Below are 141440 nucleotides of genomic sequence, written 5' to 3'. Positions count from 1 at the left end.
GGTGCAAGCACCTTCACAGTATCAATGCTTCAGAGAATGTCTTGTACTCTACGGACCAAAAGTATTATACATAACCAAGTTCAATTTTTCTTATGTTTTTCACGATGTCCTCAACTCTTATATTCATGAATTCAGCATGTTCTTCAAGGTCCTTTATGATTGTACATAATTGTTGTCTGAAAGTTTCAGATCGTTCTCGTTCCTGTTGTAATTCTTCATGCAGTTCCTGGATTTTCTTGTCCTTCTCTTCCTGCAAGTTGAAGAATCAATCAAAGAAAGAAGTAGAGAAAAAACCAAAAGAGTTACTTCACTGGACCATGCCCCTCAATCAAGAGTTTAAAGAAGCGGTTTTTGAAGACTGCCCTAATCAATGTGGAGGACAAAGTTGTTCAATACGTCACATACTGTGACTTTGATATTATTCAATGTTTACATAATCCTAAGGTGTGATCATAGTGTTGAACTCAAAAGCCATACAGAGTCATTTATTCCTATGAAGAAGGCTGGTTTCAATTTTGTTTCTTTTAGACAGGCAAGTTACCTTTTTGCTGGCTCATTCCATCATTCCCAATCTCATTCTTCCTTATTTATAACATGGGAAAAAAAAACAGCATTTAACTCTGTAGAGTATGAATTTGTTTAACATATACTTAAGAGATAAACAGAGGGTTCACCTGAGAAGAACCAGTTCCAAGTGCGAGCTGACTTATCAAATGAAGGATTTAAAATTATGACAAGATAGTTTACAATCCATGAACATTAACCAATGTTATAGTGCTTCCAGGAATATATATCACTTCCTACATGAAAATGCTACTCTATGAAGGCAGAAAGAGGGAAAAGTTTTATGATATTTTCTTCACAAATTTTATTAGGCTAGGCTAATTCTGCAGCAAAGAGGTTGATAATTTCTGAGTTGCTAAAGTTAGTGCCTTTGTGATATGTATGCATCACAGTGAATATGTTTAACTGAAATAAGGTCAAATATATGAAATCCATTGGAAGACACAAGGAGCTAGTGAAGAGTTCAACTCAGCATAGACCAAAAAGTGACAAGTTGATACGGAGTTGAGTATCTACAACTACAATCATGCTTTTCCAATTCACTGAATCTCTTCATGTTACTCTCTTTCATTCCTCTCCCCTTATTTGGGGTGGGGGGATCGTCTAGAGAGCCGATACATTGGGCCTTCTCTATAGTCTGTTGATATTTCACATGGCATGGTCTTAGCAACGTGTGTTTCCTCGCAGTTCTCATTGTTTTTCCTATTCTAAAAACCAAACAAGGGACTGGCGAAACGTTGTGCATTTCCCTTCCTTTGCCTTGTTTCCTAGAGAAGACTGAAGGATTTTGGGGGTTTCCGGTGTATCTACGGGGTCAGCTCAGGAAAAAGGAAAGTATATATAGTGCAAAGTGAAAACTGTTGGTATAAAAGAACCAATATAACAAAAGGACAAGCATAATGAAGTCGACCAGAAAGCAGGAAAAGAAACTTAGGAGACTCAAAGGTGCTATAGACTACTACAAAAAGCAGCAATCATAATTTGACAGTCATAGATCTGTAGGGTTGACAATTTTTATTTATTTATTTATTTATTTATAAGAATATATATATTCTGTACTGTGTTATAGTTGTGTTACGTCCTTCTTAACTGGATTGTACACAGGTAATAAAATCCCTTTGCTACTTCTCTTTAAATTGTGTCTACCCTCATAAAAGAGAAAAGAAGCATATGCACAGATGACTGAAAAATGCTAAACGGAAACCAAATATTGAAGCGCCACAAAAAATTGGTATTGCAATTTAGCTAGAAGAATGTCTCACCTCACTGAGTATGTTTATGGTTGGTAGTTGCCCAGAAAATTTACTACTTGTCATTAGCTTATGATTGTGCTCTGCGACAAATTTGGTGACTACCCATTTACCACCATCCCTTGCTGCTAATCGTATCATCGCTTTACATCCTTCTCTTGTGACTGGTTTTGGCGGAAGAACCCTATCTTTTCTAAGAGCATGCTTGGCTGCACGGAAACCTTCCCTTGAACATACGAAGTCCCGACCTATGACAGCCATGTTCTTTAATGAGTGCCTAATTCTGTTTGTTCTGATGGTAAAACCCGTACGCTTAGCGTATTCATAGTAGAAATCCCTTGCATCCTCCAGTGAGGAAAAAGTCATCCCAGTAAATGGTTCTACGATTTCCATATGAGAACTACTTGTAGCTGATTCTATGAATATCAACTCACTGTTCATCGCAACGTGTCCATTACCACTGTGCAACATTATCCCATCTTTTTTGGCTGCATTTTCACTAAAATTTTGGAAGGTATCATCATCTGAACCTTGGTCATCATCGTAAAAACAATGTCCATCTGAGGATCCCATTACACTCCTGCAAAGAGATCATGAATTGATGACTGACTCGTTAGATATCAGAGGAAAGAGTTTTTCCTTTTTATTTTCATCTCTTAGAAACTTCATCAATTCGACTAGCTTATCACTTATATAAGCTCTTAGCAGAGGCCAAGAATTTTCCTTAGAAGGCTAAATGGTTTCCTAGGCATGAAGCGACAGTAATTCCTCTCCCCAGATGATCGATAGAATGGCAGTCTATTGAAACACAAGAAAATTTAACCAGCAACAAGATTATCTTTACCTACTTTCCGTAAATCATAGCAGACCATGTCAAGATTAATTATACCTCATTTTATCCTTTCATCCACTTCCCTAACCAAAACACAACAGTAGCTACTCCTAGCATTCTTTTTTTAATAACTGTGGCGTCCGAGTAGCTGCATCTCTTACTAATTCCACGGGGTAGATACTAACTCTCTGTCCACCGGATAGCTACTCCTAGCATTTTTAAAATTCAGGCTAGTTGTGTCCGGGTTAGTTTGCACGCATCTACCACCCCCATCAACACATGTACCGAGTAATTCTATCTATCAAAGCAAAACAAATGAAAAGATATCACCTACTCCCTCCATCTCAATTTATGTGGCACTTTACGTTTCGCGAGAGTCAATTTGACTAAACTTTGAAGCTAAATTGGATTAGATAAAATCAATATCTTAAAATTAAAATTTAGATATTAATAAATTATGCAAAAAGTACTGTAAATTGCAAATTTTGTCACGTTAATATGATGAAAATATGCATTTTAAAATATTGGTGAGAATTTACATAGTTTGAATCTTGAAAATCAAAAAATGTCACATAAATTGGGACAGAGGGAGTAATATATTTGCTTTACTCCTTATATTCATTATATCATTACTTCCCTTTATATAACTCTTTAGTGAAATATTCCTCAAAATTGGGTAAAGAAAAATGAAAACTCTGACAATTTTTTACTCTTATAATTAGCTGAAGGTGAAGATTGTGCTTAACAATGGCGTGGAGATCAAATCTATCTCGGAACCTCAAAGAGCTACGCATCCTTTTCTCTCCATCATCACCTGAAAGTGCTGCCACACCCCACAAACTGAACAAGCAAAAGATCTCAGCACAGTTCTCTGGACAACCTACTAAACCCCTATCTCTTTACCTCAAAGACAAGAGTTTCAAGATTTTCTACAAGAAATTTCATTTGGGTATCCTCCAATCCTGTTGGTAACAGCAAAAATGTCTAAAGTTTCAAGCTTTTCAAGAATTTAGGCAAGAGGAAAGAGGGAATATAAGTATTCATAGGAAATTCAAGAATATGGAGAAACCAAAAAAAAAAAATCTCTTACACTTAGGTGGACTTTGATAGTACTTGCTTTTTAGAGCTCAACTCTGACAGTGAATGAAGCCACTGCTAATGTAGATCTAAAAGGACAGACGGGATGAGTTGGATGTGTGTGCCGTGTACAGACTGCAGTGAAGCACCTTAATAATTCTTTTCTCCTATAAAATGCAATTCTGATAGTAGATGGGAAATTTTTTTTGACTTTAAGAAACTAAAGTATTTTTAATTTCATTCTTATTACTTGAAAAAAAGGTATATAGTCATTAATATTATTAATAAAAAAAGATAATTTGGTCAGATTTCACTTATGATTAATGTAGTATTAAAACAAAAAAATGTATCAAAATCTTAAACGGCAAATACAGAAAGTTAACGGTATTTGTGAATTTTTTTGGTTTGAGTATCAATAACTACTAAAAGTTTGAAAGTAAGTCAGCTAATTATAAGAGCATGGTTTACGAGTTTAATATGGCACATTGATGTGCAAGTTGTTTGTGTTAGCTTATCTTATTCTTCTTGAATTGTCTTGAGTTATCTATAGAATTTGAGAGATTCACTAGATTTTTAATTCCTTTTTTATTTCTGAGAGATCGAAAGGTAAATTTTATTATGTTATTTCTTTCCTATGGCTCCTGATACGTAGGTTATTTAATTGAGTTCGAAAGCCTAACAATGCTTAAAGGTTCGATACGAGCGAGAACTCAAACAAGTGAGACGAAAAAATATTGATCGAAAACTCCATTGTTCTGAACATTGAAAAAGATTTTTTGAAATTCAATAACCTAAGTGGTGTTAGGGAGGGTTTTGGCCAATCCCCTTACATTCTACCATACTAAATTCTTTCTGAATAATATAAATCAGAGTTTGCCTAAGGCGCGACTTTATGGGTTTAATTACAAAAGCAATATATTTTGTTGGACTACTCTCTTTATATTCTACTCAAACTAATCAAACATGGGAGTTCTCTTTTTTTTTTTTTTAATCGTTTTTTTGTTACATGTAGAGGTCGGTAGCTTAAACTACGGAATTAAACAAATTAGACGTTGGAAATGGTCTTGAACTTTTGAATCTTGTTTGTATCATAGGCAAACCTTCAAGGTCAAAAGTCAAAACTTGTTAAACTTGAAGTTTTGTCATGAGGCAAGCAGGATCAAAAGCTCAAAACTACCCACCTCCAAAGTCATTCTCATAAATCACCCGCTCAGCGCTAACTTAATATGAGTATCTTCCAGTTAGCTAGTTGGATATCTTTTTGTAATATAATTTTGTTGGATACTACCTGAAGAAAGATACACAGAAAGTTAACATTGTGAACATGTATTCAGCTTGAGATTACATTAACGTTTGTCTATAAGTAACCCTACATTGCACTAATAAGAAATTTAATACATTCAAGATTTCGTTACTTCTGTATTGGTAGCTTCCTCTCGGATTCATTTAAGCTCCTGAAGTAGCTCCTTTTCTTTTTTTTTTTTTGCATGTGACATTATTCTTCAAGTGAGATTTCTGCCATTCAAAGTTATCTCAATTGATGTATCGAATTATTTTATATCACGGTTTTAAGATAAAAATTAATGGAACCATAACTGATATGATCAAGTTAGCTTCTTCATTTTTTATTTTTTTATTTTTTTTTTTTTTTTCAATTATGATCAAGTTCTCTGAGGACCTAAAATTTGAAAACTGATCAATTCCAAATGCTAACCTCAAGAAATCCGAAAACACCAACTTCAATAATGTGCATGAGTATCATCAAGAACCAAACATCCTAATGATCCTAGAAAGCCCGTATAGTAGTACAACTTCTGAACAGGCTACTGATTCGTACATAAAATTATTAAAATTAAATACAGAAATCATGTACCAGGGGCTCCATTTAGAGATTCCCACATCAATCTACGTGAAAAAGTTGTCCAAATTTCTTTGACAAGATCTTCCTCTATCTTGAATTGCTTGGTGGCTGCACCCACCCTCTTCATAAACTCAATAAAGCCGTTGCTCAGCCGAGAGCACAAGCTTATATCAGCTCTCAACTCATGACCTTCAGTTACACGCCTTTGAGTTTCATCATTTCTGTCATAATCACCTTCAAAAGGGTATGAACTTTAAAAGGCAACGCTATTGTTAGAGTTTCGGCATTTGCAAGACGATGAGCAAGTCAAATCAAGATTTAAGTAGTTGTGAAAGTTTTTGAAAAAGGGTATGTTACATGTTTACACATGTAAGATACCAAAAGCATCATTTGCAAGTCTACTAGCAGCAACAAATATTTCCAGGATACTGAACACAAGATTTAGCCAAAAGGAATACAGCAAGATAGCATGCATTTCATGTTGATAATCTGCCATTCCACTTATTACTCACGATAAATCAGGAACTAATTTCTGTTTCTATACTTTCCTACACAGCACCAATGTACGCACCCATGGAGATGACACTGTTTATCCTGTAGGCAGCGAAATTAGTGCAATTCTAATCCAGTGGTCTCACCATCGGTGCTCGCAAAATGGTTGAATTTTTCAAGTATCCGTCCATTTTTGTGGACGTACAAGTGAAGTTGCAATAACAAATAGTTCATCCCTTAATTGTTGTGTGCTTATGATAATACAGTTGAAGTTCAGAAGGAAATTTGACGGCTCATAAATCTTGTTTTCCAGTGAGGTTTTGAGAGAACAGAGATTTAATTTGGGTAGAAGAGTCTCTCTCTCTCTCTCTCTCTCTTTCTTCGTGCTGTTTCTCGATCATTATAAGGGCAAGATGTTATCTATCTCTCAGCCACTCAACTACCCAATATATGAATTGATGGCTTAGTGTTTACATAGACAGCAAGAGGAAAAAAAAAAGGGCTTGGTGAGGGGGGCGATGAATAGTCAGTCATGTGAGAGAAGAGATCAGTTGTGAGAACAAACATCACAGTCAGATAATATGGGTAATCGCATTATCCGTCACTCGACCCGCTTTTTATCCAGTATTAGATATGGAGGGGTGGATTTTTTTATCCATTTCCGTCTAGCCCATTTTCAACCCGTCCATATCCGATCCGCCCTGCCCATTTGCCAGCATTACTCACCATTACCTCAATATATCAAAACTAGAAGAGAAGAATCATCAATATTAAGCTTTTGGAAAGTAGTAATTTCAAATATAAAAGAATTTTGTAGCTGGAGGTTCTGATGGGCAGGATTGGCAGCAGTTGGGCCGCCCTATCTATTGGCCATGAAGGCAAGTAGATATTTTTGTCTTCTTTGATTAAGGCAAGATTTGAACAACGCATGTTTTAATAGCAAGGATAAGGACTAAATTGTGCATCTTCTAGAAAGAGATTGACGCCCTTACGTATACCACCAGAACTTTTTTGGTTTACAATGCTGATATTTAACAGATCTTCCCACTTAACAAGGTATATATTTCTTACCGCAGACTCCAAAACAAAGAACCACTTTGTTTACCTTTTCTTTAAAAGACCCAACTCAAATGAAATACAGCAGTAGATATGCAACTGAAATTCTTTACTTTACCTATCTAAAAAAGAAAAAAAGAAAGAAAAAATAGATGCAACTGAAATGCACAGAAAGCTCAACCAAAAGGGGAAATGAACTAAACTCAGAGGATAGACTGCTTTTTACGTTGCTCTGCGACCTACTCAACCCTCATCTATCTAGGTATGCAATAGGAATGCTTTGCGAAAATCACAAAGGTGAAGCTGCATCGAAAATTAGCACATATGCTAAAGTTGGACACTTAAAGAGAAAATATAAATTAAAAACAAAAATGCTTACCCTACTTATGGTGTCTACTGTGATTTGAAAGCTTCTGTCTTTTAGCTTCAAGTTCTTTAAGAATGCTATGAACAGCTTGAACTTTTGTAGACAGATGTTCACTATGACTTTCCACGTCTTTCAGAAGAGTATGGAGCTGTTCTTGGTATGCTGCAGTTAGTCGTTTCTTGATCCGAAGTTCTGCTGTTAATTCCTGAATTCTTTTATCTTTCTCATCCTACAAGAATTACACAAGTGATCAATTGAATATAACATCCAAGCATAAATGCCATCCCTTGAATTAAGAAAATAACAACAAATACCATACAAAACGTTGATAAGGAGAGTATGATTTAGATTTGAACAGTATAAATTGGGGAATCATCAGCAATTGGTTATTGCAAGAGTTGGCTCCAAGTTGCCTGACTGCTTAAAGTTTACAACAATATTTATGTAAGTTCTTCAAATTCCTATTAGTCAATTTATGTTTTGTACTCATCCAACTAATCCCTTGTCAAATTACATTAAGTTCGATAAGGAAATTAGTCATATATTATGCATAAAAAAAACACCAACTTCCTTTCTAAAACTAAACCCTACAAACTAGCAGAACCGGTACCACGAAGGCACTTAATGATCTCAGAAGCAGCAACTTTTCCTTTTTCCATATCTTTATCTTTTATTTCCTATAATCATATGTTCTCATTCACTTTCACTTCTATCCCTGCCAAGAGGCATGGACAAGGTGAACTTTTTAAAGAAAAAAATTCCAGGACACTAATTAGAGATGAACAAAAAGTGAGGGAAGCATAAGGCAGCCCCTACATTTAGATTCTATTTATCACAGATACTCACTTTATCCACTACACCAACGACCAAGATGCACCACAATCTCATATACTTATGAAAAATTTAAGAATCTTTCTCCTGTTATATTGCACCGGCTAGATGACACCATTTATCAATGCATTTAATACATCTCTTTCTGCGCTAAACTGAATTCCAAGCAAAATAACCAATGCTTAAGCAGAGATGAGTAGTACCAGAGGTGGCACATCCTATGTCAAATTTTGACAACCCAAACCAGATACCAGTACTAGATGAAGTAATGGAAAGTTCATGATTGTCATGCTACTGCGGATAACCATCGGCAGTCTATTAGGTATGTTGACTAAAGGACTACAAACATATCAGACAGTCATTAAAGAAGCTGAAGTAATTAGAAAAGAAGGAGCCTAAAGAAGATAAAAGAGAGGGGTTAAGTTTACGGTAATTGAAATAAGAACTTCTGTTACACGTTAATACAAAGGTAAGACTAAGAAAGCTTACGAAAGTTGGACGTTTCTTGGAGGGTGACATAACCAAAGGATGATTGTGGTCCCTAACAAATTTTCTAACAACCCACGTACCAGGCTTCTCTCGTTTGACTAGGATCATTGCTGTACAACCATCACGTCGTCTATCTCGCTTTTGAATGGTAAAACTTCCTGGTCTTTGATTATCTGGTACCCCTCTACAACCAAGTCCACGTGATATAATTGACCCATCACGCTCTGACTTGCGAGATGATAGAACACGGGTTATAAACCCCGCCGTTCCAGCATACTCATCATAGTATGCTCTGGCAGCTTCTTCAGATTCAAATGTCATACCCTCGTATGGTTCTCGGGTTCTGTCAGCTTCAGATGTACTTACTTGTCCTACTGCAGATGATTCTACTCTGCTAGCACCATTTTCCTCTAAAACGTGTTCATCCACTGAGATAAACAAAAAATAAGTGAACTTTCAGTTGACAGACTTCCTTACAAAGATTAACAGGAAAAGAAAAAGAGAAAAAAATTAGGGCGTATTTGTTATAGAGGAAAACAATTTTCAGAAAATGTTCTCCAATTTTCTCGTTTGGTTGGTCAAATTTTTTGAAAAAAAAAAAAAAAAAAAAATTTCTCTAGCAAAATAAGTTTCTTAAAAATGAGGAAAATGACTTCCCTAGTGGAAGCAGGGAAAACAAGTTCCATGAATAGGATTTGAGACTAATTGTATCCTCTCCACCCTCCAACACACCCCACCCACACCGCCAACCCACCCTCATAGTGTTTGAATAAATTACATACAACTGCTTTTAGGAGAATATTTTCTGCTTACTTACCAAATACCAAAAAATAAGTAAGAAAATCACTTATCTTCCTGGAAAACATTGTCTAAGAAAACATCTTCCTTCATACCAAACACACCCATAGTAAAATTTGACCTTTCAGAAACAAGCCTAACTATCCTTGCAAAAGAAAGAAAATTGGTCTAAAAACAGCTTTCAAGGCTATTTCGAGCTGGTAGCATTACTCCAAACAGGATAATGTGTTACAGTATGAAGCAAATACTTGCTTCTTCACTAGCCATTTCAAACATAAAAATAGTAAAAAGAAAAGGGTGTCAGCATGCAATATGCACACAAGAAAGCTAAATTTGTACAACTGATTTAGATTATCAAAAAAAAATAGCCCCAGAGATTCCACAAACTCGATAATGTTAAAACAACCAAATTATATCTAATTCATGCATCATATACCTACCTTTCCTCCATTATCCCTTATTCTCCTGAAGTTTAGCAGAAATTAAGAACAACACAAATACCAGAAAACAAAACATTTATCATGGCAAAACAAATAATCTTCAAGAACCCAATACCCCAACTAAAATTCTTAAATCAATGGTGTAAAAACTGAAAATAAATGGAGAAACAGGAATAATATGTGCAAATAACAGAAACCTTTGATCTTGGTGAAGAAATTGTGATTACTGCAACGCCAAAAGAAAGCATTATAGCAGTTTTATACAGATAATTGCAACTGTGTAAACAAGAAGTATTGAACTTTACCAAGAGAAAAAACTGAAAGGAAAAGGACTTACTAGTCATATGTTGAGCAAAAAGGAGTGTCTTGGGGGAAACATTTTACTCTGTTTTCTGATGTATCTATGTCAAGAAGAAATATTCTGCCGTTCCTTTTTATTCTCTCTTCTGTTCTTCCTTTTTTCTCCCTTGTTCAAGAAAACAGAAATTAAATAAAACTTTGGCACTAAAATAAAGAGGTAAAATGGGGAAAAGGTAATTTGCTTCCATTCAAAATAAGTTTTCACTTAGCATTTACAAAGCCTTGACAAAAATACTAATTCCTAAGAAAAAATAATTATTTTGACGAAACTACCCCTAATTAAATAGATATTGAGATTTGATCACTTAGTATTTAATAAAAGCAAATCCGACAAAATATAATTAATTGCTTCTTGATTATGTAAATGAACACTTATTCTGCATCAAATTAAAAAGGCTAAGTACACACTTATTAAGAACCGGAGAGAGTATTTTGTTAGCGACTAAGGTTTTTTCTTTCAGTCCGGTGATTTTAATAATTTTCTCGGGGAAATGGGTGTTGAAAACTTGAAATTATTATTGAACGAGTGACTAAATATTTATTTGGATGGAAGCACAGGTCCACCAAATTCAGGTGCTGTCACTAGTGATCCAAGATGTGAACAAGAAAAAAAAAGGGATTGGATTAACTTATTAAGGTTAAACTAACTTGTGGTTTGACTGTTCCACTTTCTGTTCATGTAATTTTAGTTTAAGATAACAAAACCACCAATTCCACTAGTTCTTGGCATTCATGGTTGGCACCACCGAGGGATGTGGCGAGACAGATGGAATCAGGAGAAAAAAAAAATTAGGAGCGCTTCTCCTTTTAATGGATCATACTTTGTGCAAATCCGGAATAGTCAAGTTAGTGAATACCGGATATTAGGGTTAGGAATTTATGGTTGATCAAACGCAACTTGGCCCTTGAGGGTATTTTAAGTCTTCACTCATGATGCACTTACGCTCTGCTATAAACACTCGAAGATGGTCTATCTATAAGAAAATTTTCAAGTGATAGCAGCCATAAAAGAAAAGCATAAAACATAACCAGGTAGTCTGCCACAAGAAAACAAGAACTTTGCAGGTTTACGCCATAAGTCCTTGAAGCATGCAAAGAATTACAAAGACAAGCTGAAGTACAGGTTACTGTGTCTAAAAGAACTGGAAAGACCTGTGAAATGAACTTTGAGATTTTACAAAATGGAAAAAGGTTCATTCACAGATACATTCAACCTTCCAAAAGAATGTTACAATGGATGCACCAGAAATAGACATTCTGTACCTATTCTTCCAACATTTCCACAATTCTAACCGAAAAGGAAAATGAAAAAAAAAAAACAGTGAAAACGAGATATGAACTGGTTTTAAATTTTCATGCTCTTCCCAAAGAAGTGAAAAGAATAACAGGGAGAGAGTTAAAAAAGGGGGAAGCCAAGATAGTAATCATTATGATCTTAACAAGTTCTACACTCTGCCATTTCTCTACTCTAATATCAACAAAGGCAAATTATGGTAAAACTATCTATGATGATGTTGATCTCTAGACTCCATCTCCCTTACATTGTGTACAATATCTTGGATCTTCTTGGACAGAGATTGATTGTGTTCCTCAATGTGCTCGAATATCATTTCCAAATGCCTCTTATATGTTGCAGATCGCTTTTTCTCAGCTGCCAGTTGTTGAGATAGCTCCCGGATTTTGTCATGCTCGTTCTGCAGGAAGAAGTTGAAAACCAAAACAAGAGTTAGCTGAAATCGTGTAAAGGTAGTTCTTTGAAGATGAATGTTAAGCATAAAATCTCAGTTTTACAGGCATCGACAGAGAAAACCAATATTTTTAAAACTACTGCTATAAGTGGCAATTGATAAATACACTATAAAACGTTGGTTACTCCAGCCACCAATCCTAATATTAACCAACATATTTTGCGAGTTCAAATGTTAAAAAAGAATTTCCCCCACTCCGGTTTATATGATCTAGTTATCTAGCTTCTAGCTTAAATGCCCTTGCGAAGACAAAAATTTGTAATTAATGATGGACTACCATCTCTAAGTATTTGTAGTATTTCGAGATAATGTTTTTGAATTTGGCTCTGATGTTTCACTTGATCAGTAATTTAAGTGCATATTCCAACCAAAAATACAACTGCCATGACTTCTATAAACCTTATTTCTACACATACCAAAAAAAAGCCAAAAAGTTATATTTCTAGGTCAGCTCACATCAATAAGAATGACATGGAAATTCAAGGATAAGACGACTCATGAATATATACCTGTTCACTGACACGGATGAAAACAGTTTATATTATCTTTTATCCAAAATACAACATCTTAATTAACAAGAGGTCATTTTTTACAGAATCCCAAAATGGAAAGACGGACCGCCATTTATTGAGCATATTTGCAATCAAGAAATAATGACAGAAAAGGATATCTCTTGCCTAATTTCTCCAATTTTCTTTGAAATGATTTCTCAACTCAATTAGCAATCCAGTTTAAATGTCAGCTCTGAGTGAGCAGCAGGACAAAGAAGGAGCCATAATGAAAGCAAAATGGGCAAATATTTGCAGCATGGCATCACTCGTGATCCAGAAACTAGTACATACAAATACATATACATATAACATATACTCCCTCCGTTTCAATTTGTTTGTCTTACTTTCCTTTTTAGTCCGTTTCAAAAAGAATGCTTCTTCCCTTTTTTGGCAACTCTTTAATTCCAACGTTCCACATGGCATGTTTAAGACCACATGATCAAAGGACATTTTGGCACATTCTACATATCTTTAGTTTAAGACCACAAGATTCAAAAGTCTTCTTTACTTTCTTAAACTCCATGTCAAGTCAAAACCAGACAAACAAATTGAAACGGAGGAGCATGTCATTGCCTCATTAAAATTTTCAAGTTCCATTGAACGGTACAAAAAAGATGTTTAATCAAAGGCAAAAATAGGATGATATGGTCTAGAAAATTACTAAATGACTATTACGTACAGAAAGAAAGTAGGATACCTTAAGTTGCAAAACCTTAATAAATAAAAGGCAGGAAACTAACCGGATATTGATCATAGATCAAGTCCCTACGACCTTTGCCTGGGCACAATGGATGAGTGTGCTCCTTGACAAATTTTGTCACAACCCATTTTCCAGAGCTTACTTTTCTAACTAATATCATTGCTCTGCAACCAACCCTAGTTTCTGCTCTTTGTCGCACAATCTTTTCCCGCTTATCAGGCATTCTAAAGCCCTCCTTGTTGCAAACTAGTGCTCGACCAATAGCAGAGCCATCACGCCTAGATCGTGAAAGCTTGCTAACCCGGATGATAAAACCAACTCTTGTTGCATAAGTATTATAAAATGCATGTGCTGCTGCTTCAGATTCAAACTCCTGGCCAACATAAGGTTCATCTGAAGTTGAACTATCTAGACATTGTGCTTCTTCTAATAAAAGGACTTCCCTATCAGGAAGATCTTGATCCACCTTGACATCATGCACCTGGTGAAGCGCCTCTTCACTGGAACTTCCTCCAATCGCATTTTCATCATCTACTACTCTGAACTCCACCACGGTCCCCTCTTCCTCCTCAGCATTGACATGATCATCAACCACAAAGTCCACTGTTGCATCAATTATGTCAGTAATTTGCACATAAAATCTCAACAGATAATAAATAAACAGATTGCCTCCAAATTGGAGAACAGATTATGCCTCTCAGTGCGAACAATAGAAACAGATGACACGGGTGATAGCAGATTACACTCTCCCAAAGCTCAATAACAAGTTATGTAACAAGCTCAAGCTAAAAGAAAGAGAATTAGCTATATGTGTGTCTATATAAATCTCTCTCTATATATATATATATATCTATATAGGGGTGTGTGTGTGTGTGTATACACACGCATAATATATATATCGAGAAAGTAAGGCAATTTTTTACAAAGATAAAAGCACCAAGAGGATGCCATATTTTACAATACAAGAGCTTATTGCAGGTTAATCTATACATAGATGTAAAGACTAGGAGCTAATAAACTCTACGGGATTTACAGCATTCTTTTCATCATTTAACTTAAACCAACAATAAAAAGATGAACACAAAGATACTTCAGTTGATGAAGTGATCTGCTTTTGCCTTCAAAACACTGGAACTCACTCACCCCGTATGGTCCATGGAATGCACACAGGAGTGATTTCCCAGATACTTTATATCCTTTTTCAGCTTTTTAACTTCCCAGCTACAGAAACATTAAAATATGGTTTGGGCATTATCCATTTGATTCCAGAAATGTTCACAAACATGTTCTAGAGTTCTGTTGGTTATTCTGCAATGCATAAACAAATTATCTACACTTATGTTTCCATGTTGCACGTGAAGTATCTGCTGCGCAAATAAATCCCCCTTTTCACAGGATTCTCATGAGATAGGCATGCTTCCTTTGAAAGAATCCAACCAAAGCAATGACACCCTAGGGAGGCTGCAATTCCAAATTCTTTTCCAAGGACAACATATTCCCTATTTATGGATAAAATTTCATACCTTGATTTAACGTATAAGCCTTTCTATCATGAGCCATCTCAAAAAGTCTTTCCCGTTGGTGAACCAGTTGCTATGTTCTAATCTGGTGATAAGCTGAATCAAGTTCTCTAAACTCTCGCTCTTGGCAATCCCTTCTAAAGGAGATGCCTCAAATCTGTCCAGCTCTACAATGAGCTATAGTTGCATCAGGATGAATTACCAATTCAGGACTCTCCCAACCAAATATCCTTCCAGAATCTAATTTTCTGACCATCCCAAATTTCCAGAGAAGTATGTATGTGAAACTCAGGCAATAGAGTTCTAATATATCTCTGCAGTCCATGACCATGTGGAGACACAACTCTGTTAGTGTACCAGCTATCACTATTTCCATATTTTTCTGTGATAATTATTCCTTCTTTTGTTTTTATCAAGTTTGTGATAATTATTCTCCGTGAAGATTCTTGTTCCTCTTGACTATATCTCCATAGTCAGCCTTATTAATTAGATTGTGCTATATAGTTTTGGTTCTTTTGGATTATGTTATCCTTGACTATTGATTCTACGCTTAAGCAATCAGCTCAGACATTGACTAGTTACAGTTCAAGTTTTCTCGTAAACTCCACATTATCCATGGGAGCCTTTATAACTATATATGAGTTTGTTATGGTCTTTGGCTGAGTTGTCAAGGACAATCTTAGTTTTTGCTCTATGAAGTCATCACACTGTCTTAGTCGAACTCTTTCTAAAGATTAAACTAGTAAAGTATGATGTTGATACCGATTTTATTGTTTCTTAGGTATGCAAATGCCTTGTCGCTTTATATTGATGTGGATTGTTGAATTATGAATTGTTTGGATGGAGTATGTAAGGTTAATACAGGTTTAGAGGTGGAGTTAGGCCCCATTTTAATAGAGACTCGAAATTCCTGCATCTTGAGCAGGTTTGCTATTTCAATTTAAATGACCTATTGACCTAGTGTTAATCAAGACCCCAACATGGGTAGAGACATACAGTTAAGCAACCGATATCAACCTGCTGATCGAATATGATTAGAAAATATTGTGAAAAATCCTCAACTAAACAAACACTTGCTTCTTTATACAGCAAAAACAATGATCATGCCTTAATCCTAAACTAGAAAAGATTGCGAAAAATCCTCAACTAACTGATATCAATGCTTTAACACTTGCTTCTTTGGCACATGATTCTTCAAAATTCATTCTGCTCCATTTCACTCCAATACATAATAATTTGTCCAAAGGTTCTTAGTAAGAATTCTCTAAACCTCACAGATAAAAAGTTAATTGGGCAAAACATTAAATCTTTTTCAATAACTTAGGTGACCCATTAGCAGAAATAAGTCAAAAGCTAATTCCAAATATATGCTGCCCCAAAAAACCGTATCCAAACACATAATAAGCTATAACTTTCAGCCTGAAACATCAACTCCACCACTCAAAACTTAAAAAAAGCCAATAAAATCCATGTTAAACCACATAACAGAATTCCTAGAGGAAAAAGAAAAATTCCCTAGAAAATTCTATTCATTACCCAAAAGGTTTCAGAGTCAGCTTCAATACCCACCACACAAAAATTTGAAAATTTTCTCTGGGACTCAATTTCCAACGGCAAAAAGTGAAAAAAGAAAAAAAGACAATTTTCTAAATAAAAATTTTAAACTTTTTGCGGTATTTCCCAAAACAAAAGGAAGGAAAAGTAAAGAATCGGAAAAGAGAAACTTACTCAAAAATCCTATAAACAACGAAATGAATCCACGTTGTGAATTTTCGTAGCAACAGACAAGGCTGGGGGTGGGGTGTGCGAGGGGGCGTGGGGGTAAAACGGAGAGAAGAGAAAGAGGGGTTGAGGGTTCAGGCAATGGCTAAAATATGGACACTGTAAATGTGAGATGTTGATACTTGATTGGGTTCAACAAACATAAGAAGTCAGCTATTTTGGCACCCTCCAATGAAAAGTTGACACGTATTGTACATTTGTGGAGTGGACTGTGTGTTATTATTCCTTCTGGACCCGCCAACGGTCCGGGCTTAAAAATGTGAACCGGGTCTAGGGTCATTTGCACTTTGGACCCTGTTTTGTGCTGATCTTTTATTTATATCCTTTATGAATTATGGCAAACAAATTTTCGACGGCCATAAGTTTAAAATTTTACATTATAATATCTTATAAGTTATGTCACGTGCACTTAAATAACTTATGTTCCGCTAGACATAAGTTCAGTTTTGAAGGGCAAACACTAAAGACCAAGATAAACCGTGCAATTTCTTCCTGGGTCTACCTTGAAGCTGCTACTAGTGTACGTTGTTTAAGTAGACCTTTGAACAAAATTTGAGAGAGACATTAAAAAGAGTATCTGAGAGTTAAAAATTATGCTTCAACGTGAATTTTACAGGATTTTTTCTTTTTAATATTTGGTGCAAGTTAAGAAGTTAATCCCCACCGCATGAACGTTTGACTATTAATTGAAACATGTGTCATTCAAGAAAGCCAATAGAAATAGTCGATGTTTTAAAACTAAGTGGGCAGGGAAAGAAGATTATGGAGATTGGTAATTGGCTACAAGTTGTGTTATCATATGATAGATATTAAATAGGAATGTTTTGAGAATCATCATAGAAACAAATCTCAACGTTTGTCGTAGAAACAAAGAGAATTGTTAAAAACGATTACCTCGTTCGGACTAATGACATGGAAAGAGGAGATGATCGATATCACAAGTGTCTATGCTTCGCAAATAGGATTAAATATTGAAACTACAATTAAATTTTGTGAAGATATGAATACTTTAGTCTAAGGGATGCCATGGTCAACAAGTCTTTTTTTGGGAGATCTTACTGGACATGTAACTAGATATAGTGATTGTTTTAACCTAACAGGCAGAAAATATGATTATGATACCGAAAATAAAAGAAGAAATTAAAGGAAAAATAATTTGCCTTCACTTACAGTTTAATTTTAGCTGTCACCTTTTTAAAAAAGAAGAAATTACACTAGAAAACGTTTACAAGCTGAGATAATCATAAAAACAAAGAAGATAGTCTTCATCCTTTTAAGAAGAGTGGTGAGGCCTTAGATAAAATTTGTAACTTTATACTGGAAGAAGCCCTAATCATTCGACATAGACAGGTGGTTGATGTTGTGAAGCAAAAGAATATAAAAGTTGCATCATGCATGCACCAAAGAATTAGCTAGGGGCTGAAGATTATTGAAGATAAAAATCGAATAATATTTTAGAATAAGTTGTTCGAAGAGCGAAAGTGAAACTTAGATACTAACACAGACAACAAATTGATCAAAACGTCGCAATTTGAAGCTCCATTGTAATTAGAACGTGTCTTCACTAAATTTTATTCACCATAACCGATAAAATGTACCTATCAAAATAACTTTATTTTTATTGATTAAAATTTCGCTTGCGCTTACATATCCTCAATGTATTATGTGCTATTCCATTAAGTTCGTGTATTACTTGTACACTCAACTTAGAAATTTTCATGATTACCTGGAGTTTCCACAAAAAAAAAAAAAACTATTGACAATTGAGTATTGACACAAAATTCCATATTCCATATTTCCCTTGCAAGTGATGAATTCTAAACCTATATCAATCCTCTTTTTTCACAAGAGTCCATCAGCCAACCAAATAACTTTTAGAAAATTTTGTAAGTTGTAACTTTTTGTGCCAGCTATTTAAGCAAATGGTAATATTTTTTTATATAATATATAATTTTTTATAGTATGGTGCAGTTACTCTTTTTTTAATAAATTGAAAATTAAGGGTAAAGGATCAAAATTATCCCTCTACTTTGGGAAAAAGGTTAAAAATATCCTCCGAACTTATTTTGGGTTAAAAATAACCTTCCCGTTATGAAACTTTTCAAACATACCCCTCTTTTAACAGAAATATTCATTTCCCCCAAAATCATTTTTTTAACCCAACCCAAACAAAATAATAACACCTTAATCCACCAAACAAAACTTAAACTTCAAATCCTCTTCACCAACATTACAGAAAGAGAACATTAGAGAGAGAGAGAGAAAAGTTCATGCTGATAAGAGAGAACATTAGAGAGAGAGAACTATTCTTGTCATCACTTAGTACAAACAAAACTCTTTTCACTTACCAGAATTTGAGTTTTTTTTTAGTGTCATCACAAACTATCACTACAAGAAAAAAATATATTTGGCAACAAAATTTTTTTTGTTGCCATAGATTGATTATTGTTGCAAAAAGTACTTTTGGCAACAAAAAAAAATTTTGTTGCATGAACTTTTATCGGCTATTATTGCACAACGTCAACAACTTTTTTTTTTTTATTGCCAAAAGTACTTTTTGCAACAATAATCAATACTATGGCAACAAAATTAAATTTTTTGGCAACAAAAAAATCATTTGCCAACAATAAAATTAAGTTATTGCCAAATATAAAAAAATTTGTTGCGATTTCTATACTTTCTTGTAGTGTATTCTTGTCATCACAAAAAAAGATTCCGTGTGATGTATATGAGAAAGCTCAAGCTAATGTGATATTGATGAGGCAGCTTTGTGTGCAAAATGTGATAATGAAGTTCATGCTGCTAAAAAATTGGCTAAGCACCAGAGGCTTCATCTTATTTTTGTATTTTATGGGGACACTGTTCATGGAGTAGTTTGTCAGATTATCAGCATGAACTTCTCTCTCTCTTTAATGTTCTCTCTCTGTAATGTTGGTGAAGAGGATTTGAAGTTTAAGTCTTTTTTGGTGGACTAATGTGTTATTATTTTATTTGAGTCGGGTCAAAAAATGATTTTTAGGGGGAACGGATTTTTTTGTTAAAAGAGGAGTATGTTTGAAAAGTTTCATAACGGGAAGGGTAGTTTTAACTCAAAATAATTTTGGAGGATATTTTTAGCCTTTTTCCCAAAGTAGAGAGATATTTTTGACTCTTTTCCCGAAGATTAATTTACAAAACATTAGATCGTGGTTTAGAATTTAAAAAACATATCGTCTAATGATTTATCATTCCCGGTATATAAACACAATTTTTAAAAATAAAGATAAAAGTTAAATAATAACCTAATAAGGAACATTTACTTGATTAACCAATAAGTTGTTATAATAAACATAAAGCCCACTCATGATTTGACACAAACCAGAAGTTCTACTAGTAATCATACAAGTGTCCCTCCAACCAATATTTGTGAGTAGAAAAGAAAACCCTAGTTCACTTGGAATTTTTTTTTGAAGAAAATTTTTGAGTAGAAACTATTATTTTACTTGAAATTCACTTTTAAATATGTTGGAATTGGATTGCGGGTCGGCCATCTGGGCTATAACCTGACCCGGTCAGGAGATAAGAATAAGAGCAGTTACTCCAAGGTAGTTGTTATAATGCAGTTAATAAAAGTGGGTTAAATTATATAACTACTCCTAACTTCTCAAATATGGGGTGTACGGTTTTCTTCCTTACTCTACAGAAAAGGGAAGATACTTTCTCTGTCTATCCAACACAAAAACCACACAAAAGAAAAGACATCTAGTTTGTGGTAATTAAATTTCGTTTTCTAGTGAATCGAAGTTCGGCTTGAGATAACTTTTCGGTGGTGCGCTAAAAGGTACGCAATGTTGTTCTTGCTCCGCGATTTATTCTACGGAAAATGGTCAAATATACCCCTGTACTATCGAAAAAGGGTTAAATATATCCCTCATTATACTTTGGGTTCAAATATACCCCTACCGTTATACTTTGAGTACAAATATACCCTTCCACCGTTAAAGTTGACTAAGGTGGAGCCCAATCCCATATGACATTAATATTTTAATGAAGTAAATGTCATGTGGCATATCACCTCACTAACCAAACCCTATTATATCAACCACCCCCCACCCCCCAACAATATTATCTTCACCTTCCCTTCCACCACTGCCACACCATTATGCCCACCACTGAAATATTCACTGAGATAACTTGTTCAATGTACGAATAAAGAGTAATGATTTGATAAATTAATAGCCAGCATACATAGAACCAAAGTACAACGAAACCTTTTCCACTGGCCCGGGTAGAGCAGTTATATAGACCTAAACTAGTTTAGCATTGGGACATAGATAATTGATAATGCTAAAATAAGGAAAGAAAGACACCAAAAACATAAAACTTAGAACCTTATTTAAGGTGGACATCCATTGTCACGGAGAAGTGTGGGAGCAGCAACATGGTACACACTAGTCCGCCAGATTTGGAGAAAACAATGAAAAAAAGACATAACAACATTGCTCCTATTTTCACAAATTACCTCCTGGAATGATCCAAAAATCTTTGTTGTCAGAACTTTCTATTAGTTAAACCAAGCCCAGGTAGGGTTTTTCTTGAAACTTTAAGTTCCAATCACCTTTTTCACTTGTTGATTTCTATCAAAAGCATCCACTTCTAATGGTGGAGGAAGTGCTTAATCGAGGTGACGTCTGCTGCTTGTGGTATTTACTTCATTAAAATATTAACGTGGAATTGAGAACTTCATCTTTGTCAAGTTTAACTAGAAGGGTATATCGTCCTACGATGTATAACGGTAAGGGTATATTTGGGCCGAAAAAGATAACGAGAGGTATATTTGACTTTTTCAAGTAAGGGGCAAGATATTTGGCCCTTTTCCGTTTATTCTAACAAACTCAAATCTCAATCTTTCACTTAAAGTTAAGTGCTTAAAAAATCTCATGGCTAAATAATTAATCTTAAATATTCAATTATTCATTGATTGTTTGTCTTTTTTCTCAACCTTCCTCCCATTGCTTCAAGTATACTCATTTATTTGCTTCATTGTTGCTAATGAGCCCGATTTGCATGCCCGATCACGTGTATAGACTAATCAACTAGTTCTGGCCCTTCAAGTTACGTCGTATTCATGCCTAGTACCAAAACAAATACAAAAAAAAAAAAAAAAAAATCAACAACCTGCACACCCCACCCCCCAACCCCGCGCCACACCTATAAAACATAGAAATTTAAGCTTTTGAAAATAAAATTTACATAGTTATTAAAATTAGTACTATCAATAATTAATAATTTAAATATTTTAAAAATACATAAGGAAAAAATAATCAAAGAAGAATCTCCTGGGCTCCCCATAAGTTGGACCGAAGGAGTATTTGAAGAAATGGTCCAACACAATCCTTTACCATTTAAACAGAAGAAAATGATTTTGCGAAGATTTCTTGCGTTTTGTTTTCAAGTGTCTTATGTGTAATAACTATAAATCCTTTAAAAATTTGACATATTATGTAATGGACTACAAAATTGATTGACCCAAAATAAACTTCTTTATTTCTCTTTAGTCCGAATAAGTAGGTGCAAATTGTTGAGTTCTCATACAATATCTTTTTCCCTTTCACACTACACTCCTAACGTGAAAAAGAAGTTGAATCTAAAGGTCCCATTAATTGAGTTAAAGAAGCAAATTGATTTAGACGATTAGATCTAACAGTGAGAAGAATGTTGAATATACAATATTGCTAACTTCTTGGTCTTCGGTTTCATTTTGCAGCAACTTTTTGGGGATATCAAGTCTGACTTAGCATAAAAGTGCGTTGAGACACTTCACTTTTTTTGCTTTTGCTCAGTTACGCCTCACAATTAGTTTTCTATTATTGCATCAATCCCAATTTATAAGATACTTTTTGCTTATTGAGATTCAAATTATGTGAACTTTGATCAATTTGTTTTCATCATATTGACATGAGAAGAATTGCGACTTATAGTTTTTTCGTATAGTTTTTGAATATATAAATTTTACTTTTAAAATATCGAGTTAATCTAATCCAATTTAGCTTTGAAGATTAGTTAAATTGACTCCCGATAAGCGAAAATTGTCACATAACTTAGGATAGATGGAATATTTTTTTCACGTAATGGAATTTCAAACGAAAAACAAAGAGTACGGAAGTGAGTGTGCTTCCTGTATGAATAAAAAATGAAGTGTTGCGGGATTCCTTTTTTTAATCACTATTCAAAATGGGGATGTGGATTTCAAATTAAGAATATCTGAAAAATAATAATCCAGCAGGTAGAGTTAATTGCTTTAGAATAAAGGTTAGTTGGATATGTACAATCATCGAACAAAGAAATAGACAAGATTTGGTGAGACAACCTGCCTTGGAATGATTTGAACTTGCTTTATGAACAAATAGCTCATTTTCACTTTCCACCCGTGATATTTTTTTATGAGAAACTTGAAAAGCAATGGGTCAATAATGTACCTATAATCCTTGTAAACCGTTGATCAGTTGATGGATCAAAAGCAGTATCCATTTGTATTGAAATCTGTCTCCAAAACTCAGACTGTTCTATAATACTAGTCTTCTGTTTTTCGGCTACAGCCATATACTATTTCTATTGAGTAAGAGCCTGTTTGGATGGACTTAAAATAAGGAGCTTATAAGCTGAAAGTAAAAAAAAAATAAGTTGGGGTAGGCTAACTTATTTTTTTTGGCTTATAAGTTGTTTTCAACTTATAAGCTGCTTAAATAAATGTTTCAAACGGTACCCCAATTATTTTTTAGACTTATTTTATGCAAAATACTTTAAAATTTGTAAAAAACACTTAAAAAAGCTGAAAACAGCTTATAAGCAGCTTATAAGCCAATCCAAACGGGCTCTAATATTGTTAGGTATTACTCCTACAATTAACAAGCTCACTGCCAATTAATAACAAAACATATGGCTATTATCATATCATGTCAATGTCAATTAGGAAACATTGTTAGATCCCAGTAGGAAATGGCACTACCTCCCGAAATAATCTATGCGGCGTAGGAATCGAATATAATCGAGAACAAGCGTGAATCACGGACACATGGAAACAATAAAAAAAAAATTAGGAAACGCTCTTCATCCTATAGTATGTTTTATGATATTTTTTAATATTCAAGTCCTCCACTTTTATTTATAGATTAAAACTAGTAGTTTTAGAAGACTATTTTTCATTGGAATGACCTAAGGATAATATTTTTAGGCAATTGATAAAGCAATACGTGAATCACGTCAAGATTATTTTAATAGACATGTGATATTATAACTATATATAAGAGGGGATGCGTGTTTTTTTGTAAACCTCACATGGTTATATTTGTCATTTATTATAGTACAAAATTGACATTTCATTATTTTGATGCTTACACTTGTTGAAAAAATTACCTTTGCCTGGCATATTCCCACCTTTTTGCCCTCAATAATTTTTTAATACCACTCCCACTTGGACCTTCCTAATTGGTGAGTTGTTTGACTTTTTGTGATCTCTTCTTGAACTTTATTAGCTTACGTTATATTATTTGCCCTTATTCTTGTAAAATTGCAACAAAATTTTCTTTTCCAATTAGAGATACATTTGAACATGTGTCATCACATGCGCTTACATCTGTCCTAGAATCAATATTAGTTATAGTTTTATAAATCTTTTACTTTATGTACTTTAATTATTACTTCCCCGGTCACGATTTATGTGACACAATTGAAATTTCGATATTCAAACTTCTAAATTTTGATCGTGCATCAGAACATAGAAGCTTTAACTTCTTCTTTTTTTAAAAGAAAATTCATATATTTGAAAACTATGTAACAAGGAGTACTATAAATCACAATAATTAACAACTTAAAATATTAAAAAGCATATCAATAAATTTCGATAAAAGAAAACTTCATTGACTCTCGAAATTCCCATAAATTGGACGGAGGGAGTATTTATTACTGCTCTTATAAAATTATTAAGTAATTCCTTTATATGATGCACATGATAAATCTGTCAAGTTCTTATATGATGAGCTTACATTAGTATGACTTTAGGTTAAATTAGAGTTGTGAATGTAGTTTTGTATTATTTATTGATTTCAACTAAAAACGTTGAACAAACATACCTGGTTCGGGGGCGGGGAGAGGAAGGGCTAAGGGGTTCATCATAACCCTTCGGTGGATAATTATCACGTTTATTTATGGTTAATTTTATATATATATATATATATATATATATATATATATATATATATATAAAGTCGTTGAGCTTCTTCATGTGTTTACTTTTTTATATTTTGAACCCCCTTAGTGAAAATTCTGACTCCGCCACTGCCTGATTTCGAGCTTTAGAATTAGTTGAGACTTGAGAGATAATTTCAGTAGAAATAAAAATACCCAAAGCAATAAAGGAAAATAAAGAAGAAACCTTGTTAAAAAAAATGATTAGCTTCGTCAAACAATCCTGCTTAGTGCGGTATCGTTTCAATTATTCTTGAATATCAAAATATCTTTCTATGACAAGTTGATTAATCCACCGATTTAATTCAAGACAAATGATTAATCAAACCCTTCTAATTTGAATTCAACAACCCAAAAGTTAACCAAAACAATATGAATAGTAAAGCTCAAGTCGAATTATTGAAGAATATTATATCATACAGTTGCATTTGTTCGAAATAAAATGAAAAACTCTAAAATAAGAAGAATGTTCTTTTTAACTCCCAAATACTTTTGTATGATTAATTTTTAGGAGTTTGTATTTGATAACTTAATGCCACAAAGAATTAACTAAAAAATAATTAACAATTTAACTTTTAATGACGGTTTGTTAGCCCGAGCCAAATGTGACTAGTTGAAAAAGATAATTCCAGCCGCAAATGGAGAGTACATGACTTTAAATTATTTTCATATATTTATCTAATCTTGACAGAGTAAATGGAAAAAGAAAGTCTAAGATAGCCAGGGGAAAGACACATACTTACTCACTGTTTACATTGAGTTGACAGATAAATGATGTGTATTTTTTATATATAAACTTTTATACATACTTAACCATAATTAATTAGTTTGTATCCTCATCCTAATTTAGCATATAATTATATTAAATAATACGTATTTTTTAGTAAACTAAGTCAATGTTTTTTGTAGAAAAGAGTACTCTATGCCAAAAGCAAATTTCCCTCGCCAAAGAGCATTTTACCATTACACCAAAGTTCGCCTTTAGTAGATAAAAAGCAATATCTAAGAAAGAAATTTACAAAGAGTCTCACAAAGTGTAGTTGTTTAAAGCAAAAATACTATATAAATTTACAAAACATCAAATGATAAAACTGCCTTTTAGGCATAAATATGTGCAGGGCAATGTGGTTGGCAAGGATAAAAAATAAAAATAAAAAGACAAAATATTTTCTGAAAAAAAAAAATGAATAGATCCAAGTTAGTACGTATAGATTCATTATTCCGCATGTCCTTGCTATTATAAAATTAACCACATTACATTTTCCCAAGCAGTTAACAAAGACCAAGAAAGTCCAAGTTTGCCTATGTTTTTACGAAAATACTGGGAATACGACGCATTTTATCCTTAAATAATAAATAATGATAAGGGGCAGTGGTGTTGGTTTCCTAAGAAAATTCATTCACCCACAGATTACAACCATATGATAGGATTTCACGTGGATTAGACTTTATTAATATTGTTTAAACTTTAAAGTCAGTGAGATACCATTATTCGATTTATTCGTATCTAGCAAAAACCCAAATTAAAAATTTAGTATATTTATTAAACAGAAAAAGAAAAAGAAAAAAATGCATTGAATTGAAACAAGTGAGCATTTATTAAAACTGTGGGTTGCTATCAGCCACCAGAACAGAATCTTTGAAAACCACTCGTGGCCTTTATAATATTTATCACCTGATTTTAAATGAATGAAGAACAATTTTCTTTTCTTGAATTTCAACTCTTTAAGTTTTATTTGTTTGGTATTGATGGGCGGTGCTCGAAAACTATGTTCTACCAAAATACTATATAAAAACGATCTTAATAATTAAATTTCAGCATGGATAAGTGCGTTTGATGGGTGAAGATTGCCACTTCTTATCTAATTGCAATTAAGTTAGTGTTAGTCCATGAACTCTTGGATTAAACATTACTAGATTGCTGTCTCTATAAAAAACAGCATACAATGTATACTTTTATCTTTGCTTCACATCAGCGTTAAGTTGCGTTTTTCAAACTTGCCAAGTTGCCATAATTAAATTCTTCGAGATTAATTATATGAACAGTGGCGTACGCAGGATATTTCATAAGCGGTGTCGACATTTAAAGAAGTAAACAACTCTTTATCAACATCATATTTAAAAAACACAATTCATTACTACAATGCTCCTCGCTTTTTTTTTTTGAAAAATATTATTAATAGCCTCATTAGAATTAATACTAAATACTTCTTTTTCTTTTTCAATATACTCATTGACCCTTTCTTCCATGTTAGATAAATTTTGTAACAATTAAACAACTCACTTAGTCGATGCTACTTCGACTCATTGACCCTTTCTTCCATGTTAGATAAATTTTGTATTGTAACTTAGTTTTCGAAGCTTTATAATAATATATCTCAATGAAATTTAAGTTAAACTATAAATTAAAATATCATTTTAGATAAACTTTAAATATCATAATATTCGCACACAAAGAAAACTTTTTTTTTTTTTTATATTTTTAAAAAAAATCCAATTAAAAAGAAGAAGAAAAAAACTACTAAGAGAAGTTGCAATGATAGACAAGAATGAATAATTTTGTTAAAGTTAGGACTTAATTTTCCTGAATATTCTCAATTCTAGAATGATTCAAATAAGTATTATCAATGTTATAAAATGTTTCAGCTGCTCCTTATTTTGGAAAAAGATCAGTGCTTCGTTGAAGTTGGAACCCAAAGCAGTAGAGAGAGACTAAAAAATTAAAACGCAAGTTGTAAGCCAGGTTCAAACCTGGAACCACAAATGCGAGATTTTAAACACATACCAACTGAACTAAAGAGCGCTTGTTACGAATCGGTGTCAGTTTATTTTATCTATATATGTAATTCTATTTTTTGGTTATTATCTTGTATATATGTATATTTAATAAAATTTTCCGACGAAGCCGTGTCGGATGACACCCCTTAGCCCCATGTGTGTCCGCCCCTGTATATGAAGTAGTTAAACTGCGTTTTGGGGTATTGTTCATTATATTCAAATAATATATATGAGCTTCCAACAGAAAAAAAAATATATATAATAGCCTCACAACTCCAATGAAATCGTAATCCTTTAGAAGATAAGTAAGTTTGTTGTTCAAAGTTCAAGCATAAAGTCAGCTTTGTTTGGTTTCAGTTACATAAATTGTTTCTTTGTTTGATTAAGAAATTGGTTTTTGATCTTTACAAATTTTTTTCTTTCATTTTTATGATATGTAATCGATTCATTTCTGGACTTGTAATGGATTTTGATCTTTACAAAACTCTTAAAGCTCTTTCGAGATCATTTAGGGGAAATATCCAAATTTGCACTTGAACTTTGTGAAACATTTAAATTTATTCTCTGTTAGTAGTTGGCGTTAAATGTATCTTTCCCATTATAAAATTGGTCAAAATATATCCTTATTTGCTCTTGAATGCGAAATTGTCCAAATTTTCTCTAAACTTTATGAAATCGGCAGATTACATTTGTCTCAATCACCATCCATCATCGCTCTAAATCAATCACCAACATAACAATTGATTCTCTCCATTCTCAAAAACACCACTTAAAGACCACCATTATTATGTTCTCCATTTTTAGAAGATAAATATTGTGTACCTAGATATTAGCATGAGGAGGTTGATGTGGAGCTTTGACAATGCTATTGATGATTTGAGAAAGAGTGGTGGTGGAGTTGCATCTATAGAGTCCCGACATAGGTGAAGAAGATGATGTTGCTGCCTCGAAACGATAACTACTTTCTTTAAAGATTATGGGCAAATATATGAATATTTGATCCATTCCCTTGTAAAAAGGCCCATGTGTTGGAAGCTTTTTCCATTAGTGAATAAGGGCGTATTTAAGGACAAGTCTTGTAACAATAAGGGTGATATTGATACTTAATGAATGACAAATTTGAATTATTTCACAAAGTTTAAGGACAAACTTGAATATTTTCCCTATTTTCTCTTCATTATTTTTAACAAATTGTTCTTTTATTGTTTGTTTCTTCGAACTCGTCCTATACGTAGGTTGTATATGTACGTTTCCAATTACTTATTTTACGATGAAAGAAGATAAAATAACAAAATAGTTTTTTACTTACTGAAATAATCAAAATTATTTAAAACTAAATGTAATAATTATATCCTTACCCAGTTGAATCCAAATCCCACTGAACTCCATATTGACCTTACCCATTCGTAATAATTATATCCTTCTTGCAATTAGATTCTTTACCGGTGTTTCTGTCCGCATGCAGTCCAACTAAAATTCATATATCTTCACAATTTTACTCCAACTCAAACTAATATTCTTTTCATAATTGTACTGAGATTCTAAGATAATAAAATTAAAATTATTTATTATAATAACTGGGCCTTAATAAAGGCGGCATCTGATATAAATGAATTCTCGTATACATTTTCCCAATTTAAACCGAAAATAACTAAACCATCAATAATCTAGTTAGTTAATTAATTAGTTTTCAACTTAGAGAATGTTTTAACACCCTAGAAAAGTTAGTTATTAGTTGCTTAAGGAGATTATTTTGCATGGTTTCAACCAGACAAAGTGAGTGGATCGTGTAATAAACATTCACGCGTGGTTTCAATCAGATAGGGTGTGTGGATCGTGTAATAAACATTCTTCGGACAACCTGTATCATAAGCTAATGCCAAGTTAGAAAAAATAACAACGAGAATTCTTCAAAATTTTATTTTTCTCTCCCCATTTATTTTTGGGTAGTTATTCACAATAATTGTTTAACAACCAAAAAATTTCAAATAATCCTAGCTTATTGCTTGACATGGGACCTAGTAATACATTTCAATTTTAACAAACTACATATATACAAAGTCCAAAATCTTTATTTTCCAATAGGACCAAATATTTCTCAAAATCTTCATTTTTAAAAGATATCTTTCTTGTCTTCAATCAAAGTAAACAATTGACCCCTCATCCATCTAAAAGTGACGTGCCATTCAAGATAATAATCATAAGCCGAAAATTAAGGAATATATAAGTTGCTTTTACTTCCTCCGTCCATTTTTTCTACAGATTTTCATTTTTATTTATCTAATCTAAAAAATTAAAAGATAACTTATTATTTTATATTTATTTTATTCTTATTATGAATTATTAAGTTGAAAACTTCAAAGAACAGTGAGTGCATAACTTTTAAATATGTTTAACTGATTTCAATCATTAGACGATTCAGGGTGATAGTGCGATTTTTAATACAGGATAAATAAAAATAGACGGAGAGGGAGTATTTATTTTTGGATAATTGTTATACCGTACAAATTTATGTTAATTTTTTCCATTAGTTTTCCTTTACCGAAATTAACTAGTTTTCCTCTCCTTCTTATAACTCTTCCAACCACCTTCTATATAAAGCTCCATAATCTCCTCTCTCCATCTCTCTCTCTCTATATTACATAACCATATATACATACACATATCTTCTCTCTATATTCATCATCATCATGGCAGTTAACGGAAGTGCTTCTTCAGGTGGTTTGATCGTTAGTTTCGGTGAGATGTTAATCGATTTCGTTCCAACAGTTTCCGGCGTATCCTTAGCCGAAGCTCCCGGTTTTCTCAAAGCTCCTGGCGGCGCGCCGGCAAACGTCGCTATCGCCGTCACAAGACTCGGCGGTAAATCGGCGTTCGTCGGGAAATTGGGTGATGATGAGTTTGGACATATGCTTGCTGGGATTTTGAAACAGAACGGTGTTCAAGCTGATGGGATTAATTTTGATAAGGGTGCTAGAACGGCGTTGGCGTTCGTGACTCTACGCGCTGATGGAGAGCGTGAGTTCATGTTTTATAGGAATCCTAGTGCTGATATGTTGCTTACACCCGATGAATTGAATCTTGATCTTATTAGATCTGTAAGTATCGTTCTCATCAAATCTTTTTAACACATTTCATTTTTTTAAGTCAAACAAGAAAATCTTGATCGCGGTTTCTTTAAATATTTCAAATAGTTAATTTTTATGACTTGTATTACTTTTTATGTCTAAATATGTATATTTTTTTTTTAAAAATAAAGAAGTTTAACTGTCTAGATCCGAAGTATGTCATATAAATGGGGATGGAGGGAGTAACTTTTTTTTATTTAATTTACTCGCATTGGATTTCATGATTGTGCGTGTTTCTCACGTGTCGTTTCGTAGTTTTGTGATCTTGTTTTTTGGTTATGGATGAAGGCTGGTGAGTTTGTTGTTGTCTGTTTTTGACGCAACTGTAGTTTAGTTAATTAATGGAAAAAGGACGTGGAACTTATTTTTATTTTTAGGTGGGTTGGTTGGTGTCTTTTTCTTGACTTTACTGTAGTTTTGCTAATTTTTTTAAATAGAAAAGGACATTATATATCATTTGTACTGGTGGTAGGTGGTTATCCTGTGCCTTTTCTTTTATTATTATGTGCCTCTTGTTTGACTAATTGGATGTGATCTTATTTTTATATTTTTGGTTAGATCCAACCTGAAATACCTTAAGTTGGTTAGATCAAAGTCCGTTTCAAGATAATTTCTTGCATAAAAAAGTGGGATATTTCTTGATTTATTTTTATGTGTATTTAATCTTATTACAAGAACCATCCAGGAGAATGAGAATGAAACAAAATTGATCCCATGATCAATAGTATTTCAAATTAAAACGCAAAAGATAGGTAAAAATAGCATGTTTCCTTTTATCATATACTTATATGAGATCGGTCGGTGGGTCTTTTTTAAGCAAAAAGATGATCCCTATCACTTTCATTTTGTTTCATTAAACAGATAAAGCTATAATTTTGTTAATTTGGAATTCTGTTTAGAGCGGAAATTAGGGGATAAAGAAGAGTGAATGATCCTTAAAGCTAGTTTATGTCCTGTTACAATCTGCATGCAAGGGGCGGTTGTTAGTGACACGGATTTTTGTTGAGAGTGGGTGTTGTCCGCTAGCAAGTAGCAATGATCCTCTCTTTCAGGTGTTCAAATCTGAAAGAGCTATACTTTGTCTCCTTCCCTTCATATCATTACTTTTGTTTCCGCGCGCCTATTTTGTTTCTATCTATTGTCTTAGGAATAAATTAAAAAAAATAGGAGTATCTTCTTAGAATTTTTTTAGTTCACATAATATTTGCAAGAAAACAAGTTGCTATTATTATAATATTGGGTTTTTCGTAGAGAATTAATAAGCTCTCTTATTACCAAAGAAAATTGTTTTGCTAAACCAAATTGATTTATTGGGACTGAAATTAGTTTCATCTCTTACTAAATACTTACATGTGCATACTGTCATGTAAAATGTGACAGAAGAATAATGAATACATCACGCCAAGAGAACTCATGAAAGTCAGAAAGTGTATAATGACGATATATACTAGGAATATGTAGTGTGTATCACCCGAGATATTAGAGGCACTGTCACTAGCAGAGAGTGTAACAATTTTACTTCAAGGGGTAGGTGGGTGGTACAGTTAAATTCATGTCAGATGTCATTATCATGGATTCATATCGTCATTAATTGTATCAGCTCCACATTTAATTAATCAAAACTAATTTATCTTGATTTTCCTTCTGGAAATTTGACCTTTGGCCCCTTAAGTTCCGTATAGTCACTCTGACGCTGCAATCCTTAGTTTCATACTTAATTGAAATTAGATGACGCAGTTTCATTGATGACAGTGAAATATAGTTTTTCAGTTTTCAATTCAGAAGATAATGCGTTCATTTTTAGTGTTGGAATTGAATAATGTCAAATTTGATAAAAGATCAAGTTTTTATTTTATTTATTGATTAAAACAGGACGATAGAAATGGTCCCCAAAATTTTGTTTTCTTCATTAATATCTCGCTGTGATTTTTTATTATAGCTTATTGTTTCTCTGATTTTTGTTCTGAATACTTTATCTATAGGCTAAGGTGTTCCACTACGGATCAATTAGTTTGATCGTGGAGCCATGCAGATCAGCACATTTGAAGGCAATGGAAGTAGCAAAGGAGGCTGGGGCATTGCTCTCTTATGACCCAAACCTCCGTTTGCCACTGTGGCCATCAGCAGAGGAGGCGAGGACCCAAATCAAGAGCATCTGGGACAAGGCAGATGTGATCAAGGTCAGTGACGTCGAGCTCGAATTCCTCACTGGAAGTGACAAGATTGATGATGAATCCGCGATGTCTTTATGGCATCCCAACTTGAAGCTCCTCTTGGTCACCCTTGGTGAGAAGGGTTGCAACTATTACACCAAGGTATATCTTTCTTCTACTCTTTTATTTCTTTATCCGTATTAAACGTAATCATCCATAGAAATGTGGGAATAATAACCAGACAGATAACATAGTTGTGTATCACAACTGGTTAAAAGAATGTCCCTTATTTTATTTGATTGCTTCTTGGAATTCTCCAGTACATTAGCTGTAAAGTGGTAAACGGGGTAGGTGGGAACTTGAAGAAATGAACCCACTGTTGTTTAATTTGTAATTAAAGTGGTAGCAAGTAGGCTAAGGTGGACCCCTACAGCACTTATTACATAATTGGTGTGCCTAATCTTATTTCTACCACTTGATCTTAGCCAAAAGGTTATGACATAATTTAAAGTATTCTTTACTTTCGGCCGTGCTGCTAATTAGTAATTAAGCTGAGTGTCCCCTCATGGCCAATGAGGACGCCTATCTTTTTATTGTCTTCTTAATTAGAATCTGTTATTTCCATATACCGACAAGGTTGAATAGTCATATGGTCAGTCATTGTTTAATAGAGTAATTTGGAGTAGGCCATACTTGGAAATTTGTCTACGAATTAATTCCTGAACGAATATTAAGTAATTTATTGGGCCTGGACTTGAAATTGAAGTGAAAATTGGAATAGGAAAAATGAAAGTAGAGTTGATTGATTTCTGAAATTACTTTGAAGGATGTGCTCACCAAACAAAAACAAATAGCTTAGGGACTTGTCCTTGGTAAAAATTTCTCTATAATAAAATACTCCTGTTTTTAGAGATCTGACAACTTGATCTGATTTGTTTATTTTTTTGGGGTGTAGAAATTTCATGGAAGCGTTGATGCATTCCATGTGAAGACTGTTGACACCACCGGAGCTGGTGATTCTTTTGTTGGTGCCCTTCTAACCAAGATTGTTGATGACCAAGCCATTCTTGAGGTAATATAATAACTACTTACCTTTTATAATTTCTTATCCTTAATTAAGCTTCTTGTTATAAGATAATGGATTTAATTTGTGGAAAAACAAAATGCAGGATGAAGCAAGGTTGAAGGAAGTACTAAGGTTTTCATGTGCATGTGGAGCCATCACAACCACCAAGAAAGGAGCAATCCCAGCTCTACCTACAGAAGCTGAAGCCCTCACTTTACTTAAGGGAGGAGCATAGAATGATGATGATGTTACCCTTTTTTAATTCTTTTACATCTCCATATATTTGGCCCCTTTATGAGTTTTTGCTTTCAATCTATCAAGCTAGTAGCAACCTTTCAATTTTTAGTTTTGGGGTTTCGGATTTTAATGTTTTCTTGTGATGATCAAAGACTGTGCATAAAGGCACTTAATAAACTAAGCTTTCCTATTTGATTTGTCGGTGCAATTTTAAATTTTGCGTGTAGCTTTCTTTCCTCCTTTTAAGTTCTTTTTCATCATTATGTGTTTCATCATTAAGCTGCAAAGTGCAGTAATCATAACCAGGAAACATAGTTTGAGAGTTCAATAGCCTCAGTAAGATTGCCAGGAGTTCATAGAACTGGTGAGTTGTCTCAAATTTATAGTATCAGGCATTGGCTTTAGGAATATGTAATTTGCCTAATTTAGTGTAACAAGCTCAAAATTTCTATATCAATTGCTATTTCACAACTAGGCATAGGGAAGTTGTCCAGAGAAATTGTGTGAATGCCAAGAAAATTTGTTCCTGAGGTCTGAGGATACAAGGTAAAATCATAACAGTTGAGTAATGAATTGGAGATTGAAATTGGATTGATAACAGCTCGATGGCCTGTAGAATATTTGCAGCTTGGAACTTAAAAGGCGTGGTAGTTCTCATAACAAAAGAAGGTTTTTACTAAGCTCAAAGAAGAGGAACACACTGGCTTTTAATTCAAGAATTCAAGTTAAGAAATGTCAAATTGTCAAAGTATTAGTTTCCCAAAATGGAAAACACTCTGCATTGTGTTACAATCATTCAGCTCTAGCAATATGCATAACATGTAAAAGAATGTCTTGATGTGTTTTCAGTTGAATTTATTGTAGACTTTAAGAATAAGAAACTAATGCAACCCAACCTAAGAGGCGAAAGTACGCAAGATAAAGGACACCTTAACCAGAACTATGTTTCTTCTACTTACTGAACATATCTGTTGACAATATGAGTGCACTGCAAAAGTAAGATAAAGAAAATCTTAAAGCAGAATAATATTTCTTCTACTTATGAACATATCTGTTGACAGTATGAGTACACTGATTAAGTACTACACGCAAGCACATATGTACTTTTAAGTAGGAACTTCTTGAAGTTGGAGTTTAACCAAGATCTGGGACTGTAAAATACTCATCTTCATCTGGGATTTCAATTCTAGGCTTCTTGTAAGGCTGCATGTTATATTTGGTTGTCCTGTAAATATTTGTGTTGCTCGGCTGAGGTACGGATAGCTCGGGTACTTCAGCTGCTGTTTGTTCACCAAATAGATCAATGTCTCCCAACCACCCAAATTCACCCAGCTCAAGTAGCTCCTTCTGTGTAGGTTGGAACAATCAATATAAGTTATTCATTACTTAATATATGAAAAGACAATGGCACAGTAATATTGAATCAAGGGTCACCAAAATTTCATAGATTAGACTGAACTCTAGGGCAACTTCATATACATGTAATGGTTATAAAATGGCTCCTATGTATCGAGAAATGTAAGGAAGTCTTGCGTATTTGGGTGTTTCAAGTTCAATGCATAAGCTGCTTTACCAAGAGAATTGATAGCTTCTCATCTAGAGAAGTCCCCTACACATCAATCCTCCAGCAATCAAAGTGGTAGAAAATAGGGCATTTTTTCATTTTTGGCCCGCCGGCCGAAACTAATTACGGGCACTAGCCAAAACATATAAAACCTATACACTAATTATTACTATATTATATGTATATTTTACATATACAATATGTATATTATACTCGATATACAAAAACCTGTACATTTACTAGCTATTATTCTTTTGAGCGGTCAAAAAATGTAATTACCCCTAGAAAATATAGGGTGCTCGCAAAATGTAAAAGGAATAAGTTTGTTACCTTGTCACTCGACTCATAATCTGGAAATCCTAGTAAGTCATCAACTTGCCAAGATGGTGATGTGATACCGGACAATTGCTGTGGAGGCATTTTCAAGCTAACTTGTTGGGTATTCTGCTGAGGTGGTTGTGGCTCCAGTTGGGTTTTTACTGCATCCTTATTGCAGCTTGAGCTCAAGGCTACACGAATTCCAGTGGCTAGGAAGCGCTGGTGGTTCTTAGCGAGGCTGCTGGCTGAATGAATTGCTTCGTCACAGTCCTTGCAAAAGAGAGCTCTATCCTCAACACAGAAGATAAAGGCTGCTTTATCCTGCATAGATGATAGTTCAAGGTACATAAGCAATAATGAAGTCTCCAACATTTACTTCCAATTTTTTTTTCCTGGTCTGTCTACATCATTTTGACAGGTATAACCATATTTAGAAAAATCATTTCTAGTTCTTGCTTCTCAACGCTTTCCAAATTAGAATTATCACTTGACTTACATAAGCATATTCCTATTCCAAGATCTCTAAAGGTATAACTAGAAATCTATAAGATAGACATGGAATTTCTTTTGAGTTCTCCGGTCCTTAAAAGGGTCACACCATCATAGCTTACTTTCAGTTCTTTCTTACTTTCAGAAAATGTAACAGTCGAAAACATAAACTTTTTTAATAACCGAGAAATCTTTTTTTTCCAACTTCGAAGCTCGGTTGATAACAAATCAGCTCCTATATTTTTCTCCACTTAAATACTAGACTTAGTTCCCCAGTGAGGTACAAAACTTGTGACATGCGCCTACCACACATTCTCTGTTGTACTACCTTTGATGTTGAATCAAAGCCCTCTGGCAATTGAAAACATATACTATCCCATAGCCTTGAAACCATTTCATTTTTCTTTTGCTAGGAAAGCAAGCACTTCATTACCATACTCCATCTGTTTCATCTTGTGTCTTAGTTTGACCGACCAAGAAGTTTAAGAAAGTAAAGGGAGATTTTTGAATCCTGTATGGCTGTATTCCTAAATTGAAGTTGTGTAATGTAACAAATTATATTTGAATTTTATGGTCTTAAACGTGTCTATGATGTTTGAACTAAAGAGTTATACTAAATATAAAAAGTTAAAATTCTTTTTTAAAGAGACTAAAAGGGAAAGTAAAACACATAAATTGAAAGAGAGTGAGTAACAAAAACTATACATAGAAGTGCAAGATTAAAGGTATGTTAAATGGGAGAGACTAAATAATGGAGTCATAGAAATAGTAATAACAAATCTGACCAGTTAACCTCTACTAAACTAAGCAGAAGTATAATCAAGGAACATGAAAGGTAAAATTTTCACTGGTCAATGACCAACCTATTTACACAATCTAGACTAGAACCAACTAATCCATGAACAGAGCTACATATGAAGTACAAAGAATGTTTCCTTACTTGGCAAATATCACAAGGAGGAAGCTTGTTGGAGAGGCACTGAAGATGAAGCCTTTGGTGCTTACTTGCCAATTTATTAGCAGCATGAACTTCAATATCACATTTTGCACACAAAGCTGCCTCATCAGCACAGCATATCACAGTAGCTTGAGCTTTCTCACACACATCACACTGAATCTTCATCTTTATTTATTACTACTAAATTCCTCCAATATATCTCAACTCTTGATTCCTAACACTAATTCAGGACATACCCTTTTGAGTTTTCCTCAAGAAAAAGAGGAAAAATTGTGTCTTGAAGCTTTAGGGAAGATTTTCAAGATTTTAAAAACACTCAAATTCTGGTATGTGTAAAGAGTCAAAGACAAAAACCAAACTGTGTCTACAAAAATCAAGAACCAAAAGCAAGTGATTAGTCCAATCAAAGAAATTTGGTATGTATAGAGAGAAGGGAAAATGGGAGAAAGAATAAGAAAGAAACTTAGAAGGTATAAGAAGGAAAAAGAAAGAAGGCAAATTTGTTGACAATAAAATGACTGGAGGAGATTTGAAGAGGAGCTGTGTGGATAAGGGAATTGGATTTGCGTATAAAATACTTGACTACTGTTGAGACAACACAGCATTAATAGGGCCTACTTCCTGCCTTTTTGTGTGGCTATTGCGTTGCCGTTAATATTAGTGGCCACAAATGTTTGGGTCTTATTTATTTATTATTACTCCCTCCATCTACCAAATGGTACTGGTTGGTGAGAGTTGAAATTTCAGATTCAACGTACCCCCCCTTTTTGATTTGGGAAATATTGCAATACTATATATCATGATATTTTTATTGCTGAAGGGGAATCCGTAGAATTTGAAGTTTATGAGTTTAAGATTCTACTATTAAGTTTTGTTAATCGTTTGAGTTAATGAATTAGTTATTTAATATTCGTATATATTTAGAATATTTTTTAACACATATACAGAGTTTTAGTTATCGTTATTAAGTTTAGTTGAATCTATATCTTTCATTGTGCATCTGTTCCTGTTCACGTCTATATAAGCATGTCATTGGTGGTAAAATTAAAAGTTATTGACACATATACTTGGTCTAAGCTAGAGTTATTGGTTTCAGTTGAATATGTATCTTCATCGTGCATCCGGTCCTGTTTATAGTTATATAAGCATATCATTAAGGACAAAAACTTGAAAATAATAAAATCAAATGATTTCGCTCATCGATTCAGCAGCAGTTCGAGAAGCACTAAAACCTTGTAATGGAATTTTTAGGGTACCAATTCAAATTAGTTAGGCTCAGTGAGGTATTTATAAGCTAATGCCAGTTAGATTTGTGTGGACTTTACTTATAAAAACTCAAATGGAAAAGTACCAGTAAAGATGGTTAGACGTTACCTTATTAATTCTAGACATGAAGTTTATGGTGCAAATTTAAGTTAGCTAAGCCCAGACAGATTATTTTCGACATGCACTAAACATTACCTTACTAGAACAAAGCATAGTTATCATCCCAAAACAAACATGTAAAAAAAAAGAACTAAAAGGAATCAATAATCATCAGAGAGTTTATAGTGTATACCTATGATAACTTACAAATGATGAGACTAATATAATGAAACAAGATGAAAGAAAGTACAAAATTAACAACCCCCCACCTTCTTTTACATGTATAATATTATTAACAATGTAATGACCCAATTATTTTAGCTTGATTAAAACTTGGACATCAAATGTTCATCCTGTGCGCACCCGAAATACAGCGGCTGCGAGTTCCCTTGACATTAAAAAGAATGTGAAATTTCATCTGAGATTGTTTCGATTCTGAAAAGTTGGTCCCGTGATCGATGACTGATGAGTTGTATGTAGCTGGATTGAAGTGTTACTTTCACTTTATTAATACTCATTGAATTCTGGTGATTCATAGTACATGGGCTAAGAACGGTCAAGATCATTCTTGAATTAGTAATGTTTTTCACGGTCATGATGTTCCAAATTCTGTGGTTGCAAATTATCCTTAATAGATATTTTCTTTTGCATTATGCAAGTTTGTCGGTAATTGAGATGTTTCTAAGCCCTCTCTTTATTCCACTTGTTTCATTGACGATATAGATTCAATCGAGAATATCTTCATTACTCTTCAACTTGAGTACTCTATTTATATGATATGTCGACATTTGGTCGATACAGCAGCCTTTAGGTGTGTGGATGTTAAGATCTATATTGGTTAGATGTATAAAATACTGACAACGGTTGAACAAATATTAAATTACATATAAATGAAGTAAATGATAGACAAATGTAAAGAGAAAGCAGTATGATCGTGGTTTCAAGCAATTAAGTCAAATGTAAAGCGAAAGCATTATGATCATGCTTCAAGTAGATGCTTAACATAAGAGAAAATAATTAGCTAGATAGTTAGAGAGAGCTTACGAGTGAATTCAAGTAAGAAGCCAATCCTGCTTCATATGATCGTTGAAGAGGATTGTTGAATCCTTTACAAGGGATAGACGTGTCTGCCAAACCTACTAGAATTAAGTTCTTACAATAAATTAAACTTTGGATGCAGGTAAGGTAACTCATGCTAATGTATGACTATTATCCTGCATTATTATAGGTGCTAGAGCAATGATCCATATTCTAAATGTTTAGGTACTTAATAGTATTCTGAACAAGATATCGTCACAACTGCGAATTTTCAATGATTATCGTATGAAACTTAATTTTTATTTATTAAAGGAATTTTGATGATGGAAGAAGACGAATTTGATGCTCTGAAAGAAACAATTTAGAAGATTTTTATTAAGATGTTGTCAAAATCGTACCATGTTAGTTTTGGAATATGAAGTGTAGATTGCAACCACCAGTTATTCCAACCATTTATCTCTTCAGTTGCCCCACAATAACCATATAAGCAAACACTTGACAAACTTAGTCTTTTTATTTATTTATTTTAACTTTCAAAATAATAAATTATTAGTGTACAATTATTTACACCATCTGTTGTGATGAATAACAACATGTAATGTTTATATTAAACTTTAAACTAAGATTACATTAAACATATCTGTAACATGAGTTAGTTACGGCTATGCTCCTTGTTTCAAAATCAAGCTCTTAATTCTCTTCATATATTATATGAATTATACACACATTGAATTCTATAACATGTTAAAGAATCAGAGTTGAGTGCTTAATTTTAAAGTGTGCATAGTATTAGTCAGCACGGGACATTAGGGCTTGTTGGAGCTTTTGTGCTGAACAAATCGAAATCGAATCTATATCAAGATAACTTACCTGTCAAGATTTAGGAGAGTGCTTCTTTCTGTTTGATTTTATATATGTCTAGAAGCATTTTTTGCTTCAGACTTTCTTTCTCATCTACGGATAACGGATTTTGAGTGTTTCATCTCTAGAGATATAACCGGGGTGATTTGGTTAATTTACTCAAAACCTATACGATATTAATTATTACATCAAAATTTCTATTTGGTTGTTTATCTTTTACAAAGAGGAAGTCTTTTACACGAGCGTACTCCACATTACATCATCCTTTATGTTTGTCTTTTCTTGAAGTAACCGACTTCGCATTGAAAATGAGTTCTGATCGTTTAAATATGAGAAAAGACATGTTTTGGCCCCTGAACTTGGCAGCAAAACTCACTTTAGCAACTAAACTTAAGTTGTATTTATTTACCCCCCTTAACAACTTTCAAGTTAATTAAATACCCCCTTAACGGGTGACGTGGCAAAAAAGTGTACTCAATTTCTTAAAAGCGCGTGGGATGAAAAAAAAAAAAAACACTAAACTGATCCCAACTGTACAGATGTCATCTTCTAATTGGATGATATATTAAGATTTTCTTAATATTTTATTTTCCATTTTAAATTAACTTTTTCTTTTCTTTCTTATTCTTTTCCTTTTTCTTTTCTTTCTTATTCTTTTCCCTTTCTTTTCTATCCTCTCGCTTCTGCTCTCAATCCGCATCTTCTTTCTTCTTCTTTTTATTTTTTTTTCCTTTCTTTTTCTAGATAAATTGAAGAGAGCAGATATGCTTGAAACGATAAATTGAAGAGAGTAGATATTCTTTTTCTAGATATGCTTGTTGTTCAAACCCAATTTAAACAATACCCACTTATCTAAATCACTTATTTCTCCACTTTTTGTTACAATTTCATCCTTTGAAGCTTCATATCTTCAGTTAAAAAGCACACAAAGCAAAAAATTCACTTGAATTGTTGTGGGGAATAAGGAGATGGGGGCGACGACAACGGCTGAAACGATGGGGAATAAGGAGAAGGAGAGGAGGGAATAAGGAGTGGGCGATGGGGAATAAGGAGAAGAGAGGAGGGATGGGGGCGGAGGGCAACATTAATTTATTAATTTATTTCTCTCCAACATTTAATCCATGGAAGAAGAATAGGGTGGGTTAGTGATGAATTGTGCTATGAATTAGGGAATGGGTGGAGTTTTGTTAATTTTATACAATTAGTTTTTCCTTTTTTTTTTTTTTTGGTTTGGGATTGTGTTGAAGAAATGAATGTATTTCAATTTGGTGTTGATTTGGGTGTTGGGTGTTGCTCATACGTGAATGTTGTTGAAGAAAGAAGAAGATAGCAGCAGCGAGTTGGGGGAAGAAGGAGAGGGAGCGGGGGTTGGGGGTTAGAAGGAGAAGGGATGAAGAAGAAAGAGAAAAATTAAATAAATAAAAATAATTAAAAAAATATTTAATGACATGGACCAATCACCAGGCGAGTGGTGAACAACACCAAGATCTCATCTGATCCAGGCCGTTAAGGGGGGTATTTAATTAACTTAAAAGTTGTTAAGGGGGGTAAATAAATACAACTTAAGTTTAGTTGCTAAAGTGAGTTTTGCTGCCAAGTTCAGGGGCCAAAACATGTCTTTTCTCTTTAAATATCTTTATTTGATAATAAAATATAGATAAAGACTAATAATCTAATTACAATTAAACATGAAATATTTTAGTTGCTTTCAGTCGCTTATTACAGGTTACAACTTACAATAGTGTAATATAACTAATTCATGCGTTTAGCTAAACAAATTTGTTAACAAAAGCTATTTAAGACTAATAATCTAATTTTAAAACTAAACATGAATAGTGTAGTTGCTTTCAGTCTCTTATTACGGGTTACAATAGTGTAAATGACTAATTTGTGCTTTTAGCTTAAACAAATTTGTTAACAAAACCTATTTATGTATCTAGGCAAGTTTCGCTTTTTAATCATCTCTTTTCAAATGTAGACAGAAAAAAGTAAAATACCTTTATTTACTTTTGCCAAAAAAAAAAAAAAAAAACATAAGCTTAATACATAACCAACCCCTGCTTAATACATAATCAACCCCTTAAACTTGTCAGGATATTTCATGTAGACACTCAAACAAAATCCCGTTTCAATTGAACACTCATCCTAATAGTTAACTATTTAACGTACGAATGAAAACAAACTCAATTTTTTTTTTTTTTTTCAAAATTTAAATGGGTACGAAGTTAACTTAACTACTCCATATGTCTCAAGTTATGTGATACGTTTTTCTTTTTAATCTATCCAAAAAAAGTTACTTTTCTATATTTAGAAAAAATTTAACAATTTACAGTCACAAATATCTAAAACTTATTTTGGATCATAAATTTCAAAAGTTTTTATTTCTTTCTTAAATTTCATGTCTAGCCAAATAGTGCCACATAAATTGAGCCGGAGAGACTATACAATAGACAAATGAGAACACATGCAAAACAAAATTTAAAATTGAAAATGCCCAATTAGAACACTTTATTAGAATTTAAGGTGGTCATTGAAACATAATTTAATTTGAGTGTCTAAATGAAATACTCCATCCATCTATGTACTAAGCCAAAAATATACTATAATGAGATAATCAAGCCTTTTGAGAAAAAAAAAAAAAAAAAGATAATCAAGCCAAGCTGACGTATACCGAAGTGGCAACACCAAGCGCGTAAGCACCAATCGCCGCAACAATCAATTCTTTGCCAGGCTTCACCACCGCACCAACACCAGCAATCCCTAAAGCACCCACCGGAACCCTCTTCATTAACTCTTTCCCCGCACTTAAAACGACGGCATCTTTAAACACCTCAACCGCAAACTCCTTAAACTCATTATTCCCTAGCACAATCTCACCTTCCTTCTTCTCCTTACACACGATTCTCAAGGCCTTATCCACTTGTAATCGGGTCGGGGGCGATTTGACCCAATTGGTTATGAGAGGGACGGTGGGACAGAGTGACACGTGGAGGCGTTCTGTGGCGGAGAAGAGTTGGTAGGGTTTGACTCCAGGGAAGGCGTGTTGTGATAAAGAGAGACAATCATTGTAGACTGAGTCACATGCTGAGTTGAACTCGGATGAGTTTTTGAGTGAGTTGCTAACTCGCTTGGAAGCTGAGAGTCCCATAACTCTAGTTAACTTTTTATTTTTCTTGCGAGTCTGCGTAATCTAGATATTGTTTAGGACTGACCAATGTTTGACCCGGAAATTTATGGGTCAGATGCATCCATATTCAGCCCGTAAGGAGGAGATCCATATTCGGAAAGTGGGGAGATATATGTCGGTTTTTTAAGGTATAATAGCCTAAGTAGGCGTTTGGCCCTACAAACCAAAAACTTTTTCATTTTTTTTTGGAATTTTGGAGTTAAATGGGGGTTGAAGTTGTGTTTGGTCATAGTTTTTAAAATTGTATTTTTTATTAAAATGTACTTGTTTTGATTGTGAAAAACAATTTTTTTTTTGTTTTTCAAATTCCAAATACAACTTCAAGTTGTATTTGAATTTTCATGACCAAACACTAATTTTTCAAAAAAGTGAAAAAAAATTTCGAAAAAAAGTGAATAATTTTTATGGCCAAACAGGTCCTAAGTTTCTAAGCTAGCATTTGGCCATAGATTCCAAAAAAAAAATTGAAAAACTTGATTTGGGTGAAGTTTTTCAAGTTTTGAAAATATGTTTGGCCATAATTTTTCAAAACATATTTCACTTTTTATTTTGGAAAACATGAAACATTACTTATACCCATAAGTTCTAAAAACTATCAAGAATACTCAACCACACAAAACATACATACTTGTTAATCCAAAATTATGCATAATATGATATTTTAATTATGATTGCTAATAACACACTTACTAGCTACTACAATTTAAATTACAATATAAAGATCCATCCGTGCAAGAAAAAAAACAGCGGTAGTAACTAGCTATTCTTTAATATAATCTTTCCACATTGTACGAACAATCTTCACTTTATAGAAGAGACTGCTTTAATTGTGGAAAATGGTAGATACGGCTTTAATGGAGTAACATAGTAGATAGAATTAGTTGGGTCATAAATATATGGGTTTTTATTTTAGAAAAAACAAAAGTTTGGGGTAGTTTTTAAAAGTTTTGAAAAAGCCAAAACATAGATCTTGGCCCAAAAACAGGTTTGAATCCGAATTTGGGAATTTGAAGATTTATTTTCAAAATCTGTCAAAATTTTATGGCCAAACAAAGATTTGAAAACAAATCTTTAAAATAATCTCCCAAAATCTATGGCCAAACGGAAGCTAAATATTTGCAAACTCGTAAATCTGTCTACGCTACGCGCGAGTACCAATAACAATACTTTATTATATATGAACTTTCTCACATTATCTTATAATTTAAATAAGATGTATGCATATTGAAAAATAAAAATTATTTAGTTGCCTTCATTTTGTAGAAGTATTTTAGTAGCTCTAATTACATACTTTAGAAGTACTTGTTTTTTATGCATGCATAGAACAGTACATATAGAATCACATTGTTACACCGATAAGTAATATTTGTGTATATCAATAATACTATATCAAGTTAATAAAATAGTTATGCTTGTATTAGATACACATAATAATAAATTACTCTTTAAAGATAAGAAACTGGCATTTCAATCTGCATTATCACCGTTTCATTTTCCCTTCTTTGGTCCTAAAACATTCAGAATATTTGTTGAAGGCAATCTTAAAAAATTAATATGACGAAGACTAAAAGACTATGATACACCACCGCTTAAATACATAACTATAGCAGTAATAGTACTAACTTGTAAAGCAGAAAAAATTAATTCAAGGAACTACAAATTTATTTTGCAAGTTGATTTTCCCCCATAAATTTATTCAAGTGATTGAATGACATAAAACACCTAATACGTTAAGTCTAGATTAATAGAAAATGATAAAATATAAATGAAGAGAGCAAACATTATAATTTTAGTGAACTATACATATGGAATATAGCAATAAACGTACAAGTAACAAAATTATTGAGTATTATTTATAATGAGCCCCATATATGTTTCAAGCGGCGTCCATAGCTTAAAAAATCTGATTTTGTTCACAATACCATTCCTTTCCATATCCAAATTAGAGTTGCAAGAGAACATGCCTTTAATATGCACTAGATTTGCATTCTCATTTCACCTTTGTATAGTTGCATTGTAATCAATAGCTAGCCTCATACTACCCGAGTAACAAAAGAATTAACATCATATTGAAGCTATTTAGATTACTCTAAACTAAATCTCAATTGCAAAAAAAAAAAAAACAATTGTAATTTTCTCGGAATATACCCACTTTGCGCAGCAATAGGCAATGACTAACTGAAAGCATTCACATAAATCAAAATACTTTCAAGATTTTGTATTCATATCACAAAAAGTGATATAAACACATACAATCCTATTGAAGAAAAGAATGAACTAATTAATGTGACACAAAAGGAAAAATTTAAAATAGATATAGAGAGAGTATTACTTCAATGTATAAGCACCGCCTTCGCCGCAATCTTTATATCTTCAAATCTTTACAAATTTTCTCTTCACTTTTTTTTTTTCCCATCCGTTGTCCAGTATCCTCATTAGTGCCCTGACTAATTCAAATTTGCGTCGCGTTAGGCCTATTTAAGGGGAAAGCACTCTCTAACAGGATTTTATCCATAACTTTCACACTAATCATAATATCAATTATATATTCCTAACTCAAGTATTTAAGTTAAACCTAAGAACCTCAAGTACATACAATGATAAGACAGAAAGGCATTCCAAAATGTTGTAAATGACATATACTTACACATAGTTTAAAAAATGAAAATCAAAAGCATAGTAATTCAGTATGTTATACAAAACTCACAAAAGTAGGCTAGCCTCTATTTTCAAATCCGTTTCCGCATGCTGGCCATGAGTATTTGGGCATTCACACATGCTAACCAATTAATCTAGGGCTATGAAACGTTAAAAAAAGAACAGACTAAAGTGATGGAAAATATACATGAGTTTGAGGCAACGAATTAATCATTTACTGTCACCGAATTGAAGTATGTTTGTGGACATTAATTGGCTCCAAATGTATAAGAACGTTTCTGTTTCTTTCCTCTAATGAGCCGTTGTGACTCTTAATATTAATCAGTCGTTGCCTTCAAAAGTCTTTTATTAAGAGAGGTGACTTTTGGGATTTATGTAGCACATAATTAATTTTTGAAATGAGATAACCCCCCCCCCCCCAAAAAAAAAAGGAGAAAATAGATAAATAGGTTTCCTGATCATTCAGGAGTCCGGAACCAAAATGACTCAATGAAAAACCAAGTGAATCAAAATACCCCAACAAAAAAAAAAGTTACAAAACTACCTTTAGCGCAGTAAAATACTGTGCTAAAGCAGTTCACGGAGATGGAGCCGTTAACTGCTTTAGCGCAGTTAAAGATTTTTTTTTTTTTGTATAGCGCAGTATTTTATTGCGCTATAGCGAGCACTAAAAAAAAAATTTGGCAAACCTTTTTTTTTTTTTGGCACACTTCATGTGTTTTTTCATACTTTGACCAACGATTAGTCGTGTGTCAAGACTCCGAAAAGTTATGGAACCTAATATTTTTTTCTGCGTACAATAATGTAGGCTCAATACATCAAGGATACATAGACGTTCAGATCGTCATTTTAGGGGTTGAAAAGGTGCCCGAAGTAAGTTTTGTTTGGAAACTTTAGGTTTCAGTGTTTTATTTTTTAAGATTTTGATTTAAGTGTATTATTTTTTAATCAAGACATAACTTTATTTTGAATATAAATCTAATTCAATTTGATAAAAAAATATTTAAAAAATGTAGGGAGAAAAGCTAGTTGTAAAGTGATCAAACTTTAGATGGTCATAACTTTGCGCTTGGACGTCCGATTTAAGTGATTTTTTTTTTTATTTTGGGTATTTTTTCGAGATTTATGCGGAAAATAGCCGCAAGGCGGTTTGACCAAGCCGATATTTAAAAAAATACCTTTTATCCCCATTCAATTTCAATTTCCCCCAAATTGGCGTGAAATTTTCGGTTTTATTTACTTATAATATGATGAAACGCAATAGATTTCAACGTAAAAATCCCAGGGTAATGTAGCTGTGAATGTCAATTTCACTTATGTGGTTTCAATTTTTAAAAATAAAGCTGACTAATTTTCTCGACATATAAAGTTGACTGAAATAACCTTACAGTCAAACAAAACTTACTTCGGGCGCCTTTTCAACCCCTAAAATGACGATCCGAACGTCTACGTATCCTTGATGTATTAGGCCTACATTATTGTACGCAGAAAAAAATATCAGGTTCTATATGAAATATTGACGTTTCGAAGTCTTGACATACGACTAATCGCTGGTCAAAGTATGAAAAAACATACTAAGTGTTGCAAAAAAAAAAAAGTTTACCAAAATTTTTTTTTTTTTTAGTGCTCACTATAGTGCAGTATTTTAGTGCGCTATAAAAAAAAAAATCTTTAGCGCACTAAAGCAGTTAACGGCTCCATCTCCGTGAACTGCTTTAGGGCAATATTTTACTGTGCTAAAGGTTGTTTTGTAATTTTTTTTTTTGTTGGGATATTTTAATTCACTTGGTTTTTTATTGAGTCATTTTGATTCCAGACTCATCATTGAGGCATGCCACATCACCGGGTCCATGTCCTACCTTTATATATAGACTAGAAAATTTACTCGCGCTTCGCGCGGTCAGAAACAACTCATTTCTTAAAACTTATGGAAGATCCTTTTCCAATATTTGAATATTAAAGTAACAAAATGATGGAGTTTGACACCAAAAGAAAGTAAAAGATCAAAACTTTCTTCGACATTAACCATAAAGCATAAAAAAAAATAGTCTCTTACAAATTGAACTTGATAATATCAATTCGCAGACATAAGCTGCACTAAAGCAAATGCTCACAAAAAAGTAGCCTGCATTCTTGAGATTCTCTGCGGGTGTGGAAGGAACAACAATTACTTCATCAATTTAGCACTACATATCATTCTATTCATTCTTTCATTTTGTCTTCCTTTACTTGTAATAGCAAATTCCCTTGCTTTTCATTTTCCTCAAAGCTTCATCTATTGGTGTAAAAACACAGGGGAAAAACCTCTTGGCATCCCTATATAGTTATAACCAAAAACATACATCCCCTCAATCATGCATTAAGCCACAATCCTTTTATCTTCTATATTCATCCGTTATTTGACAAATTATAAACATTAATTGCAGTAAAATAAGTTACAATATATTTGGTGAAACTGCTACTATTTGGGCTTGCTCGGAGAAAGTGAACAGATAGCTTTAAAAGTTTGTTAATACAGAATTTGGTTGGCTTTTAACATAATGAAGGAATGGAAAAAATGAAAGAGAGTAAAAAAAGTAGTTTACTTGGTCAAGCTAAAATTCCAGGAGTACTCACAGGCTTTTTGGATATCAACATAACTTTATACCATCATAACTTGCCTCAAAACTGCCAATCAGTACATATATCTTTTCTGCATCCAAGAAGCCAACCAATATAGTTAACTATCACTATTTTCAAACCACAAGTTGACATCGAGCAAAAGTATACAAAAAATAAGAAAGTAGAAAACCTAGAGGCTTGGAAAACTTGACATAGAGCCCCTTTATGGAGAAGAAAACAAATCACATATGTTCTGCACGGGAAGGGGAACACAAAGTTATAAGATATCAGAATTAATTAATGTATGATGTTCAAACGTAACTTGTTCGAACAAAGATAATTTTACCGCCTTTCAAGATAGTTTCCCTTATTAACATGATCAAAAGAGAACAAAAGAAAAGCAGCCAATTTGATCAAAGTGACGCCGTAAACCAACCACCATCAATGAGAAAAGAAATTTCAACATAACCAGGAGCAACAATTGTTGCGACTAATGGATTTCCATCCGGCGCAAATGAACTTGAATTTTTACTAATATAGCTCTGGGTCTTTTAAAGAGGATATAAGCTTGAAGCAAAACGGGGGAAAAAGTGAAAAGGAAGACAATCAAGGTACTTACAATGTGGAGAGCCGGGATTTAAAAGTTTGCTCTTTCTTTGATAAGAACATTTTAGCAAAAAAGTGAAAAGGAAGCCGATCAAGGTACTTACAATGTGAAGAGCTGGGATTTAAAACTTTGCTCTTTCTTTGATAAGAACATTTTAGAATTTATTTTTGGTTGGAATGATTCGAGTTGTTTGTTTAGATTTTGGTGCGCCCTGCTCCATGTTCCAGCGAAGCAAATCAATTTTTAATAGAGCCATACCACTAACATCTTCTAAAGGAGACATGTTTAATGGCCTAGTTGTTAGAAAGTGGCGTTAAAATCTCTAGGAAGAAAGATGAAGTAAACACATAGATCAAATTTGAGTGCCGATATAGCATTATTCATAAATTTGAGTTCCAATACAGCACAATTCATCTGTAATTAAGCGAAGCAAATGATCGATTGATCAATTCAGAAAAAGGAGGAAGGAGGCTTGCAAGACATAACATCACATCCGCTACAACATTCAATGTAAAACTTACAATTAGGGCAGCTATCCACTTCAACATCTTCACCAATTATTTGACTAACAATCACTTTGTCCCATGACTGATCTACACGATTTTTGTTGCAACCGCTGACAAAAATTTGGGCTAACCCAGATTGTTTGTGCACTTCATAATACATCATTTAATAGGCAAAAGATCATTGTCAAAGATAAGTCCGGCTACCAACCTGACGATCGACGGCAAGCAGTGCAAAGTAAAAAAGCCAACATCAACATCCGGGAAAGCGAGGGCGTCCAACCTCGGGAAATTCATTGAAAAATTTAGCCGGGGAATTCAATCTGAAAACCGAGAGAATCCAATATAGGAGGAAGAGGGAAAAGCGAGATAGTCCGATTGGCTTTGAAGGACAAAAAACTTGAGAGAGAGAGAGAGAGAGAGAGAGAGTAGTAAGGATACAGAAAATTTTAAACGCTCGAATTAGCGAAGCACGTGTTTTCGTGGGCCGAATAGGTTTTTTTTCTTTTTTTCTTTCTCTTTTCGATCGAAAATCAATAAAAGTGGCAAAAAACTGTCAAAATAGATAAATAGAAATCTTTATCGTAGATTATCTTGCGCTCGTGCGCTTTTATATATATATATATATATATATATATATATATATATATATATATGATTTATCGTCTTTAGAATAACTTCAAACTCGTGAGTTTGAAGTTTTACACGCGTTTAAAGTTTGGCTTGTTAAAGGCTAATTTCAGACAACTTAGAAGCAAGCAATCTTTCGACATAGTTTAGTTTTGCCAAAATGTCAGACAATGGAGAAGCAAACAAACTTCTGACATATGCAACTAAAGTTTATATTTCCGAGCCAAATTTCGACATTTTTATCTCACTTATAAGATCATTGACAAGGAAAAATTGGATGACTGACCTTTAAGCATGAAATTTATGCATCCCCTCATGTCCCTCAAAATGTCCTTTTTCCTCAAGTACGAAATATCAAAGACATTAATAAATATCAAAACAACTCGATCATATTAGTTATAATCTAATTTAGATAATCAATCATGAATCGACTTGAAATGAATTATTTGTATTCATCCTGAATAAAAAATTACTACCTACTTAAGAGATCGATGGAAAGAGGTGACATATGGGAATGGAAAGCATCGATTTTTTCCCATCTATTATCAGCAGTATTCTCTCTACCCTCCTTATCATATTCTGTTATCACCATCTCAAATCAAAAACATTAATTAGTTTGATAATTTTTAAATACTTGCATGTTATTATCCAATTCAAAATTCATTCTGAAAATTATTTATACTGACACAAACAACAATGGAAATATCATTTTCTATTAGAAACATCACACTACACTGAATAAAAATAACTGTACAACACAAGAAAGGGAAAGTAAGGATGAGCTTATTTTTCCATTACAATACACCCTGCCTTACTATTCCTAAAACAAACAAACAAACAAAGACAATCCATTGGCAGAAATCAAAGCTTAAAAGACATTCTTTTTCATGCATGTACATCATCTCCAACCCAAACAAGATCAGCTTGTGACATCCAATGACAAGCTTCTCCTTTCCCAGGTAAAATATTCAACATTCTGAAAGCTGGATGATCAGCTGGCAATGAAGAAGTATTCTTATGACAAACAGCCAATGCTCTATTAACATGAGCATTAGTGTTTAAATCAACTAAATCCACAACATAAATATTAGTTGAAGAGAGCAAATGGCAAAAATAAGTAGCAAAAGGAAGAAAAATCTCATGGCATGAGACACTTTTTTGGGAATTAATTTTATGGAGTTTCTCAATTCTAAGTTCCCCTCCTGACCCTTCTTTGCTATTTGTTGTTAACGCAATTAGATGATTTTTTTTCAAGATAGTCTTTGAGAACTCTATCATTTCTTCTAAGGATTTTGCACATTTTTTTACTTCTCCTTTTAAAGTAGGTGCATTGCAACTGAGGATGGTAGTTTGTGTTGTATCTTTTGTTAATGGGGAAGAGAAAGTTTGAGGGAATAAATGTTGGAGGTGGTTTGAGTTAATGGAAATATTTGAGGCAATTTGAGAAGGAAGAAATGAGCGATGAGGGAATGGGTTCTCCAAGTTGTCAAGAGGGATTGTGTTTCCAGGTTTGAGGTTAGAGACTCTGAAGAAAGAGACTTCTCCAAGGTGATCATGATTTGAGTGTGAAGTTGCATAAACTTTGGCTTGATCAGGAATTCTGGTTGCATAGACTTTAGCTTGGTCAGGGATTCTGGTTGCATAGACCTTGGCTTGGTCTGGGATCCTGGACGGATAGACCTTGGCTTGATCAGTGATTCTAGTTGCATAAACCTTTGCTTGATCGGGTATTTTAGTTAAGTAGACGTTGGCTTGATCAGGAATTCTGGATGCATAGACCTTGGCTTGATCAGGTATTCTGGATGGATAGACCTTGGCTTGGTTGGGAATTTTGGAAGCATAAACCTTAGCTTGATCGGGGATTTTGGACAGATAGACCTTGGCTTGGTTAGGGATTTTGGACGGATAGACCTTGGCTTGGTCAGGGATTTTGGACGGATAGACCTTGGCTTGGTCAGGGATTCTGAACGCGTAGACCTTAGCTTGGTCAGGGATTTTCGAGGGATAAACTTTGGCTTGATTTGGGACTTTGGAAGCATAGACTTTGGCTTGATCAGGGATTTTGGATGCATAAACTTTGGCTTGATCAGGGATTTTGGACGCATAAATTTTATAGATTTTGACTGATCTGGCAAGAAGGGCACCTAAGGCATTAGTGTCGGAAGTACAAAAGATATCAGCAACCAAGCAACTTTGGGCATCAAAAGAGAACGACCCTTTGGACACTAATGAAGTGTAATATTCAGAGTCAATCTTGTTCATTGGAGACAATTTAGAAACAAGAGCCTGAGGCATGTCATTGACAACATTTTCTTTCCAAAATTTGAGCTGATTAGAACCCACATATGGTACAGAATTAGAAGTTGAAGAAGCAAAAGGAGACAAGACACTTAACAAGGAAAACATGAACCAATATGAAGTAAGCATTTTTTTTTTTTTGTGGGGAAGCCTTGATTAGTGTTTCTTGAGATTTTTTACCTCAAGAAACTTCCTTATTTATACTAGAAAAATCCCCTACATTTTGATAGTAAGTACACTTTGATAATCATAAAGTTCTTGAAATTATGTAAACTATACACAAGTAGAGGTCTCTTTTTCATGCAAATGGCCGATTTTAGATACCAATCGTAATTCTACCTTTTTTTAGCTTGAGACAAGACAATAGTTATATTGCGGTGGCTTGCATTAGCTAATTAAAAAGAGAAAATAATCATAGAAAAAGGTACTGGTTAGAGATGCATTTTTGTTACCAACTAGCAAACGATCAAGTTAAAAGCCAAGTGGATTATGCATAGACAAGATAAAAGGAGAAAGGAAAAAATAATGTAATAAAAGTAAAGCAACACAATTTCACTGGTAAATAACTGGCCCTCCAATAGGGTTATTTGTATTAAAAATGAAAGTGTGTCCACTAGCAAACTAAAGAGACTTGGTGCTTTCCTTGTGATGCATTATTCATGATTGAATCTACTTCGCAATAAGGCAAGCCAAAAATGGCATAAACAAGAAATATAAGAGAAATAAAGAAATGCAATTTAATTTTACATATACCGATGGTGTAAAGGTGCAATTTAATTTTACATATACCAATGGTGTAAAGAAATTTTATATTATTATATTCCTCAAAGAATATCTACAGTCAACTTTTCTTAAAAAATAGTATGATTTAAATATTAAAAATAAGGCCAGTAATATATTATAATAACTAAAGATAATCTGATAATATAAAATTTCCTTACCCTAGTGAGGTAATGAGCTAACTCAAAAAGTGCTTACATAGTTATTGGCCTTATACAATAATATATTTTTTGTACTCAAAATGATCACCACTTTTATAGTGGTATTAATATAATTAATATCTAAAGTTAGATGAAGAAAAGCGCAAATTAGAACGACATTTAGGCTGAAGATTTGGCTTAGCCCTTTGTCTAATCACCGATGATAAGCTTCCTTCCTGTTTGTTTATGGTATCTATTATTACTAGTTCATATGGATTAGTACTAACCCATTTGAAAAACAGAAAATTCTAACTAAAAAATAAGGAATCAAAAGAGGGGTTAAAAATTGTATTTTTTTTGTCCTTCCGCTATGGGTAAATTCTAATTTTAATCGCTGTGATATCTGACTGAGCACATTTAATCTTCAATTACTTGAAATGTGTGCAGTTTTGATCCCTTTGTATTACATTCACAAATTTTCAGAATTATTGATTGTTTCATCATTTAATCACCCATGTGTTATGTCAAACTTGTAGTGTAATATACTTCTAAAAACAATCCAATATAAAATATTTCCTACATAAATGGACGAAAAACACACATTTTAATTGGAGGTCAAATCTGTTGAGTCATATATTACAAGGACCAAAATCAAAATTTACTGTTAATTTAGAAACCAAAAGTTTTATTCTCCCATCAAAAGAAACTTTCTTTTTAAAATAAGTAATTAAAGTTCAAATTTCATCACACACAAAAAAAAAATGTTTTTTTTTTCTTTTTGTTATTCAGGAACACTCTCCTCTAAAAATAAAAAATTTCACGAATAGCGAAAACTTAGGAAAGCCATCAATTTCATAAATCACAACCCCGTATAATCCCTTACCAAAATTAAACCTAACAATTGCCATGAAAAATTTATCATCATGGCGAAATACATTAATCCCATTACAAATTCTTGTCCTCTTTTCATCATCGTTCTGATAATTTTCCTTTCTTCACCCTTACTTTCAAATGCTGAAAAAGAAGCTAGTTTCATAAATACCATGTTCCCCACAATTGAGGTAACATTAGCCAACGACAATAATTTCTCAATCTATTACATGTGCAGGGATTTCGACACAATTAACACCTTAACAATGCTTCCTCCAGGTGATAATTACAAATTTAACTTCTCACAAATTGCATTTCCTATGAGATGGTGTTATTTGTACATTAATCCACGTACACATGGATTCTTTTGGGCTTATAATGTGAGATCCAAATGTACCAAATGCTTTTGGAGTGTTACAAATTTCCCTTATTTATATAAAGCGGATCGTGTGAGGTGGGAACGTGAAAAGCTGTTTGTACCTGTTGGGTTCAATATTAATGATTATTTGATGAGGAGCATTTGATATTGTGATATATTATTTTATGGTAATTTTATAAGTCTTCTACATGAAAGGAAGATAGAGAGAGACGAGAATGTTGGATATATACATGGATTCAAAGGTTTATGAAGAGTTCTTTGATTTGAATGAGATATATACACAATCTTATGGTCATGATTTTATTTCTTTTTATCGGATTTTATAATAACTCCTTTAAATGCAAAAGCTTCTCTTTCACGCTTGAACATTTGACGCGTTGTTCAAGTTAAGCTTTCTTTTCAAGACATCCCTCTAACTTCACTATTTTCAAAAGAAGAAAGAAAGATCGAAAGCTCTCTTTTGTTGGCTTGGCAGCCCCAATCTCAAGACTGGGGCATTCGGTCTACTTATGGAGGAAGCATACTAGAAAAAGAATTGAAAGGATCTTCAAAAAAGAGCAAGGGGGCGATGGGCAGCCTTAGTCAGCCTTGTCTAGTAAAAGATGACTTTCGATTCCTAATCGACATAATTTTTTTTCTTTTCTTTTGTATAATTGAATTCGATGGGCAACAATATGAGTGTTATTCCACCAAATAACTCGAATTTTAGATCATTCACTCGATTTAACTACTCATGCCATGATGTTCTTCTTCTATTCTAAATCATCCTCTAGTTCTTTTTTGTAAAAAAGTATTTTTTTTATGGCCGTGGAAGGTAGAAGAGGAATGTGTTTTGGTAATTAGTAATGATAGACTTTAGAACAAGTTAAGATACTTTATTTATACTTTAAATGGATTTTAAATTTAAATTTGGTCAACATTTCACTAGTGAAGGTAAGAACTTTTAAATTCGATGGGCGTACGCGATCGAAGGGGCATCCTTTGTTTCAGGCATTTTAGATTACAAATATAAAACTATATTTACCTCGGCTTATGATATGGCTCTTTAGATGAAATTGAGTTACCCAAAAGAAAAAAAGGCACGGTACAATATTAAATAGTAACAGAGTCTGAGTTTCACAGATTTGAAACTAGTATAATTTAACCAGCTTATGATTTCTTTACATATATGTCTAATTTTAACATTTGTCTATTTGGTATGAAGGAACCTATTTTCAATTAAAAATAATATTTTTATAGAAAACATTGGAAATGTTGTTTAAGAGATATTCAGGGTTTGTAAAGTATTTAAATCATAACCACAATTCATGAGAGTCCCGTGTTTTCTGTGTTCCAATTTCAGGAAATAATGTCCCCTGTAGTTTAAAATTCGAGTGGACTGTGGAGTTTCATTGTCTCAAGTTTGAAACTTCAAATCGGCGGCGCTTAAACTTTAATTACTTTATAAATTTTGTCCGTGTTATAAATAGTGGTCCTAAAAGGTGTTATTTGTGCACTTCACCGCCATTCTTTTTTGGAAAAATGGACTGGCTTCAACATTTAGATCCAAAGTTCAAAGGGCAATTAGCACGATTTCCCTCTCTTGGGTGGTCTTTAATTTTTATCCCTCAAAATTGCTCGTCTTTAATTTTTCCCTTCGCCACTTTAAGTAATGAAAAATTGGTCGAAAATACCATTGGCAAGGTTTCATAGAAACTATGCCTATTCGAGGTAAAGTTATGCCTTAAGGCATAGTTTCTATGTAAAATGTGCCTTTTCTGGCATAGTTCTGTAGAAATTAAGTTATCATACAGAACTATGACACATGGCATAGTTTCTACGTAGTTACATAAAAACTATGCCATAGTTTCTATGCAACTACATGGAAATTATGCGTTGTCCTGCATAGTTCTGTAGAAATTAAGTTATCCTACAGAATTATGGACACAGTTTCTATGTAACTATATAGAAACTATGCCTTGTCCGACATAGTTCTGTAGGATACTACAGAAACTATGCATTATGACAACTTTACCCCCGAATAAGCATAGTTTCTATCAAAAACCTTGCCTCGCGAAATGATTTTCTTTTTACTCTGCTGGAGTTCGAACCCAGAATCTCTGATTTTATAGACCAACGAATAAGTGTACTTTGACCCACAAATTTTCATTAAATGAGAAGTAGGGACAAATATAAATAACTAGCGATTTGAGGAGCAAAAATTAAAGATCAGTCCATACGAAGGCCAATTCGCGCAAAAAAATGAAGTTCGGATGATGACAGGCCCAACTTCTCCTACACCAGAGTTTCTTCTCCTGCCCAAGTAACGGCACTCCCTATTTTGTGTTGATATTTAATTTTTGTCCCTCGTAACAAATCATTTTTTCTCAAATATAAGTTTATATTCTTCCATTATAATATCGCATAAGTTTTGTCTTGTCCATAAAAAACTTATGCCCCATTAGGCATAAGTTTGATTTTAAAGGGCAAATATTAATAATCAACCCATTTGAAGACCAAAAGTTAAAGACCAGCTCATTTGAAGGGAAACCGTGCAATTTCGTCCTCCCCCTTCTCTAGGGTTGCGTATCGGGTGGTTCGGTTCGGGTATGAATGTTATCGGTTAAACTTATCGGTTATCCGTTTGTAGACATGTTAAACTGTTAAAGAACCGTTAAGATATCGATCATTGGGTTATTGGTTAATCGGTTACTAATCGTTATCGGTTCGGTTATCGGTTCAACTGTTAAGATTTCACACAAAATATTTTTAAGAACAAAGAACACATTTTCAAAACTGGAAGTAGCTTCGAAACAAATTATCATTATACAACACAATAGTCCATCCAGTTGAGGCAAGAATCTAAAGCATATGATCAAAGTAGAGAACTCTTAAAGGTACCAATTTGTGAAATTCAAGTAGGAGAACCTGACCAATTTTAATGGATACAAGAGGATTGGAAGAAGAGTAAAATAGTGAAAAGAACTTCAAATGACTCAAATAAGTAATATTCTTTGCTACATCTTCCATACGAGATGCTCTGAGTGAACCCTAAGTCTAGTCAAGTGACTTTATATATGAAAAGGTATAATTGTAATTAAATAAATGATTATAGGGTTATCGGTTCACCCATTAACAAAACTTGTCAAATCGAGACCCGAACTGATACCCCAATAAGCATAAGACACCACCCAATACCCGAACCAATAAACCATTAACCCAATAACTCAATAATTGGTTCGGGTTATTGGTTTAACTGTTACTATGCACAGCCCTACCCTTCTCAGCGAACTAGCTCTTCGTTTGTTTCTGCATGAGCTCTTTTTTATAATCGAGTTGTAAGTACCCATTATTTCTTTTTTCTCCTCTTTAGTTGACTTTACTTGATATTAAAATCATATTTTCTAATATCATTATTAATTATTCAAAAGTGGAACTTTATGTGTAATTAAAGTGTGAATTTTATTCAGTTTTGTGTTTAAAGGAATCTGATAATACACAAATATCCCGTTGGATTATTTTTTCGAGCCGCTAAATATAGATTGTATATTAATTATACATAATTAACTATAAATATAAATGAATTATACATATTTATATATCTGCCGACTACGTTTAATTTTAACTGACGCCTACTTAGATTAATTCTTGAAGAAACTTAGATTAATTCTTGAAGAAATTCTACGGTTTGTCCTTCAAATGTGCTAGTCTTTATTTTTTTCCCGTTCAAATGATCTGGGATTTAATTTTTTTGCCCCTTCAAAATCAAACATATGCCTCGGGACATTTTTTTTTAAGGGAGCGGGACATAACTTGTGAGATATTATGATATAAAAATATAAACTTATGCACCACAAAAAAAAATTGTTATGAGGGGCAAAAACTAAAGACCAGCACAAAATAGAGCAAAAGCGCAAATGACCCAATAACATCATAAAATTGCACGTTTTCCCTCAAAATAGGCTGGACTTCAATTTTAACCTTAAAATGGGATGGTTTTGTAATTTTTTCCCTTTAGCAACCAAACGTATGCCTAATGGGCCATAAGTTCCTTAGAAACTGAAGTCATGTCAGGGCACAATTTATGGGATATTATGATATAAAAATATAAAACTATACCCTTCGATTTTATTTTTTTTGATTGTGAAGGATAAAGACCGACACAAAATAAGGACAAAGTGCAAATGGTGCCAATAACATAACTACTTCCAAGAGCTATTTATGAATTATAACTACCTTTTGCAATAATTACATTCCGTAGCTACATTTTACATTTCGTAGCTACTATACATGAAGCGCGCTGTAGCTGGAGTGGTCATTGGGCATGTTCTTTGCCCTTGCGCGCCTAGGTTCGAATCCCGCTGGCCACATTCTTTTTTTGAGAAATTACAATTTCGACTGTATTTTCATGTATTTCCGTGTATCTCTTTGTATTTATATACTGATAATCCTTTTGTTTTGGTACGTATTTAAATGTGCAAGTGTCTACTGTATATAAATATAATCAAATACACATGTATCTGACCGTATTAACAAAATTGGTTGCACCACATTCAGGTCATATGTATTTGATGTATTCAGGTGTATTTCGAATAGCAACCTAACATTTCGCTATATTGGAATGTATTTCAGTTTATTTGGTCAGATATATGTCACATGTATTTGGTGTATTCAACTGTAATTCGGATAGCAATCTTACAGCTATATTTAAAAACACAAAAATACTACCGAAATTGCAAAGGTAGCTACGATTTGTAAATTGCAAAGTTATAGCTATATATTGTTAGAAACTTATAAAAAGTAACTGTATATGTAAGTTGCCCTATTGCAATAGTTAGGAACCTTGGGAGGATGTTGGGCCAAGACCAAATTACTTGTAGCGGGCTGGATAAACAGCAAAATAAATAGACCCAAATTCGAACTTAACCCACTCTCTCATAGTTGATAGTCCTTCCCCGCCGTTATTGCCTCCTATTCATCTCTCTCTGCGGCGAAGAATCAGATTGTTACTTTCTCTTTCAATTTAATAATTTTAAAGGTAAAACACAAATTTGAGTGAATTTTGGATTATATTGTTGTGTTTGACAAAGCTTCAAATATGATACTCTATTATAGTTCCTTATGATGTTTACAAATTAATATGCTTTTATGTGATAAATTATATCCTAATTTGGATTTAGTTGAAAAATTGAATTAGAGGTTACAATCTATTTTTTGTGTTCTTAAAAATTAGGATAATATGGAGGCCTACATTAATTAGTTGGGATAAGTTTCCTGAAAATCTAAATGACTAAACAAAGCCTTTTTCTAAGAGCCTGTTTGGATTGACTTATTTTAGGTGCTTTTAAGTACTTTTGTAGTGTTCGGGTAAATATAGAAAAGTGCTTTTATGCACTTATTTTTAAGCCAGAGTCATAAGTTAGGATTCCTAACTTATGACTTATGCTTATAAGCCATAAGTTATAAGCCCATCCAAACAGGCTGTAAGTCGTTCAGTTTCACATGGAGTTGAAGAGTCGGATTAAACCCTAAAACCATTTTTTGTGTTCTGAAAGAATAGGATAATATGGAGGCGTACGGGGAGGATTGTAAAGTATTAGTATCTCAATTGAAGCAGCAAGAAAAAGAACTTAGGCTCAAGAGAAGGTAAGCTTTTTCTTTCCGTGAACATCAGTTTAACTCTTCATTCGAAGTATGCTAGAGTTGAATTTTCATCATTAGTGTTAGCATTACATTGATGATCCTTTCCAATTTGATTTTACCTTTCTTTGTTTAATACCCCCTCGGTCTCATTTTATATGATTGTGTTTGACAGGTTTTATAATTTGTTTTTTTGTTTTTATAGTGTTTGATTGGATATGGAGTTAGAGATGAAATTGACTTTTTGTAATAACTGAGAAATCCCTGAGGGACAGTAGTTCGACCCCTCTACCCTTCTCCACTTAAATACCATGTTTTTGTTTGTGATAGGGTCCGACCCTTGACGTGATAACCCACACATGTTGGTTGCGCTCTTACTACTATACCGAAGTCCTAACCGGTTTGAGATGAAATTGACTTGCATATTATATTAGTGGTGGTGGAGAAAATATTAAAGTGAGAGTGTTAGTTTGATAGACAAAACATCAAAATATAAAATATGTATTATTTGTGTAAATACGTGCACAAACCTTTGTGCAGTGTTCACACTGAATAAAATTTACTTGGCAAAAAAAGAGAAGAAGAATTTAATGAATTTTAGTTTTGGTAAATTTGTTTAGATTACGTAGAGAGAGAATATTGTCAAACATTTTAGGATGTTCTGAAGTAGGTAGAGTGTCATATAAAATTGGATAGAGGGCGCAATTTTCTTTGTATAAGTAATGCATTACAAAGTGTTTGTGGGAATAATCATCATTGAGTATTATTTTAGGCATACGGAATTAATTTTGCAGGTGGTTAATGGACTTGCACTTATCCGAAAGAGAGCAAAAAAAGATGGAAAGACTCAAACCGCCCAGTGATATGTGAGAACATTCTTTCTCTTTTAACTTTTCTGTATAATTTTTTTTTTTTTTGAACCTGGTAACTACTGTATAATTTTTATAAAAAAACTGTTCTTTTGGCCTCTTGTATACGTGTTGTCCTGGTTAGTAAAAATATATCTCGCTAGAAAAGGCATTTTAGGCTTTTAGCGGTTGCACTGCTTTTGTAATGTTGAATATTTGCAAAATTGATTGTTTCATTTGACTGCAAGGGTACTGGAATGCGATGTCTGTCAATTTCATTATAGTTTTTGGACTATCCCTTTGGCATTTCCTTCTTTTGTTAGCTTTGACAAAGTTAGAGAACTCGTATTAAATATCTAAAAGTTCTGTTTTACATATACTGAATGTTGAGATTCTTCCATCGATTGGTTTGCAGACGATAATGGAATGAATCATACTTCAATGATGGTTTATGTAGCTCATGGAATACTGAATCTTGATATTTGGAAATAAGCTGAACGATAACATGTGTTTGTGGTCCTTATTTTCAGCTTTCTACAAATGTGGACTATATTTTCTTAGGCTAGTAGTGTATCAAAACGTGACACCTTAGCAAGTCCAAGGACAAAAGGATATTACAGAAAAATCCAATGCCAAGGATAAACTGTGCAAAAATACACAAATGTCAGAATTTAATAATCACTTCTTATTCCACATAAAAGACGAACGCGAGATCAGGTTTTGATAGAAGTGAAATGTGTTTCGTTTCAATTTCTCTGAATGCAGATTATTCCGTTGCCGAACAAGGATCCCATATTCATCTATATTTTCCTCTGAAGTGCATTTTAGCAGCCATTAGCAACTTCTTGACTGATTAGGGCATATCCATTGGACTCTCACCCTGCCAGCATAAACACAAGGCAAGCATGCTGATGCTCAGGGAAAATGCAATAGCAGATAGTTATTGTCTTTATCCCTTCCGTGAAGAGCACCACAGTTACTAAGCATAATACTTCACAGACTATCACCAGTAAAATGCACTTCCTTAGTAACTTTCCATGCAAAAACTGCAGATCTTATAGGTGATTTACATTGCGACATGTTTTTCAGGCAATGTTTTTATAATTGAAGATGAAGCAACAAATTTATCTCCTTGACTTGGCTCTTTTATAGCATTGTGCTTTCTTGACGAAAGTTGTTTTCCGATACTCTTTCTACATACTGATTAAAAGTGTACAGTAGCTTAGTACATGGGTTGCTCTTATATCTGATAACTTGTTTATGCATATTGTTATCTGGTTTCATGTTGTGTTAGCATAGATTGCATGTTGTTTGCAAGTAATGTTTGCACTTCAAACTAAACCTCTACTCTTTTGTCTGTATCTGCAGATGTTTACCTGAATCATTGCTTAGAGAAGATGATGTAAGTGTTCTTTTTAATGCTTTTGATGTATGACATGTTTCAATTCAAAGTTGATAAAACATTTCCGACTATATCTCTTTTTTGGAAAAAAATAATCCAAATGATACTGCTAACATGTAACTTTTAAATCAAAAGAGTTAGTATCACACACTCCCTATTTCAGGGAAACCTTCAGGAAAAACTGTTTCTTTGTTTGTATTGAACATTATCTGTTGTTGTTAAACTAAATCCCAAAGTGTTTTCACCCACTAAGCTGATATATTTTCTTTGTGTCTTAATTACAGTTACATTATGAGAACATTAGAACTTCTGTTGCAAAGGCATTTGGAGTGTATACTGATGAAAGGACATATCATGGTGCGCCAGCCACATTGCTCTCTAGTTCAGCTGAGAATTTGAGATGCATTTATTCCATGCTTGATAAGATGAACAACAAGGGGTTATGCTGTATTGCAGAGACTGTAACTGGTGGCTCAATTACTATTGAGAAAACCAATCGGCAAATGAGAAGGATAATCAAGCAATTTCTTCCCAAAATTCTCCATAAGAATGATGATTCCAGTCAAAGTCGAATTAAACAAATTTCTCAACTCCTCAAAGATCCTCAATACTTTCGTGTTAATCATGGGGCTTCTTGTTCTACCTCAGAATCCTTTCGCAGTTCTGCTATTTATGTACTAGATAGACTTGAGGAGCTGCCTCTTCTAATTTTGAATAAAATGCGTAGGAATCTGAGCAATGTCACGGGTTACATCCCCAACATACAACCTCCAAGAATAGGTTGGAAGATTGAAAGTTTAGTTAAACAAATCAGGAAAAAATCATTGAAAATGTTATCAGACTATGAAGAAGGGGATGAGCCACCAGAACCCCTGGCCAAGGCTTTGTCCGTAGCAGCCTTAAAGTTAAAACCAGAACTTGATTATTGTCCCTCTCAGATGGTTTTCCAAAAACTTTCATCAGATGTAGAAGCATTGCAGAATGATATAGCAAAAGCAATTAGGATTCTAGATGATAAAAATAAAATTAGTTTCGCAGAGCTGGGAAATTTGCCTCTTATGCTGGATTCTAATGCCGAAGCTGTCAAAGGAAGTGGTCGTTTGCGTGTGAAAGTGAAGAAACTGTTGACTGAATATCTTCTCGAGTGCAGCGACATGCAGTCTATCCCTGAAAGTTTACTAGAAAGTCTAGCTATTGTTAACAAAACATCTAGGCATGCATCTAGGAAAACTTACTCAAACAAGGAGGTAGAAGAAGAAGTAGAATGTGTGCTGATTATTAGTGCTCAGATAAAACAAATTGTTTGGGATTTACTCACTGATTGTGATGTCAGTGAAGATTTTGCGATAGCTTACATGGAGAATGTAGAGGAAAGTTATTATGAAGGTGGTGATGAAGATGCAGATCTTTCTGATCTTCCTCAAAATTGCAGGTCTGATCCTAATGTCTCATACAGCCAAGCAGAAAGTGTCGGCGAGATAAACCAAAGCAATTCCAAGTCGCCAACCACTGCTAGTCGAGATGATGGTTTATCCTCTCCGCTTTCACCAAAACTCAAGTCGAGTGTCAAACTCGAGTCAATGTATACCGATGAAATAGATTCGGTTCATTCCAATTGGTTTGACAATTCCTCATCATTCTTAGAATCAAAGGATTCTGAAGACGCAAAGAGTATGAGTGGTATAGATTACCAGTTAAGAAGCATAGGCCAACAGGAAGGAAGGGATTCATGCAGATCTACGTCAACTAGAGATCAAAATATATTTTCTGAGGAAAAAGGAACTGTAGGGAACGTGGGATGCAGACCACCAAAATTTACATTGGCAGACTGTTCAGAAGAAAAAAACGTATCACTTCACAGACAAAACTCGAGTAGAAATCAGTATCTTCTTATCCAGGAAGGTTCTGATGAGACAAGTATGGTTGCTTATAGTCTTATCGGCTGTATGTTGAATAAGTTTGCTCAGTTGGATGGGTTACAGTTATCTAAGGATGATGTATCATATCTCCAAGGCAATACTTCAGATCCCAAAAGTTTTGAAGGTGCTTGAACACTGAACTCTTTTCTTATGCTGCTTCTTTCGTAATCTCTAAAAGGAAAGTGCTTGTAAATTTCTCCAAGTTACTTTGTTATTGCTGTTTCCTTTGCTCTGGTTACCATATTATTCGTTGTTGGCTTGTTGCTACTATTCTTTTCTCCTTTATTTTTTTGCATGGCTTCTTAATTACTGTAGTTCCTTTCCGTACTTGATTTTGATATGCATCACTTTAGCGGAGGGTCTATCAAAAACAACCTCTCTACCTCCGCAAGGTAGGGGTAAGGCTGCGCACACCCCACCCTCCTCAAACCCCACTTGTGGGATTACACTGGGTATGTTGTTGTCGTACTTTGTTATTATTGAGTCCTAGAAACATCAAAAGGCTTTTGTTTTTTCTTAGTGAAGTGTGTACTGGTTAGTTACCGGTGGTATTGTACAGATACACTTGGTAATTAATAAAAGTCTTCTCTAGTTACAAAAAAGAAAAAAGAAAGAAAGAAACATAGAAGTTATGATTTAGTTACCAGTTTCAAAAAAAAAAAAAAACATAGAAGTTATGATAGTGATTGTCAGGGAAGTGTCAGACTTAATGCAATTTCTCTATCACCTTGACATGATTCAAAATCCCTCTGATAGTCGTTGAAATATGAACCTTTACAAATATATGTGCCTCTCACCAGTTTTCTTGTTTTCCAATCCTTGGTAAGTTTTGAAATTTTGTATTTTTAATTGTTGTGATTGACTAGCTATTTTTATTCACTTACAGTTCTCAAGGACAGGCAAAGCTCTTGTGATGAGACCACTGACTCGGTTATGGTCCATGTCCTTGAAGAGATAATTCCTTCATTTTCAAACAGGTGCTTCTGAGTCTGCTGGTCTCTTTATAAATTAACATTACCTCTACACATTATCTAGTGTTATTTATTTTGACATGGAAGGTAAAATAACATGAGGACGGAAGCTGTTTGACTCAGAGAAGCTTATTTCTAAACTAATCTTTTACTTATGATCCAAAAGAAAAAGATCGTCTACTTGACAGGTCCAATGACCAGACAGTTATTGTAGTCTAATCCTGTGGCCGAACCTGAAATTGCTTTGTTCTAATAGATTCTTTTTGCTTTATATATATCCGTCAATAATTGCTTATAGAGTTATTCCCAGGAACTGTAAATGACCCACTCGTCCTAAAAGAAATAAATAGTGTTTTCTAAATGCAGAATTATGACCAATTAGCGCAAAATATGGCCTGTTGATTTCGGTGCATAAACGTGATGTTATGACTGGGTAAGTTCAAGTTATTTGGTAAAGGGACTCAAGTGTTTAGGGCAACGTCAGTGTTATTGATAAAGGACGGAGGATAACAAATGGAAATAAAATGATTGTACGATAGAGGTTTATCAATATTAACGTTCTGAATTGATCTTAAGAGAAAATGATTGAGAATAATCTTTAGTTTTGACAGGAAAAATAACTCTGCCTCTATGCCTGCTTTAACTAGTTCTTTCAGTCTCCATTAGCAGCACTAAATAGAGACAACTCTATTTTTTGGTATTAGCAAGTTGTAACATAATATTGTGTAAACTCCCTCTCTTGCGAATTTAATAGCCAATGTGAGCGAGGACTAAGTGTTTATATTTAAGAAGGCGAGCTCACTCAATTTGTCTAAGTAAACTACTCCTGTCTGCCTGTGGTTTAGTAAAAGGGAAGGAATGTGTTTTCTTCATCCTGGAATTCTTGATTATGAACTGAAAAGAGTAACTCAAATCACCTTATTAGATTTCTGTGTTATGGCATGTACTTGTTATTGTTACTAATCCAGAGTTGTCTGCCGGGTTCTACATGCAGTGGTAAAGAACAATTGAAGGAGTTGTTGGGCTTGAAGTAGGTTCTGAAGCCTTGAGTCATTGATTGGAGCATAGCTCAAACTCTTACTTACATAGAAGTCTTGCTACATTTAGTCGGGGATGATATCTAGCGGGGACCATGATATCATCGTCGTTGGAAGGAGATTCATTTCACGTGGATGATATGCTTACATGTAAGTATAGTTTGAAACTTAATCGAGTGAGGGCATGTTTGTATTTGTATTTTCACATTTTTTTTTTTTTTTTTTGGTCTCACAGGCATCGGAAAAGACATACTATTGATTCGTGCGGGAGATACAGTCTGATGAACGTGGTGTTAATGTTGGCTTACGGAAGATTGTGAAATTTTGGCCAGAAGAGTAGAGAGCGTAGTTTTTCTTTTCTTTTTAAGCCCATACACGTATTTGTTTTAGTTGCTGCTCCATTTATTCTATTATTTGTTAACATTCTTTTTGGATAAACCAGGGAATGATTTTCTGGTAATACATACGATATATCGGCATTTTATTTAATTCAGCCGAACTTATTGTTTCTGACTCGAACTATCCAAAAAAAAAAAAAAAAAAAAAAAAAAAAGGAAAAAAATGCATGCATATAGTAAGATCACATCCATTCTGAACTCACTGGATCTAGAATTCTAGATTTGCCTCTTGGTTATTTGTCTAAAGGAAATATGCTAATCTAGTGATCCTCTAACATTCCACCTTCCATCTAACCCTTGTTGTTAATCTTACCATCATCTTCTGGAGCTGGTACATATACATAGAGCTTCTGGCCATTGATGCAGTTGTTATTGTTGCTGGATGTGAAGTAATAATCTCCAGGTACCAATAAGAATACTATTGCTGGACTATCTTTATAATGCCTGGAAGGAGTATTGGAATTGCATGCATAATAGTCGTATTTCCCAATCTCCAGCACTTCGTCAGGCTTTTGGAATCTAAACTCTACAAATAAAATAGTATATAATGAGTCATCAAAAAGGTCCAGATATATATATGCTTGTGATAAGTTTTTATTCAATAAAGTCATGAATCATATTCAAAGTACGCTGTTTAGATGTTAGTGTTCTATCTTTGTCTAAAGGGAATCAATTTACACCCTTCGCTAAAATATTGAGAAAAAATAAGACCGAGCTTTTGTTAGTTTGATTTGGTTTATGCAGTTATAAAACCAACATCATTGGTTTGGTTTGAATGAATAAACTGAACCAGAAAATGGATCTATGTACAACCCTAATAGTCAGTACCTTTGTATCCTTCCGAGCAATGAAATCGATCGATAACCAAATAATTTTCTGAGATAAAATAATTTCATTAAAAAAAGAAGTACATGAAATTAAAGTTTATACCTAATTCATCTCCAGGTTTTAGCTTGACAGTTTTAGCCCAATCTTCGTAGTAAGTAGGGTAAGGGGCAGAACGCCAACCATAGCCTTCTCCAACAATGTATCTCTCTGAATTTACTGATTTCATCAAAGTCCCAACTACAGCAAAAAGTAGCAAAGCTATAGTAACCTGCATATTGTGTTACTCTTGTTTTTCTTAATCTTATTCGAAGATATATTGCAAGTTACAACAATTAGTGCAACTGAAGTACTGAACTAAAACCTTTTATAAATGTTCTACTATTAATCTCACACAAGTTCCGTTATTATAAAGGTGTTATAAATGTTGAATGTTACACAACTGTATTTATAACAAATTAACTTTGCATTAATCCAAGTTATTCTTCCATGCAGCTCATTTCAACAGTTGAAACAGGTTGAGGCAGAGTGTTATAAGCATTGTCTACATGCTAGAGTAACATTTCGGGTTCTCATATATGTCGGATTAAGAATTGCCAAAAAAAAAAAAAAAAAAAAAAAAAAAGAAAAGGACTATTTATCTAATAGAGGTTTGAGTTTTTTTTTTTTTTTTTGAAACATGTCGACGATTGCTAGCTTATTTGTCAAAAAAAAGAGTATAGTATAAAGGATTGATTAATAAGTTGAACCATCGTGAAATATAAGTGGAACATGAATGTTAACATACTTGTTTTGGAATATGACTCAACCAGTAAATTCTTCAATTATAAATTGCAAAAATGAACTTGGATGCAGTGAACTCTAATATTTCTATTCCACACCAAATATCTCGAGAGATATTTAATGTATGAAACATTCACATTTTCACAGAATACTTGAAACATTCATAGCTCACGGAATATTTGAAACATCCTAAGAGATGTTTTGAAATATGAGTGTGAAGAGAAGTTTAAACATCTCGCAGAATATTTTAAACACCATGTGAGGTATTTAAACATCCATTGAAGATGATATAGCATATTGTCATGAAGAAAAGGTTCAGCTCCAAATCAACTCAAATTAAATCAACTCCAAATGATCTTAAATTTTGTATTCGACCTCTAAATACTACTTCATTCAAACAACACCCACTTCAAAATAAACACAAAAATCAGGTTTAAAATTTCAAACTTACTTCAAAACCTCAAAATTGGTTCAATGAAAAAGAACTTTAAAATTTGGTGCGGAGATGGTCAAATAACTAGTGAAATCTAACAGACGAAATTTGTTAAATATTTGACAGAATTAAAAGATGTTCAGCTTTTACAAACTTACAATATATTTGACAGACTGCTTTAAATCTACCGAGACATAAGGGACCATTTTTGTTACTTTTCCAAATTTCACACAAATGAACTTTGTATTCACAAATTAAAATGTCTTTGGTATAATTTTGAAATACTTTTAATGTCACCTTATATTACTCCTTCCGTTCTATAATAAGTGTCATCTTAAAAAAATAAATAAATTATCCCATAAGAAGTCTCGCCTTAGGAAACCAAGACATAAATTGATTAGTTTAGTCTAACTCTACTCTTGGTATTGTTGGATTTCCAATATCAAAAGGATTACTTATGCATGCTCTAATCAAGAGAGAAAAGTAATTTATTTTTATTATATAAGGGTAGTTTAGTGAACTTCACATTGCATTATTGGTTTCTTAATATGCGTGTTTTGGTTAAGGTGACACTTATTATGGGACGGAGGGAGTATTTTTGTAAGTATTTAACACCTTGTTAGAATAGAAATATATATAAACTAGTATTTGTATATAATTTCCATTGTACAAACAGGTTAAACTAATATTGGCGAAAAGCAGTTTGTGTTTGACCAATTAATTTAAAAATACTTTTGAGCAACAATTTGTGTTTGGTTAAATTTTTAAAAAGTACTTATAATTAATGTATTTTTCTCAAAAGTACTTTTCAAAAAAGTGTTTTTGGGCATAAATTATTCTTTTTAACACGAAAATTCCTTCTACTACTCCCCAGAAGCACTTACGTTCCCTCAAAATCTTGGCCAAACTCCTCCATTTTTTTAAAATAAGCACTTATTGAAAAAAAAAAATACTCTTGGAGAAAAATAAGCTTGGTATAATAGGCTATAAGTAATTTAATCTTTCTTAATTTCTTAAATTTCTTCTTTTCGAACCTTTTTCTATTTTTTTTTTTTTTAATAAAACCTTTCTTCTAATTAACCCTCGTCGATTTTTCACTTATAAAACCAGATTGAATCATATCCCATTAAGTAATTTAATCTTTCTTAATTTCTTTAATTTCTTCTTTTCAAACCTTTTTTTAATTAAAAAAAAGAAAAACCTTTCTTCTAATTAACCCTTGTCGATTTTTCACTTATAAAACCAGAAGAATTACACCAAAGAGCTCAACAATTGCACCTTCTCCAAAGAGTTCCTTCCAATATGGACGCTCTAAATTCCTACGCATCATCAGCAGCGATTGCACAACAAACCTGGGAATTAGAAAACAACATCGTCACAATGGACAACGCGCCGTCAGGCGCGTCACCTGAAAACGCCGCCGCATCAGACGCAATATTCCACTACGACGACGTGGCGCAAACGAAGTTCCAACGTGAGAAGCCGTGGGCGAGTGACCCACACTTCTTCAAGCGCGTGAAGATCTCTGCACTCGCACTTTTAAAGATGGTTGTACACGCGCGTTCTGGTGGTACGATTGAAGTAATGGGATTAATGCAAGGGAAGACTGATGGTGATGCTATTATTGTTATGGACGCTTTTGCCCTTCCTGTTGAAGGTACTGAAACTAGGGTTAATGCGCAAGCTGATGCTTATGAATATATGGTTGAGTATTCACAGACTAATAAGCAGGTTAGTAAGTTTATAAGGCTTTTTTTTTTTTTTTTGATGTTGATTTAGTAATTTTTATGTTTGTAAAACTAGTCAATTTTACGATGAATTTTTCAGATTTAATGAATATTGAAAACGGGTTCAACAAGGGGCAGAACTGTAGGTTAATATGATATAAAAATTAGGGAAAATTATGCTCTATGTCCACTGGGAGAAAATATTTACGCCAAGTAGCCCGTATTTTGAGTTTGTTACCCGGTTTAGTCCAATATTTGTGTTTAGACACCTTTTATACAAGGTTGATACATTATGTATAATGCTTTACCCCGGTATAATGTTGTATGATATTGTATATTGGGATACGTTGCGTAACATTTTATGTTGGTTTGTATATGTTTGAAAATATTCCTAGATTGAGGGTTTGTTCTTGTTGGTGTCCGGGCTGGTTTGCCTTGATTAGTTTACCTATTTGAGCCTCGTGGGTGCGCCAAAGGTTAACTAAAATTAAGTTTTTTCTTTTCGTGAGTATCTATGATACTGTCAAGCTTAAGTTAATTGATTTTCCTTGAGGGTTGTGTGGCATTTTGACAGAATACATGATTGATGGAAGTTGTACCATTTGACTTAAGTGGAAGTCTGTTTAGTTGAGAAGAAAATCCTGTTGCATTGTCTAAAATTAGGGTTTAATTCGTTGGTGTGCTAGTATTTGTATATTTCCTCTTTATTGTAACCTACATAATATTTGTAATTTTCTTTTAAGAAATAAACAAGAGATGTGATTATTGTGATCTGTATTTTTGATCTTATTACATAAGAGCGGGCTGCACTGCTTGATTCAAGGTCAGGATGCTGCTACAAACAGATTGTTGTTTGTTCTCTGAAGTTAATGGAGTTTGGTCGCTCCTATTACATGTTAGCATGCTCATGCCGTTGCTTCAGAATGACTCATTCCTAGTTCTTTGGTCATAACCTTTGTTGCCCAGGTCCCCCAAAAACGCCACTGTGCCCGTGTCGGGTCCTCTAAAAATGTGCTCCCTCCGTCCCAAAATAAGTGTCGTTTTAGCAAAAATTATTTGTCCCAAAATAACAGTCACTTTAGGAATTCAAGCCAACAATTTGTATCTTTTCCAACTATGCCCTTATATTGAAGAACTACTTTGTATAGTGCTCACTTCTCAAGAAACATCTAATAAAAGAGGGGTAACTTGGTAAACTATACCTTGTATTTATTAATATTAATTTCTTAATGGACGTAAATGAGCTAAAGCGGCACTTATGTTGGGACGGAGGGAGTATAACTCTTGGAGGATCCGACACGTACATGGCAACATTTTTGAAGGATCTGAGCAACATAGTCATAACCTGCTAGTAGTCTGTAATATGTTGCGAAGGTTACTTCCATTATCATGCACATACACATGAGATTCTTGCGCACGTGCCATGACTGCTTTTCACATACATTTTTAGAGAATCATCAGCAAAAAGTCAATGCTTTTAGATGATCCTTGCTTCATATGTGTTTCTCTAAGCATCTTCTTGGAGTCTTTATGTATAATTATAATTTCAGGACTTAGTAACCTTAGCAGTTTATTTTGAGCTTCAGGTCAAAAAATCTTTCATATGTCAGAAAATTCAATCTTGCTGCACCTAGAAATGCTTTTGAGCTGATTATATTTAAGCTTTATATGTTGTTATATAGGATTTATACATTGTGTGTGAATTGGTTTTCTGAATTGGAGTGTGCTTGTCACTGTAGTTTGTTCAGACCATTCTCTTACTCAGACTTTTTGGTGTAGGCTGGTCGGCTGGAAAATGTGGTCGGGTGGTACCATTCCCATCCTGGTTATGGATGCTGGCTCTCTGGCATTGATGTAACTACACAAATGCTTAACCAGCAATACCAGGAGCCCTTTCTTGCAGTTGTTATTGACCCAACAAGAACTGTTTCTGCTGGAAAAGTTGATATTGGTGCCTTCCGAACATATCCTGAAGGATATAAGCCTCCAGATGACCCCATCTCAGAGTACCAGACCATTCCTTTGAACAAAATCGAAGACTTTGGAGTACATTGCAAGCAGGTTACCTCTTTGGCTTGAGCTCATGCACTCACACATTTATGTTAAAATCTAGGACTTCAACTTAAGCTTTACTTGGCCTCTTATCTCACCAACTTTTCTCTGAATTTGCAGTATTATTCATTGGATGTTACGTATTTTAAGTCCTCTCTCGATTGCCATCTCTTGGACCTACTATGGAACAAGTATTGGGTGAACACACTTTCTTCTTCTCCTTTGCTTGGAAATGGAGACTATGTTGCTGGACAGATATCTGATCTTGGTAATATCATTGTTGCCTACATTTTCCACTTCTTTTTATCATCATAATTATTTGATGCCTTGATATGAGTTTACAAGATATTGAAACACCTCAAAATTTGTTGATCCCATTAAATCATGCAGCTGAAAAGTTGGAGCAAGCTGAAAATCAACTGTCCCATTCACGTTTTGGGCCCTTAATGGCACCCCCTCAAAGGAAGAAGGAGGTAATGTCTTTTTTGTTTTCTCTTGTGTCTTGACAATGCAGACTCTTACTTACAAGTCTATCTCTTACTTTGTTTGAGAATAGTAGTTTGACCAACTAAAAAAAAAAGAACATTTAGTTTGACAGTTCTTTGGTCTTTTGTTGTCGAAGCCATTTATCTTTGAATCTTTTTTGCTTGTGATTCCTATTTAGACATTATCAAACCAAGGTAATATTTTGTGCTTGCAGAGTGGCTATTTTGGAACTTTGTAGATTATAGCATACTAGGCCTCTTGATCATATTTTGCTAGGCTATGAAACTGCTTACAATTAATATGTGCAAGGATATGCAAAGGGAACAAAATATATATTTGCCTCCAATTGTACATGCTCATTTCTCTTCTTCTTCTTCTTCTTCTTCTTCTTTTTTCAGTGATGAGAGTTCGCTAAAATCTATATACTGTAGCACCTATTACGTGCTTACGAAGATCAACTAGGAGAAAGTAAAGAAGAAAAAAGATATATTCTGTATTTAAATGTGGAACTATGATTAGCTGTCGATTGATTATGGATTAGGTTCATGCAACTCTCAGCAACAGCTGTACATGAAACCCTTATGAAAGGGAGAAACGGCCAAGATTGTAAGAACAAATAGTTCTCTTACTACATTAACAGGGATATAAAAAAAAGGTATAGTGGACAGAGGAGAAGTTTCCTTCTCTTGTGAATGTGTTTGAAATATCATCCCAAATGGAAAACTAGTTCATTATGATAATGTACCAATATGATCCTATCTTCACCTATGAATGGTTTTGGTCCTCTTATAGTAGACCTGTGGAACAAAGGCATGTGCTTCTTTGGTTAAGAGTGGTGGAACAAAGGCATGTGCTTCTTTGGTTAAGAGTGGTGGAAAATAGTCACTTGCCAAATGTCGGATCTCTGAAGTAGAACTAGGTGTAAAAGAGAGGACCTGCAATCATTATTGAATATATTTGTTTAATACCAACGGGTGCCTGTATTTTAATTGCTAAATTAGGGTTTGAGTTTTTTTTTTTTTTTTTTTTTTCCTGTTAGAGGTTTATATTAGGCTATTAGCAAACTGACCTAGCGAAATTTGAGTATAAGCTTTTGTGATTACTTATTTGGTATATCAGTCTTAGACCTTGGGCGCTGATTTTCAATCAGTCTTTATGTTTCTCTCTACTTCCTTTTCCACATGCAATATTTATACCGAGGAAAATAGATCCTGAAAGCATTGAATCAGCCATTTTTCCCCATTTCCGAAGTGGGCATGTAACCATTTGTCCAAAAGTAGTGGTGGAAGTTACAGTATCCTTCGTTGAACACTTGTGACAAGTTAAAGATCCATTGTCGTGAGCAAGAAGATAGAGGATCACAAATGACTAGGCAACAACGTATTGTCTGGCAGTTTATAATAACAATTATTGTTATCTCTATTACTGCATTAGGAGCACTTGTAGAAAGGGATGAGCTTGATAGAGGTACCAGGTGGAGCCTTTCACTTTCTTGTACTGCAACACCCTTTTCCTGTGTGTTTTCTGAAGCATAAAATCAGTAATTTGCTGCACTAGGTGGTGATGTGCCACATTGTTTCACCCCATGTTTTTGCGCTATTGGGCTTGTTATGCAGTAGTTACCTAGTCTTGATCTACAACTTCAGGATATTGATTGAATTCTAAGATAGTTCTACTTCAACTTTCAGTAGTCTTTTGCCTTTCTTTTTACCTTGCTACTTATGCATGCTTTTTACTAAATTGCAAAATACAGCATGCATCATGCAACTTTGGTCGCATAGTGATACTTAATGTGTTGGTCCTCTGAGTTGCAGGAAGAATCTCAGCTTGCTAAGATTACACGTGATAGTGCTAAGATTACCGTTGAGCAAGTTCATGGCTTAATGTCGCAGGTACATACTGTTCTATTCTTAAATTAGTTGCATATCATTCTTCTAGCTTGAGTTCTTTGAACATTTCCGTTGCTGGATAGGAATGCCTTGACACCATGTATTTATCGTTGGTTTACAGGTTATTAAAGACATTCTTTTCAATAGTGTTCGTCCGTCTGGCAAGTCGCAAGGAGAACCCTCTGGTCCTGAGCCCATGATCGAAACCTGAGAAGTTCACACCCTATTAATCCGTATGTAGATCTGTTTGGTGCAACTTAAGGTTTCTTTTTGCAGTTAACTATACAACTTTGACTCTATTATGTAGCTCCAAAGAGGTGAAAGTTTACGGTGATTGGCTCTCGAGATTTTGTGTCCATTGCCGTTTAACGGAAGATTTTGCCTTTCACTTCTTCTTTTCCTTATTGTTAATTAAAAGTTTAGTATTTTGATATGTTTGGTTTGGTGTGCTCTAAGAAAAAAAACCCGGCTCTAAGGGATCACAGTAAATCATGAACTGCCATTTCTGCTTCAACCTTTTTATGAATGACATCATGTTTTTTTAGTTTGAGTTCTCTTTAGCCTAAGTTAAAAAGAGCTAGATTGAGCTCAACATAAGAACTGTGTATTAACCAAATTAGTATACGTACCCACGTGATGCGCAGACAACCAATTAAGATAGAATAACATGAAGTCCCTCAAGTTGTTAATCAAAATTAAATCTCAACTCCTTGAAACTGATAAATGCACTCAAAATATCTGCTGCTAAACACACATCAAGTCTATCATTCAAATGGTACCAAGACAAATGTGTGATTCTAATACTAAAGATATTGCCGTCAAATGCAGGTGGATTTAAGTCGCTTATATTCAATAACATAATATTGTGAAAGAAGAAACATAAATGGGAAAGTCGCATCTTCCGCCAACCTCTGTGCACTCATATGCGTCTTAATAGAAAGAGTGATAAGAGTATAGGACCGCAAATACATATGTCTATATCAGTCTGCAAACTATGAGATCTCTCATAAATAATTCAGAAATGATTCAAACAAACATTTAGCTACAGGTCCAAGCTAGGGGCTTGCGGAAAAAAAAAAAAAAAAAAAAAAAAAAAAAAACCGGTGCCTCCTTTCCAAACCAAATGAGCCCATTGAGGGTGGCCTGTAAAATCATGTCATAGCATTATGAAGTTGTGGAAGCTCGGGCCTATGTCTGCAGCTTTGAGCAGGAGCAGTTACTGGAGTTGGAAGAGTATTGGCGACTCCTAAATGAACATGACTACTGTTGCGAGCTGCAGCAACATCGTGGTTGTGATTTCCTTCATAAGTGGTGGTCATTGACTTCAGGTCACGCGAGACCCTCTCAACATGCTTCCTGACATTGCAACCAGCACTTGTGCACTTATAGTATCTTCAGGCAAAGGAGAAATACACTATTTTTAGCGAACATTCACAAGTCAAAATCGGTAGTTCTGATGTAATACGACTTTTATGAATGTGACAAATTACCTTGGATTTGGATTCCTTTAACAGCTTTTTGCCCGTACTTGCGCCAATGATGCTCATCATCATGGGTGTCCACTTGACTTGTATTTTGCACCACAACTACACAAAGGATTTATGGAGTTTTCAAGTTCAAATATGCAGTAATTTCCAACTTAGTCTTAGTATTAAACTTCCGAACAATATACTTTCACACTGAACTTCTAACTTCATTTGGCAGGCTTCATCTGACAGATACATATCTTAACACATATACATACTTAAACTGAGGGAATGTTTTTCTTTTCTCATTATTTCTCATTGAATATCACTTCATTAATGTTATTTACCCGAAACACTGAAATTGGAATATATTTGATTTATTAAAAAAGTGAAATAAGAATCATAACCATACTGTATAAAACAATATAGAGCATAAATGTAGCAAACTCAAATGAAGAGGGAGGTCTTGAGATTAACCTCGTCTATTGTATGAGAAATGCGACCAACATAATGTTGCAATTTGCATTCATAACAAAGAAAGTTAGCAAAAACATCAAGTACAATGTCAAACACATAAATTTCAATATTCCAAATCTAGTTCCATATAATAGAATAGAACATCAATTAATAAATTAAGAAAAACACCAAGTACAATGTTAACAACAAAGAAAAAATAGAAAATCAATATTACAACTCTATTTATAGGTGCACCTCTTTCTCTTCGCTGATCTTTCCTGCCCTACTTCTCTTTTTGTTAATTACATAATGGCCTTAGTTTTTTTCTTTTCTTTTCTTTTCAGATTTTACTTTTGCTAGGCATATCTCTTTAATTCCAATGTTTGGAAAGTTTATGCCCAAATCATAAGACACTTATCGACAAAAAATTCAAGAATTTTAAAACTAAAACTGTAGAAATAATTTGGTAAGCTTATGGGGCTTTAAATTTTTTTATTTTTTTTTTGGTATATCCTAAAATATGGTTCTACTCATAATTATATTTTTTAAGCTTCAGATAGTCATGAAGTGAAGAGGCAAACAAGCACACACTATTGCTGAGCGAAAAGCAGAATACCAAGAAAAAAGTTTCCACTATCTTATCATTCGAAGTGTCTCTTTCCTCAGTATATAGAGTTATAAATAGTCTTCATCATCCCTAAGCACCACAACTAATTCAGAATTCAAAGCAATGAATTTAGAAAGCTTAAGGATGACACAGATAGTTAAAATCAATAATAAACTAAAACTCAATACTTTCTCAAAAACTTGAGCAGTCACAATATACCAAAAGTTAAGCATTCGAATCTTAAATGTACTGAGCTCAAATTCAAATGTCATATCTACAACAGGGCAATCCTCAAAGTCAACCACCGCCTCATCTCTTTTTTGGTTCGACAATTGTAAAATCAGTCTAGTTTAGTATTTCCTTACAAAAACAAAGCCCAAAACAAAAATGTAGATTCCATTACATACACGTGTCGTTATAAGCGTACAGCATAATTTTTAACAATGTTAGCGAATATCAATTCGAATCGAACACTAATCTTGCTGCTTTGTTCCACAGTTACATCTGAACAGAATGGTAACTGTTTCAAATGTCCATTATTCATGGCAGTCAGAGCATTAGCGGAATTACTCTTCTGCCAGTATCTGATGAGATATTGTATTAATTGAAATTTTCAATCTACTACTTTTTTCTGAATAGACAGTGGGATTAAGATGTTCACCTCTTTTAGTTTTGAGATGGTAAATGTTGTAAATCTGAATTTCTCATTAACCATTGATATCTGTGAGAATGGGACAAACCCATGAAGGCACTCCACAAATACCACCACTCCACATTCATTAACCATTGTTTATTTATTTTTCTTTTTAAAATTGGGATTTTTCTGGTGATGACACTTGTCATCATATTCCTTCTTTGCCTCTCCTATTCTAGGTAGATACTAGATAGATTATGCCTCAAACGAGCGTCTTTGTTATCACCTTCTTCTTAATTATTTATTTACTTGATTGGTTTCTCGTGTCTTATACATTGACTACTACAACAACAACAACAAATCTAAGAACCTGAATTCTGAGTTTCGTTAATGCTCTATTCGTTTTCCTTTTTATTACAGAGTACTTTTCTTTTCTTTTTCTCCATTATTTGTTGACAAGACCAATGTTAACTGGAAGCTATTATTCCAGTGCGCGACTGTTACAATATTTGTTAAAACTGGTCTAAGATTTCGGAAAATTTGATAGTAGAAAATTTCAGTCTACAATGATGAATTGTATGATTGGACATCTTCACTTTCAATGTACAAAACATATAGTATCATATTAGCCATGTTCTAGAATGGTGTTTATGACTTTTTATAAGATTTTATCTCGCCAATTTTAATGGACTCTATGGTGGATTAATTGCGTCACAAAAATCCCCTTGCTATAGAGATATATTCAGACACATGGGCATGGAATATGACATAAATTCCTATGGGATATATTTTCTTTCGTACTTAAAATATATCGCTTTTGTATTTCCAGAGTTTGTGTATTCGAGTATTGAGAACATGACTATGAATATTTACGTATCAATCTCTTTGTACCTTCTGAAAGTACACATATGTACAAGGTAGGTGTCGCAACACTCAAATCTTTAAGTTCAAAATTCTGTACAGCATTCGAGGTTTAGGAAAAATGTGGGGCTAATTTTATGAACTGTTATTGATATTTGACACGTGTTTTATTCTAAATATTCTATTCATCACTCTGTTGTTTCTTATATTTGGGTTATATTCTAAATATTCCATTCATCACCCTCAAATTTGCACATTATTTCATGTTGAACCTCATCTTTGCGTGGTACTTAAAGTTATCTCTTTGCTTAGTCCCAAAATTCTGTTTTTTGATCTATTCGTTGGGGGTGAAAATCACCAAAAAATTTACCCTCACACCACCCACCAAAATGAGAAGAAAAGAAAAGAGAATATTATTCTGTCCCTATTTCTTGGTTGACAATCGACAAAGTTCTTTAAGCAAGGAGAAGTAGTCATTTAAAAAAGATGATGACTTTAGAATTTAGATTGGACGAAACACAAAACTAACTAAAGAGTTGTTTGTCATACTTGGAGTAAACTAAGCAACCCCTTTTCTTCACTTCATATATATTACTAGATCCTTGTGCACGGCTATAACCAAGAAACTTAAGGGAAACATTTATCCAAGTTTATTACGCCAAGTTTCTTTTCATTTTTGAAATCCTATATAAAATCCCGTATAAGTAAATATTTTTGGATGAGTTGATATTTCGTACGTAAACTTGTTCACAAATTTCCAAAAGGGTGACTTAACTAAGTTGAAAATTCTAAATTTTGTAGATTGTTTCTATACAAATTACACAAAATGGGGTTGAAGAATTAGAGAGGCTGCTGTACGTACATTGTACAGTGTTAATAATGAAAAGACCATTTGGTTTACTGACCTTTCCTCTTCATAAGAAATTGAACTTTCCTTTTTCTTATGAAGCTCTGTAGACAAAGCTGGAATATTTGTGTACCTGAATAAATTAAGCGGAAAAGGGCCAGATATACCCTTGTACTATAGAAAAAGGGTCAAATATACCCCTCGTTATATTTTGAGTCCAAATATACCCCTATCGTTATACTTTGGGAACATATATACTCAAGTCTTCTTCTAGCTTGAGTTTTTCATAGAAGAAACCTTGAACAAACTGCAAAGCTATTTATCTGGTAAGAATTCTTTAATTTTGTGTTTGTTTTTATTTGTTTTCTCTAGATAATTTTTAACAAACAAAAATGGAAGTATTCCATGAACTTCCAAGACAACATAGAAAGAGTACCATTAATGATTAGTTAAAATATCAAGAATCGTTTGTTATTTGATGAGACCGCTATGAGAAAGATAAAAAAAGAGAAGCTCTTATATTTCATAGAAGAAACCTTGAACAAACTGCAAAGCTATTTTTAATTGGTAAGATCATTATCTTTAATTTTGTGTTTGTCCTTTCACCCCCTAAACTATTTGTAATATTTTCTAAATCTAGATAATTTTTAAAAAACTGAAAAAAATTTTTTCTTAAAATTTTGTATTTTCTTAAAAATGAATATAAATATAGTTTTTCACATTTTAAAAAAATAATTAATTTTTTCAAAATTTTATAAAAAAAATGTTTTTTTTTCAAATTTTGACAAGAAAAACACTTTTTGCGGATTTTTTTTTGAAAAATAAAAGTGTCCTAAGAAAATGAAATCATGAAAATCAAGATCTTTTAAGACATTTTAAAAAAAATAATCAAGCTTTCCATATTATTAACAAATCCATTTTTCCATATTTTAAAGAAAAATCAGTTTTTTAAATCGTTTTTTTTTTTTTAAAACGGGTTTTAAAAATGAATTTTTTAAAGAAAAATGAGTTTTTTAATTCGACTTTTCAGTTTTTTTTTTTTTTTTAAAAGTTTAAAAATAAATTTTTTAAAAGAAAAATCAGTTTTTTAATTCGCGTTTTCAGTTTTTTTTTTTTTAAAAAAAAAAGGGTTTTAAAAATAAATTTTTTAAAAGAAAAATCATTTTTTAAATTCTCGTTTTCAGTTTTTTTTTTTTTTTAAAACAGGTTTTAAAAATAAATTTTTTAAAAGAAAAATCAGTTTTTTAATTCACTTTTTTTTTATTTTTAAAAAACGGGTTTTAAAAATAAATTTTGTAAAAGAAAAATCAATTTTTTATTTTTTTATTCTTAAAAATTGACACGTTTTGAATATTAAAAAAATAAAAATAAATGCACATGTGGCAAGGAGAGTGTATAAATCATGAGATGTGGGCATCGGCGTTTAGGGGTAAAATAATCGATTTTAAATAGTTTAAGGGGTGATAGGACCAGTTGGTATTTTTAATTATTAAATATGTACACATTTTAAATTTACAATTCAATTATTAGTACTTAAAGTCGTCCACATTCGCCTCTTCATAGTTCCTTGATTTCTCATTATGTTTTATAGAAATTCGAGAAAATAAAAATATATTAAATAATGGAGAAATTAAATGTGAAGATGAGGTACTTTCCCTTCTGAATGAACCGTGTTATTTGGTACTAAAAGCAATTTGATCAGAAACGAATTTTTAATTCGAAAATATTCTTTCATTATAAAAGAAAAAAGAAAACCTTTGTCTTGCGCCGGTATTTGGTCGGTTAAGCTTTTTAAAAGTTAGTTGGACTTACAACATAATACTAAAAAGAGTGAAATCTTAGTTAATCTTGGAGAAGGATAATAGTGTTCATAATGAATAAGGATTATTTATCTTAAAAGTGATGGTTCCTTGCTTGAATTGGAAGTAGTATTATATATTCTCAGTTTAAAAGTGTTCACACACTGCCTTTTTGTCTTTTGTCTTCGTTTACAAGAGCTTTAATTCCCCGTGCACATTCAGCTTCTCTTTAAAAAATATCCTTATATTTCTTCTTCTGTAGTTGCTTGCAAACTCTATTATTTTACTCTCTTCTTCTTCTTCCATCAATCTCTTTTTCAACTATACGATCGAGAAGGTATGTCTTTGAGTACATTAATATACATTGGTCATATTTTCATGTTGGAGGGATTCAATATTTTAACTTTACGATTTTAGTAATCTCAATTTTGCTAGTATACTAGATTCTAAATTTGATTTTTGTATATATTTAGTTAGTGATTCTTTTAATACATATACGTAGTATTTGAATTAAATTTAATGAGTTGTCTTTGAACTCAGAACTCAAAGCGTCCCTCCGCTCTCTATGTCAAGTTCTCATGAAGTTTGTTGATATTGTCATGCTGTTGTTGTTATTAGTAATACTAGTAATTATTTTTCTATAAAAAGTCCATATTACTAAACTAACCTTACTCTCCAAAGGTGTATCTCATTATTTTGTGATAAGATGACAGAACTAATTTTTTTAAATAAAATGTAATTTGGATAACAGAAAAATATCCCAATTAACTATAGTTTTTAGTTACTTGACAGGTTAGAAGATGGAATTTATGCATAGAAGGAAAGTAGATATATCCCTATTATTAGTTGCTGTCCTCCTTATCCTTAACTTCACTAATCTTGAAGGATTATCAGCCGGACCAGGTAACAACCTTTTCTATATCCTTTGTTTCTTTTGTAGTATTTTTTTTCTTCTTTTGTTGGATTTTTTGTTTTGAGCCTATAGGACAGTGCTTTGGCTGTAAGGCTGACTATTAGTTCTTTGATGGACTTGTAGAAGAATGTAGTAATCTGGATTAAAAGAGAGGTAGAAATATTGGTCATTTTTGGCCCCGCCTTTGAAAAATAGTCACTAGTCACTTCAAGATATTGACTATTTTTCACTGGTAGAACATGAAACTTCAGATCAATGACTACTTCTGCAATTATAAGGATTGAAAAGTAGTAAGTTTTGTTAGCGGCGAATGTAGCATGACATTAAACTTCTAACTTTTCACACAGAACATAAATTTATGTGTAATAATTTTAATAAAATTATAATAAATAACAAACATGAATACATAATTTTTAACATACAACAGATCCAAACTAAAAATCTTAAAGATTGAACATCCACCTCTGATTTTTGTGAATTTTTCTAAGGGGAAGCGCGACAAGTACAAGATATACTTTACACGGTTTTGTCAACTAAAGCTTGTATCGAGTCCAACTTGCCACGTATAGATAATCAAACTTTTAGGAAATAATAAATATATAAAATAGGATTTTCAAATGGTAGGATGATGGTGTGACACATACCTTCTCCCAAGTTGTCTGAATAGATGCTAAAAGTGTTTTTCTATTTATGCATAACAAATTCCTTTCCGTCTTCCTATGTGGGACAAAGATCATTAGCTAATCCAAAGGTCATGGGCTCAAAAACCCATTAACAGACACACACGAAAAAAAAAAAAATATATATATATATATAATATATATATACTGGGGATGACTTTTAGCTAAGATTTTGGTGTTGTATGATTTTTAAAGCTTAATATTCATTAAATTTCCTTGATAAAATGACTTTTTGAGTTTGCAGAAAGAAGATTAGTTGAATTAGATTATGCTTCAAACGCCAAGCAATCCAATGATACAGCGAGAATAGATCCTCTGGACAATTTCAAGAAATACAGAGGAGGATTTGACATTACAAATAAACATTATTGGAGCGTGAGTTTGCTCCTAATGTTCTTCAACTCTTGATCCCTGACATATAATAATATCCCTCTATGTTATACATTTGTCTTATAAACATGAAATGTCATTAAATTGCTTTTTTTCTTTTTAACTTTTCGCATTTTTAAGCACAGTCATCATAATACTACTCTATAGCTTAGCTACTTTTATACTTAAAAAAGAATATCTTTCACCTATTTTATGCAAGTTATTGTACTAATTGCTTCAGAAACATATGTCTGTTATTTTTGGTATATGGTTACATGATGTTGAAATTTTTGAATAGCATAATATAACAGTAAATATATTACATTGCATATTAAATGTGTGATTTGATATTGAGGTCGGGAAGGTTAGGGTAGCCAAGCCATTGGAATTTTGATTTTATATATTGGAAAAATCCGTTTTATTATTAATACACTAGGAGGGAAAAAAGAATAACTGTAGTTATTATGACTTTGAAATAATTTCAAGCACTAAATTTTAACTTTACTGTGCAGTCCACAATTTTTACAGGTATATATGGCTATGCCATTGCAGTGCTATGGCTCTTGTGTGGCTTAGGATATGGACTATTTCCCTGCTATAAAAGGAAACACAGGCAGTTTAAGAAGAGATCAACTTGTTATAAACACTGTTATATCTGGCTTACTCTCTCGGCTATTTTCTTGACAATTTTAGCTATGTAAGTTACCTCACTTAAATCCGCCGCCCCCCTCAAACACTTCTTCCACCAAATAATCTGAGTTTTGTAACTTTACTGCGAAAGATCATGTGTTTAATTCAAATAACCATTAAAGAAACTAACCTAAGGTTCTTATTTCTGCATATACTACATCCTCACCACCAAAGGTTGTGATGGGATGGTACCACCAAAGGTTGTGATGGGATGGTAAGTCTCATTCTACTTGACCAGAGGTCTTGAGTCGAGCCCTGAAATGGAATCGCCTTTTAACTCTTGGATTAAAAAAAAAAAAAAATTATATATGGTCAAATCTCTCTACAACGGTGTAGATTGTCTGTATATATTATGACTCTGTAGAGAACACATAATATAACATGAGATGAAAAATCAGTTCAAAGAAAAAAAGACAAACTATTATATAGTGAAATATTGTTATAGGGGATGACTGTTATAGAAAGTGCTCACTGTATATGGCCCCGTCTATATCGCATCCTTCAATAAAGCGGTTTCATTTCATTGTGGAAGGTTGAAAAAACTGAGACACTTTAACTATCATTGCAGAACAGCTACAGGCCTGGTACTAGGAGGCAGTGCAAAACTTTGTTCAAGAGCAGATACAGTAGTGGACATTATAATTGATACAGCAGATGGAGCATCAGATACTATACATACTACTACTGGAGCCTTGAGAGAGATGAGCATTGACTTAGCAGTTACTGATATAGGTGATGAGGCTGCTAATTTCCTCATTCCCACCTCTAATAGTCTTGACAGACAGGCTGCTGATATACGTAGGGAAGCCATGAAGAATAAGCATTTAATCGAGAAAGGCCTCGAGACATTGTAAGTCTTCCTCCTGAATCCAGAATCTAGTGTTAGTACATTCAGAATGAGTGTGATCGTATTATATGTACATATTTTTTTCTGCATATGCATATGTATTTCGAGTCTAAAGCAATAAAATTAGTTGAACCAACACAACCTATCGTAGATCCGGCTATGCTTTCCAGGCCATGCAATTTCATGATAATTGAAAATAGTAAGTCAGCAAGTTTGCGCTCATTGTGAGCCCTAGAAGGAAGTAGATTTGGCTGTTCATGTGACTAGAAATAAAAAGACTGATGACATGCATACTACTTTTTGTTGGCAGGTATGTAGTAACTACACTGGTTATTTCACTCAACTTGGTTGGTGTAATTGCCCTAACAGGTGAGTGTAAATCCAACTTGAATTTTCCAATTGTTCTATATTATATCCTCATGCCGTATTATTCTTGAAATAAGAACTTTAAGGAAGTACAAAGTACCCCCTTGTTAGGGAGCTAGAGAAAATAAAGAAAAGTGAAGTTTCAAAATTTGCAATGTTTCTTATTTAGTTTGCAAAGAGGAAGAAAATGAGCCTACTATCGGAAAAAAATAGTAGTAATTCTTTAGTAGAGCTATTATGAAATATCTAATTCTGACTAAAGCTGAAATCTTTTTCATTGCAGTATTTGGAATCCTCAAATTTCGAAGATCTTTTCACCTGTAAGTATATCATGTCAATGATCTTAGCCTCCTGTATATTTAAACACTTCAGATTCCTTGGCAACAATCCTTAGTTTCTAATTTTTGAAACATTTTTCTGATCCATGCAGGCTGATTGCAGTGTGTTGGATCTTTATGATTCTGTGCTGGTTACTTTTTGGGATCTATTTCTTCATTGACAAGTATGAAAACAACATCTCAAAATTGTATAGCCTTGTTGGCATATATACTTACGATCAAATTGCATCTGTTTATTGCAGCTTTGCTGGAGACACATGCACAGCTCTAGAAAGTTTCCAGATAAATCCCTACAACAACAGCTTGAGTTCAATCCTTCCCTGTGATGAATTACTCTCTGCAGAATCAATCCTATATGAAGTCAGTGAAGGGATTCATCGAGTAGTGAACACGGTAAACTTGATTTTTTTTTTCCTTTTGTTGTTTCCCTTGTGACTTTATCAAATGATATCACAGCAAAAGTAGTAGTAATAATTATATTTCACAAGTGATTATGGAATTGTAGAGGGTGTTACTAGGACAAGAACAAATTTTGAGGTTGTAAGGGATGGCCTGTAGAAGAATGATAAAGACAATGATGAATAAATCCAAGAAAGCATCAAAAGCCTGTAAAGTTATAGAATGTCTTCTTCATTTTGGTGATTCAGCTAGCAAAAAAACTTAAGTTTACTCAATTCTTTTATTATTTAGAGGCTAAATATTTTAAGTTTGAAAGAACATGGAACAAAATTGGAATTAGGCTATCAATCAAGCCAATACAAGAAAAAGTTACCAACATATGTACAAGTTCTTCCATCTTGCTTTGAGTAGCTTTTCGGTTTTGCAACTCATGAAAGTTATTGATCAATGAAGTTTTCTTTACGAGTATAGAAAACATGGAAATTTGCAGGTAAATCGAGAGCTATCTACACATTATGGAAATGTTGCACAAATATGCAATCCATTCTCTGGTCCACCAGAATATAACTACGAGCCTGATCAGAACTGTCCATCTAGCGCAATCAGAATAGGAGACCTTCCTCAGGTATAGCTCAAAGTCCTATGATTTACCATTTTCTTTTCCTATAGTTAGTGTTCTTAGTTTTTTCTTTAACTCTGATTTGACAGAATTTTCTCTTCCTATAGTTAGTGTTCTTAGTTTTTTCTTTAACTCTGATTTGACAGAATTTTCTCTTCCTATATGAAGATAATCAAGATGTTGGCTTGCACTGATACAAACTGCAAAGGCGGAGTCTTGATCTCTCGTAGGGACTTCGATAACATCGAGGCATACACAACTGCTCTTAAAAAGATACTGGATGTATACCCCGGAATGGAAAGTCTAGCAGAATGTAACACAGTGTATGATTCGTTCTCCGATATCCTTGACAAACATTGTGAACCATTAGAGAAAAACGCGCATATGACATGGGGAGGACTTATTTTCCTATCAGTAGTAATGGTCGCATTAGTCCTCGTGTGGACATTCGATGCACACCATGAACAGAATCATCATCATCGCGACTTTGATAGTTCTGTCAAGCCTCATTCTTCTGCAGCAATAGATATGCTAGAATTAGGCACAGTTAAAGAAGCCAAGGCTGATTCTAATCCTAGTTTAGTAAGGTAAATAGCAGCTGATTAGGTATTAGCTTAGAGAATTGTACAGATTGATAAGATTGTAAGGACTATAAGAGTACACATAGGAGATCAAAGGGATCTCTATAGCCATATAGGAGATTTTTATTCTAAGTTAAACCAAGCCAGTTTTGGGGACAAACCCCTATGGCATGTATGAAATTCAAAGAAGTAAGAGATTTATCTATTTATCAATTTTTTTTCAAGAACTACGTGTTCAAGTATTGTCAATTGTAGTAAAGCACTGAATATTTCTTTTTCTCTACTCTTTACTGTTTGTATGTAGGTGAACGGTGGCAAATAATTCTGAGTTAAATGAAACTATTCCAACCTATTTAAAAGTCACATTCATGCGATAAATCCGGTTAAAAGTTCCACACATTACTTAAGTGGCATGTCTCTACTTTCACACCCTAAAAAATATGAAACCCATTTAACCCACATACCCGAACCTAATAACCCAAAAACGAAAAAAAACTTAAAAAATAAACCTTAAAAGTGGACAGGAAATTACATACTTTGAAAATGGGTGGTTGTCTTAGAACTTTTGACCTTGGATACTTCGTGGGCAAATCTTGATGACCTAAGGTCAAAACTTATTGAATTTTTATTTATGGGGCAAGTGTCAAAAGTTTAAGGACCAGCCAGGTCATTCTTGTAAATCACTTAAAAGTTTGTATATTCGGAGAATCTTGTTAACTAGCATATCCTCAAAGTCAAAGGCTTCCTAGATCATCAATTTCCTAAGTTCCATAAAAGACAAATCACGTCACTTGTGTTCCTTATTTGAAGAGGAAGCATCATATGAACAGAGTCAAATTAAATAAAGATTATAGAGCAGGACAAGTCGATAAACATGGAATCTCAACCAACATCACCAGGATTTGGAGCGTCACTGCAACTGAAAGACTGCATAGAAGAGTTGCTGAGGTTCACACTTGCTTCTTCCATAGACAGCACTCTTGAAATTAACTTGGGTCTCTCCAAAGACTACTGCTCCACCCTCTTACAAGACAATTCTTCCAACCTACTTCCCAATTCCACTAGTGGTAATTCTGCCTCTCGCCTGACATCTGAGTTTTATCTCTGTTACTCTTTTTGTGGTACCACATTTTGAGCAACTGAACTGGAAGTAACTCATTTGCTACACAACTTGGTATTTTTTATGCCCTCTATTAATACAAACGCATGATCCTTGAATTTTAAATAATTGACATGTGATTACCTTGCCATTAAAAGATATGGCATACAATGGATGTATAAAGCGTTTAGCTGACAGTTTTCTTTTCTAGTGTTTAAACCTAATTGTTGCCATAACTTTAGGAGTTGGTCTAACTCAGTCATGAAAAACTCGATACTAAACATTATGAATTTTTCCTTTTTGGGATAAAGAAAAATGTTCTCCTTTGTATGCAGTTTTGGTCGGGTTTCCAAAATGTCACTTATTTCAAACACCGATAACTAGTTTAAGCCAACTAGATGGGATTGTCTACACGGATCTTTGCTTTTATATTATATAGGAAAAAGAGCTATCACTTTAGAGTGTTATTCCGAGAGTAGGTGCTGACTAATGCAATGAGAATTATTTTGTACTACTTTTCCAGATTTTGGATAGTTGACACTCTATCAAGTTGATAATTCTTTCTCTTGTTCTGTCTTTCTAAGACAGGTCTTTCTGTAGGAGTTCCGTTATATCCTTTATACAAGCACCTTGCAGCATCCTTATATGAGGCCATTTCTTCTGAAGCCTTGCCAATGACAGAAAACAAAATTGCAGAAATGCAAGAAAGTAGTTCTTTGAAGCAAAAGGAAGAAGACTGGGCTAGTTTAATAAAGGAAAAAGGTTCTTATTTGCTCAATGTGAGTTAAGCATGCAATAGAGTTTCTTCCGTTTGTTTCAGTTACTCATACGTTATTCTGAAGTTAATATATATTGGATGTTGCTAACTACAGGTGCTAAAATCTGTGGACTTTGAAATCCATGTTCAGGAGCCTTACTTCTCCCTGCTTAGAAGTATAAAAATATCTGGATCTATTGCTTTCATATCAAAATTAATTTTCACCTTGTCATAGATTTTAATTTCCTTTAGTTTGTAATGCATTTTTCCCGTTGATTTCATAGTTGAATTATTTTATAGGTGTTTGAAATTATTTGCAGATGGAAAGAAAACAATTGAAGGAAGGTGTGCTGTTGGACATTATAATAAGTATGACTTCATTATGACTTGCATGCATTTTGCTTACTCTATTGACTGCTTCTGCCCTCTCCTCGTTAAACTTGTTGTGCTTAATGCTGATTCTCAAGGTCTCCAATCAGTTAAGTTCGTGTGCCTTAATAAGTCCACTCAATCAAGTCATGTGCCAAAATACTATCTTTAGAATACCTTGTAAAAAAAAACCGTCTTTGGTTAGCGCTTGATTTTCTGTGGTATGCGATAATTTAGATGCTCTGAAGAGGATGCCCAAGGAGTCATGTACGGTTGTTTTATACCAACCCTCATCAAAGTTTCCATCACAGGAAGAACTTTCATCTCTAATGTTTTAGATCACGGGGACATTCTTTATTAGTAGTTTTTGTTTAACGTGTTTGCTTGTATTTCACCTTTTATTTTTTGAAACAGGTAACATTTGTATTTCACCGTTTTTCTCCCGTGACTTTTTGATATTGCATTTCATGATAAAACCACTTTTAGTACAGTGCCGAAAAGTTAGTCCTGGTTTATCTTCAAATGTGTTGAAACCAGAACCCTCACGATTCAACTTCAAGAAATATTCTTTCATTCTAAAAGAAGGATTTGCTTAAAAATGACAGGAAGCATTTTCGATACATTGATCTTCTAGAAGAATATGTTCTTCTTTTTCCTCTCTCAGATGGTTTCTTTTTTGGATGTTAGCATTGAACCAGGTGCTTTCATCCTCGTCAACAAATGTTTAGTTCTTCAAGTTCAGGTACTTTCGTCATGTACATTTATTTCTTTTTTGTGTATCAGTTTGTCACTTGTTATAGTTGACTGAACAGATGCCCATTTGCAGGATGTCCATCATTATCATTCATTTCGCGAGATGTTAGAAGCAGAGAGTCTTCAAGAAGTTCTTCCTGGAGTTGATACCGCTGAAGAAGGTAGAAATCTCTTACTGTATGGTGGTGAGGATGTCACTTCTCACTCCATATATCTTGCATGTTTGTAGGGACTTTTAATATGTTTGGAAGACGATTAAGGATATTTTATGGTTATATGTTTACCAAATATTTTATGTTGGAATCTAAGAGTAGTATCTTCTGTTAGATTGTTGTTTATCTTTGATCCACTGTCCACGGTAAAGGGGGTTCCCCTCCCTGAATCGTTCCTTGGCAATTCACCTATAGGGTAATGAGTGACGGTACACGGTTTCTTATCCCTATCTTAAAAATCCTGGCTTCCCTTCTCAATCTCTCCTATTCTTTTCACCTCACATCTGATGCTCATCATTTTACTACCTCAACTCTGTAAATGTGTTGTTGTTTCTAATGATGTGGAAAACACATAATTTGAGAGTAAAAAAAAAAAAGAGGTATTGTTAAATAACTATTGTCATCCCTAGTTTGGTTTCTAATCGCGCTATCTGCGACTAGAATTTAAAAGCCAAGTGATAGTTGGTTTCTTGAAATCTACCAGAGAAACTGTAATATAATTGGACCGTTTGAGACCTATTTGCTCTTTAGAAAGTTATATGTTTAAGTGATAACTGATTTGTGAGGTGAAAGCCTTCATTTCTCTTTTTTCTGTTAATTGGTACTTGGTAGAGCCATTTTTTATCTGTAAATATGGAGGAAAAGATGGTGAGGCTAATTATATACTGGGCTTTGCTACTTTCTGCTAGGAGCTAATTTCTTAATACTTGCAATAAGTAAAATGGATAATCAATAAGGAACTCTTTATGATGGATGTTCCTTATATGAACGTTAAGTTGTATAAACATGCAAATCGCAGGTGTCCAAGTTTACCGGAAATTTTACTCAGAAGAGAAAGAAAGGTCAAATGGTGTTCTTGCTATCGGTGTTAAGAAGCTGGCTTCTCAGCCTTCCATTTATCTGGGTTCCATGCTTTCTGTGAGTATGCTTTCAGCCCTACTTATCTTGACATTGGAGGTACAGTATTTAGATCATGTCAAAATGACATACTGCTACCATTACAGCTGTGTTCTCCTGAAAGTTAGAAATGATTCTTTGAGATATTTTTGTCAATAACTTGTTGTACCTCTATAAGGATCTTTCTATGCTGGTCCCCGAAGTGAGTCACTTTCCGCGAGAGAAAGTAACGACTTAATACTTTCCTGACCTTCCCTTCTGTCTGAAGACTACCGCAAGTATTTGGAACTTATTTTTTAGTCCAAGAGAGTGATATGCATAAGCCAACTATCTTTGTAATGGTGCCAGTTCTTTCACAAGATAAAAGAAAAGTTTCATAAATTTGTTTCAGATGCATATATAGATAGCCGAGATGTTTGTCAAGTCCTAATTCAGAGTCTCTATTTTCATTCAGGAACTCAGCTATGCAGGTGTTCAGAGGCTTTTAGGATTTGTATGCACAGTTGGAACAGTTTCTGAGGCACTTCCACCACCAGCATCTACTCTAATCTCATCATTTCTGTTGCCACATAATCCAAATGTATGATATGACCTGATGACTATGTTGTTAGTTTTTCTCCTTGTGAAATAGTCCTGGGAACAATTTTGCTTGCTTGTGAATAAGCTGCTTTATGTTATTATGATTGTCGAAAGTAAAGGATATATTGAGATACATTTTTCTAATATAAGTAAATTGAGATGACAGTAAGATGAGAAAAAACTGTATTTGGCTGCTTCTGATGTTCCATAAAGCTCGTTGCTGCATTTCTTGGCTAATAGAAGCAAACAGTAAGGCAAGACAAGTTAGAATCTCAAAGGTCCACTTGATAGAACCAGAGGACAGGAGTTGAACTTGTTATACTAAAATAGTTTGGGAATCTTTGCTAATGCCGATCCTATGCTTAAAATATAGCAATTTTGCCCTCCATTTTTTGTTACCAATATTTTGTGTTTATGGGAGGGGGTAGGTTGAGGGATGGTGGATAAAATGTTGACCTATTAAAAGAAGTAGGAGAGAGGAAGAAAATTGGAAAAACAGTCAATGAAGTTAAGCGCACACATCCAAATCCCACGCTTGGAGAGTAACAATGGATCTTGTTTGTTGCAACCTCTTCCCAGGATATTTTATTGTTGTATGCCAATTGGTTTTACTTATTTTCTGGCATTACTGAATGCTAGACAGATGCTAGCAGGAGCATTACAAAAGAGATCTATTCATATTTGCATACGGGAGTAACTCTAATGTTTGTCTTTGCAACAGGCTAAAGGTTGTACCTTGACTGATGGAGCGAGGGCATTGTCAAAGCATGTGAACAGGAGCAGCGACAGCTACTGGGGTAGTTTTTCTGGAAGTGGTTAGTTCCTCATTCCAGGGCCCTTCAATCTAAATATTCTTGAGTTGCATGTGAGATTCTAATGCTTGAGCTATGTTTGTTATTTTTCTTTTGCGAGTATCATTATGCTTCTGGAAGGCAATTCCTGTCATCACCTGACCCATGAGACAAATCATTAATATATTATACATGGGTGCATTTAGCCTCTTTATTCCCTGCTCTGTGACTTTGTTGCCTTTCCGTGGAGTAAGCTTATGCACTGCAGGATGTACCTCTCTGTTGTGGAGAAGGAGATAGAATAAGATCATATATTGCTAGCAAGAATTCTCTTTGTGCGATTAGTTTTTCTTCGTAAGAAGCTACTGGCTCATCTTTTTCACTTTCCAGATTCCGACAAAAATAGGGTTGCCCTGGATGTCATCAGCGACTTGATAACTCATTGCTGCTGGATGAATGTGCATATTGTTCCACCACATGGGGTTGTTTTTGAGATAAGAGTTGCTAATGGTTATGGTGCACGGTGGTCCAAAGATGGAAGTAAGGTATACTACGCTTAGTGCTCATGTTCTTATTTCACCATTCATGAAAGTTTATATAACATAAAACAGTTGTTACGAAATTTCCACGAGTATCTGATCAGTGAAAAGTAGCTAAGGTTGGTTTTTTTTCAAAAACTAGCTGGTGGAGACTAAGAAATTTCCATTGGATATGCAGTTTATTGGTTTTCTTGAGCCCTATATGGAGGATGGCCATTCAAAGGGATGGAGGCACTGAATAGCAGAAGACACAGTTTAATCTTTGGATTATGTTTCTCTTTCTTTTTTAACAGGGAACTTTGCTAACTGTAGGAATCATTCCCTTCTGTTTATCATTTTTTATAGACTATGCATTTCACTAATGGTTAATCACGATGGATTACTACCTTAATAAAAAGCATTTAACCCTCCACAAAATAGTTCAAGAGAGAGAAAAAGAGGAATTAACGCAAGTCAATAATATGCTCTTGTGGGTTAAGCTCACAAATGGCCTCCATAAGAAGCGTCTTTATTTTGGGCCCACTTGATAAAGTTTTAAAAAATAGCCTCTACTTTAGAAAATTTTCCATTGGATATAAGTTGTGGAGATAAATTAGTTTTGCATATAAGGTAGAAGTTGAGGATATTTCAAGACAGTGAACCTGCTCAATTGACTATAAATTCTGCCTTATAGGCAAACGCTAGAACTTATGTTTGATGACCAACAAAAGTTTTTTCTAGCGAATTTTTTCAAGTTAAGATCATTTTTTAAAGATTTTATTAAGCAGGGATAAAAATTCAAGATCGAACACTTTTGGGGATGCGTCATTTCCTGGAAAATCGTAATATATCATATAATAAGGCAATGTTATCCATTTACAAGAGAAAAAATTGCTTGTGTTGCCTAACGCATAAAACTTGGTAAGAATTAAGTTATTTCGCAACATACTTGAATTTTGATTATGAGATAACTTGATGGGCTGAGATAAGATGGTCTTTCTGTACAAAACGTTTTAACATTTAACAACGATAGAAAATAAAAGGTTATATCTAATTGTTTTTTTGAATTTCTGCCTAAATTATAAAAAGGTTGTAGAAGAGATATAATCAAAACATTCATGATTTTTTTCTTTATAAAAAAAAAAAAAAGTAGAGAATAATGCAACATAAAAAAGATTATAAATAAATATGTTAGACGAAATTAAATAAATTTTACCATTATATAAAAGTTTGAAGGAGAATATTATTTTTATACTAGCTGTTTTTTTAGGTGTAGAAAAGGCAGAAAACTTCAATTTTTTGCGCGGAGTGCCCTTCTTTTGGGGTGGTCTTTAAATTTTGCCCTTCGCGTTAGGCTTTGAGGCTTTCGCGGCCGAAATCATGAGGTTCAGATGAACCCCCCGCTCAAGCATAAATTAAAAAAAAAAATCGCAAGACAAAGGTTTGGAGTCGCGTGTATCTTTGGACCGACATACTTTTGTTAAGGAATTACAAATTTTAGCGGGACCAAATACTCATGCGTACATGGGGGACTTGGCGTAAGTATGCGAGATTGCTATAACTTTGATAATTCCTTCACAAAGTTATGCGGGGGGCATACTTTTAATGGGCAAAGTTGACATACCTTTGTAAAGAATTAAGGTTATACGGGACCCGCATACTGATGCTAAGTATTATTAAGCGCATAAGTATTCAAGAAAAAGTCAGTTCTTCACATAATTTTTAACTACATGCCCATCCTAATTAAAATAAAATTGAATCCAAACTTAACAATATTAACACACCGTACGCACGATTGACAACCTCATCGTCATCAGATTGCAGCACCAAAGATTCGTACCATTTCCAAAGACAAGAAGACGTTTATTCCGTCAAGAAGTAAATCTTAGATAAAGCCAAAGACAATAATTCCGGTGTAAGTAAGCTATATAGATATGGGTCAAACACACGAATGCTATCCATTACGTAGATTCAGTCCTCCACGTGATACACCTTGTTTTCCAGAGAATTTGAATATTTTCAACCACTAGGATCCGGGATAATCGGTAACAAAACTTGCTATGACTTATCACTCAAATATTTATTTCGTTAGGACCCGGCATAACTTTGATAATTCCTTCACAAAGTTATCACGGGTTATGCCGGACCCGACATACTTATACGAAATTAGATAAGTATCAACATAATCTTGTAATTCCTTCACAAGTGTATGCTTGGCGGCATGCTTAAATTTAAACTCGCCTTGCGAATTTTTTTAAAATTTTACCGCGGCGTGGGTTTGAACCTGGAATACATGGGTGTTAGCGAAGGGCAAAATTTAAACATTTCAAATATGAGGGGCATTGACACCCAATTTTGTCCCTCCTTTATTCTAATTTATTTCTTCGGGATTCTAAATTTATTGACGAGCTAAACACTTTATTTTCACCATTATTTTTATTGCTACTACTATTAATATCGTTACTTTCATTCGACATTACTAGAATTACTTTATCACAAATTGTAAAATGGTTCGTCATCATTTTTATTTTCAGATTTTTGTACTCGTTAAATTAATTATACTTTATTAAATCTTTATTTTTCTACATATTAATCACTAGTTAATCACTTAGAAGTTAATCACTAAGAATCCCAAAAGGAATTAAGTTGAAGGGAGAAAAGGCCATGAAAATTCGCCAAATTGAACCCAATCAGCCCACAAAACTCCTTTTTCAGACCAGTCCAATTGGCCCTTTTCGCCAAAAATGCAGCAGCCCATCTTTTACTCAACCCAATCCATAATTCTTTGATTCATTTCCTTAAACCCTAAAGAAAGCTAAGAGCCTCATTATATAAGAAAGGGACGGACAGAGAGACAGGGAGTTCCAAAAAAAAAAAATAGAAAACGTTAGCAGCTTAAAACAACCCAAACGCAACCAGCTCTTTAACCCCTTTACCACCATGAAAACAAGTTGTTAACCACCATAACTCCACTTTAGCGCCACCACTGTTACATTGGAAAAACAGTTCGCTCATCTCTATCACCACAAAAACAGCCATTTAAATACCTTGAGCCACCTCAAACATCATTGAAACCCAACTCATAAAAACACCACGAAATGACCATTTTCGGCGAGATCTTGTTCGAGGTTTTCCGGTCCAGCTTCGGTTGAAACTTCTTGCTGGTCGAGTTCGGTTTATTTGTTCACGACAGCTGCTGAGACCTCAAAGCCCTTGTTCATTGCACCACAAAAAGGTTAGATCTTAACTCGATTTTATTTTTCACCAGATTACTATATTTGGGTGTGCTAGTAGTCATGTATCTATGTTGTGCTAAATAGGACGTTAAAAGGATATATTCATTTAGTTTTAAAAGAGAAGATATGATCTGGACTGTTTTTATTTAGTGCCTATATTAGTTAAGCTTGAGTCTGTAATGCTTCTAAAAAATATGGCATATTAAAATTGTTCTCCATATCTTGTTGTATTGAAATGAGCCGTAAGATGATATTGAAGTTATATGACTTAAATCTCTCTTTGTACTGGTTTATGTTTATTATTTATCATAATAAAACTCACGCCTGTTTTCTTTCTCCATGAATCAAATCTCTGATGGCATGTTTAAAACATGTGTAAATGTCTTTTTTTTTTTCCCAAAAGAAGCTTGAGTTACAATTTTTCTTAATGAAATCTATCGTCTGTGTCCTTCACCCTAGTTGACATCGTAAGTACATGTAGTATGTTACGAATATTTGATTCTGAATAGGAATATTATTTAGTATCATATGTTATCTAAACAGGAATATTATTTAGTTATCTGTGTACGTGTGCTGAGAGTTCTATTAATAAGCTATGGATATATATATGCAAGTTCAATAATTTGTCTAAATCATCGTGTGCAAAGCCGAGATGTTTTTTTTGTATTTCTTTATCCGTTAGTTTCGTTACATAATTCAGAATTGAGTTCTTTTTTTTTTTTTTTTCTAATTTCCATTCCCTTCTTTTCTTTCGCATGTACAACCGGAGCCGAAGAGTTTCACTTTGAAACTCAACGATACCGATTACGGAGTTCGCACCCCTTTCATCGTCTACCCTCTTACTCTCTTGAGCCGAAAATTGCAGGACATTGCTATCTTGCGAAAGCCAAAAATGGCGTTTATCATTTACATTACTTTGGCCTACTCATTATAATGTTTAAAATTTCCTCTGTGGCTAATCCTTTATTTTGTTTTGTGATTGACTATTAAGATCGACGCTAATTCATAATTTATAATTAAGTTTCCTTTAAGGTTTCACTTTAGTTAATAATAGACTAATTAGTTCTTACATGTGATACGTCCTTAGGTGTAAGAGACTTGAAACCAGTAATCAGTTTATATCTATCTAGCAATATTTGGACCATAGGTAAATCATATTTTTCAAGACCTAGACATAAAACCGGAGTCTAAAACTTTTTTTTTTTCAGTCCTTTTCTATTTAAGTCCGCTTCAAATTATTCAGGTTTTGGTCGTTTAGTTACCATTGTCTGCAAATCAACTTTTGCGAACTCAAAGGACTTGACCTTTTACAAATTGAAATCAACTCTCTAAAGTTTCTTTTAGTAGTGTCTTAGCTGCTTTACACTTTAAATTTATATCTTTTTTTAAAAGGTCTAATTAATTTTAGTCCGGTCGGATTAACCATTATTAATGGAACTTAGAGGATGCCTAATACCTTCCCTCTAGGTTAATTGAACCCTTGTCCAGAATTTTGGTTTCGTAGACTTTAAAATAAAATCAACTCTAGATTAATACTTTAATTAACCTTAGGTGCCCTAATTCACCGTAAATAATTAGGTGGCGACTCCTAACTTTAAAATAACCCCGGAATTACCCGGATGTCGTAAACTATTTTGACTTAGGTTAAAATAGGGTATGACAGGGGCAAAATTTAAAGACCACCCCAAAAGAAGGGCAATTCTGCGAATTGCCCAGAAAACTTTGGTCTTTTGAACTTGGACCTTGTACTTAAGATCCAAGTCTGAATTATTGGACAACCCGTACACTACAATACCCTAAACTCGAGAAAACGCTAAAGCTTCTCTCACTTGCTCCTCGACGGCTCTTCACTCTTTAAGGTACCAATTAATTTCTAATCTTAAGATACAAAACTCTAAGTGTGGTTTTTGGAGTGTGATTAAAGAGTATCTACTTAGGTTTTGTTGCTAACCAGTTTTGTTTTGCTCTGCACTGTATGTATGTATTTCTGTTAAATGTTTGAATATCCAAATTGTATGTGCAAAGTAGGAAGGACGATAAATTTGCAAAAAAAACTGATTCTCTATTGCCCTTTTGCTTTAAACATTATTCGTATCAGTAAAATTAGCAAGATGAGTGGTAGACCTTTCTGGGGTTTAGAGTTATGTATTAGACTATTTGTTTTGAAAGTCTGGGTTTTGCTCCTTTTAAATGAATACTAGCTGCTGAACTAATTGACTTAAACACCGCAAGGGGACAACTAAGAAGTTGAGAGTTAAAATTAATAACATCGAGATGTCATTTTTCACATCCTAGTTACATGTCACAATACTCTGGTGGTATGGTAGGCTTAGACTTGGCATTCGTGATTTGTGGATTAGTCGAGCTGACAAGGTATCTTGTGAGCTTGAAGGAGAACCATTGTCAAAAGAAGAAACTACTTCACTTAAATTTGAGCATATACTTACATTTTAGTCATGTGAAGTTGGCGTTGGCTTTTTTGTATGCCGACATAGTACATATTCTTTTGTTAGGTTTGTGGTATATGCCACTATCATGGAGGTTCTAAATGAGCCTCTCACTCTCTTTGCAGCAAAGTTCTCAGGTTCTTTTTCTCTAGCGGAATCAAATTGTTGAGATGAGAAAAGACAAGTTAGCTGTTGCCAGTTCAAGTAAAATCAAATTTGAAGACTGATGAACATGAATCTTCGCCTGAAGATGAGGAGGCAAAGGAAATAGAGGAGGAGCTTGCTGATGTGACCTTTGAGGAATTGCAGAGAGCACGGTCTGATGGGTCAGATACAGTGTATAGGAAGCTTAATTCAAAAGGAAAACATAGCCGAGCAAACAAGAACAGGCCAATGGAGATGAGTAGCAAGAAGCCAGTGAGCAGATTTAGGGAAATTATCCAAGTTCCTAAAAAGGCCACGCGTGACCCTCGCTTTGAGTCTTTAACTGGCCAGCTCGATGTAGAACGATTCAAAAAGAGATACATTTTTCTTTACGAGGATAATCTTCCAGCAGAAAAAAAGGAGCTGAAGAAACAGCTGAGGAAATTAAATGATCCAGAAGAGATAATTGAACTGAAAGGTCGCATTTCTTGGATTGACAAACAATTGAAATCAGCCGGAACAAAGCACACTGAGAAAGAGATTCTGCAAGAGCACAAGAAAAAAGAGAGAGAAGCTGCTAAGCAAGGGAAACAACCTTATTACCTTAAAAATTCTGAAATTCAGAAGCGCAAGCTTATTGAGAAATACAAGGAACTCAAAGCATCTGGAAAACTGGAAGCATATATTGAGAAGAAAAGGCGCAAGAATGCTTCGAAAGACCACAGATTCTTGCCATATCGGCATCCCGGCGAGCAAGAAAACTAGTGAAATAACAGGTCTGTTGCATGCTGTAGCAATTTTTTTTGCTTGGGTTTCTCCTCACAAGTATGTAGAGAACTTACCTGGTAGGCATGACAATGGGCCTTTCTCATTCAAGGTGTAGAGGCATCAGTTCTTTTGTTTACTTCAAGGTGCAGCTACAGAGCTACTTCCTCTGTATGCCTCTGTATAGCTGGACTTGGTGACTATACTAGTTATTTTTCAGAGCCTTGAAGAAGTAATTAATTTATGAGCACCTACAAGAATACAGTTGAGCAGTCGACCCTCCAAGTGACTCATTTTGCCTCTAATTTTTCTGAATAGATCTGTGATGATTAGTTGATGGTAGAACAAGGAAACTTTTAGAGTTTGTCGATTGTTGTTGCTACTTGGTCTATTTTTTTTTTCTACTTGCTAAAAGAATGAATTGGATATTCCAGTTAAAGGAAGCTGAATATTTTCTTTCGAATTCCAAGTAAAAGATGTGCTACACTCCTACTGTTGTTGAATAGTTATATAAAAATTAGCTTCTTCACTACATCCATCTGTTCGTAATGTGAAAATAACATGTTACTGTAAATTAAACCTGAGAAAGAATCCATGAGAACAGTATTTCTCTTGAAACTTTTTGTCATTCAGACTTGTAAAGAGTTGTCTCAATTAGTATAAGCTGTTGTCTGTTGATTTTTTACTGAAGTGAAGTGAAGTTAACAACTTTAACATTTACATCAATTTAACTCACCTAATATTATTTCAACGTTGTCTAGTTCGGCAGTAAGGGAGAGAGGATGGAGAGAGGGTAATCCCTTTTGTGCACGTTAGCTCAAGACACGCAAGTTTATCAATAAGCAAATCGGGGATGAAAGTTAGTTCCTGCTTGAGTAGGTTGATCTTGGCTGGGCTCCAAAATTTGATGTTACGCTATTGCAATGCAATACACACAATTTACTTTTCCTCGATGGGGGGGCGTGGGCCTTTATCCAATTACTAAAGATGGCTGAGAGTAAATAAGTTTTAGGTATCACTATTTGATAACCAATGATAAATAACCTGCTGTTCCAAGTTGAACTATATTGAAATGTACAAGAATTTTTGAACTCTTATGTAACTTAAATCCTTTATTAAATCATTGAGGACCTACATTAGCTTCTGAGTTTCATTCCTCTTGAAGTCACTACTGTGTATTGGATTAACAATTACAGAAACATAGCACGTGGAATGCCAATACAAACGAGTCTTAACTAGTTTCTTTATTGCTGTATCTAGAATAGTGTGAGTTATTAACAATTGGACTTGGTTAAGCGTCTCAATCTTGTCACAGACTCAATTTCTTTACTATTATCAAAGGTGACAATTTGTGTCCAAAAGTTGGATCCTAATTTTCTCTTGTAAATAATGATAAAAAAGTATTTCAGCTATACCCATCGTTCAGCAATTATTTTGTACTTCGGTGTTAAAATTTACTTATTTTTGGGGAAAAAAGTTATGTTGAGAGATTTACTGTTCTTCAGAGTTCGACCATAAGGAAGAGAAAGCACTTTGGTATATTGAGATAGTGATATTTTTGGAATTATTTTCTTAGAACCAAAACGTAATACGTTCTCTTAGGAAACCCCACAAGCTAAAACTCTATTCTCATTCACAGAAATCTCTGTTCAATAGTGTCCAAGAAAGGCCATCAGTCTCAATCACTAGAGAAATATGAATTTATAAGATAGAGTCTAAAATGAAACATCAATATCAGGACAAGGATCATGATTGATAAGCCAAACCCTTCTTGAAGTGATCATTCATGTTTGCCATTCATTATGTCCCAATATTGCTAGGAGTTAGCATTGTAATTCAATGCATTTTTTTAGCGCTCGATTTGTTTCTTTCTTAGACAAAACTATTAGTATTAGTTAGCCTCCTTATGCTTGGATGTTAAATACTTTACATTGAATATACCTCTATGGGTACGTATCAAACTTAATAACAATTGTGTCTCAATTTCAAGCTAGTTGAAGTCGGTTATACGAATCCTCAATATCATAAATGCTTAATTTAGTTCCATAATGTATTTTAATACTCTGTATGCATTTAAATAATTATCTAATATTAGGGATTCTCTAATATCCTTTAGTGGTGACAGTAGGAGAAGGTAGAGATGGGCATTTGGAGTGTCAAAAACAAGGCGGAAGTACTATTCAAGTGATTTGTGCGGCTCTACAAAAATGTATTCATATGATAAAACAAAGTATTTCATCATGTATTCCAATAAAGGAGGGATGATTGGCTGTTTTCCAAATTTAAATTGACAACAAGCTAGTCATTTTGTGGGGCTCTATAATATTGCTACTTGGGTTTTTGAGGGAGAGAGATTCATCTATCCAAATTATATTTGATATTTTTTGCTTGTCAATAATCAATCTGAGTATCTGACCAACTTACAGCGTTTATTGGACTAGATTTAATTCACATTAAAAGAAATGACGGAATGTACCTTGATTTAGATCTTCAATACTAGCAATTTTCATCAAATCAAAATAGTAAATAATATCAGTATTGATGTACAAGTCACTATGAGAACTATAGGAATAATGGTCCGTAGGTTTTAATGCTCTCGTGTCCTTGTCCTGTACTATTTATTAAAAGCACCAGTTTGTGTTTCTTGTAACCACGAAATAAAATTTCCGTTCTCGGGTATGTAGAAAAAAAGCCTACTAAGGGATGTGTGCGTGGAATATATAGCAAATTCTTATCGCTTTTTGATTTACCGTTCGATTGTTAAATCATTTGCTTGTCCGGCTTTTGCAACAAAAAGTCTTATAGTTGAGAAGTAAAATGTTCTATAGCAGCTTGACGTTACGAGGCGCAAGCACCGTCAGAACTCTAATTATCACGTATTATACTACTATTAAATTCTTTTGAGTCAAAAATAGAACTATATAAGTCTTTCGTATTCTTTGAGTTTATGGCACAGCGTAGCTTTAAGAAATAATAAATAAAGTTGTATTTTTACTACATTACCCTTATCTCTCCAATTAATTGCACTCTAACCAATAGTGGTTAATTTAAAAAACAATTAATGTTAAGGACAAAATAGAAAAAAATAATTAATTCTATCTTGGTTTGTAAATGAACAAGTATTTGAGACGGATATTTTTAGTAATGTAGACAACTAATATGTAACCGAGGTAGTACATTCTTTTTCCATGATTAGTTACTTAATTTGGGAAGCTAAAATATTGACCAAAAAATAGGAAGCATAATAGTCGGTGCATATGTATATCTCACCCCTTTTGTTGTGTGAACCTCTTGATATTTTTATGCAAACACTGCAAAGGGTCCAAGTTCAACCGAAGCATTAATAGCAGAAATTTCTTTCTTACATGTCGTTATCAATTGGCCAACTTTAATGTTATTTGTTGAGGCAACATGAGGATCGGCACTTAGGTTTGTAGTCTTTGTCATTATAATCTTTTCGAAATTAATCACCGATGGAGGATCAAAGCATTTAAGAAAAACTTGAAAGTACAAAATAAATCTCTTTTTGAGAAGCTTTTCTGTCGTTGCACTTCCATGGTAAAAGTTTGCACAGTGCAAAGTACAAACATATAATTAACTCTTCCCCTCCAAAGTATTGATGTCAAAGAATGCTACATATTTTCTTTATGAATCGTGTATTTTAGATTTTAAGTTGGATGTTCATATTCTTTTATACAGTGTTAGATTGATTTTTAATCGCTTTCTTTTTTCCCAGCTTATTTTTAAAAAAGGTGAGGAAAATTAAATCAACATGTAAATTTTAGAACCAGGTTACACATTATATAAAAAAATGTTGCGTACACCTGCCTTTTATCGATTGTGTAAAGGTTTTTAAATATATTTAGAATGGCCTTGATAGTGGCAGAGCTAACTGGAGCCAACAGGGTTCTCAATTAAATCTGCTTCGAGGAAAAATTGTATTGCGTGACGAGCAAAAACAAATCTTTTTGGTAATATATGACTAAAAGGGTTCAAAATTGCCTTATGTCACTGATTCAGATTTTAGATGTGACACTTTAATTTATTTTATTTTTTGAATCACCTTGTATGAATTTCTGATTCCGCTACTACACTATTGCAATATGTATAAAATGCACAATTAAAATTATTCTTTGTATCACTGTATGCAACAAAGTGTACTTATGAAGTTTTGGTTACAACCCTGCGTTTAGCGTCTTAGCATTTGAACCCAGAAGTAGAGAATTATTTTACTGTACTTTATTAGTTATAGTTTAAACTACTAAAATAATTTGTTTGCTTTTCAAACGAAAATCTTGGCGTCGTTACAATGAAGATTCGCTTTAGTTAATTACTTACCTAATATCTTGATCTTTTTAGCTTTGGGAGATGCTAATTATGACCAATTAGTAAAGATAAGAAGAAAAAGAAGCTTCATGCTTAATCTTAACTAACTTTACGTTAATCATTGGTACAACCACTTTTTTCAGATTTGATTAGTTAGTTCAGTAGGTACTTTATTCTTAATTTATTTTCTCTAAAAAACAATTATGGGTTAAAACATCTTTTAGAGCAGGTAAAATATCATTAGGTTACGAGTCATCAACTCCACCGGTCGGCATTAAGCTAATGGTTATCTAATCCTTTGGTCCGCCATAATTAGTTGAACTAAAACAGTTATTTAGTGCACATAATATAAAGGGACTCAAATTTACCTTTTCTATATTTTGCACAGAGTTTAAACCATTTTCATAATAAATATAGAGGACTAATTATGCGGTTATTGCCTTTTTTTTTCCCCTCAAGGGATATGAAATACCATATTTGCTTATATTTATCCTTTATCTATGTTCTTGCAAGCACTATGTAATATGTTAATAATCGTAACTCATTTTGACATTTTTTGAATGGATACAGAAAAAATTCTAGTCGAATTATTTAATTTTAGAAGAAAAAAAATCATGAGAATACATCGCTGCAACGATATGATGATCTCATTCCCCACATACCTATACATACAACAATAACATACCCAGTGAAATTTCACTTAGTGGAGTCGGGGAGGGTAAAGTGTACGCATATCATGCCCCTACCTTGGGAGATAGGGAGACTGTTTTAAAAAATCCTCCATACCTATATATGTGGAGGATTATTTTAAGAAATATATATACAGTAGATGTGAATTCAAGTTTACTCTTATGTTTATTCACGTGATTATGACGTAATATTCTCTAGTCAACGAACGATGTCTGATAATTGTGATTATAAGGGACGAAATCTACCAACACTAAATGTTAACAGTTAATTGCTTTCTGGAATAAAATCAGGAGCCTAGTATCAGCTCCTAACTAATGATTTATAAACTAATATTCCGGCCTTAATGTGCAACTTGATCAATTGACAGGAGCAGATTAACAACGTTCTGATTTGAATAAGATATTGTAGTTGTTAGAAGGGGTTCTATGATTATCCATTTTAAACTGATTTTATCCTTAGTCATTTAATTAAAAGAAGGGATATTTTTTGTAATTACTTACAAATTCATTGAATATTTAATGTAAGACAGCAATTTTGTAGCGCTACATCTTTGTTAGGCCATCTTCAATCTCTAGGTCATTTATATCCGACCAGACTATTATATATGAATTCAATTACAATCGAACACTTCTTAATTCTAGCAGGATCCGCTGCTACCAAAAAAAAAAAAAAAAAAAAATATTCCTTCGCTATTTATATCAAGTAAAGAACGTAAGACATGTGTCTTGTATATAATTTTTCATGATTTGCTTATGTTTAATTAATTGAAAAGACGAATTCATAATTTAAACTTGAGTTGTGTGAAATTATAAAGTAGATTTTTTGGAACTACAAAAAATCCTAGATATTTAGTAATGATTAGAATAAGCGCAGTAAGTATCTTTGATAAATATCTTTAAAGAAAAATCTAGATATTAGAGTAGTGTTAGAAGATAAGTAGCCCCTAGATATTTTGTAGATATATCTGCATAATTCTATCTAACCATCCGGGACAAGTATAAATAGGGTGACTTTGAACATTTGCAATCAAGGGAGTTAATACAGCCCACTTGAAAGCAATTGATAAGTAAACAACTCCCTTTCAAAGCTTCTTTCTTAGTTGAATCTTCAATCTTAGTTAACGATTTTGGAGCTAAGAAGGTCTCCCGATTTACTTTTCTTACGCTATATTTCTCTCACGATGGTATCGAGCCATAGCCATACGTTGGCTCTCGGATATATTTTCAAGATCGGGTTAGTGGTCGATTCAATTGTTTTTTTTCTAAATGGATGTGTGTGGTCGTCTTAACCTGGGATGGAATTATTGAACCGATCAACTACGAGGTATGGAAGATTTTGTTTGGAGTCCTACCTTGTTGGCGAGGATTTGTGGGAAGTTGTTAATGGGGTAACACGAATCCTCACTCGTGCGGAAAGCAAATTACGCGCGTAAGAAGTGACGATTAATGCCAAGGCGGAGTTCGTCGAAAGAGGTCCATCTCTCCCGATTTATTTGATCATATTATAAGGTGTAAATATTTCATGGAAATATGGAGGACCATGATCGTTTGTTCAAAAGAAGGATGAAGCTGTTCAGCTCTGTATTTTGGAGAACGAATTGGCCAACACCATTCAGGTAATCTTTCTATTTCTTTGAGTACTTCTTGAAGATTAAAAACTCATGTTACGAAATATCTCTATTAAATCCGGACGAGGCTATTTACGAAGCACGAATGAGAAGAATTATCATTCGTGGTTTGAAGATCGAGAATATATTCCTTTGTTACATCAATTCAAGGATGGGCTCAACAATCATCCTTGGAGGAATTTGAGAATTTGTTATCGTCACGGGAGCTATTAGCCAAACAATTGGGCAGTGTATTTGTCAAAGAAGGTGAAGGAAATGCTCTTGTAGCCGATAAGAGAAATTTTAAAGGAAAAGCAAGAGATACGTTGTACTCTCTCTCTCGGAGGTTCAAGCTCGCCGGGAAAGAAGGAAGAGTGTCTAACAATCACGGTAAGTTAAGCCTCCCGAATGCTATCGGTGCGGCAAATGGGACACGTAAAAGATATTGCGAGGTCAAAGAAGTAATATGGCTCAAACCGAGAAAGTTCTTGAAAAAAGAAGACTAGGGAAGGTGCTTTGTGGCGAGACTCGAAGCAATAGATGCCGTGGCTTATCAATTTTGAAAAAGGCTGGATTGTGGATTCGAGGATGTGGGCCATCTCGCCTGGGAGATAAATCTAAATTTTCCAACTTAAAAAATACAATGGTCGTCATGTCATTGTAACAACGAGATAAGTCAGTTCATCATATGGAGAAGGAAGGCTCTGTTGTCATCAATGAGAAGCAGAAGGACTCTATCACTCTGAACAGTGTCTTTCATGTTCCAGATATGAGGAAAAATCTATTTTCGATTCTGCAAATGTAGTAGATCTTTGAAGTTAACTATTATTTGGTCCACATGACGTGAAATTCCTTGAAATATCAAAGAACTCAAGGCGAATATCATTCATCTTGGTAAGAGAGTTAATGATTTATATGTCTTATACCCTCAATTTCATATATTGAGAAGATGAGTAGCAATGATAATACATATACGTGGTATGCTAGACTTGGGCATCTTGGCATGGATAAATTAAAAGCTATGGTGAAATTCAATCTAGAAAAGGATTACCAAACTTAAGTAACTTTGGTGGAGGAGAGATTTGTGAAGGATGTCAATACGGAAGGCACGCGTCTTCCGTTTGATAGATCCTTGTCAAGATGCAATGCTTTCTTCTAGAACTAATTCTGATGATTTGATGGGGCCAACAGAACTCTTTTATCTCAGAAATATTCTTATATGTTAATTCTCATTGATGATTTTACTAGATTCACTTGGGTTTACTTTGTGAGGCATAAGTCGAAGTTTTCGGCAAGTTTATGGAGTTCGAAGAAATGGTTGAAGGCGAGCTCGGTTCCGGAATAAGGCGGTTGCGGTCGATAATGGTGGTGAGTTCACTTACGAAGAATTTCTCTCTTTTGTCGTTAGCATGGTATTAAAGAGAACTCACTTGTCTTTGATACACCACAACAAAATGGAGTGGTAGAAAGAAAGATTCGACAACACCGAGACATGTAAAAGTTGGCTTCATAAAATTACCTAGGCATTATGGGTCAAGGCATGAAATGTGCAACATATGTGATCAACGAGGATCCGTTTTTCTCCAAACAACATGAAGTCACCCTATGAATTAATGTTTGGGGAAAATCCTAGCATCAAACACCTAAGAGTTTTTGGCTCTCATACGTTATGTTCATATCCAGTTCTCGACGAAGCAGTTGGATGCCAAGGCAAGGAAATGCATCTTTGTTGGATATGACGAAAGGAAAAAGGGTTGAAAGTACATGGACCAGAAAACTCATCGCTTCATTGTTTCTCGTGATACCGTATTTGATGAAGTCTCCTCATATTATAGAGAAAGCGACTTGAAGGAGGGAACCTAAAATCTTAAATCCTGGAGTTCCAAACTTACCTATCATAGGTGTTTCTTCGGATAATACAGCTGCAGAGGAGCTAAGAGAAAGGGGGAGCCCTGGAACTCAACAATATGAAACTGAACAAGAAGATAATTCACGTGATTCACAAAGACCAAGAAGAACTATTGTTAAGCCAGCCCGCTTCAGAGATGAAAATTTTGTTAGTACGTATTCTTGCTTTTTTGTAGGACTAATTGACGATGAAGAACCGCCTCCTTTGAAGAAGCTAAAGGAGTCAAAGAGTGGGAGACTTGCTATGAATGATGAAATGGAGGCTTTAATAAAAAATCAAACTTGGAGCCTTGTACCAAAGCCAAAGATGTACAACCCATATCTTGCAAAATGGGTTTACAAAATTAAAGAAGAGCAAATGGCAGCATAAACGGATATAAAGCAAAGGCTAGTTTTCGAGGATTTTCTCAAAAGTATGGTGAAGACTATGAAGAAACCTTCGGTCCAGTTGGCTAAGATGATCTCGGTTCGGGGTTGTACTAGCAAATGCCGCGACCTCGTACGGTTGGAAATTATGGCAACTTGCGTGAAGAATGCCTTCTTATACGGGAAACTTGAAAAGATATCTATATGGATCAACCACGGGTATGTCTATAACTACATCTTGATTATGTAAGCTTAAGAAAGCACTTTATGGACTCAAAGCGGAGCTCGAAGCATGGTATGGAAAAATTGCACCATATTTATATTTTTATAGATATCTTTGCATCACGTTGAATCTAGCTTGTTTGTTAAGAAACATGGAGACTTGCGTATTTGTTGTTCTGTTATGTGGATAACATGATAATAACGAAAGAAACAATGATGATGAAGTTGCAAGGCTTTAAGAGGAGCTTTCCATAAAGATTTGATATCAAGAAGTTGGGAGAGCTACGTATTTTCTTGGCTTAGAGGTGACAAACACGAGTAAAGGGATCTTGTTACCCGAAGAAGGTATGCAGAAAGCTTGTTGAGAGGTTTGGGATAAAACAAAGCAAAAAGTGCTCTACTCACTCTCTTGAGACTAGCACGAGGTTAAGGCGTGAAGAAGGCTCACTTCTTGCGGATCCCAGCCTTTAAAGAGCTCTTGTTGGAAGTCTTTTGTATTTGACTATTACAAGGCGGATATTGCTTTTTTTGGATATGTGTGTATTTATGATGCAATCACCAAGAAAGCGACTTGGAAAGCTGCCCAAAGAGGATTGAAATACATCAACTCAACATCAAATATGGGCCTACTCTTCCAAGAAGAATGATTTGGTATTAACTAGATATCGACGCCGATTTTAGTGGTGATGGGATGATCGAAAATCAACGTTAAATTTATATTTTTCTTTGTGGTGGAATAAGTGTTTCTTGGGGCAACAGAAGCAAGACTCGGTTCTTATCAACTATGACGGAATATAAAACGGCTCTCGCTTTCAAGAATGTATGGCTCCAAACTTCTTTGAAGATTTGCATACTGCTATATCAAAAGCCAGCTAACATTTTCGGAGACAATCAAAGTGCCATCATGCTCGCAAACTTGATCCGGTATTCCATGCAAGAACTAAAAGCGCGTGAGGTGGAACATCATTTAAGTCAAAGAAAAAGTTCTTGATGGAACTATAAATACTGGAAGTGCTAAGTCGAGAATATTCGATATCTTCACTAAGTCACTTCCACAAAGCTTCATTCGAGGATTTTTTCGCGACAAGCTTGGGCTAGTTCCAAAATTCACTTTAAGGGGGAATGTGAGAATTATAAAGTAGATTTTTGGAATACAAAAAATCTAGATATTTATTAATGATTCTAGAATATCAGTAGAGTATCTTTGATAAATATCTTAATAAAAATCTAAGATATTAGGTAGTGTTAGAAGATAAGGCTAACCAGATATTTTGTATATATATCAGATAATTATCTAGAACCATCCCTAGACAAAGTATAAATAGGGGTGGCGGAATTTATTTATAATCAAGCGGGATTAATAACATACCACTTCAAAGCAATTGATAAACACTTCTTTTCCAAAGAACCTCTTCTTTAGTTGAATCTTCCAATCTTAGTTAACGATCTTAAATTTATGAAGGTCTCCCCATTTACTTTTCTTCGCTATATTTTCTCTGAGTTGGTAATTTAAAAATTCATTCACAATTATGAGTTCAAAATTTAGTATTTTGTTGTAGTAACTTTTATAAATTTTCAATAATGATGAGCATAGCAATCGATAAAAGCCAAAAATAATAAATGGCAAATAAATTAGATTTTGAGACGAAAATACTGGTTAAGTTGAACTCATTAAAAGAGCTCCTCCGACTCTAATTAAGTGATATTGTGTACATTTTAATTTTTGGTTCATTTTAATTAAAATATTTATTTTGGTATACTGTAAATAGCAGCTGCGTTAAGTATTTAAATTTCCAGATCTGCTTTAGGACATTATATCAAGCATGTTATGGTTGTAAAAGGATAAAACAGTACCATCGATGTGCTAGGAGTGTGTCGTTCAATATTCTTCTATTAATAAGTTCCATCATACCATGTGATATACTTATCATAAATGTTTTATAAGTAAATGTCTACTTATACATTTTGTACAAAATTCAAATACATTAAACAACATACTAATGGTCCCAGAGTAAACAGCTTTCATTAGTGATGCAAAAACTTTTGCCACAAGGCAGCCTATATGACATTCTTTCCAGCCTTTAATCAAGCTGCCGGCAATGAAAAAGTCAAAAGAGTGCATGTGATCATTATTAATTCATGTAGCAAGTAAGAATTAGATTGCAGAGCCACACAAGAATTAGATTGCAGAGCCACACACGTCCTCCTTTATCAACATACTATAAAATTTGTTCTTTCGTCAAACGGTTACTGTAGGTAGGTGTGTTTAGGGTTTGGTGAAAAACTGAATCATCAATTAAATAAATTGATATCTTTTCGGTTTATTTTTATTGGTTTTAAATTTTAAGAAAATGATAATCTTTTGTATGATTTGATCTGGTCTTACTAAAGATAAACCGAAGAAAAAACAAAATCGACAAATTATGTGTCCAATATATTAAGTTTCATGAATAAATTTAAAAAAATTATGTGGTCTTTTTCATCAAAGTTTTATTTTTACCATTATTTTTGTCTTTAATAGACATCTTTAAGCCAATTTCTTTAATAAAAAAAAATACGACATGAACCGAACCAATTTACATAAAGAAACAACCTGAAATTTTTACCTAGACCTTTTTGCATTTATTACAAACTTTATTCACCTAATTAAAGCTTATAAATTTCAAAACAATCTCTCCATAATCCAAAATATATATATATATATATATATATATATATATAGTCACCATGATAGAAGGGTAATAAAGGATTATAACTCTTATGAGTTGGCAAAGAAAGAAAAATTCTTTTCTAATAAAAAAAGAAAGAAATAAATACAAGTAAATTTCTTAAGAATCGAAAGAACAAACCAAACTGACAACAATTTAACATACCTATAAATGTGTATTATATTTGATTTGGTTTGGTTTTAATAATTGAAAAACCGACTATCGGTTTGGTTTTTACCAAAAGCTGACCTATGAACACCGTTAATTTCACGAATGGTCACTTTTTTTTATTATTTTATTGCACCAAAGTTCTAAACTATTTTTATTTCATAAAAATCACTTAAATTTGCTCTAGTAGTTTTAGAAAACAGTAAACTATTTTTTGTTAAAAAAAAAAAAAAAATTCTCCTTCTCCTAATATTCCCTCCTTAGAGCTCGCCAGTCACCACCCATCCATATGTCTACATTTCAGTTCCTCTAAAATTAGCTACTTTAGATAGAAGCAAAGAATATGGTATGCACATAAATTCATTAAGTGATATTTGGTTTGCAAAAAGTAGTTAAAACTTGTTTGGATATCCTAGTCTGAACAGAAGCATGCTTTACTCCTACTCCTTCAATGTTTGTGGTCCTTGGTCCATTTATTTACTAGCTATATATATTTGGCATTTTTTGTGCACTTACGATAATGGTTTAACCGTTTAAAAAAAAAAAAAAAAAAAAAAAAAGGTGAGTCAAATATAGGAAACTAAAATTTAATTAATTTTAATGTAAATAAAATGTTTGAAGATTTAATTTCTTTATACCAACTTAAATTTTGGTGGACGGAGTTCTGAATACTTATACTGATGAGAATTATTTTGTATCTTTGGGCGAAAATTAGCCGAACACCACAATTATATTAAAAAACATTTCTTGTAAATCCTACAGACTACAACTAATCTTGATTTGTTTTCATATTCTCCACGAGCACGTAATTAAATATTACTACAATTCATTCTTTATGTTGATGTAACAGGCAATATACCTACCGTATAGAAGAATAGCTAAAACACACATGGTTAAAGAATTAGGGTAGACTTGTAGAGAAATATTGCCCATGCCATTCAAGAAGTACAAAATATATGAACTTTAGCATTTGATTTATAACCCCTCGAAGGCATGAGGGCTTTTTTGAAAAAAAAAAAAAAAATCTACTTGATTAATGAGAGTGACTTGTGAAATTTTTAATTAAGTAATATCTGTTTGTTTGGATATCTCAAATCCAACATTTTTTAATCAGATCTTATCTAATGTGAAGTAGCTAGTTCCTAATTAATCCAATAAACGACGGAGAGAACAAGGAAATAATTGACAGATCTCGAGTTTAATTTCTTTTTCCGCTGGTAATCATAAACTTGAATGCTCCACTGATCATTTTTTTATTTATTTTAATCTATACATACACACACAGAGTTCTTTTGCTCTAAATTTGATTAAGTTATATGCATCATCTGTTTACTCGTCAATTAGTACAGTTGAATTTGTATACGTTGTGGATCAATGTAATAAAAAATATGAGATAAATTAGTACTAACAAGCAAGATTATTGAAATAAAGCAAAATAATAATTGAAGTAAATAGTCTGAGCCTTGACGAAATGATGAGCTAGAATATCCGGACAAGCTATACGTCAAAGCCTTCTCAAGAACAATCAGGACCAAGAATAAGAAATTGCTTTAAGAGTATTTGTTCTCTATTAGATTTCAGATGCCTTATAATGGAATGAGAACCTCTATTTATACTAGAGCTATGATGCATGATCCATAAATCATGTCTTCTTAATTACCAATATTAATGCTACAATAAAAGGTAATTAAGGGGTGTGGCTTATTAATTCACGTTGAAGACTCAAGGAAGACTTGGGATTTCTTATAACGATTGTGCATTGAATGATGTTTACCAGAGTTAGTTGGAATCTTTGTTTGGTCCTTTATAGTTTCGTCTCCATAGGATTCTTACAAATGACTTCTCGTGAGTGTCTATGTTTTTAAGACTCATTTCTCGACTCAATCGACCTTATCGTCACCATCACCATTAATGTCGTCATCTCTTGATAAGTCCACTTGGTGTCCACGAATTTTGCCCTTTACATCATCAATATAAATAATTTTTTTATACTATCAAATTACTCCAATGATATCTACTGATAAATTTCCTTGAGATGAGATTTCTAATCTTGAAAATAACACGAAATACCTATTACAACAATTAAAAATTGTACGGTAAAACTAAAATTCTTACACTAACAAAGTATATAATTAAATTCATTAAATTATTATTCATTTTTGTCGCTCCAACTTGCAGAACATGGGTACAAAATTTAAGTCCCGCTAAAAAGACTAAAATATCTGCCCTTTTCCATCTTCCTCTCCCCCACCATTTGCAGGCGTACACGCAACCCAAAGTTTTTTAAAATGTCAAATATTTTAGTAATTTCTTATATTTAAAAAAAAAAAACAAAGAGTGTGACTTGGTGTAATCTTTGATGTACTCACTAATATATTACTTAGTATCTACTATGTTTTAACTCAAGAAAAACATAAAGATATTTCTATTTTACTTTGCATTGCAGGTTCGAGAAGTGGACGCTTAAACAAAACAACAATTTAAGACTAGGAGAGTAAGGATATTAATGCTATTCTTAAGTTTATTTTCAGCATGAAAAGTAAACAAACAAAAAGGAAATGAATTAGAGATAGATAATAATTCGGAATTTTTGAAAAAAATTATAGAAGAGAGAGGGTCCACGTAGAAGCCAACTAAGGCCAGTGCTTCATATACTTGCAAAGAATCTCCAACTACTGAAACAGTTCTATAAACCGACAATACCTTAACCATAGCACATGCACCCATTTGCATACAATCACACAATGCTCTATGACCTACATAAAATAATTTTAAAAAATGCCTGAAATATCTGTTTGTAACAATTTTCTTCTTTCTTTCTTAAATGAAAGTGATGTCTGGATACTTAGGCTTCATTTCATTTTAAGACGATATTCAAATACTTACGTGCGTATATTTTTGACTATTTTTTGGGTACGGTATTTTACCACCAATGCAACTATGGAGTAAATTTACTCGCACATTCTGTTACAGCGTTGAGTAATATTGACTATCGATACTTAGGCTTCATTTCATTTTAAGACGATATTCAAATATGTATTCACATTTAAACGTTTAAATTTGAAATACATCTGAATATATGCAAAATGTTGTATTAAGATCAAAATAATAAATGATTAAGATTGTTCGTATTTCAAAGTTTAGATATATAAAACTTGTTTTTCATTTAAAAATTAACAAATATAAAATTCATATAAAATACTAATTAAAACTTGTACTATATCAATAAAAGATTTTTTTAAAAAAAATTATATGGTGGTCAGTGGCAGCGATGTCAAACGATGGTTGTGGGAACCGACTGGTTTGGTGGTGGTTGTGGATACGTAATACCTAGTGGTGATGATAGCTGACAATAGGGATTGATGGTGGTGGCAGTTGATGATTTTGTTGAATGATAGTGACAGATAACTGATAACGATACGCATAATATATAGTAGGTGATATATAGTGGTGGCTAATGATGGTGATTGCCATAGTAATTGATGACTGTTTTAGTAATTGTGGTTGACTGTGACGACAGTAAATTGTAACTAATAGTGGTGATAGCTGATTGTGATGATGGTGGTTGGCGGCGATTAGCAATGAAAATAAATTGAGTAGTTGTGAAATGTCATCTTTATAAAAAATTCGAATTGGTAACATATAATGATATTAAGACTCTATTATAAATCTCAATCATTTAGATCTATTTAGACCTATTAAGTGATTATTAAAAAATGCACTTAATGATTGGGATATGAATGATTAGCATTCACAGCTACCTAAAAAATAAACTCACTCAATGATTAATATCGTATTAATTAAAATTCATACATTGATTAAGTATAAACATTGATTAAGTATAAACAGAGAGTAAGATCTTTGAAAGCATTAGTTAAAAGAGAAAAAGCCATTCAAATTATGCCATGGATATCGTAATGCAAACTCTAATCTTTTGTAATTTTTGTTACGATTTTACTGACCGCTAGATTATACTTTAGATTCAAACGCCTGCTTGTAAGTTATTAAAAAAAAAAAAATACCGGAATATATATAGCCAAGATTATAATTTATAACGATAAAATTTAAAACTATTAGCTATTGGACTGACGTTGTGCTTGATAATGAAGTCACAAGACAGTGCAGTGTGGTCGTAATCGTATCGCCAAATGGAACTCTTTGCCTTTTCTATTCTGTCCAGAGAAAAACAGAAAGAAAAAACAAAACAAATTATTAATTTAACTATAAGCATCTTATTTTCGAATTTTCCATCTGGTAAATTTGAGTAAAATTAATCAAATAAATTTTAAAAAGTACGTTCTTCTTGTTAGATTCCCATTAGCTCCCAATTCTTAGGCCTGTCATATTCTCTGAAAAACAAACCTATCCCAACAGAAAGCATTATTCTTTGCAAGTAAAAAAAAAAAGAAAAAAGAATGCATTATTATTGGATAAAACTTATAAAATGCTTCTGCATATTTTGTACTTTTTAATTTATGAAATTGGTGTCAGCAACTGTTACAGGACCATATTCAATAGTTGAAATGTATCAATCATGTGACGAATGATAATTTCTTCATATCTGGCATCAATTTTGTTCACTTCCCCCTTATACTCTACAAAAAAACAATCTTCTCTGCCCATTTTGAGGACCTCTTAGTTCAGATTCAGAAGCAACTTTTAATTTGGACACTTCTCAAGTTTTCTCCTTTTCTCTCTCCTTATCTTTCACACTTAACTAATTATATTTTTTTTCTTATCCCATTGTTGTTAGATCTAGTATTAAACTACGATGATTTGCCGATGTAGGACTCATTTGAGGGGAAACGCAAGTTTTTCATACTAAAGCTCGAATTCAAAACTTCTGATTAAGAGAGGAGCAGTCCATTTGTTGCGCCAAGTGGTTGTAATCATATCGATTGCCCCTCAAAAAGTTGCCTTTTTACTCCATATGACTGTTTTCTACAAATTGTACTGAGCAATCAATGCTAATAACCCTTTTCCTCAGTTGTACTCTTTCATTACATGGATACATTTTACAGCATATATTTATACTGTTTTGCAAATAATTTATATGGAGTAGTACTATTTTATCACTTTCTTTTATATAGATTTTGGCTCTTAAATGTAATAACGCCAAACCCCATTTTAGTTTACCCTTCTTTTTCTTGATTCATTTTTGGCATTCTCGCTTTCACACCCTCTTTCTCTTGACCATTAATGGTACCAAGTTCTTGAATCACTGAAAGTTGGATTCTTTGTTGGATTAACCCATTAAAGAACTGTACTTTTGGTAGTAAATCTCAATAGGGTTACATTGACCATATTCCCTTCATTTTATTAACTATTCTTGGTAGCAAAGATTTGATTTTTGATCTGTTTGATTTGGTTTTTTGGGTTTTTCCTTTCTGTTTTACTTGTGTGATTGAACCCTTCTTGAAGAGCCAACTTCATACATGTTGGTGTGAAAGTTGTTAGCTGTATTTTTTCTTCTTAATCTGTAAATTGGGAGAAAGAAAGAAAGCCCTTTTGCTAGATTTCCTTTGTGAAATCTTGAAGTTCTTGAATTTGGTGTTTTTTACCTGGTAATGCTTATTGAAGATTTGGGGTATGGCTACTTTAGTACCTGGTGTTTTATTGAAGCTTCTTCAGCATATGAACACAGATGTGAAAGTTGCTGGTGAGCACAGGTCATCTTTATTACAAGTGGTTAGCATTGTGCCAGCATTAGCAGGTGGTGAGCTTTTTCCAAACCAAGGTTTTTACCTAAAGGTATCAGATTCTTCTCATGCCACTTATGTATCTTTGCCTGATGAACATGATGATCTTATTTTAAGTGATAAGATTCAATTAGGTCAGTTTATTCATGTTGAAAGGCTTGAAGCTGCCTCACCTGTGCCTATCCTTAGAGGGGTTAGGCCGGTCCCCGGTCGACACCCTTGTGTTGGTACTCCTGAAGATATAGTAGCAACTCATTCTTTAGGGTTCCTCAATAACAATGGAGATAAAACTAGGTCACCCTCAAAAGCATTAGGCAATAGTCATGGTGGGGTGAAAGACAGTAAAGCTGCAGTTTCTAGATCAAATACTAGTGGTACCAAAGAGGAAAAAGTGGAAAAGAAGAAGCCTATTTTGACTTGGTCGAAGTCTCACTTATCGAAGTTAGCATTAAATGTATCTGAGAAGAAGGATTCCATAACGAGAGTGAAATCTTCTGGTAGCTCAAGATCAATACCGACTTCGCCTACAAGTTGTTATTCATTACCAACGTCTTTTGAGAAGTTTTCGAATGGGGTTAAGCAACAAGCAAAGGTTAAGGGCTTGGATCGATTGGAGAAAGCAACAACTAAACCTGGATTGGGGAAGTCAAGTTCTATTCGTGGGGCGAGTCCAACACCGAAAAGAGTGATGGGTGGGAATCCGTTGAAGAATTATCTTCAAGGGCTTGAATTGGAGCCTAAAGCCTTGAGGAAAAGCTGGGAAGGGAATATGGATTTGAAGAGTAGAGAGAGTCCCAGATTGAGGGTCAACAAGCATGATTTGAAGCCTGAACCGAGGAGCACGTCTGTAAGTATTTTGTTCTCTGCCTTGCTATAAAAAGTCTCTGATGGTTTCGGTATTGGGTTAAACTGAATAAAACGTATATCCACTTTTCCTTTTATGCTTCAAGGCATAGGCTATGGTTGACTTGTAACAATTTGAAGTGAAATTTGATCAATTAAATTGTCATCTAACTATTTGACTCTGTTGCCTTTAATAGATTTTGGTACTCTTTATCTGAATGTTTTGATGGTGCAGGTTCCAAGAAAATCAATTAGTGAAAAATTGACAAGTAAAGAAGATAACCGGGGAATACTTGCAAAATCATCCAAAGAGGAAAATAAGGCTCATACATCGCTAAAGAAGACTTCCACAAACGGAGAGCCTGTTGATGCTGATAAATCAAGTAAGCAGAAAACATCCAAGGGAAAAAAGCTGCCCGGGGAGGCCAATAATGGCTTACAAGACTTGGTCAAAGTTGCTGTTAGTAATAGAATTTTAGCAGATGGAAATGTTGCCTGGTCTTCACTCCCATCTTCTCTTGCAAAGATTGGAAAGGTGTGACAGTCTGAACTCTGAAGTGCTTGCATTCTTTACAGCTTGGTGGCTTCTCCATTTTGTCCTAAAGCGTTATTCGTGTATATTGCATCTACAACCATTAGCATTAAAGACAGTTCTAACCATGATAATGCAATTTCTATCACGTTTATATGCTATGGTTTCAGAGTTAAGTTTGCATAGTATCTGTACTGTTTAGTGACTTTAGTCACATATTTCTGAAAGGCATTTTCCATTTTCCCACTTTTTCTAGTCACCTGATAGTCCTGTAGTTTAAAGGTTTTTTATTTTGAGTAGGCAGGTGCAGCCGATGTATTTGCTTATGACATCTTTTCTTATTGGATCATTAAAGTGCATCATCGGACTGTTACCTTTATCAAAATAAATAAAAAAGTGCATTATCGGAGATCGGAGTATTTATTTAATCTCTGAAAAATATTATTTCATGTTATAGGAAGTCATGAGGCACAGAGATGCTGCACAGATAGCAGCCATTGAGGCTATGCAGGTGGCTTCGGCTACTGAAAGCTTACTCAGATGTCTAAGGTATTCCTGCTTCTTTTTTCCCTTTTTTTTTTTTTTTTTTTTTTTTTGGTAAGCAGGAATTTAAGGTATTTCCTTTTTTTTTTAGTGGCATAGTAAAAGGTGAATTCTAAGTGCTGTAATCAGTTTATCCACTTCAAGTTAAGACCCTTGAGCTAGGCCTCTGTCTGTGTGTGTGTGTGTATTGATAAGGTAATATTTATTGGTGTTGTGGGGAGAAAGGGGTAAATCTTTTTCTGAACAGAAAAAAAGTGATAGGGGGTTACTTCCTTGATGTTGGATAAGTTTGCAATTTTGTACATTAAACTGTCTGAAATGACTATACAATGAGTAACTGAAAGAATCTTGAGCCTGACACTGTCATATGATATGGATATGCAATTATGGTGTAGCATTGAATGGGATTATGTGCATTAAACTTGATAATCTTATTATCGTGTTGCTGTTTTTAGTTGCCTGTTCCGATATTGTTTGTGGGAGGTAAACTGGACAATAGAATTGTTAAGATTAACAACCTTACCTGAATATACCCTCTTTCGGGTAAGAACAGTTCACTGTCAATTTCTCATTTTGTATTTCTTGCCTAAAATACAAAGAATGAACAATCTTGTCACATATCATAGGGGTGAGAGACTAGTTTCCAAAAGGGACTATCAGGTGTCTATTTATGGTTCGACGACTTCAACTGTAAATTCCTCAACTAGCTTATTTTCATCTATTCAGCAACCTACTCATTGGGTATAGGTTATAGCTTCAGTTCATATGCGTGATTTTGGTCCTCCAGTTTAGGATATTGACTCTAAGCAGGACAGTTGGCATGCAACTGGATGAGCCAGACTGTATTAATACTCTGTATGTTTCTATTGAAAATGTTAGGAGGATTGATTAGGTTAAGCCAATGAAATCCTGCCTTAGAACTGATTCTTTTATACTTGCTGTTTTAGTCTCAGTAGTCCTGTTACCTATTGAAAAAAAGAAGTCAATGTTCCGATGTTTCCTTCACTTTTCAGTACTTCAGCTTAAGAATAAGGAAAAAATAATTGCCCGATCAAGAAAATAGGGGGAAGATCGCCTTATCATGACATCAAAATCCATACTTATTCGTGGTAGATTTTGACGAAAATGGTTTAGTTTTCTAATGGCTCATCTGTGAGATCTGGTTTGATCATATTGATCGGTTAATTCTTCCTTCAAAAGGTGTTCATAATGACTTCCTGAGACATGAACTTTTCTGTCCATGCCCATGTATTTCAGAGTCAGTTCAAATAGAATTTTATTTTCCCTTCTATGAAGTTGGATAGCACCTCAGGTGGGATACTCTGATGGTTAAGATGTCACAATTATGGTTTCGCCACCTTCGTCACATTTGAATGCATGCTTGAATCCTGTAAAAAAATTAATTTCCTTGTATTTGGTGGCAATTGCCAAAAGTGAGAATTCCCTTTTACTCCTTATTAATGGTGAAATGGGTGCAGGGGTAGACAGCCCTTTGAAATGTGTCTCGCTGGATTTATACTCCAAATATAACGAAGTTTTCTTGTTATTGAATGAGAAAAGAGACCTCCCTAAGAACTTTTGCCTTGCAATTTTCAGTAATATTTTCTGGTTTGATCTTTGTGTCTACAATTTCTATTTTACATGTTAGTCCTGTAAAACTGGAGTTGATATCTATAAATTTCTTGTTTCATGCTAGCAATTGCATTTTCTCAATCAGGGTGCTTGAAATCTGACATGAATAGATTTTAAAGAAAGACGATATGGGATAAATATATTTTGATTTTCATGCCCTTGAATGTTTTTTTATCAATAATGTAAATGTCTGTTTTCCAAAATTAGAAGGAATTCACCATTACTTAATATTGCTGTGGGTTTCTTGACTGAGTCATGTTGAACTTTTTGTGACAACTGATAATCATGTTGAGAAGGTTTTATTTCCAATCGGAAATACTGAAAAGAGGTAAAAGAAGGGACGGAAGAATGCAATCCAGCCGATTCCAGTTTTCACCTACTAATTGCAGACCATACCATTTTTAAGTTACTAATCTTTAACAAAAAGGAAGGAATACTCCCTGCTAGCAACCAATGGGCCCTTCCAGCCAATAATGCTCGTTGGTTATCCAACGGAAGTGCCAGGAAGGGATAAGGTTTCAGCTGGGTGTGGGGAAACATGTTGGAGGAAGGGATTGTTCTGTTTGCTCTGCATCTTTTTGACTGATTAGCAATTTAAATCAAATTGTGTGGGTTTAAGGATTACTTTGCCATTCTAGGCAAACAGTGGACCATGGTTCTGTTTAGTGTTTATTTTCAACTTTCAAACAGTGGTATCTCTATAGTTTGTTAGTTCATGAGAGCATTAACTAAAGTTATCCTTTTATTATGCAAACCAACAACTGCTGAATGCTTAATTTCATTTGTTCAGCACATATTCTGAGTTGAGCTCCTCGGCAAAGGAAGATAATGCACAGCCTGCTGTTGAGCAGTTCTTGGCGCTGCATGCGAGTTTGAAGAATGTTCACCTTGTTGGTGATACTTTATCCAAGACCATATCAGCTGCTGGTTCAGAATCAGATCAGGAAGAAACCCCATCTGAAGAAGCACTCAAGGTTGTTTCAGAAAAACGGAAACAAGCGACTCTATGGGTCAATGCTGCATTGGCTACCAATCTGTCATCATTCTCAGTGTATAGTAAAAAAGCAACTTCAAGTCCAACTGCTCCTTCAGCTCCCTCGCCAAGCTCAAAGACTAATGCTTTAAATCAACCTATGCTAGTCCTTGACAACTCAACCAAAAATACACTTGCAAAAACTCAACCCAAACCCCGCCCGACAGTCAGTTCTAAGATTCAGTCAGGATCTCAACGGCGCTTAACAGATGGGGTATCTGCTAATCAGAAGCCCAAATCTCCCCCTCCAGCGGATTGGGTCAAAGGAGATGGTCTTGAAGAGGCCGTTGACTTAGCTGAGATGTTGCGAGTGGCGTCCCAAGATTGGTTCCTGGGATTTGTAGAAAGATTCTTGGATGCTGACGTGGATGCCTCAGCTTTATCAGATAATGGTCAAATAGCCGGCATGTTATCCCAGCTGAAGAGTGTGAACGACTGGTTAGATGAGATTGGATCTAGCAAGGATGATGAAAGTCCCAAAATTGATTCTGAGACCATCGATAGGATAAGAAAGAAGATCTATGAATATCTTCTCACTCATGTGGAATCTGCTGCAGCAGCTCTTGGTGGTGGTGGTGGTGGTGGCGGCGGCTCACAAGTGTCACCAACAATAGAAACCAAAACAAGAAAATGAGTTTGATTGCATAATGCATACTACTAGCAACTCACCTTTCATATGTGAAGCATGCTCCAATAGCCCTTCAACCGCCAAGTGGTTAAAAGAGCTGAAAGTTTTAGGATGTGTATAGATTCTAAAATTGGTTGAGGTAGATTAGTTTAGTAAATATATTGTGCAGACAGGGAATTACGTGAAGTTCAAGATTTCCTTTCTTCTTTACCCGGAAACCTTTTCTTATAAATTATGAATAGCTTAAATTCTTGAGTATATACTGATGTGATGTTCTGGGGAAAAGGGAAGATGTCCTTTCTCCTTACCTTGAACGAGTGACTATGAACTTGTTACTGAAATTAACCTTATAGTTCATTATAACATTTTGCATCCGTGTGGAATCAGCTGAAGTAGAAAGCTGTGGCCTTGTTGGCATTTCGAAAATCAGCTTTCATTCACAAGTTTCTTTCATGATCTGGCTAGAAATGATTAAGGGACCATAGAGGATGAACAGTTCTCGGTTTTGTGGAAGACTTGACAGTGCTGTTTGAATCTTATGGAGTATCACATTTGTTATTTTAAAATTTAGTTTTATGATATACTTATTATGCCAAAATTTCCCAACATATCGTGTGCTTGGGTTGGTTAAACAAGTAGCAAAGATGTGTTTGACTTGTTGAGTTGTTTAATTTCATTACAGCTTATACGCTTGAGATTGAGGCATAATAGTTGTTGTAGTACTAATAAAAGATTAACTTCAGATCATGTTCCATGTTCTCATTTTTCTTTTAACAACCATATGACAAATGAGACAATGGAGTAGCAGATAACATATTAAAGTGATCATACATTGAAGATACGATTGAGAAGTTCCTAATGGTTTCTCAGTGGTAGACAAATATAATATATGCATATGCAGCTATACATATGGCAGTAATAATCTTGGAAATTGCAGGATGATTGGCCAGACAAAACCACATCTTGTTAAAATCTGGTGGATGAGTGACTGCAAGATTGTTCAATTGGAACTGGAGGATCTGAGAAAGAGCCACTGAGAATGGACTTGGCTAACCAGACATTTGCAGCATCTGTGTAGTGTATCCCATCCCAGCTAATGTACTTTGTGGGATCACTACTTGCTTTCCCATGTTCTGTGCCATTTACTATAGCTGTCTGCCCACATGCAACTTCAGTGCCATTGTTGTACCATCCACAGCAGAATTTCAATGAGTCTCCAAAACCTGTTTGCCCATCAAAATATCTACTTTAATTACCAGTTGTACATATTTTTCCGGAGTTTAAATTCAATGATATTATACACGGGCGGAATAAGAAGTTATGGATACGGGTTCGGCTGAACCCAATAGCTTTTGCTCAAATAGTATATTTGTGTTAAAAATCATTAAATATATACAAATATTAACCGTAGAACCCAATTATTAACACTTGAAGTCGTCGTTCTAAATCCAGAACCCATAAAGTTAAAATCCTGGTTTCGCCTTTGATTATACAATCAGCTTACTCATGAAGGTAAATCTCTATGATAATTATTGATAATTGGTAACCTGATAAAAATGGTTACTAATTAGTACATTAGGTTAAATCGTTGATAGTATAAAAAGAAATTTGCCTGTGTTAGTAGTATATGCAACTTCCAATCCTTTTTACTTGAAAGAGAGCCTTGGAGCAACAATAAAGTTGTCCCGCATGATCTAGAGGTCAGGAGCTCATTCGTATACTTAGTCACTAATGCTCGCGTCAAGGACGGGCTGCTCCTACGTTGCCACTTCTAGGAAGAAATTAACATAGGTTATGTTTGGTTCTTTTTTGAACCATTCAAGAGTAGCAGAGTTTATTAACAAAGTAATAGAAAAACAGAAGTAATTAGTACCTTCTTTCTTGGCAGAGCTAATTAATTGATACTTAGCTGAATAAATATCAACATAAGTAAATGCAGCATGAGGGAGCTCTGCTCTTAAGTGTGATATCCTGTCCTTGAGTTGCTTGTTGAACTCACGAGCCACCTTGTTTTGGTTCTCTATGCACCCAATGGCATCTAAGCCCTGAGGCTTCAATGGGTAATCTATCACACTATAGGGCAAACATCCAATGGGACCAGTATTGTGGATCCAGAAATTCAGAGCCCCTTCATTGTAAAGTTGCTGCACAAATCATAAGATATGAGGAAAAAAAAGAGAACCAACAGTCAACAATAACAACTATACTTCAGTCTCAAACAAGTTGACGTCAGGTATATGAATAATCACCGCTCACTTAAGCTTTGTTCATATCATCATCAAAGAACCATTAGTAAAAAAACTGTGTCTCCCAAATGTGTAATATCTAAGGCAAACCCCACTTAGATAAAACGCAAAAAGATGTTAGGTTTATACAAAAGCAAGCCTTAGGTTCTAATGACGCATTTTAAAGATGTAGAGGGGCGGTAGGCTAAAACTGATAATATCACTAGTGAGATTAGCTGTTACAAAATGATTACCTTTGATTTAGGAGGGAGAGTCGTCCCGCTATAGGAGGGGCTCTCCTTTTTCGATGGGATAAACTTCCAGTTCCAGACAGGGCGGAGCTACAGTTCTATTTATGAAACTGGCAGAATTCATTAACTTTGGTCTAGACCCAATATATCTGTTTATAGATCTACTTACTATATTTTACTCAGAACCCAATAAACTGTTCTTTTTATAATCCAGAACCTTAAACCTAAAATCCTAACTCCTCCTCCAGTTCCAGAGGCTGCATTATTGATGCGATTGTAAGAAATTTCCAGAAGAAAAAAGAACATACATGAATGGCTTGAGTAAAGTTGTCTAAGATGTGTGGAATGGATGCTCTGACTTGTGCTTCATGGGTATGTTGAAAACCATAGGAAAGGTCGTTTTGTCCAATGTCAAATGTGTAAAGTGCCTTTGAGAAATCTTCTGGCTTTGGAATGTTGACTTTGTAGGAAGACCACTTTGAGTTTGAAACTGCATGAATAATAATATCAATGATATATACACTCATTCTAAGTAATTTGGATGGGAGACGTAAAGAAAAAGGAAATTATGGCAACTCACTTCGTAAATCACTAAGCAAAATAGTACGTTTCTTGAATTGTAGAAATTGAGAAATCTGAAGACCAAGGTAAAAAGGACTGTAACCACCAGGGAGTATAGATGAGCCTGCCGTTGCAAAATTTGCACCATTCCTAAAATCTGCACTGATCGAATCTAAGTAGGCACTCAAGTACTGCAACTCCAACCTGTCCGCTGCACACCAGAAAAATAACCAACCACGAATTCTCTTGTTATGAGTCCGTTCAAGATATAACTACTATTGTATGTTCTTTGGATTCCAGCAATAATATGTGTATGGACAGTGTAAAGATTTGATTCTTACACTATTATTGTACTTTAATTTGTTGTAACAGGTTAAAACTTATCACTTACTAGCTTTTCAAGTGACCTGATTATGTAACTACCTTACTAATTATTAAAAAGGACATCTGATGCACTAATCTCTCGCTATGCACGAGGTTTGAGAAAGATCCATACCACATCGAATCTACGTTGTCTTACCTTGCGATTATGCAAGAGGCTGTTTCAGCGACTTGAACCTGTGACCTTCCAGGCGGCAACTTTTATTTGCGCCAAGGTCCCTTTCTTAGGTGGACTAATAGCATAACATATTTTAAGCGATCTAATTATGTAATTTTTTTAGTGATCGTAAAAATAATGGGTAACCCACACTATTCTCTCTCTGTGCGGTCCTGCAAAAAGCTGTACCACTTGGATTTGCAAGAGGTTGTTTCAATACTTGAATTTGTGACCTTCTGATTAAATGACAACAACTTTTATCGTTGCACCAAAGCTCCTTTTTTTAGGTAATTTAAACTATCAAACTCTAGAAGCTAAATGGGGGGGGGGGGGGGGGTTAGTACCTATGAGGTCTATGATGAGACGACCATCGCACACTCTCCCAACGGGCCTGCCAAAAAAAGTCTGACCATTGGGCGGGGGCACCTCTTTGAATGCTGCTGATTTTCCACCAGTGTCCGAATTCGAGTCACCGAAATTATATATTGCAGGAAAACTACACTTTTTCTCTTTTTTGCCATGATCATTAGTACTAATTTCTCCAAAAACCAATCCCAAGTATAATAATAACAATAATACTAATTTCCTCATGTCCTCCATTGTACACTTGGCTTTAGGATTTTGGAAGAAACTCCTTCTCTTCAAGTTTATATAACACTTGAGTGGTACAGAATAGCAACTAATTAACAAAAGCTTGCTACTTACATGAAAGCTAAGGCAATTTGGATTCTTATGATGAATATACATACAATGTCTAGGCTCTTTGTACCATTAAATTATGTATTCTGCCTGTCTTTATATGATGCCGACTATATACATCTCTTCAATCTGTGTTAATGTCTGTCCATTCTTGCCTCTCTTGACAGACGTGTATAACATTTATAATTTTCACATAATGTCCAAAAGTAAACTCCTAATAGCAGTGGTCGGCATAATTGTCAATTATTAATATGGATGTCCTTAAATAGAACACAGCAATGGAGAGAAGTACCTGATAGATGAGATTATCCAATAGACAGTGAACAGTCAGTCGTGTGTAATTCCATGAATCCTATTAAACATTCACTTAATGATTCTCAAATAAGATGAACTACGTACAATTCATAAGGAATTTAGCGACCTTTTTTGGCTTGTTATTAGTTAAACGATTTTAACCTGAAATATCGACTATACCAAAGTGGGAAAGAATATCTTGATATGGAATTTAAAAGAAAAAAGAGAGCACAACGACTCAATGAACAAAGATCCAAGAAAGCACACATACTAGAACGTAAAATTCAGTGCGCGAACATGCATTTTCCCCTTTTTCTTTCTCAAGTTATAATTACAAAGTTACCGAAATCATAAAGGTAGAAACATCTACATTCCATATATAGAAGAAGCTCTTTTCGCGATATGTTCTCAATTCACCTTTACAGTTTCTGAATGATAGTAGTAAGTTGCAGACGATAGCTGCAAAACATCCTCAGCACAACTGTTTCTCTTTTGACTCTCAACAAGTGAACATAATGTTAAGTAAATGTACTCAGTGACTAACTTTATCACTTTTTACCGAGTCCATCTATTCTGCCAGCGACGGTTCTTTCTCTTGTTCAACCTCCACGGGCTCTAACTTCTCTGTTTTTCCATCTTCCTTTGGAATAATAACACCATAACCCCCTTCTTTTCGTCTGTAAAGAATGTTAATCTCACCTGCAGCATGGCATAAAAATCATAAACCAAATAAAACGGAAAATTACCATTGAAGCAGTCAGAAAATTGCTTATGAAGATTTAAAGTCATTTCTCAGTACCAGTTTCCTCATTCCGGAAACCATAGAAGTCATGGTCAACGTTTTCCAGCTGTTCAATTGCTTCAGTGACACTTAAAGGTGGCATGTCAAAGAACTTCTTGCGAACAATCTGAAAGAAAATGTGAAACGAAGAGACAGCTTGCTTTAAACATACATAGCAGAGTTGCAGAAATATTAGGCAAAGACCCAATAAACTTGTATCTGAAACATTACTAACCATTAGAATGGTTGTTTATAACAACAACAACATACCTAGTGTGATCCCACAAGTGGGGTTTGGGGACACCATTAGAATAGTTGTTTATACTCATTTAAGCGAATTCAGTAAATCTTGACAATCAGATCAATAATCTCAAGCAAGGATTTCAGGGGTGAAGTCTGCCAACGACTTGGTGTATCATTTAGTATTGAGTGAGTGAGGAAGCCATTAAGGCATTTAAATCAGATATTAAGAATATCTTGCTACAGCATGAGCAACTCAGTTTGGGTTGAATAAAGACAGGCATTTGATAGGCAGGGGGAGGATTTCAACTTTCAAGTTTCTAAGGGGCAGCTAGAGCTCTAACTTCATTATAAAAAATGCCTAACCAATAGCTGAAAGGCTAATGGACTTTTTAGACCTATATAGCAGGAAGACGAAAACTTCCAAAATTACCAGAGGCAATAGTTGCTTTCAAGGTGAAAAGGCCAGTTTTGGAGAAAGGCCACTGCAGATAGCGAGTTGCCGATTCCAGAAATGATCAGGTCCCCCAAATAAGGTTCAACCCAGTTACTAATGTTCAACCCAGTTACTAATGACTTTGGGAAGTTTGAAACTTATGACAAATAAAACAAATGGAAAAAGTTTGGAGCGGAAAATTTCCTATAACGCGGTTGTTGGTAATTATCAACAAATCCTAGGACGAATGATAAAAACAGAACGGAAAAAGGCGTTTCATACAAGGAAACACTTATAGATAAAGGACAGCCTTATTGTATCTGCTATGGATATTAAACCTGTAAATTAAATAACATTGTAATTGGAAAGATGAACCTAAGGTACATGGCTCAGTGTTCAGTAAATGGACCAAATGAAAAAGGGAGCCCTTGGGAGATAAATGGACCGATGCATCTGCTATCACATACCTTAAGACCATGAACTGGCATTCCTAACAATTAGAATTATGCATCTCTAAACACTTCTTTTTCCTTTAGCATAATTCATTACATCATATTCTTTTTCCTGTAAGTTATTTTATACTGCTACCCTCATCGAGGCACATGCTCGAAGATTCATACTGCTATAAAGGCCACCAAATCTTAATTTCTAAATGATATTTCAAATGCTTTCTAGGTGAACCATCTTTGCCATAAAATTTAAAAGCTTTTTCTCCCTTTAAAAAGGAGGGATTGAAGATTATAATCATACCTCCACAACAGCTACCAGTCCTTTCCCTTCAAGCACTAATCTAAAGACTGGAATTAAAATTAAACAAATTGACACATGAAATGAACTTTTTATTAACATCCTCGGTTGTGATACACAAATGCTATTCCACCCTTCAGTTCTAAGTCTACTCCAGTATCAAACATCAAACAAAAAGATGATAACCATCTTATATATCATCGTACAATCAGATGTCTTTTTCTTCTATACTCTATAGTACTCTATACGTATCATGGAAGAAGAATAGGACAAAAGCTGTTGCTAGGAATTCAATCAAGTCAAAGTTAAAAAACCATGTCAGACTAGCAGTAACCAATATATTGAGTTCAAGAAGAATATTTGGCAAAACATATAAGTTCAGAGACAACCTCATTAATAAGGCCCTCGCTTTTGTCATCTTCAACTTCTTCCTCTTGGGGAAGTGTTTCCAGATCCTCTGGAACTACCATCATCTCAGGGTCCCTGACTTTCAGCCTATCGAAGCCCTTCATGTGCCGACCATGGTCTGAATCCTTCTCCTTAATTTTCCGCAATTTTCTCTGTATAATTGATGATACCATATCTATACTTCCATAGACTGACTCCCCATCTTCCTCTGCACGAATCACTCCATGCCTTTTCGTAAATAAAGTTACCTATAGTTCAGGAAAGCCCGTTAAGTATATTTTGAACAATAAGAACAATAGAAGAAACCCATTATCATAAAACTCAAGTTTTAGGTGCACACTTCACATCTTCGAATTTTTGGGCCTTTTCCAAGCTCTCCACCTCGAACAGACAGCCTAACATCCACTTCCCTGACGAGATGGCTGTGCTTTTGAACTGCCTTACCCAACTTCTCTTCCACATAACTCTTCACACCAGGTGTTAACTGTAGTTGCACCACAACAATAAGTGACCACTTTTCACATCCACGAACACGTTTAAGCAAGGAAACAATTTCCATTTGAACAATTAATCTACTAAGACTTCTCGTTGCATTGTGAACTAACTATTATATTTTAATCTCAATTTAGGCATTAAACTCTTTTTCCAACCTAATTGGGACTGAGGCCAAGTAGTAGTTATTGTTAAGCATAACCTCATTGACTTCGTCACTCCATTTAAGCTCATCTAAGACCCACTGTTTTCAAAATAAAAATAAAATGTACTGGAAGTTATCCAAAATTTTCTACTGCCTTATAAATCTCGTACAAGACTAGAATACTCCTAGAAACTGTAGGATCTAATCTTTTTTTTTTCACTAACATGATAAAAATATAAGCCCAACAAACTGGTATGTCATTTCTTCCATTGTATTTTGCTAGGTCTGTATGTATTCCAAGAGATAGTAGATCCGATAAAATTAGAACGATATAGAGACATCAGATTCTTTAATTTACATACTTAAAAGGCTAAGGAATTACTAATAAGTCATAATCTTTTTTTTTTATATATAATTAACAATAATTACTCCTAAAATATAAGGAAACTAGCTAAATAGCAATAGTGTAATGAATCAGGTAAAGAGGAGTAGATTGAAAATCAATTATGGAAACGACTGAGCATAGTTGATATGAAGTTGAGTTAAGCATATAACAAAAGGAGCAAGGAAGAGAGTAGGGAATGTTACATCAAGGTTTTTGCCTTGAAGAATGAGTTTAACGGAAGAGAGAGGACCATCCCAAGACATTCGAATCCCCATGGATTTTGTCACCTTCACAGCAACATTAATCTCATTCTTCTTGAAACCTGAATTTAAAAATCCTGAACTGCCTGCTGACAATATCAGCGACAAATTTGGAGTAGTAGTTGAAGAAGAAGAAGAGTAGGATGAGGAACCAGGTGGGTAACCATGGAAACAGTGAAAAGTTGAGGGGGAAATTGAAAGAGCCGACATTGTTGTATATTTCTGAGTCAACAATGAATTGATTTAAGGAGTAAAATTGTCAAGTGGGGTTGATGAATTTGAGTTACTAGTATTATTTTGTGGGTGGGTTCTTGATTAAAGATTCCAACTTTGCTAAGTAGAAGAGAGTAGATAATAGGGACTGAAGAAGAATAGCGTTATCCGATATGAGATGATGATGGTTGACACGTGACATCTGCATGATTTGTAAGAATTATTATGGTCCCCATTCGACCAATTTCATTTCTCATATGTATCCTTGTTGATGACGTGTCAGGAGACGTCAAAATGGATAATATTGATTGTCATACCCATCTAATGAGGGTACAGCCCATCCTTGATTTTTTCATTTGCAACTTTCTCATTTAATTTTCTTGTTTGGGACTGTTTCACATCAAGGGGCTAGTGAAATTCACTAAGAAAAAGAAAAAGTCAGTGTTCATATTTGCCTCTTCAATGGTAAAAATGGATTGACCAACCTATTTCTCAAGTTATTTGGTCACATTGGGCCTCACAATTTTCGTAAGAGATCTGATTTGATTTATTTTGTGCATGAGTTATTCGTCTAGTATCATGCCTCGTTAGAGGCCGTCTAATCTATTACTACCATAATATTTCCTTCGTTCCATTTTATGTGACAATATTTGATTGAATTTATAGTTTAAGAATGTAAGATACACTTCAGAAAGTTATGATCTAAAAGATGTTATAGTCAATTGTTTGATTAAAGATCATGTCATTAAGTATATAATTGGAAGATTATTAAATTGTTTTAAAAAAAAATTAAAGTATCATTCTCTTTGGACGGACCAAAAAGAAATGTCCGTTATGTAAAATGTTATATTTCCTTGATAATTACCTCAAATGCAATTACATAAGTTCTTGTTCAAACACCAGCATAAACATGTTGATTCTACTCCTCTACTAGATCTTTCTATGATTATATATCATCCAATTAGGGGCCCTGTAATCAACTGATACATGGAAACATTAATTGGATCATTCGGATTCTTCACCAATCAGTGCCCAGAGGCCGGACATCCGTTACCTTTTGTTGCCTATTAGATTGTCTGTTCTTTTGAGTTGTTGCATGGTTTCAATTGATAGAAGGCTCCTTTAATTTCCTTATAGAATAATGAACCTCTTAGAAAGATTTAACAATTCAAAGGACAGTAATATATATATCCTGTCAATAGCTAAAAGGTCCTCTATTTGCTTGCTACATGCTAAGATAATACAACTTAAATATGAAGCATGAAAGCAGCAGGGTTGTAGATAGTGGTATTCTTTTGCGCATGCCACTAATGGCAAATTACCTCTAAAATTTTACAAATTCAAACAAAATTCAAGTTTGAGCAAAAAAATTGAATTTCCATAAGAACGGAGTTGTCAATAGTTGAATTTTGGATATTGTTTAGCAAATACTATAAAGCATTTCGAAAGGAATGACCTGTTTTAATGTTCACTCCTACTAAAATGGGCAATTTGCAGGAATGTCCTTCCCTGGGGATGGTCTTTAATTTTTGTCCCTCAAATTGGTGGTCTTTAATTTTTGGATATTAACCGAAGGGAAAAATTAAAAACCACCAATTTGGGGCCAAAAATTAGAGACCAGTCCTTTTGAAGGATATTTCGTGCAAAAAAAGTACTAAAATAGGGGAAAAGTACACAAATGGCCATCCGTCCCAAACTATTGCCAGTCGGATGGCCCAAGAAGCTTAAAAGACTTTTTTTTTTTTAGCCTTTTTAAAAAATTTCATTTCGTAACCGTTTTTCAACTAATTTCAGCATATGTATAGAAACTGTATCATTGTTGTATATAAAATGTATCGTACATATATAGAAACAATAACTAATTATACACATACTATATATATTTTGGGATATTTTTTGAAGGCTCAATATGATTTTTTTTCCCCTCGACTCAGTGACGACTTTTTCATCTTTTTGTAGTGAATGAGCTGCTGGGCTAGCTCTTGACACTAGTTTGGGCCGAAAGTCGCCACAAAAAAGTTTGATCTTTTTGTAGTGAATGGGCTGCTGGGCTAGCTCTTGATAATGGTTTGGGCTGAATGGCCAACTCGCAACATTAAGCCCAAACATGGATTAAACGAATTTCTGATGGTCATGTAGTGTCCTTTCCCCAAAATAGAATGCCCTCTAGAGCCCAAAAAGGCCCAATAAAATCCGTATAGAAAATAGATGGCCCAGTGACCTTTCTCACTTGGTTTGATGACCCGCTTATAGGGCCCAAACGTCAATGAGCACATGTTATTTATAAAATTTATATATATATATATATATATATTGTATACTAGTTACAGAAGGCCCGTGCTAAGCCCGGGCCCAAACTCAAAATATGAAATATTACGTAACTCTTACTAAATAAGTACTATAATTTGTGTCACATTTTTCTCGCTACATAATTAATTTAATGTAATCTTGTGTTAATCATATCTTGTTGAGAAGTTTTCATAATTATTAAAGTTTCTTCACCATATAATTGGATAATCTTTAAAGAAAAATTTATTATGAGAAAGTAAGTTTAGTAGAAAAATTAACAAATACTAAAGAGACGTAAGTAATTCAATATTCTATAAACTAACATGATAAAGTATACAAAAATAGATTTTATTTGATATTTATTAATTATTCTTTAATAAAGACGAGAGATTAATTCTTAGTTAACCTAACAAGAGATTTCAAAGACAGATCTTGATTGATAAAGCTACCTTCATTCTCAACGCTCAACACTACACGACACTACCCAATAATTTTTACCTTCTATATTTGCAAGTACATATCATGAGCTTATTGAAGAAGCAAAATTTTTGAGGTTTAAACAAAAAGAGACAAGAATATTGAGAGAACATAGGACATGTCTAAATGTAAAGTAAGACCTAATAAATGCTTCAGTTTAAAAAAAAAATGCTTCAAAGTTACCTAATAATATATAAGGATGAAAATGTAAAAGGTATCATCTGGTCCATATAATAGGTGGTTTTTAGATTGGGCACACCCCTTAAGAAATAACTCACCCTACAAAAGTAAGAAATTTCTTCACTAAAAAATCCTAAATTAAATAATACCGATTTATATGAGTTCTTGGTTATCTAAAAATCGATAAATTTTAAAAAAGATTACCACCATTTTAGTTATAAAAAAAATGTTTATTTTAGATCAAATATAAAAATTAAAAACACTACATAATCCCAAGTAAATTTATACTCTCTCTCGTCCCAAGTTTGTGGTACCTCCTTTTTAATTTATCCCAAAAATAATGTCACATTTCTATAATTAATGTCATATTTTTATAATTAGAAATAATTTACCTTAAAAATTATTATTTTTACCTGAATGAAATAATTTATAACCACATAAATATCTAAGGTTTGTTTTAGACCATATATTTCAAAAGACTCTACTTCTTTTTTAATTTTATGTCAAATCAAATAGTATCACATAAATTAAGAGGAGGAACTACTTGAGTAGATGAATAAGACTGCAGCGAATTTGTGAAGGATTAGAATTGCTTTTAATCCTTTGCAAAGATGGTCTTATTTAAAAAAATATATATATAACACGATTGAGGTAATAAAATGGGAAGCAAGGCACTAAAGCAAAGTTGAATTGGACATGGGCCCACTGCAAATAAGAGATTGGCAATGGAAAGGAAAATTAAATTCAGGAGCCACGTGTAAGCATTGAAATTCCTTTTTAAATCCTGTGAGGACGACAAATCTTTGTCATCCTCGCTTATTTAAGGATAAAAGATATTATAATACCTAATAAATTACTCAGTTGTAAACGAAAATTTGGCTCCAAAGCTGTCAAGATTTTACCAGAACGTATATGGATAAATAATATATTCTCTACATCCCAAAAGTAAAGCAATGTGATTAGTTTCGAGCTAAATTGAGTTAGATTAATTCAATCTTTTAAAATTAAAATTTAGATATTCAAAAAATATACGCTTAAAAACTATAAATTGCAATTTTCCTATCAACATAATGTAAAGATTCTTAAAATATTTGTTAAAGCTTATATAATTTGACTCTCAAAAAATGAAATGTGATAAATATTTTGAGATAAAGGAAAAAAAATAACAAAAAGTTACTATAATAAAATTAATTAGCAAGGCCCAAGTGGAAGAATGATGGTAAATGCAATAGAAACTACCACGGGTCCACGTGAGATCAAATTAGGCCAGTGAAATGGTCTCAAAAAGTGAATAAGTGCAAATCAGAATAAGGGAAAAAGACAAAATCACGTGTAGAATATTTATAGGCTCAAGCAGTCATGTATTACCCAAAATGAGTTAGGAACTTTCTTGATCATGCTTTGGTATGTAAAGAGATAAATAGTAAGTACAACGTTTTTGGTTGGCAAACTCACAACTAAACAGTTCTAAGGGAAACCTTTTTGGTTGGCAAACTCACAACCAAACAGTTCTAGGGGAACTATGGACGACAAAATATTTACATTGTCACTTATATAATAGTATATATATATATATATATATATAAGTATATAATATATAAAATAATATAGTATAAAAAAATTCACGCTGTCTCGGTCTCCAATCAATCATGGCCAGTCACTTACCTCACATTTTATGTTACTGATCAATATTATTTATAAAATACTTACACAGCTTATATTTGCATGATTGGAATATTAAGTAGGCGTTTGGCCATAAAAATTATTCACTTTATTTCAGATTTTTTTTTTTTTTTTTTTTTTTTTTTTTACTTTTTTCACTTTTTAGCGTTTGACCATAAGAATTCCGAAATACCAAAAACTCAAAAAACTTGTTTTTCAAATTTTTTCACTTTTTTCACTTTTTTACAATTACATTTCATCAAAAACTACAATTTCAAAAACTATGGCTAAACACAACTCCAACTCCAAAATTCTAAAAAAAGTGAATTTTTTTTTTGGTTTCTATGGACAAACGGGGCCATAAGTTTAGAGAGGCCGCCTGTATATTTTTATTTTTTTCAAGCAATAGGGATCAAATTGGTTAAAATGAGAGGGGCAATTTGCACGATTGGCCTTTGTTGGGGTGGTCTTTATTTTTTGTCCTTCGCCTAAAATATTCCAAGGTTTTGGTTTCAAACCCAGGCTTAATCATAAAAATAAAATAAAAAATCGCAAGGCAAGGCTTTGTAAAAAGTCTGTTTTTTTTTTTTTTTTTTTTTAACTGGGCGGGGGCAAGAAGCACCTTCTTTTTCAAAGTCAACTTTTTCTCCCTTTTTACTAGTAGTTGAACCCAGATCCTCAGGGTACTTTCAGCCACCTTTTTAAGCAAAGGACAAAAATTAAAGACCAGCAATTTGAGGAGCAAAAATTAAAGACCACCCCATAAGAAGGCCAATCTGGGCAAAAAAATGAAATGAGAACGTCCAAATCATTTTTTTGCGCGGATTTCCCTTCAAAGGCTTTGGTCTTTAATTTTTTCCCATCGCTTAAAAAATTGATCGAAAATACCCTGAGGTTCCGAGTTCGAATCCCCGCTCAGTTAAAAATATATATATAAAAAAAAAAAAATCGCAAGGCACAGGTTGTATTCGCAAGGAAGAGTTTGCCTGCAAACTCTCCCTTATAAGACAGAGTTCTACCTTATAAGGCAACTCTACCTTATACGGTAGAACTGAGTTGCCTTATAAGGTAGGGTTTCATGTAAACTCTGCCTTAAGGGTAGAGCTGCTACCTTAAGGAAAATTCTGTCTTGCGAAACCAAAAGTCTGTCTTGCGGTTTTTTTTTAAAAAATAAAAATTGATTGAGTGGGGGTTTGAACCCGGAACCCATGAGTTTTTAGGGGAAGGAAAAAAATTAAAGACCAGTAATTTGAGGGGCAAAAATTAAAGACCACCCAGAATAAGGGGAATCGTGCAAATTGCCCCGTCCAAATTGTCGTAACCAGGTTGGGCGTGGCGAGCATTGATTACTCCCGCACATTGTGCAATTGAATTTGTAGTAAGAAGCGGTAGTTATGTGTAAATACTTGTCCGCATTGGATATTTATACTTAACCAATCATTTTAACTTTAGTTAACTAAGAATATATTACCGTTAAGTGATTAGTTTGTATATAAAAAGGTAGTACATATTTTTCATTAATTGATCATTTTTTTGTGCGGATTGCCCTTCAAACGCACTGGTCTTTAATTTTTTCCCTTCAAATTGCTAGTCTTTAATTTTTGTCCTTCGCTTAATAAGGTGGCCGAAAATACTCTGAGGTTTTGGGTTCAAACCCCCACTCAGTAAAAAAAAAAAAAGGAATTTCGCAAGTCAACCCTTTAGCAAAACCTCTGCCTTAAGGCCTAACACTTGCCCAAAATTATGCTTATTCGAGCAAAAAGTTAGGCCTTAAGGCCTATTTTTTGGCAAAACTTTACTTTAAGGCCTAACTTTTGCCCGAATAGGCCTAATTTTGGGCAAAAGTTTGCCTTAAGGCCTAACTTTTGTCCGAATAGGTCTAATTTTGCTACGAAACTTTTTCTTGCGATTTTTTTTTTGATTGAGCCGGATTCGAACCCAAAACTTCGGGGTATTAGGTGAAGGGCAAAAATTAAAGATCACCCCTGAATAAGGGCAATCGTGCAAATTTGGATATAAATATCTGGGGTGGGCCAGGATTATACTTGTTCTGGTTGCTCTCTGTTGTTCTGATCGTGGCGATCAAGAATGCGGGATTTCACTTGTGTTCACTTTCGTTTTTGAGGCCAAATTTGATTATCAATGGGAGATCAACAGAAGGGTTTCAAATCTCCGAAAGGCGCGCCAAATTGAGCGCATAGGCAAAGTTGCCACCATGAACTAAGCAATTAGAAGGGTTGAGGATACAGTTTCTTTTTCATTTTTTGGATACGTATTATTAAATAGAACCGACTTTGCAAAGCTGACATAAGGTGGATGAACGTCACTTACCTTGCGTCATCTGCATGACGCCCAACTTCAATTTAGAAAGTGGACCACAAACGTAAATGTCGCCTTGGTTTCTGCAGAAATATTTGTTCCCATTCAGTTGCTGCCGACTCTTTAAGAGTTTTAAGTTCACATTCTATATTTAAAAGTAATGTTTCATATAGCTACGACTTATAAATTCATAGAGCAATTTAGTATATTAAATATTTTTTTACTTAAGACTACAAGACATATACTCCTTCCCTTTCAATTTATATGAATCCATTTGACCATTACCTATATTTAAGAAAGAAACATTTTTTAAACTGTGGTTTAAAATGCTTTTAAAATTTGTGTATTTATAAATCATTCATAAAGTGAATGTTTCTAAATTAGGAAAAGAATGTCATTCATTTTAAGCGATTAAAAAGAAAATAGGTTCAAATAAATTGAAACAGAGGGAGTATAATAATTCTTCGAAATACAATTTTTTCTTCTTTAAGATAATGAATGTCGTAGTGTTAGTTTAGGGCCCGTTTGACTTAGCTTAAAAAAAGAAGTTTATAAGCACAAAATGACTTATAAGCTGGCCAGTCAAACACTCAAAAAAGCTAAGCCAAACGGGCTCTTATTAGAGTATTAGCACGCTCATGTCATTTGTGAGGTACATTATCATGACACAGGAAAAGTGGAACCACTCATAAATTAAATCTTAAAGTTATGTCATCCTTTGCTGTTATATAGGTCAAAAATATCTTTGCTCAACCCTACATGTACGAAAAGAGCTCAAGCAATAATTGAACAATGATTTATAAGACTGTTGACTTCTCTTTTTCAGGTCTTCGTTGTTTAACCTAGTTTCGATCCACCCATATATCTGATACACGTTTTTCACTCTTATTTACGTACAAGACAACCATAAAAATATATAAATAAGACAAAGGGGGTAAAAGAGATGAATCTGACAAAATCACTATTCATTACATTAATCAACATTTAATTTTCTTTTGATTTACTTTTCAGAATAATTTCGAATATAATTTATTGGAATAACTTATGAGGAAATATTTACAGTGAATATCTTTATTATTTTGAGTAAAAGCATACGTTTGAGTTTTTTAATATCCAAAAAGTATTTAAATTTGATTTTCAAAACACCGTTTATTTAGAAAAGCATGAGAGAGAGAATATGCGCAATCAAAGAATATCGATATTTTTAATTTCTAAAAATGTTGAAAAGGTAGTTAAGTTGGGCGGGTTGGGTTATGGCCTTCATTTAAATTTCTATCTTGACTCAAATTTCCTTCATCTTAACCCAACAAGTTTTGGGCAAGATTGAGGCTTTTAATTTCATCCATGGTTCACCATCTTAACCTGACCAACTTTAGCCCAAATGGCCCATTTGCCACCCCTATCTAATCTGCTCAGGAGACTTCCGTCAATTTCTTGACGTTTTAAGTATTGTTGACTCATTCAACTGATATAGTATTAATTCAAATATAATTAAGATGGCATGATCATACATGTCATCGGCTGGTTACATCGACGATCCCTTAAGTTAGCTAGTAATTTCATTTAGAAACTTGAATTACGGCACATGATAAAATGTTTCACATTTTCGGCTCAAATTATGAAAAGCTTGCGTGTATTTTCATGCTCCTAAAAAAAGGGCAGCCCTAGTGCACTAAGTTCCCGCTATGCGCGGAGTCCTAGGAAGGGCTGGACCACAAAGGTGTATTATGCGTAGCCTTACCCTGCATTTTTGCAAGAGGCTGTTTCCACTGGTCAAACCCGTGACCTCCTGGTCACATGACGTATTTTCATGCGCCTATTACGTAAATAAGTTAATCAAATAAAATATTAAACCTTGTTTATTTATACACATCAGCCTCAACTAGAACATGTCTGAGATTTTATGGCTTATTGAGGCTAATGCATATCATAAAAGAAGGTCATATATTTTAAG

General features: G+C 33.9%; 15 protein-coding genes, 1 long non-coding RNA gene and 1 pseudogene across 25 annotated transcripts in view; 7 read left to right on the top strand and 10 right to left on the bottom strand.

The window, feature by feature from the left end:
- LOC132052594 (protein FAR1-RELATED SEQUENCE 5-like) overlaps positions 1-3910 on the bottom strand; it is a 4100-nt gene extending 190 nt beyond the window's left edge. Inside the window, exons 1-3 of the mRNA XM_059444206.1 lie at positions 3737-3910; positions 1827-2394; positions 1-250 (exon numbers count right to left, since the gene is read on the bottom strand). The exon at positions 1-250 is cut by the window's left edge and continues 190 nt beyond it. Of these exons, the coding sequence (XP_059300189.1) occupies positions 65-250; positions 1827-2387 (747 nt within the window). The 5' untranslated portion in view covers positions 2388-2394; positions 3737-3910 and the 3' untranslated portion in view covers positions 1-64. The remainder of the gene's footprint in view (positions 251-1826; positions 2395-3736) is intronic.
- Positions 3911-5484: 1574 nt separating this feature from the next.
- On the bottom strand, positions 5485-10538 carry LOC132052593 (protein FAR1-RELATED SEQUENCE 2-like). Of its 4 annotated transcripts, none has more exons than XM_059444201.1 (5): positions 10395-10519; positions 9637-9757; positions 8820-9247; positions 7513-7728; positions 5485-5866 (listed from the first exon to the last, which is right to left on the bottom strand). In XM_059444201.1, exons 2-4 carry the CDS (start codon positions 9683-9685, stop codon positions 7513-7515), a joined length of 693 nt encoding a protein of 230 aa, XP_059300184.1. In that variant the 5' UTR covers positions 9686-9757; positions 10395-10519; the 3' UTR covers positions 5485-5866. The 4 variants fall into 4 exon arrangements, with proteins under 4 accessions (XP_059300184.1, XP_059300185.1, XP_059300186.1 ...); XM_059444202.1 differs by having other exon boundaries at positions 5485-5818; positions 7512-7728; positions 10395-10518; XM_059444203.1 differs by lacking the exon at positions 9637-9757 and having other exon boundaries at positions 10395-10538.
- Positions 10539-11572: 1034 nt separating this feature from the next.
- On the bottom strand, positions 11573-16051 carry LOC132052591 (protein FAR1-RELATED SEQUENCE 5). Its single transcript, XM_059444200.1, has 3 exons — positions 14940-16051; positions 13457-14019; positions 11573-12111 (listed from the first exon to the last, which is right to left on the bottom strand). Exons 1-3 carry the CDS (start codon positions 14974-14976, stop codon positions 11917-11919), a joined length of 795 nt encoding a protein of 264 aa, XP_059300183.1. The 5' UTR covers positions 14977-16051; the 3' UTR covers positions 11573-11916.
- A 14285-nt stretch (positions 16052-30336) lies between these two features.
- Positions 30337-34496, top strand: LOC132052588 (fructokinase). The gene is made up of 4 exons (XM_059444196.1): positions 30337-30820; positions 32833-33165; positions 33959-34075; positions 34173-34496. The coding sequence occupies exons 1-4, from the start codon at positions 30413-30415 to the stop codon at positions 34302-34304; spliced, it is 990 nt and encodes a 329-aa protein (XP_059300179.1). The 5' UTR covers positions 30337-30412; the 3' UTR covers positions 34305-34496.
- Positions 34497-35236: 740 nt separating this feature from the next.
- LOC132052589 (B-box zinc finger protein 24-like) lies at positions 35237-38029 on the bottom strand. Its single transcript, XM_059444198.1, has 3 exons — positions 37618-38029; positions 36201-36509; positions 35237-35653 (listed from the first exon to the last, which is right to left on the bottom strand). Exons 1-3 carry the CDS (start codon positions 37798-37800, stop codon positions 35441-35443), a joined length of 705 nt encoding a protein of 234 aa, XP_059300181.1. The 5' UTR covers positions 37801-38029; the 3' UTR covers positions 35237-35440.
- Positions 38030-43428: 5399 nt separating this feature from the next.
- LOC132054647 (uncharacterized) lies at positions 43429-44072 on the bottom strand. The gene is made up of 2 exons (XM_059446624.1): positions 43556-44072; positions 43429-43519 (listed from the first exon to the last, which is right to left on the bottom strand). Exons 1-2 carry the CDS (start codon positions 44045-44047, stop codon positions 43514-43516), a joined length of 498 nt encoding a protein of 165 aa, XP_059302607.1. The 5' UTR covers positions 44048-44072; the 3' UTR covers positions 43429-43513.
- Positions 44073-51767: 7695 nt separating this feature from the next.
- Positions 51768-53546, bottom strand: LOC132054646 (BURP domain-containing protein 17-like). Its single transcript, XM_059446623.1, has one exon. It carries the CDS (start codon positions 53510-53512, stop codon positions 51971-51973), a length of 1542 nt encoding a protein of 513 aa, XP_059302606.1. The 5' UTR covers positions 53513-53546; the 3' UTR covers positions 51768-51970.
- Positions 53547-60476: 6930 nt separating this feature from the next.
- LOC132052587 (uncharacterized) lies at positions 60477-67861 on the top strand. Of its 3 annotated transcripts, XM_059444195.1 has the most exons (8): positions 60620-60949; positions 60992-61177; positions 61966-62037; positions 63388-63421; positions 63706-65464; positions 66227-66317; positions 67306-67498; positions 67584-67861. In XM_059444195.1, the coding sequence occupies exons 2-7, from the start codon at positions 61098-61100 to the stop codon at positions 67343-67345; spliced, it is 2076 nt and encodes a 691-aa protein (XP_059300178.1). In that variant the 5' UTR covers positions 60620-60949; positions 60992-61097; the 3' UTR covers positions 67346-67498; positions 67584-67861. The 3 variants fall into 3 exon arrangements, with proteins under 3 accessions (XP_059300177.1, XP_059300176.1, XP_059300178.1); XM_059444194.1 differs by lacking the exons at positions 60620-60949; positions 67306-67498 and adding an exon at positions 60477-60569 and having other exon boundaries at positions 61087-61177; XM_059444193.1 differs by lacking the exon at positions 67306-67498 and having other exon boundaries at positions 60617-60949.
- A 22-nt stretch (positions 67862-67883) lies between these two features.
- Positions 67884-69068, bottom strand: LOC132052590 (early nodulin-like protein 14). The gene is made up of 2 exons (XM_059444199.1): positions 68677-69068; positions 67884-68272 (listed from the first exon to the last, which is right to left on the bottom strand). Exons 1-2 carry the CDS (start codon positions 68846-68848, stop codon positions 68037-68039), a joined length of 408 nt encoding a protein of 135 aa, XP_059300182.1. The 5' UTR covers positions 68849-69068; the 3' UTR covers positions 67884-68036.
- A 1907-nt stretch (positions 69069-70975) lies between these two features.
- LOC132052586 (COP9 signalosome complex subunit 5a-like) lies at positions 70976-76378 on the top strand. The gene is made up of 6 exons (XM_059444191.1): positions 70976-71518; positions 73294-73575; positions 73687-73834; positions 73957-74039; positions 75867-75944; positions 76063-76378. Exons 1-6 carry the CDS (start codon positions 71090-71092, stop codon positions 76150-76152), a joined length of 1110 nt encoding a protein of 369 aa, XP_059300174.1. The 5' UTR covers positions 70976-71089; the 3' UTR covers positions 76153-76378.
- Positions 76379-80612: 4234 nt separating this feature from the next.
- Positions 80613-88769, top strand: LOC132052584 (uncharacterized). 3 transcript variants are annotated; one of them, XM_059444190.1, is made up of 11 exons: positions 80613-81138; positions 83404-83514; positions 84449-84579; positions 85086-85270; positions 85832-86113; positions 86421-86479; positions 86760-86796; positions 86907-86978; positions 87057-87207; positions 87704-87838; positions 87979-88092. In XM_059444190.1, the coding sequence occupies exons 2-11, from the start codon at positions 83412-83414 to the stop codon at positions 88024-88026; spliced, it is 1203 nt and encodes a 400-aa protein (XP_059300173.1). In that variant the 5' UTR covers positions 80613-81138; positions 83404-83411; the 3' UTR covers positions 88027-88092. The 3 variants fall into 3 exon arrangements, with proteins under 3 accessions (XP_059300173.1, XP_059300171.1, XP_059300172.1); XM_059444188.1 differs by having other exon boundaries at positions 80627-81138; positions 88001-88769; XM_059444189.1 differs by lacking the exon at positions 80613-81138 and adding an exon at positions 82872-82948 and having other exon boundaries at positions 88001-88769.
- On the bottom strand, positions 85991-87153 carry LOC132052585 (uncharacterized). The gene is made up of 3 exons (XR_009414006.1): positions 87031-87153; positions 86253-86341; positions 85991-86126 (listed from the first exon to the last, which is right to left on the bottom strand). It is a non-coding gene; the product is annotated as an uncharacterized LOC132052585 (long non-coding RNA).
- Positions 88770-89013: 244 nt separating the features above from the next.
- On the top strand, positions 89014-94781 carry LOC132052583 (uncharacterized). 3 transcript variants are annotated; one of them, XM_059444185.1, is made up of 11 exons: positions 89027-89480; positions 90101-90291; positions 90385-90445; positions 90590-90747; positions 91303-91380; positions 91465-91552; positions 92403-92521; positions 92955-93080; positions 93801-93894; positions 94261-94415; positions 94588-94781. In XM_059444185.1, the coding sequence occupies exons 1-11, from the start codon at positions 89288-89290 to the stop codon at positions 94645-94647; spliced, it is 1323 nt and encodes a 440-aa protein (XP_059300168.1). In that variant the 5' UTR covers positions 89027-89287; the 3' UTR covers positions 94648-94781. The 3 variants fall into 3 exon arrangements, with proteins under 3 accessions (XP_059300170.1, XP_059300168.1, XP_059300169.1); XM_059444186.1 differs by having other exon boundaries at positions 89034-89480; positions 90590-90638; positions 91326-91380; XM_059444187.1 differs by lacking the exon at positions 94588-94781 and having other exon boundaries at positions 89014-89480; positions 93801-93944; positions 94261-94400.
- Positions 94782-99578: 4797 nt separating this feature from the next.
- On the top strand, positions 99579-101512 carry LOC132052582 (uncharacterized; annotated as a pseudogene).
- A 16325-nt stretch (positions 101513-117837) lies between these two features.
- LOC132052579 (uncharacterized) lies at positions 117838-124267 on the top strand. Its single transcript, XM_059444181.1, has 4 exons — positions 117838-119520; positions 119752-120051; positions 120506-120597; positions 123014-124267. The coding sequence occupies exons 1-4, from the start codon at positions 118564-118566 to the stop codon at positions 123888-123890; spliced, it is 2226 nt and encodes a 741-aa protein (XP_059300164.1). The 5' UTR covers positions 117838-118563; the 3' UTR covers positions 123891-124267.
- Positions 124268-124686: 419 nt separating this feature from the next.
- Positions 124687-128566, bottom strand: LOC132052581 (GDSL esterase/lipase At3g27950-like). The gene is made up of 5 exons (XM_059444183.1): positions 127804-128566; positions 126941-127132; positions 126669-126850; positions 125758-126028; positions 124687-125107 (listed from the first exon to the last, which is right to left on the bottom strand). The coding sequence occupies exons 1-5, from the start codon at positions 128204-128206 to the stop codon at positions 124851-124853; spliced, it is 1305 nt and encodes a 434-aa protein (XP_059300166.1). The 5' UTR covers positions 128207-128566; the 3' UTR covers positions 124687-124850.
- Positions 128567-128704: 138 nt separating this feature from the next.
- On the bottom strand, positions 128705-132720 carry LOC132052580 (ribosome-binding factor PSRP1, chloroplastic). The gene is made up of 5 exons (XM_059444182.1): positions 132290-132720; positions 131405-131548; positions 131046-131312; positions 129252-129360; positions 128705-129151 (listed from the first exon to the last, which is right to left on the bottom strand). Exons 1-5 carry the CDS (start codon positions 132554-132556, stop codon positions 129021-129023), a joined length of 918 nt encoding a protein of 305 aa, XP_059300165.1. The 5' UTR covers positions 132557-132720; the 3' UTR covers positions 128705-129020.
- Between the last annotated feature and the right edge of the window lie 8720 nt (positions 132721-141440).

Source organism: Lycium ferocissimum, chromosome 4, assembly GCF_029784015.1.
Source record: "Lycium ferocissimum isolate CSIRO_LF1 chromosome 4, AGI_CSIRO_Lferr_CH_V1, whole genome shotgun sequence".
Lineage (NCBI taxonomy): Eukaryota > Viridiplantae > Streptophyta > Magnoliopsida > Solanales > Solanaceae > Lycium > Lycium ferocissimum.
The sequence above is the reverse complement of the archived record's forward strand: the minus strand, read 5'-3'. Positions and strand labels throughout refer to the sequence as shown.

Coding starts and splice junctions, on each gene's coding strand:
- LOC132052593 (XM_059444201.1), bottom strand. CDS start 9,685: ATGTTTTCCAGGAAGATAAGTGATTTTCTTACTTATTTTTTGGTATTT. Junction 9,248..9,636: donor TACTTATTTTTTGGTATTTG/GTAAGTAAGCAG, acceptor TGTTTATCTCAG/TGGATGAACACGTTTTAGAG. Junction 7,729..8,819: donor CCAAGAAACGTCCAACTTTC/GTAAGCTTTCTT, acceptor TAATTCTTGTAG/GATGAGAAAGATAAAAGAAT.
- LOC132052591 (XM_059444200.1), bottom strand. CDS start 14,976: ATGGCTCATGATAGAAAGGCTTATACGTTAAATCAAG. Junction 14,020..14,939: donor GGCTTATACGTTAAATCAAG/GTATGAAATTTT, acceptor TTGATGCAACAG/TGGACTTTGTGGTTGATGAT. Junction 12,112..13,456: donor TGATCTATGATCAATATCCG/GTTAGTTTCCTG, acceptor TTCTTCCTGCAG/AACGAGCATGACAAAATCCG.
- LOC132052588 (XM_059444196.1), top strand. CDS start 30,413: ATGGCAGTTAACGGAAGTGCTTCTTCAGGTGGTTTGATCGTTAGTTTC. Junction 33,166..33,958: donor GTTGCAACTATTACACCAAG/GTATATCTTTCT, acceptor TTTGGGGTGTAG/AAATTTCATGGAAGCGTTGA. Junction 34,076..34,172: donor ATGACCAAGCCATTCTTGAG/GTAATATAATAA, acceptor AACAAAATGCAG/GATGAAGCAAGGTTGAAGGA.
- LOC132052589 (XM_059444198.1), bottom strand. CDS start 37,800: ATGAAGATTCAGTGTGATGTGTGTGAGAAAGCTCAAGCTACTGTGATA. Junction 36,510..37,617: donor CTCCTTGTGATATTTGCCAA/GTAAGGAAACAT, acceptor TCATCTATGCAG/GATAAAGCAGCCTTTATCTT. Junction 35,654..36,200: donor ATTATGAGTCGAGTGACAAG/GTAACAAACTTA, acceptor CAACCTACACAG/AAGGAGCTACTTGAGCTGGG.
- LOC132054647 (XM_059446624.1), bottom strand. CDS start 44,047: ATGGGACTCTCAGCTTCCAAGCGAGTTAGCAACTCACTCAAAAACTCA.
- LOC132054646 (XM_059446623.1), bottom strand. CDS start 53,512: ATGCTTACTTCATATTGGTTCATGTTTTCCTTGTTAAGTGTCTTGTCT.
- LOC132052587 (XM_059444194.1), top strand. CDS start 61,098: ATGGAGGCGTACGGGGAGGATTGTAAAGTATTAGTATCTCAATTGAAG. Junction 62,038..63,387: donor CTCAAACCGCCCAGTGATAT/GTGAGAACATTC, acceptor CTGTATCTGCAG/ATGTTTACCTGAATCATTGC. Junction 65,465..66,226: donor AGATCCCAAAAGTTTTGAAG/GTGCTTGAACAC, acceptor ATTCACTTACAG/TTCTCAAGGACAGGCAAAGC.
- LOC132052590 (XM_059444199.1), bottom strand. CDS start 68,848: ATGCAGGTTACTATAGCTTTGCTACTTTTTGCTGTAGTTGGGACTTTG. Junction 68,273..68,676: donor AAAACCTGGAGATGAATTAG/GTATAAACTTTA, acceptor TTTTATTTGTAG/AGTTTAGATTCCAAAAGCCT.
- LOC132052586 (XM_059444191.1), top strand. CDS start 71,090: ATGGACGCTCTAAATTCCTACGCATCATCAGCAGCGATTGCACAACAA. Junction 71,519..73,293: donor ATTCACAGACTAATAAGCAG/GTTAGTAAGTTT, acceptor TTTTTGGTGTAG/GCTGGTCGGCTGGAAAATGT. Junction 73,835..73,956: donor TGGACAGATATCTGATCTTG/GTAATATCATTG, acceptor TAAATCATGCAG/CTGAAAAGTTGGAGCAAGCT.
- LOC132052584 (XM_059444188.1), top strand. CDS start 83,412: ATGGAATTTATGCATAGAAGGAAAGTAGATATATCCCTATTATTAGTT. Junction 86,114..86,420: donor GAGAAAGGCCTCGAGACATT/GTAAGTCTTCCT, acceptor TTTTGTTGGCAG/GTATGTAGTAACTACACTGG. Junction 87,839..88,000: donor GAATAGGAGACCTTCCTCAG/GTATAGCTCAAA, acceptor TCCTATATGAAG/ATAATCAAGATGTTGGCTTG.
- LOC132052583 (XM_059444185.1), top strand. CDS start 89,288: ATGGAATCTCAACCAACATCACCAGGATTTGGAGCGTCACTGCAACTG. Junction 90,292..90,384: donor AAGGTTCTTATTTGCTCAAT/GTGAGTTAAGCA, acceptor TGCTAACTACAG/GTGCTAAAATCTGTGGACTT. Junction 92,522..92,954: donor ATCTGGGTTCCATGCTTTCT/GTGAGTATGCTT, acceptor ATTTTCATTCAG/GAACTCAGCTATGCAGGTGT.
- LOC132052579 (XM_059444181.1), top strand. CDS start 118,564: ATGGCTACTTTAGTACCTGGTGTTTTATTGAAGCTTCTTCAGCATATG. Junction 119,521..119,751: donor CTGAACCGAGGAGCACGTCT/GTAAGTATTTTG, acceptor TTGATGGTGCAG/GTTCCAAGAAAATCAATTAG. Junction 120,052..120,505: donor CTCTTGCAAAGATTGGAAAG/GTGTGACAGTCT, acceptor TTCATGTTATAG/GAAGTCATGAGGCACAGAGA.
- LOC132052581 (XM_059444183.1), bottom strand. CDS start 128,206: ATGTATATTCATCATAAGAATCCAAATTGCCTTAGCTTTCATGTAAGT. Junction 127,133..127,803: donor TCTCATCATAGACCTCATAG/GTACTAACCCCC, acceptor TCTGGTGTGCAG/CGGACAGGTTGGAGTTGCAG. Junction 126,029..126,668: donor ACTTTACTCAAGCCATTCAT/GTATGTTCTTTT, acceptor TGATTTGTGCAG/CAACTTTACAATGAAGGGGC.
- LOC132052580 (XM_059444182.1), bottom strand. CDS start 132,556: ATGTCGGCTCTTTCAATTTCCCCCTCAACTTTTCACTGTTTCCATGGT. Junction 131,549..132,289: donor TTCAAGGCAAAAACCTTGAT/GTAACATTCCCT, acceptor GTGCAACTACAG/TTAACACCTGGTGTGAAGAG. Junction 129,152..129,251: donor TTTCCGGAATGAGGAAACTG/GTACTGAGAAAT, acceptor GCCATGCTGCAG/GTGAGATTAACATTCTTTAC.